The sequence below is a fragment of the Conger conger genome, chromosome 6, assembly GCF_963514075.1.
Source record: "Conger conger chromosome 6, fConCon1.1, whole genome shotgun sequence".
NCBI classification, from domain to species: Eukaryota; Metazoa; Chordata; class Actinopteri; order Anguilliformes; family Congridae; genus Conger; species Conger conger.
The window spans coordinates 51601234-51745412 of NC_083765.1; positions in this window are offsets into that span (position 1 = coordinate 51601234).

Sequence of the window (144179 nt, forward strand, 5' to 3'; positions counted from 1 at the left end):
TACCACACCAGATTAACTAAAGCGGGAGAAACAACATGCTATTTAGTTAGTTAACGTTAGGCAACATGGCTTGCCATACAACTTAACTCACCTTTTTTCCTTTCTAGTTCTCAGAACTTACAGTTCTGTGAGCAGTCCCCATACTCTGAGAACTAGGACAAATCATCACAGACTCTTCTTGATTGCCTTTGCAAGCCCTCAGAGTTATGGGCTTTGGTTGGAGCCTGCAAGATATGTTATGAACAGTATCAACTATTTTCTTTGGGTTTCTGCTAGCCTTAGTACAAGCTAGGTAGAGAGTCTCTGCAAACTTCTCGTAGTTTGCACATCCATCTGTGCTGTTTGAATCAGAGACGCTGCCTCTGTCTTGTAGCACATCAGAATATTGCAATGTTTATTTATTTTCATTGAATTCTGTGAGCTGCCTGGGCTGAATAGCTACACCAGATGGATGTAAACAGAGCTTATGCAGAAACTGGCTGTTGTCAATAACATTGTCATGGAAAGGTCAAAAGGTCAGGGTTCATGAAAACTACCCTGTAGTTTGTAGCGCAAATGGCCAATGCGGGGCTGTGTTAGGGGAACATTGTGAAATCAAAATTACAATCTTGCTATCTACATTTTAAAAAAAAAAGAAGCTTTTGTGGGGCGTTTGGGGCCCCTCATTTGAAGCTGTTGGACCTGCCATGGCTCTGCTGCTGCTTATGCCTCTGTGGCCATCCATCACACTCAAAGAGTGCCGGGGGGTGGGGGGGATGGGTGTGCAAACAGGGTTCATCGATTCTCACTTGGGGGGGGGGGGGGGGGGGGGGGGGCCCTTGCGGATGATGCGGGCGGAGGCTGCTACATAAACACAGATATAAATACAGGTTTTATTACATTCAGCCGGCTAACGCCCAGGGAAGAAGGCCGTTACCTGCCTGTGCAGCTGTTCCGTTTACCTGCTTTTCACACCTGTCTAAGCAGACAGACTCGGACAGCCGGTGAAAAAAAGAAAAAAAAAGTTTGTTTTTCTGGGCGCCGAAAGAAAAGTGCTGCCTGTATTTGCGTAAGCTGAGGGCCAATGGGAGCAGGCATCAGACAGCCAAGTCATTTTTGGGAAGTGGTCTGTCCGCTTGGTTGCCTCTTTAAGTGGCTTTTGGAACTCTGAAAAAGATTCTAAAGGTAATACAAAGGATTTTAAAATTATTATTCTAACAATTAAGAATTGTTATTCTTTTCAGTGGTTCTGTGATCACCCCTCAGTGTTAGGGGGGGATGGGGGGGCAGTAAAAATCAAAAGAGGCAGCAGAGCATGAGATTATAGATACAGGAAAGGAAGACTTGGCAGAAAGAAGGATGAAAGGAAGACAGATCATCAGAATAAAGGAAGGCGAGGGAAGTCTCTGTTTGTTCTGGATGTTATGTCTGTAGAGGAAACGAGAGAACAGCTGGTCCTACTCATACACACACACACACACATGTATGCAAACACACACTCGCCCAAGTGCACGCAAATGTAATCTCGCATACGAGCATCCATGACATCCAAGTCTCCGTCAAAATATGTCTTCGTAATAGAGTGACATCTCTTCGTTTCCTGTTTTTCCATACCCTTTCCTGATTATTCAGAGTGAAAGGGGAACGGGGAGAGGGGATGAACATCAGATTGATGTCCGGCCGCCGGACTTGGTTTGTGGTCTTTAATGACTTCCTCTGGGAGCCCCGGCCCTCCACACAAAGGTGCCCTGTATAAGGGTCTGCTCTCCATGTGTGTGTCTTTCAGTGGGCTTATCTCATCGCCCGCAGGCTAGCTAGCGTGTCTCATCCATTCAGCATGACATATCTCCAACATGTGAGTGTGTCTCATCCAATCAGCACGACATATCTCCAACATGTGAGCGCGTCTCATCCATTCAGCACGACATATCTCCAACATGTGAGTGTGTCTCATCCAATCAGCACGACATATCTCCAACATGTGAGCGCGTCTCATCCATTCAGCACAACATATCTCCAACATGTGAGCATCTCATCCAGTCAGCACAACATATCTCCAACATGTGAGCATCTCATCCAGTCAGCACAACATATCTCCAACATGTGAGCATCTCATCCAGTCAGCACAACATATCTCAGACATGTGAGCGTGTCTCATCCAATCAGCATGACATATCTCCAACATGTGAGCGTGTCTCATCCAGTCAGCACAACATATCTCAGACATGTGAGCGTGTCTCATCCAATCAGCATGACATATCTCCAACATGTGAGCGTGTCTCATCCAATCAGCACAACATATCTCCAACATGTGAGTGTGTCTCATCCAATCAGCACAACATATCTCCAACATGTGAGTGTGTCTCATCCAATCAGCACAACATATCTCCAACAGTGAGTGTGTCTCATCCAAGCAGCTCCACATATCTCCAACATGTGAGTGTCTCATCCAATCAGCTCTACATATCAACAACATGTGAGTGTGTCTCATCCAATCAGCTCCACAATGCTTCTGCAAATCAGCTCGTCACGCTGCCAAAAAGGCGAGAGTGCCAGTAAGCTGTCAACGTGTCTTTTCATCAGTATTCCAGTGTCACATTCTCTTCTCTAATTCTCCAGATCAGCAGACGCATTCTTCTGTCGTGAACACAAGCCTCCCTCATTATATATACTGGCCAGTGAGTTCCATAAGTCTTGGGACAAATACGTATTTTTTTGTTCGATTCCACCATTTTAGATTTGCTATCAAATGCAGGTCTTGATTCTTTTTATTGGCCAATAACAGACTCCAAAGACAAAAACCTAGACTCAAGACTAGATACTGAAAGCTCTCATATACCTGCTCTGAGGAAGTGATTGAACACAGCTGACTAATCGGAAACACCTGTGAAGCCATTTGTCCAAAGTATTATGGTGCCCTGAAATGGGGATTATGTAAAAGCTGCTGTAACACCAAAATGTTTAAAGATACTCTTTCAGAAAAGCTGAAAATCTGCACTTTAACCACGTCAATTCTTTCATTACAAATCTAAAATTGTGAAGAGCAAAATCAAAGAAAAAGTCCCAAGACTTAAATATATAGTGTATACTGTATGTACACATACACACACACACACACACACACACACACACACCTGCACTGTGCCCTCAATAACTATTAGTTATTGGCACCCTCCATTAATATGAATGAAACATCCTGGATAAAATTCTTTAGAATTTATCGAATGCTTACTGTGCTTAGCAATTTAATAATATTTTTGTGAGCAAATATTATCAAAATATTTTTAATTACAATAATTTTGGTCGTCGTTTATCTCTGATTGGGCCAGGGGATTGGATGGCCATTGCAAACGCTTGATTCTGTGGTCAATTAACCATGTTCTGTAGATTTGGAGGAATGCTTTGTTCATTGTCCCACTGGAAGAAGCAACCACAACCCGGAAACAGAAACCCACCATACTTCAGAGTGGGGATTATGTTCTTTTCTGCCAAACCCACCTCTGGTGTTTGAGGCTAGAAAGCCCGATTTTAGTCTCATTTGCCAGAGAGCCAAGGTCCAAAGAAAGTTCCAATGACATTTCAGCGATGACAGAGGCTTCCTTCTGGCGATCCCTCCAAAAAGACTTTTGGCGGGGGAAAATGGTGGATTGGGAGACTTTCTTCAATGGTGGCCCACACAGTAACCTATTTAATCACATGGCAGATACTTTTAGCCAAAGCAGTTTTATAAAACTTGGTGCTTTTTTGCCAAACCATCTGCTTCTTATGTGGGGTCAAGAGGCGGTTCTGCTCTGTTCTCAGGCCCATCAATTTGAAACTTTTGACTCGTAGAAAGTGATATCTTTTCATTCTGATTTGTTTCATTTCTATGAGAGTCGTCCATGGCGATGGATGACACGTTGGTTTTACATGTGCCTTACCTCATTTTCTGTACCCCAGTGAAACGGGAAACTATTGAATGCCATAATACCCTTTCCTCAGTTTCCTCAGTTCCTCAGTTGGAAGTTAAAAGTAGCATGTTAATGCAGATTTATTTATTTCCATTGCAGAAATTGTGCACAGATCTTAAAGGGAATAAAAAGACTGAATTTGATTGGCTGTGAATGACTCACAGGGGTCGGTGGTTCGATCCCCGGCGTAGCCACAATAAGATCCGCACAGCCATTGGGCCCTTGAGCAAGGCCCTCAACCCTGCATTGCTCCAGGGGAGGATTGTCTCCTGCTTAGTCTAAATCAACTGTAAGTCGCTTTGGTGCAAAACGTCAGCCAAATGACATGTAATTGAAAAGCTGCAGCACACCTGATAATATATTTGGCATAATCCAATTGGGCATAAGCCAATTTTCCCCTGTGCCATTGACTGTGCCCACCCAGTGCTCCTACGCACCTTACCATTGACTGCGCCCATTCACCCTGCCACATTGATTCTGGAAAACAGAGCCATAAGCTGTCTAAGTCTGCATTTCTGATTTTAGGATATTATAAACTGCTATACCTTTTTTTAATAGCCTAAGGTAGGCTAAATGGTGTACGCAGAAAGGATTTTATACATCTGTAACATAATCTTCTGAACAAGTGGCAGAGATACAGGACTGCATGAAATTGGCCTGGGCAGGGCAGATGTGGTTGCGTGATAAAAGAGAGCACAGCGACTTGAGTTTCTGACGTGTCCGCCCCTGCACTACGTTATCGGTGAAGGCAGACATTATTATCCACCGGATAAGTATTGCTTTGTCAAGGCAAACTGTTGCTTTGTAAGTGTGTTCAATTTACAATGCCATGCACTCAACCAGTAACGTGACACACAAGTATTAATGTGATGCAATCATACTGATAACCATTTGATAACAAAATGGCTGCCAATACTGGACTGTGGGTTGGATATGAGTATTATGGAATATAGACTGTTGCAAATATACAGTAATGTCACCCAGTGCAATGTAAAGGATTTACTGATTAAGCAGTTACTCTACTTGGGATGTGAACGCATCCTCACATGGGCATGCATGCTCTTAAATACATGTGTACGCATGCAGACTGTGCACACAGCTGTGCATTCTGCATGTGTGCACACCTCTGCAGTGTGCATTTGTAAATGCATGTTTGTGTATGTTTCTGTCTGTGCATCTGCATGCATGTAGTAGTAAATCGCTGTTGATGTGCTTTCTTGGTTTATTGACTTTTGTCCCCACTGCAACGCTGATGCCTTGCTGTAAGACCAGCTATACTGCTTGCCACCACAAGGGGGCAGGCCTTATGCACAGTTGGTTGATGGTCCTGCCGGCCTATAGGTTTATTTTCTTCTACATGACTGTAGATTACATAGCAATACTAATATGTGTTATTCAGTCCTTTTTGCCTCTGCTAGGGTTAAGGCTCAGCATGAATGTACAGAGCATCCAAAAAAAAATCACATGCACATGCTTTATTTTGGGAAAAGTTTAGACAGGCTGACACTACCAGACTTTTTCTGACATGCCGCAAAACAAGCCCGACATCCATTTTAAGCTATGTCTGGTGTGACCTTTGCAACTATTACAGCGTCCTCAAACCTCAATCCTCACTGACTTGAATTCCTGTTGTCCTGTTGAGTACTGCATCTGCTACCCTGTATTAAAATGAGCACTGCATTGAGACAACAGGACTTATGATTGTGCCAGCTACATTGTAGGGTGTATGGCTCTAGTGCTGCATTGTTTGTTGGTTACCTTGACGAGTGTTCTGGGTGTTATGGAAGTCTCATAACAATTTGTTGGAAGTGATGTTATGAAACCCCAGTCTGTTGTCTGACCTATTTCACCTGCAATGGGAAATCTTTGTTTATTTCTCAGTCACCAAAGCCATTAGTGTTTTCCTTTTGGCATTGTTGAAATTGAAACCTCTCGGTTGATTTACTTCGACTTTATTCCGATAATTTTCCCAGTCTCTGCTTTCTTCTTTTCTTCCTTTCTTCTTTGAAGTGCATACAATCATGTCGAGTATTATTCACACCTCAAATAATGATGACTAAAATACTGCCTGCATACTGCCTGAAATAAGCAGCACAGGTAATGATGAATTATATTGTTTTCACAAAAGAGAATGAGGCAAAAACAGTATGCTAATAATTGTTCAGAGAAAAGTTTCCCCGAAAAGATAACTTTGTGTACTACAGTGTTATATGAGATGAGTGATCATATTTGGGGGCCAATTTAAACCAAGAATTTTTGATCAGTTTCATGTCTGGAAACTGAGCTTGCCATTGTGAAACAGTCATTTTGTGGTCAGTCTACCATTGCTTGGTTGATTTTCAGATTTGCTTACAATCATTGTCTTCTGGAACATTTATTTTTCTGCCAAGATTTGGGGAGACCAAAATGTCCTTCTGGTGTTTGTTGGAGTTCATGACTTCATTGACCATAAAAAAATCCCCATGGACGAAAGGATGCAAAACAAGCCTATAATATCAAATACCAACAACCATTTTTCACCATGTGCATGACGTTATTTTCAGCTTAATCCTTCTTCCAATGGAAAACCTAGTCCTGGTATCCCTGGCCAAAACGCTCAATTTTGGTCTTTTCTGACCATAACCCCAGGTTCCAGTCAAAGTTCCAAAGCCGTTCTTCGATTGGAACCGGATGCTATGGTCAAATGAGACCAAAAATTGAGCTTCTTGGCCAGGAACACCAGTGTGATGGTTGACTGCCCACAAAATTACTGTTTTGCAATGGCCATCTCAGTCTCCAGACTTAAACCATTCAAAAATGTGCATTTCAAATTGAAGAGGGTAGCCCGCAATCACAGAATGAAGGATCTTGAGAGATTCTCTACAGGATGGTCAAAGATTTTCCCAACGTGATCACTAATCTCACAGAACGGTGTCCCAGTCCACTCAGTAGTGCTACTGAAGGGAGGGTGTACACGTTCTAAAAAAAGGAGGCAATAATTTTGCACCTATCTTTTTGGAAAATAAAATTAGTACTTTTTCCCAAGCAAAACATTTTCTATGAATCCTATATTCAGGACTACTGAGCTCAAGGTATAGGACAGTTACGGGTACAACACAACACTATTTTAGGTTTTTAGGTGGTAATAAAGTGGCCAAGAGGGATTAGAAGGAAAATAAATTTAAGAAGCTAGATGCAATGTTTACACTTAAAGTGATAAATGCTTGGAATAGCTGTAGTCAAGATCAGGATTGACTCAATGCATATTATCAAATGAGCCTCAAACCATCATGCAGCTGCCAGATGTAGTAGATACTTAAATAATTGTTTCTCCTGATTAATTTTCCTGTTGATGTCAATGGAAAAAAATATTCAGAAGAAACAATTGTAGTATCTTCTGCATATCCAACAGCAGCACAGTGGTTTGAGGCTCATTTGATACCTTGGACCCTTGATGACTTAAAACCATTTAGCCAACAAACATGTTCCGTACTGTATGAGCATAATGTACAGCTGAATCTAGTCCCACCCCCCAATTCTCATAGAGATCCATTGCAAAGAGTTTTAGTATCGCTTGTAGGACAACCTGACAATAAGATATCCAGACTCTGATGATGTTGATGGGACACAGACATAAGGAAGTCATACAAAGGATATGCAACCAAATACAAATTTGACATTGTTAATTTTCCTCAAACATTGAAATGGGGGACTACGTATAAAAAGTGCTGTAATTACTACATGGTGAAACCAAAATATAAAAAATACCCTTGAATGAAAGCTCTAAGTCTGTGCTTTGATCACTTATGAATTGTTTTATTGCAAACAGAGAAAATAAAATATGGAATCAGAAAAAGCTGAAAAAGACGAGGTGATGTTTGAACGGTAGTGTATGAAAGTCCAGGTGGGCTTTCGTCGTCATTGAATGTCCTTGTGTTCTCCTGTAATTACCTACCAATGTTTTTACACGCAGAGTACACTTGAAAGTGTTCGTGGAACACATTGTTTCTTTTCCCTTGCCATCTTGCTGAACTCTCCACCTTCTGCACAAAATATTTTGCCTCCGGAGATGGAGGCGACTGTCATACCATTTAATGGACCTGGACTGTAGCCATGCATAATTCACTCAATTCACTCAGAGCGTCCATGTGTGCGTCTCATCTCAGGCTGTTGTTTGAATGTATTGTTTGACTACCCGGCAAGCAAAAACAACCTTAAGATCAAATTTGAGAAATTACTGGTACAGTTTGACCAGGCGGAAAGACAGGAAAGACATCTGTATAGTCTCAAGAGAGGTAATGGTCCAGTGCCTATGGCCCCCTGCCCATATAAGCATTCACCCTACTGCTGTGTAGAGCTGGGACACTGCAAGGGTAGTGCAACTGAGTCAGTGAGAGAGGGGAGCCGAGTCTGTGCTGAGTCACTGAGAGAGACGAGCCGAGTCATTGCAGAGAGAGGAACTGAGTCAGTGCTGAGTCGGTGAGAGAGAGGAGATGAGTCAGTGCAGCGAGAGGAACTGAGTCAGTGCAGAGAGAGGAGCCGAGTCATTGCAGAGAGAGGAACTGAGTCAGTGCAGAGAGAGGAGCCGAGTCAGTGAGAGAGAGGAGATGAGTCAGTGCAGCGCGAGGAACTGAGTCAGTCCAGAGAGAGGAGCTGAGTCATTGCAGAGAGGAGCTGAGTCTGTGCAGCGAGAGGAACTGAGTCAATGAGAGAGAGGAACTGAGTCAGTGAGAGAGAGGAACTGAGTCAGTGAGAGAGAGGAGATGAGTCAGTCCAGAGAGAGGAGCGGAGTCAGTGCAGAGAGGAGCTGAGTCACTGAGAGAGGGGAGCTGAGTCTGTGCAGAGAGAGGAGATGAGTCAGTGCAGAGAGAGGTGCTGAGTCTGTGCAGTGTTGTACACCTCTGTGTGGTGGTGAGTGTATTTCTGCGGTGTGGCTTTGCAGGGCTATGCCCTGATGGAAGTGAGAGAAAATGTGCAGAGTATTTGAGTTCATTCCTGATTGACAGTTTCAAGACCAGGCCGGGCTGCCCCGCTCCTGCAGATCTGACCCCAATAACCACACCTCCTGGAGCCCTCTGACCCCACCCCCAGGAGCACATTAACCCCACCCACTTGAGCACCTTAACGCGACCCTTTTGGAGCACGTCAAGCTCATCACACATTAACTCTCACATAGTTGCAATAACCCCATCTCTTAACCCTGCCCACAGGAGCGCAGTAACCTCCTACAAAAGCAAGCAGGGCCATTTAGGAAGGACCTAAATGAACTGTGCTTTTACAGAGAGGTACTATAGATTTTGTGTTGTTTTTTTGGTTGCTGTATGCTGTACTGTCAATCTTTAAACTGCACAGGAAAATCTGTAAAAAAATATAAATAAAAACAAGTAATGGAAACAGCAAAAATTACCCACCTGTTCCCGAGAAATTACCTTGATATTTAGAAAAAACATGACTGCCATTGTAACAGAAGCAACTGGAGACATTTTGTTATGGATAAGTCAATTGATCCGGATACTGAGGTGGCCTGTAATGTTGTCAAATAGTTGACACCTGCAACTGATTTACTAGGTGAGGTGTTTTTATATGTTATGTGTGTATTTGTTCATTCTTCATTGTTGGCTTATTCATCTTCATTTTGCTTAATTATTTTATTTCACTGTGTAGACACTCCTACTGTAACTTGCCTTCAAGTTTTTTTTTGAAAGATATTATATAGAAATTCTATATAACCAGTGGTGTAAAATACAGGTATTAATACAGTCCTCTCCTGTATTTTCCAATCACCTGGATTTGCTAATTAGCACAATGGAAGTACAGTAGAACTAATTCGTTGTTAATTACCCCTGGGAGGTTTAATTTAAATTTAACCTTTAATTTTCCCAACCAACCAAATTTCTATACGATGTGACATTGGACAAAGTCAATTCACTTTCAAGCCTTTGGTGAGATTATTGAAGAGCCACAAGATAAACATTTGACTTACAGTGCTCTAGGAAGGCAACAAATAAACCACAGTTCAAGTACTTCTCTAAATACCACCCATGGCGCTCCAGAAAAAGTACAAACGTATCAGATTGGCCAGGCATGAGGCAAATAACCTGCCTGTCAATCAAAAAGTTCACACTGGAACTGGGATCTGTGTTTCATTATATTATAGAAACTTGAAATTTGGAGTGCATAACCTTATTGCAGCCGATATCGCATACCCCAAAGATCATGCTCCAGGTATTGATATGCATTCAATAACACCCTCTAGATTGGATATTAAGTTATCATATTATTTATAGAGGGCCTATGGTGGACTCATTTTTACTTGGCAATTTGCCATTTGGTACTTGTTCATTAGTTCTGTTCCTTTGGGCTGTCAGCCTGGACTGGACAGGGAGCAGCTGGTTGATCTCAGGATGCCCTGACTTTTGTCTCAGTTCTGCTCTGACCACTTTGCAGGCTGTGAAGTGCTGTCTTGGTTGCCAGTGGAAACTGTCACTTCCATAGATGGGACAAGCAAAGTGGGGGGTCTGTGCAGGCATGGCCACCTGCATCACTACCACACACACACTCACACACACACACACACACACACACACAACCCCACACACACACACACATAGTCACACACACACGCACACACTCACACACACTAACCCCCACACACACACAGTCACACACACACACTCACACACACACACACACACTCACACACACATACACTACCACACACACACACACACACACACACAGTCACACACACACACACATGCACATGTACTGTATAAGCACACACACACACACACACACATGCACACCCACTGTATAGTCACACACACAAACACACACATAAACACACATTCACACGTACTGTATTGGCCCACACACACACACACACACACACACACACACACACGCGGTCCTGCTGTTTACAGGGCGTGCTGTTTTCTCAGGCTGAGTGAATATCAGCAGAGGGACAGGGGCTGTCAGACCGCTCTGTGTGGTCGCAGGGCGCGTGGTGGCGGGCGTGTTTGTGTGAGTGCGTCGAGGGAAGGCGCCGATGACAGTGATGAATTCGGGCACGGAGTCAGCGGTGAGGCGCTTGGGTGTAAGATCGATTTCGAGTCAGTCACCGTACCTTCGGCTCTTCGGTTCCTCGCTGATGAAACCGACCCCTGACCGAACCTTGAAGTTTAATCAGTGAAAGGTGCATGAAGGATCATGACGTAGGCTGAGACACGTGTAAATGATACGTGACATTACGCTGCTCCCTGAGTAAATGCAGTAGGTAATGAAGACGGTGCAAGTATTCTGACAGACTGACACCAAACTTGTTTCTTCATAGGCGGGGAAATTGCTGTGAACACGCTCATCAACAAACTCATCATCATTCCTATCAAACTAGACAATGGAATGTATGCATGTAATATACACCCAGAGAGCGCTTTTAGGTATTTATCATGCTGCAGCCTTTCCACTTAGAGTTATGATGCGTTGTGTGTTCAGAGATGCTCTTCTGCATACCACTGTTATGTAATGTGTGGTTATTTGGGTTACTGTCACCTTCCTGTCAGCTTTGACCAGTCTGGCCTTTCTCCTCTGATGTCTCTCATTAACAAGGCATTTCTGTCTGCAGAACTGCTGGTCACTGGATTATTTTTGTCACTTTTTTCTCATGGTTAATGTGAACATTAACTGAAGCTCCTTACCTGTATCTACATGATTCTATGCATTGCACTGTTGCCACACAATTGGCTGATTAGATAATTGCATGAATAAGTAGGTGTAATAAAATTAAAATGTTCCTTGAAAAAGTGCTTGGTGAGTGTATATGAGCTTATACCAGTTGTTGTTCTAATTTCACAGTACGAGAATGATTAAAAGTGTTCATCACTGCACACTGCGGCATTTTGTGACTCAGAGTTAATTTGACATTGCATAAACATTCGTCATACTGTGCCCCATTGAGAGACTAGGCATATCACACTTTTCTAAGAGACTGAGCAAGGCATCAAGACACGTTGATAGACAGTGAGAAATGCCTGAGGGCCATTCTTTTTGACGAAACAAAGTACCTATGGTTACCTCTTTACACACGCAGTGCATTGTGGGGGATATTATAGCGACATCACATACTGTCCATGGTGCAGAACAGCATTAGCCCTTTGGTGTCCAGCCAGCCATCTGGTTTGAATAGCCGCCGTATTGCTGTATGTTTTCCTCTGTTGCCTAATATAATGCACAGAATAGGGGAACATTACAAGTAGTTACACTCACTGAAGGAATAACCACATCAAACTTCTGTGAAACAATTCCGGCACTTCCATTGGACCATTAAGAGCGGTTGTCTGGCAGTCAGAGGGTTGCCGGTACGATCCCCTGCCCTGGGTGTGTCAAAGTGTCCCTGGGCAAGACACCTAACCCTCAATTTCCCCCGGCCAGCTGGTTGGTGCCTTGCATGGCAGCCAGTCGCAGTTGCTGTGTGAGTGTATATGATTTGGTGAATGAATTGTAAAGCACTTTGGATAAAAGCGCAATATAAATTCAGACCATTTGCCATTTACTATGTGATAATGAGTGACTATATCTCACATAATTTCATTACAGCTTTTCTGATGGCAATATGCTAAAGAGGGCATTTCACCTGTTACCTGTCAGAGAAATCTATGGTTCACAACCCTCGTCTGTAATAGCACAGGTGATCGTGATGATGATGATGATGACGACAATGATTATGATGTTACAAGTACCGCCCAAGATATGTCATAAGTTCACTGCGTAGGAATATAATTCAAATCGGCTGTTGTTTGCCTACAGAGGTAACTGAAAACTGTTTGAATTGAGTTGCCTGTTGTAATGGTGATGTAATGAAGGAGTCTTTGAAGCCATTTGGCTCTGCCTGACTCGTGTCGTGTTGTCCAGGAGACGTGTTGTCTTTGCGGTGTTGTGGTGCTGGAGAACAGCCGTCTGTGGAAGGTTGCGTTGGGGGGGAAGTTGTGTTTGCGATGTGTCTGAGATAAATGGCCTTCGCCGGGCCCTTTTGGAAGACACATCCTGCTTCTCGCAGATGTGTCGGAGACATGCGGACGTGTCGGAGAAAGCTCGGAGTTATGTCGGAGACGCGCTGCTTGTGTACCCCGGAAAGTTCCAGATAAACAGCGCGCTGCGCCCTGCGGCAGATGGCCTCTGTTTGCTTTGCTTTCGAATCCTCCGCTCATTTTTCCCCTGCATGTCATTGCTCAGCCCAGCTGTAGAATGAGCTGGTCTAGCTGGGTATGAACTGGTCATAGAGCTGGTCTAGCTGGGTATGAACTAGTCAACCAGCATGTCCAAGCTGGTCAGAAAGCTGGTCTAGCTGGGTATAAGCTGGTCATAAACTGGTCTAGCTGGGTATGAACTGGTCAACCAGCATGGTCAAGCTGGTCATAAAGCTGATCTAGCTGGGTATGAGCTGGTCAACCAGCATGGACAAGCTGGTCATAAAGCTGATCTAGCTGGGTATGAGCTGGTCAACCAGCATGGACAAGCTGGTCATAAAGCTGGTCTAGCTGGGTATGAGCTGGTAGAGCTGGTAACTTCTCTGAGCCAGCTGTTTCAAAACATAGCTTGAGCTGGTCAAACCATGTCAAGCTGGGAGCTGGTCTGAACTGGTCAACCAGCTAAACCATGTAGAGTCGGGAGCTGGTCTGAACTGTTCAACCAGCTACCAGCTGTTTGAGCAGTTTTTTTAAATTACTATTATTAGTTTTACAACACAAGGTTGCCACAAAGCAGCATTACAAAGAACCCAAGCCTGAGACCTCCTCAGAGCAAGCTTAGGGTGACAGTGGAAAGGAAAAACTCCCTGACTAACAGGAAGAAACCTTGAGCAGAACCAAGCTCAGAGGCGGAGCCCATCTGCTTCTGGCCGGCACTGGGCAAACAGTGAGTTTAAGAGTAGTGTTATATGTAATATATAAATAAATTTAATTAAGTAAATAATTATACAAATAATAATTTGCAGATGACAAATATAGATTATTATCCAGGAAGGTCCATTCTTGGCACAAGGAGGGCAGAAGTAGCGGGTATCTAGGGTAGACCACAGCATCTGCAAAATTCACAATTCATAGCGCGAGCGATAGTTTGATTTATTTATGTACGCATGACACAATAACTCCTCCTAGGGTTTGTTTGGGTGAAGGGAAGAGGAGGGGAACTGAAGAGGTGTTCCTCTGGTCTCTCCCTCAGGGTCTGCAGCAAGTGTTCAGACATAAAGCACAGTACAGTCGCTGTGTCTATATAATTATGTCGTACAGATATAAATTGTACTGCTTTAACCCTGAACTTGTGTTATTACCAGATGATTAAAGCATTCGTCAGATTTTCTTATCCTCTGGGTGGAATTCCATCATCATCAATATGCGGTACCAAGAATAGTATTATTAAAAATTACAGTAAGATATTGTTATAATTATGAACGTCTTTGTTTGGTGCACAACCCTTTTTGCGTGTCGATAGACAGGAAGAGATGGCGAGAATATCACGCCCGTGAGATTTGTTGTTGACTTAAAAGGCTTTGAAGATTATGACAAAATAACATACATTTTCCCACAGATTTGCTAATGTTGTGTTTTTTAGCCCGATCTGGAGATGGAGGTGATTAGGTCCAGCAGGGAGGCTGTGTTTCTGAGAAACCAAGATGGTATCAGGCTTCTCGCCATAGGGCCACGTTTACCCGAAAACCCGAAATCACCCCGGGAAATGGATAAACCCGTGGGCATTCTGGGTCCCTCCGCTTGGCCCCTTCATCAGGGCCATCGTGAGGTGAATCGAGGTCTGCAGCCCATGAGACATCAAACCTAATTAATCCTGATGGGCTCATTAAGTCAGGGAGAGCCGGGATCAGTCACACTCATACTGTAGCATACTGTAGTGCAACTTCCTTCCTCTCTCTCTGTCTGTCTGTCACTTTTCTCCATCTCTTTCAATCCCCCGCTCTCTTTCGTTTCTCTCTCGTGCTTTTTCTGTACATGGGTGTTTTTGGCGTGTTTACGTCAGGCATAGACGCGTGCCAAGTCTCCCTTAAAACTCTAGAAGCTTCTGATTTCGATAGCGTGGAGTAGTTTGGTGTGAGACCAAGCAAGCTGATGGCTGTTACGATAAGGGGGTCTTGTATAGGCTGACCGAATTGGACCGGGCAGTGTTTATCACTGCTCAAAATTCCAAGTGGGTACCAGAAAAAAAAAAACTTCAAGTTCAAGTATGTTGTGAAGACCACCTATATTCACAAAGGCCTTGCTGCATTGAAATGTCTGCTAGCTCTTTTGTTTATACACGGTATGTTTTCAGTAGTTTGCCTTTCTCCTCGGATCCGAATCATCTTTGTAAATGACACCTTATACACTTGAAATAAAAAAAGGGTATTTTAATTCTCTGCATGGGATAATATTGAAATGAGAACATGGCCCAGGGCATGGTTGGAGAGAAAGAAAGCAAAAGTGAAATGCAGCTAACAAAGGCAGACTGCAGGCATCTGCTGCTGCTTTGACCCGAGAGGAATCAATCGCTGCGTTCAACGGCAAGTAAGGTGGTGACTGCTTGTCGTCATCCATCCGTGCAGTTGTTGAAACTTGTCGTCGCCCATTCCGGGAAGCCGTTGATTCGTTAAACTGTAACAAGCCTCAACAATTACGTGATAGGAGTCCGTTGTCTGTGGTTATTAAAGGCTAAACATTACATTTACATTACATTTTTGGAATTTGGCAGACACTTTTATCCAGAGCGACGTACAACAAAGTGCAAAGTGCATACCCATCACCAGGAACTTTGTGAAACCAAAAATATTGGCTTTATCCCAAAAACGTCAAGAAACGAACCCCGAGCCGATGTCTCTGCCTGGGCTCTGTGTTGCTAGTAGTGTAGGCTACATCTGTCTGCTTCGTACAAAGCTGTGATGTGATTGGACACGCTAGCAAAGGTCAGCTTCAAGCAAGGTCAAAGTTTAAACAATTTGAACCCTAATGGCACTCAACTTGGCTTTATTTTGAGCTTTGCACTACGCCAGGCTTAGCGTTGCTGCCAAGTCAGGCTTCAACGCTCCCTCCGTAGGAATTTAATGGCCTGACGCCATGCTGAGCGTTTTGATGCTGATCATGTGAAAGGTGCTTTGGGCTGATGAGAGTACACCACAGGGTATGTTACCTCCCTAGGAGACCCTGGCGCGTTTATAAGGCAACGATCAGGGCAAGACGGGGCACATTACTGCACTACCAACCGGTAAGCCCATAACCTTCATTTTAAGTTCTGTACACATTCAGTGACATCCTTTCCGTTACCTTACAAGCAGTACTATTCGCCACTTATGCACACATACTGCAGAACAGAACCCCCTGAAAGCCAGTACTAATACCACCACCATTAATTTAACACAAATGCAGATAATGAGGGTTTTCATAAATACTGCGGTGATTTCACTCGTATATTATCCTTTATTTTTTATTATTGCATGTTAGATTGTGAGTTTCCTGGTATTCAACAGCAATCTCCAGCCGCCTGAAGGGACATTAGTGACAGTAACGTATGGGTTCCATATGGGCTATAAATTTACTCACCTTTTGGGACCCCTGTTCTACGGTTTGAGTCAGTCTTCAGTACACAACTCAATGCATGTGAGGACACTTTGTACGATAGGTATGCAAAGTATTTGCCAAGCGTTTCATTTACTTTTTAGTATGTTTTGCCCTCGGTCACGAATCAACATCATTATGATTGACATGTCTTTTGTATTTTTAAGGCCGTCGTGTTGCAATATGCTGCAATATCCACTGTAAATTAAATTTCTGCCACCGGAGCTGCAGCTGAAGTGAAGAGCAGTTTTTAACTGGGTCTGAAGCCTGATGAACTGTGGCATGTTTTAACCTCCTGTGATGTGACTTTTAATCACATTAATACAGGGCGGGTGGAATTCATGAACGTACGCTCTTAGGATATTTGTTTATTTGTACGTGGTCTATGGAATGACCGAAGCTAAATTCCAGACATTTTTAGGGATTTTGAATTCCTGTCCAGACGGATATTTTCAGTCAGAAAATTGGGGAAAAGAGGACATCTGATCAGCCTAGTGTATCGTTCCTTGGCAAAGTTTTTTATTTTATTTTTATTTTTTTTGTTCAAAGTTTTTATTTGTATTTTAGAACAATGCAAACAAACCCCCCAATACACAATTGTCAAATCATGTTAACCCTTTCAGACCTAAATCATGTTCCCGGGATGGGAAATATACAACTATGCATTTTCCCCATCCCAAATGCATCCAGAAATAAGATTCAATCAAAAAAATTAAAAATTAATTATAATTTTTTTATACAGTCCAGTGAAATATACCTTCCCTCCCTCCTCTTCTTCTGCATTCCTGATATACAAACGCAGACTGAATGGTAAATGGTAAATGGCTGGAATTTATATTATATATAATATATATATTTATAACCAGCTCGTCAGGAGCATTTGGGGGTTAGGTGTCTTGCTCAGGGACACTTCGACACGCCCAGGGAGGGATTGAACCGGCAACCCTCCGACTGCTAGATGACTTCTCTTACCACCTGAGCCAATGTCGCTCCATAGACACACGTTTTCAGGCTGCACCTTCCCCTCTCCTCCCTACCTCCCTGTAATTCATAGGTAGGTATATATTGAATGCTCTTAAATAATAATTGTCTTAGTGTTCTAGTTGTGAAAACTGCGATTTTCAGTGCATTTGTTATTAATACAGTAACAATATAAAAATAAATACAATTTAAATAAGAGAGAATTTGATTGTTATAAAAGCATTGAAAAAACGCAGACATCTCTCCAACCTAAATAAGCAACCAAAAATGATGATTTGGAGTGATATGATAACAGTGGCAATTACCTGCATTAATTTGTGCATGATGTTCAAACTAGTCAAATATTGCACTCTTGAATCATATACGAGTGTACCTGTACATAGGTACCTGAGAAAGTACAGAGGTAGGTATCTATAGAGGTGTTCTACTGTGGAGTAGACCGCCTATTTAATGACCTATTGTGAGCTTCTCTTCCTGGTGACTTCTGTTTTCAGAGAATTTAACATACCCACATAAATATTTTCATGTTTTTATGAGCAATGTAATTTGCTTCAGGCCAGGAATATGTGGCTGAATAGTGTTGTGGTTCCCACAAAACTGTAATTTTTGTCTTAGTTCGGCATCTTCATCAACAGCTTCTCATATTCTCCTCTGTTGGCAATTTTGGCAAACTGGTTCGTGGATTAGCCAATTCTTTGGGGTAGCCCGGAGTAGACTACCTCATAATTCAGTGATTCAGGAAGTAATTTATTCATAATTGTGTTTTTAAAGCTCTTAATCGCAACAGCAGTCTCTCCATTGCACTTGATTTCAGACCTTTAAATAATGTCTAAACTTCACTCCCTGCTAATGAAGTGCTCTGGCTTTGCGTCAGTATAATATTTAGGTGCGTGGAATAAAATCAGTAACTGCACTTGGCATAAAAAAGGGGAAAACTTAGTGTCTACTGGTTGTAGGCGGTACGCTTCATTAATAACCTTCTGTTGCTGTGAAATGTCAAATCTTCTATAAACACTGTTTTTATCATTTATATATTTGAGTTAATTCAGAACAGAAGGCTTTTGGTTGGTGTCTTAGATATATAAATGGTTTCTGTTCATCCTCAGTTACCCGCACGGACTCGTGTTGAATATCACTGTGGTCTGTGCGATCAGTAGCATGGTGGGCTGTGTACAGAACGTGCAGTAACTGTCAAAGTCAATATTTTTTGTCGCTCTGAAAATGAGCCATGCATAAAATGAAAACGGCCCGCTGTTGCCGCAGATCAGCAAACCAGTGCTGATCTTGGCAGTCAGTTTATTGAAATGCGTTGAAGAAATGCCCTGCTCTGCTACAAAACTGATGAGAGGCATAGCTTTTCTTGACGGTTCTCAGGTATTGCTGTTATGCAATGTGTTGCAATGTGTCTGGTTGGACGTCTACTGCACAGAGGCTAGCACAAACTGTAAGCTGCGTTTACATGCGCTCAGTAATCAACCCAATGACCTGATTCAGCCAGACTTTATGGGCACGTATTACACTGAAATGGTAGCTACGGCCTGCCAATCAGGAATAAGGGGATTCTTGTCCACGTTTCTATCTTTGACAGCAAATTCTCAAGGGACCAGAAGACCTTACACAGTTCCTGGTTCCTGAGTTGGAACTGGATAAATTAAAAAAGAAAACTAAAACCTGGATCCCTCATAAAAGTAAAGTAAAAAGCCCCCCCCCAAATAAACTGCTCAAGCTAGGTTTTCAAACAACTGGTTGCTGGTTGACCAGTTCAGACCAGCTCCATACTCAACATGGTTTGACCAGCTCAAGCTGTTTTTGAAACAGACGGTAGCTGCTCAATTCAAGCTGGTCGTATTTGAATCTTGCGCCACAATTTTACATGAGTAATTCTGCTTTGTGAAATACCTCCCAGGCTTTATTCATTTGCAAACATTGAAATCCATGTTTGTCAGATTTTTATGAATATATTTTAATATGTTGTATTACCATTCATCATTCTCCTGTGTCCCCCATCCAGGAGGCCTCGAAGCACACCGTAAGCTTCCACAGGTAAGCCTAACCTCTCTTCAGTTAAGATACTCCACAGGTAAGCCTAACCTCTCTTCAGTTAAGATACTCCACAGGTAAGCCTAACCTCTCTTCAGTTAAGATACTCCACAGGTAAGCCTAACCTCTCTTTAGTTAAGATACTTTCACATACAGTTGAATCCAAAACAATTGCATATTTGACCCAGGTCTGACCTATAGGTGACAATTTCTCACCTGGAGAGACATTATAGCCTAAAGATGAGTCTAACTTATTTCCCAGATGAGAAATTCTATCAATTGTATAGCGCTTTTAACAAAGGGGCTTTGTCACAAAGCAGCTTTACAGAGAACTGGGCGCCAAGGGTATGCCTAGGGCTACAGTGGCAAGGAAAAGCTTGCTTCCCTGCCTAACAGAAAGAAACCTTCAGCAGAACCTGACTTAGAGGGGCAACCCATCTGCCGCTGGTTGCCGGTTTGTTGGCACTGGAAATTTTCACCTATAGGTCACAGAGAATGTGTACTTGTTTTGGATTCAAATACTTTTCTACGCTTTTCTGTGTGTGTCTGGTGTATTGAAACCTATTAAATGCTCTCAAAAAGTGCAAACCCCACCTTCTGGTCCTCTTGGTAGGCTCAGTTGCACCAGGCAGGATCAATCATGCACAGAAAGATTTCACTCCTTGTTTATAAGGCATTGAATGGGCTGGCCCTGCAGTATATTTCTGACCTGCTTGAGAGTTATGAGCTGACCAGGTCGTCTGGCACTGGTCTTCTAGAAATTTCTTGGGTAAAATCTAGATCTGGTGAAGCTGCTTCACTATAATGTGCTTGAACAGCCTTCTGGATTATTTAACCCTCCTACTATGTTTGGGGTCAGTTTGACCCCATTCAGTGTTTGACATCTCTAAAAACCTGCTAACCTTTTTTTTCATCTTGATACTGTATGTTTTTTTACATTTTCTATTTTGTAGTAAACATGCAATAAACATAATGCTATGTTTTCAGACGTCCTGTACCAACTTTGCATGTGTTTCTATGGGCTTAGTTTGACCCTCTGTAACTGTATAAAATGTCAGAAAATATACAACTATTTTTTATAAGATTTCTTTCTGGATGATTGGAGGCGCTTTCCCATACAGGTGCCGAACATTCACTTCCTGTACCTCAGGCTCTAAAATGAGTTGTTTCTCACAGATATTTATGAATCAAAGGCGAGTCATTTGGGAGACAATAAGAAGGCAACATTTTTCTTTTGCAATAATTTACTGTTTATTTAAACTGCTGGGGTCAATTTGACCCTGGACATAAAAGCGGTCATAAACTCTTAACATAATAGGAGGGTTGAGACAGGCTCCAACTCTTACTGTTTTTACGAGTAGGGTCAAAACATTCCTCTTTTCCATGGCCTTTGACTAGTGTGTTTTCTATGTCTATTTCCTGTTTTTGTTTTGCTCGCCACATTGCTTTTCCCCCCTCTTGATTTGATACATTTACATATACTATGAAATATGTAAATGTAGTTTTTGTAAAGCTTTTTTGTAAAGGATTTCCATATGTATGAAACGTGCTGTACAAATGAACTCAGTATTTTGCTTGCTGAGACAGTGTCACCCACACGTTGGTGAGCCTCAAGGCTTCGCCTAGCGAGACGGTGTCACCCGCAGTCTTCCTCCTGGTGAGAACCTGTGCTCTACAGGTACCCCCGAAACCCCCAGGTCCTGCAGCAGGTTCCTTCTCATTGTGCCAGAAGCCTGGCTGCTACGAGCCAGCTCTTGGAAGTTGTTGAAAACAAATCGGTTCCTGTGGTTTGGCGGATTGACAGTTAAAAAAAGAAGAAAAAAAGCGGACCTGCACTTTTTTTTTTTACCAGCTAGAACCGTTTCTCCAGGGCTTTCCTAGATTACTGCATAAATGGTGAATGAGCCTCCCTTCAGCATTCCGATGGCTTCTCATAGTAAAGTGAACACTATTTGCTTTAATATTGTATGTTTATCTTACCCCTGTATGCTCTAAAGTGTACGTCTAATGTGCTATTCATACTTCAGTGTGAATATTAACCCTCATATTATGTTAAGAGTTTATGACCGCTTTTATTAGTAAGTGAAAGATTGGCACCTGTATGGGAACGTGACACCAGAATCACCCACAAAGAAATCTGAGATAAAAAAGAAAAATGGTTGTATATTTTCGGACATTTTATACAGTTGCAGACGGTCAAAATAAGCCTGGTCGAGGCAAACGCCTGCAGTTGAGTTGAGTAGCGCTGCAGACACTTCAGGACGTGGAGTTGAGTAGCACGGCAGACACTGCAGGACGTGGAGTTGAGTAGCACTGCAGACACTGCAGGACGTGGAGTTGAGTAGCGCTGCAGACACTGCAGGACGTGGAGTTGAGTAGCGCTGCAGACACTGCAGGACGTGGAGTTGAGTAGCTCTGCAGACACTGCAGGACGTGGAGTTGAGTAGCGCTGCAGACACTGCAGGACGTGGAGTTGAGTAGCGCTGCAGACACTGCAGGACGTGGAGTTGAGTAGCACTGCAGACACTGCAGGACATGGAGTTGAGTAGCAAAAATAAATACCAAATATAAAAAGGCTTGGTGAGTGTGTATTGAAAATATTTTCACTGCAACATGTTGTCATCCAAGACTCTTGTATTATGTGAAAAGAAAAGTACTTTCTTTTTCTCAGGCGGTCGATGCTGGCACGCTGCCTTCATCACAGAGATGTTGACACGAACAAGTCTTTAGCCTCCTCTCAGCCAAAAAAGCGCAAAGCTTCCTTTCAAGAAAGCGTACTGTTTGGCTGGTCCAAGCCCCGCACCTTATTTTTCCTAATTGAATACCTGGAGCTGCCTCTGGTTGGGCGTGGGGATTCGGGCTGCTGTAGCTACAGCTGTGCGGTCCTGCCTGGGGCGTGGTCGTAGGGTACCAGCGTTGACATGGAAGGGGCCCCCCAGGAGCAAGCGGACCCCCCCCCCCCCGGTGAATAAATCGCAGCCTCTGCCAGCACTTCGGGAGACGAACGTGAGGGATCGGCGTCTCGCTGTCAGGAGTAAATTACCGCGTGGCTCAGTAGGCCGAGGCATCAAAGGCTGCCTTATCTACAGGCCCACATTCCTGCGGATGGGTTCCCCGGAGACTGGTGTCGGCCCGCCGCCCGGTTCCCCCCGCCTCCTTCCCCCCGGCCTTGCGCACGTCTGGAGGGCCCGCCCCGCCCGAGGCCGGGGCCTGATTTACGCGGCGGACGGGCCGATTTCGACAGGGGCGCTGGAAGCGCGCGGAGCAGAGCGTGCATTCCTGCGCTCCCGCAAGCCGCCACAGAACCGCCGTTCCCAAAATCAACACGGTCCCGTCCCGCGCTCCCGCTGCAAACGCTGCCCCAGAACCGCTTTTTCCGAAAAACAACACATCCCCGTCCGGGGCTCCCGCTGCAAATGCTGCCCCACAGCTTTTTTAAGTACTGCGCATACAGAAGAGATTAACTTTTTTGGAGTTTCGATACTTGGTTATTTGTAATGGAAAGTGGTGTGTTTTGTTTGTTTTTTTCAGAGAGGGAGACGGCAAGGCCGACTTCTGTATCCAATTTCGTGATGATTAAGTTTTGTTCGATTCAAAGAAATAAGCTGTTTATGGGTCAGAGGTTTTGTTTGGATATGGGAAATGGTAGCAGTGATACTGATTGTGCTAGAGTAGGCCTCAGTTGTTGGCTAATTCAGCCAAAGGTTATTTATTTGACTGCAGACACTCGGCGAGATCTGTGATTTCACTCCTTTTGGAAAGAATAGGCCTGGGCAGGAGGGCGCTATTCTAGAACCTTCTGACAGTTTTTCCCCCGTGAAGAAGTAGCGCGGCGGGGATTGCTTTCTCGATACCTCGTTCTACACTTACTCGACAGTCTCCGTCGGCGCATACCGCCGCGCTTCCATCTCCCAGACTTTTGCAGTTAGGCAAAACGTCTGTTCAAATACGAGCCGTATTTCATATTGGCACGCCGTCCCAAACCAGATGCAGGTTTCTACATTACGGAAGGAATTCGGAAACGCACGCTGGCAGTTTAAATTGGGAGTACATGAAAGGTGTGGGGGGAGTATTTAATTTAGCACAGTTATGGCTTGCGTTAGCGGCGTGTTATTTTCCTTATCGACGCCACGTGTGTCCCGTGGCGGGACTGTAAGGGGGTGAAGTTTAGCGACCAGGCGGTGACCTCTGACACGTCTGGGTTTTAGCGTTCGCGGCTCCCCTGGCACTTTGTCGCGAAAGCTCTCTCCCCTCGTATTTCTTCTTCCTGTTCCAGGGAGCCAGGGTGGCCTGGGACCAGGGGCTGGAAATCACCTTTAAATCAAATTTACTTTCATCAGGTTTTTATATCTTTGCTCACTTCCTGCTTCTGTGGAGTGAAACCCTGCCCCCCCAGGGCACAGGCGAATTACACCCTTCCCCCCCCCCCCACCCCCACCCCCCGGGCGAATGACACGCTGCCCCCTCGGGCGTGGCCTGGGCTGACCCCGCCCCTCCCTGTCGACGCCCCACATTCTCTGAACCCGCCCAAGCCAAACTCTCACAATGCAATCCTTAGCTCCCATACCTTTCATCTTCAACAATAGCTGACTTATCTCCTGGCCTGTCACTCATACACTTGCACTCTGTGTTGAGTGGGGGGGGGGGGGAGGGTTTGGGGGAGGGGGGGGGGGGATTTCTGGGAATTGAGTGTATGAAAGGAACACTGGGATAGCGTGGAAACAGGGAAGACTAAACGTACGTATCTAAACCACATGCAGGAATAATAAACGCCCAGTCGTCTGTGCAGACGTATTTGGGGAGGCCCCCCTGCTCTTAATGAGGTAAGGTGATGATGGGGGACCAGGGGCTACCCTCTCAATGGCTTTCTGTTCTGTGATGTCCCGTCTTTCATCTCCACCCCATCAACCCCCCAAAACAAAATCTTTCCCCACAAACCTCATGCTCTCATCGCATCCATTTGGACATAGCTGTGCCGGCAGGTTTGCCAATGGTATGGTAATGCTACACTATGCCAATCGCAGACAACCAAGGGTAATGTAAGCTAAAGTAAACTCACTTCACTATAAAATAAAACATTCAAAGACATTTGCTCTCAGATATGAGGCCAGATACACTCCTTTTCTTGCGCCTATACATACAATATGTATCGTTCATCCAAGTTCATGGCTGTGTTCTGGTCCAGCAAAATTGTTGGATTTCCATGTATAAACACATTAAACATATAAGCACTGTAATGCAATTTAATGCACGTGAGCTAGTTTTCTGTCTGACTGATCGGTATCATGCTAGATTTTATAATCTCTTTTTATAATCGTTTGCATTTCATTTCTTGCATCAATACATATGAAGGGACCAGGCCAATTGGTCAGAAGGTCTTATAGTGGAGTGGCAACATTGTAAGAAGTTTGGGTGATGACTCTTAAACGATGATTGGTAATGTAACCAATCATCCGGTGAGTTGGAGAATGAGATTTGCGCAGTCACACCTGCCGGTGCAGAGAGCACACGCACCTGCTTTACCAGCCCAGGTGTTTAAAAGTGTGTCCTCTCCGTAGAGTGGGGCTGAGACCAGGAGGACATACTGAGAGAGAACTGCTGCCTGTTAGTCAGAGCCGCAACGCAAAGCGAAATTAAACCGGCTGAAAAGCTGAGGCGCTATCACAAAGCGGGATTACCGACTTAGATGGATGACATTGGCATGAACCCAGACCTGCCATAATCCTGCATGAACCCAGACCTGCCATAATCCTCCCACCCAGTGGTGTCAAACAGTTGACTTCAAATTTCCTTATTTTTTATTATCAAATTTTATTTTGGGCAATTTCAAAACTAATTTTCCTTTGAACTTGTCTTTTTACAGGCTACAATGTCTTACATTACCTAAAAAATTACCCAAGCTTCCTGAAATGTCTGCTACTTTCAGCTTTAAGCTACACTCATCATCTGCTCTGGTCTTGTGGAAATGTGGAATATTCACTGGTGGCTCATGGACAGGAAATAAGTCCACTGTCCGCTTATCCTTCGGTACCTGGCTTGTTATGGTGGACGTGTGAACTGGTCAGAGGACGGGGAGAGAGGGGGAAAGAGTGATTGAGACAGAAAGCCAAAGCCAGAGAAAGAGGGAGGAGTTGTCGTGTGGGATTGGCACCACGGTATGTTGACAGTATGGCATTGGCAGAGTATCTTGGCACCGGCACCAGACGGAGGGAAAGTAATAGGAACAATAACAGTGAATTAATAAAAAAGGCCAAGTTAATCCACGTTCTGTCGCTCTGGCCCACACATACTGCTCTATTTGTTAGCTGTTATTTCAAAATATGCTTTGGAAACATAAGTTTATACTTGTCATACCAGGAAAGTGAATCTGGATTATGGAAAGAGGGAAGAATTTGACTTATGAACACTCTTTATTCAGCATTTGTTTGTAGGACAACCCCATAGTTTGTATTAACCCAAACATGAATATAAATTTAAAAATAAAACAATGCACTCTTAGTCAGTGAAATAAATTAAAAAATTAAAATAACAGATTCACCAAAAAAGAAAGTAAAGTAAGCAAAATAAATCTTTATAACGAAACAGAATGTGAGAGGTGGTCCTTTTTTGGTGAATCTTTAGATTACAGGTCTTCCTTCTTCAACATCACATTTTGCCTTGTTCTTTGGCCTCTTGTGTCTAAGCCAGGACTGGCCAACCCCGTTCCTGGAGATCTGCCATCCTGTAGGTTTTTACTCCAAACTGAGCAAAGCACACCTCATTCAACAGCTAACAAGCTGATAGAGCTGCTAATTAATAGAATCAGGTGTGCCAAATTAGGGTTGAAATAAAAAACCCAAGAAAAAGATGGTAGATCTCCAGGAACAGGGTTGGGCAGCCCTTGTAAACTAAACTGGAGCGAGAGAGGAGGGGCTCAGATGCTTTTCCTGCTGTAAAATCCAGCTATACCAGCTTGACCAGCTTGGAAATTGAGCTGGTCAAGCTGGTCATATGCTGGTCAAGCTGGGTATGAGCTGGTCAATCAGCATGGCCAACCTAGTCATGAAGCTAGTCTAGCTGAGTAGGAGCTGATCGACCAGCCAGTGCTGATTGCTTGTCTGAGCTGGTAGCTGGACCAGCTGTTTCAAGACATAACTTCAGCTGGTCAAACCATGTTGGGCTGGGAGCTGGTCTGAAGTGGGTCAACCACGTTAAACCATGTTGAGCTGGGAGCTGGTCTGAAGTGGGTCAACCAGTTAAACCACGTTGAGCTGGGAGCTGGTCTGAACTGGTCTGAACACCTACCAGCCGTTTCAAAACCTAGCTTGAGCTGTTTTTGTCTGTGGTTTCTGTCCGTTCGCTGGGCCTTTGCCCATGTGTTGGTTCTGTCCTGCCCGGCCTTCTTTGCAGCAGCTCATCCCAGGCCGCCCTGCATCAGGGACGGAGACAGTGCGGCCCTGTTCTGTCCCGGGGAGCTCAGCCTTCAAAAACCCCACAAATAACAAGACAAAGAGTCAGTTGTGTGTGTGCCACTGGGCTTCCCTCACTGTGCGCCAGTGTATCAGAGGGAGGGGAAATGTTGATAGGAGGCTTTCCAAGAAAAGCACGAGGGCAAGAGCTTGCTAAGACCTGTTGGCTTCAGCTGCGCTGCCCTTTCAGCAAACGTGTCACTTAAAGCTACAGATGATATAGAGATATACAGGTAATATAGAGAGAGAAAAAAACAGAGTTAATGAGTGAGGAGGTTCTGCTGCCCAAAATGGAGTCCTTCTGGAGAGAAACTCCTGTGTGGTTCTTCATGTGATGAGTCACCTGTCCTCTCTAGTCTTCACCTCTCTTTTCTGGCCCTATCTCCTCCTGAAGCATCCTGGCTAGTACACAGGAAAGAGGGACAGAAAGGGGGAGGCAGATGGAAAGAGAGAGGGAGTAGGCCAATTTGAAAAGGTTGAAAGATGTGAAAATGTAGTCTGTAGAGATAATAAACTTTTGATGATCTTTAAAGGCGGATCTGATTTGATTGGAAAATCTGGACAAAAGGGGATCTCTCTCTTTTGCACATGCAAGCACACACATACATACATCACAATTTTTACACACGTGCACACACACAAACACAACCACCCACGAGCACACGTGCACGCACGCACACACACGCACAGCAGAAGTGTTGAGAACCAGCGAGTCTGCAGCCAATGTCCTCTTCTCGAACATGCAATTTTTCAACTTTAATTTGATTTTTTTTTTTTTAAGTTTGGCTCTGCTGTCTGTTTTTAACAGCATAAGGTCATGACTTTACACATGCACTGGTAGGCTCGCGCGCACAGTGAATGCTGAGATTCAAAACATAATAAAATGGCTGCAGGCAAAATAAAAGAAACAAATACAAGCTCCCAACCTCCTGCCTTTTTCAGAATGCCAGAAAAATGTCTTGATTGGATCTGAAGCCATTTGTCATTCAGTAACATATTCCATGTGTATCTTCCAAGTGTGTGTGTGTGTGTGTGTGTATGTTTCTGGCAGAGAAGGCTTCCAAATAGTCAGTTTTTCGCTTGACTTCGTTCTCGCACCACCATTCTTCTTCATTTGAGGACCGTTGATCCTTGTATATTTGTATGCAATGATTGAAGGAGAGGGAGCGTCTCTATGAAGTTAAAAATGTATTCAGCTATAATGCAAATAGGCACACGGGCACACCTTTATAAACACAAACCTTAAAACAGCCAAGCGTGAAAACTAGTAGAGACAAGTAGCTGAAAGCAGGGAAAAGTTCAAATTAGCAGATACCACAGGCACTCCCCTTCCACAGGTAGGCTTTGAGCTGCTTCGAGGCATTTCACTGAATCCAATTTTCTCTCCATCAGTCACGGTTGCTGCCCAGTTATGTTGTCATGGCTGCTTCCTTGTTGTTTCATCACAGTTTCCCCCTCTCCGTTCCTGTCCTGACTTAATATATTTCAGGCTTCTCAGGACTCGTCCGTACTGGTCCCGAGGCTGATCTGGGATCAGTTAACGTAGTGCTGTCTGTTACCACTAATTCTTACTTGATCAGTTACACTGCAGATAACTCCCGGTGCAGGATGGCAGCGCTGACTACATTCGCTGCTACGTCTGCGTTTATGGCTTTTTAATGTTGCGAGAGTCAAGAGGATTCTCCAGAATCTCAATGTAATTGAAGTCACATGGAAAAACGGCATTTAATGGCCACTTGTTATTACTGTGTGAGTAGTAAGTGCAACTCATAAATTGTACAAGAACACAGAGACCAGGTGCTTTTCTGTTCCTTTACTCGTGTATTTATTTATCCGTTAATTAACTAGACATTTCTCAGACTTTGATTCATCTTCTCGTATACTTACTTTGTCACCCCTACGGTGTTTTTTCCCTGTGATTCCAAGTCCAAGGTAAGTCTCCTTTCAAGGTTCTAACTGACATTTTTGAGTTGTATATTATGTGTATAATATGAAGTTTTACACAAAATACTGTTTAATAGTATGACAAAAATGCAAAATTTAAAAGATTGTTTCTGCTTGGAGCCCATTCACTTTGGTATCTTTGAAGCCCAATATCTCAAAACCGCTCAGAACGCAGACAGAACCTTATAATCCTGAGGTCACGCTTTGCTGTTCCTTCTGTTTGTCACTCCCCGCCTTTAGACAACAGTGTGTTGATGGGTAATGGAGTTTTCAGGTGTTATGCCTTCAGGGTAGTCTCATGTGAGTCAGTCAGTCAGCGCATGCTGAGAAACACATGGGCCTGAGATGTGCCAGGTCCTCCACTCTGGCTCCCCCATCGTGAGTGAGGGAGGGGTAGACTCTGGATCAGTTACCGGTGGGGGGAATTGTGGGAAGTGTTGTTCTTGGAGAACGTTGGTCTTCATTCAGCCCCTGCACTCCAGAGCTCTGCTTAATCTCATTAGCTTCAGTGCCCAGATTTCACGCCACAGTGGCTCTTTAAGCAAAGGGCCACTGCAGATGAAAGCAAGGCATTCTGCTGCATTAATCTCCCTTCCCCTGGAAAAGAAAAAATTATGGATATACACACGCACTCACACGAACACACAAGGACACCCGCACATACACATACACATGCACAGACCCGCCATTTACATACTGTACACACATGCAAATATGCAGATACCATACCGACAGGTAGGCAGACAGACAGACGCAAATGCACACACACACACATACAGACTCAAATACAAAGGCGTCCACGCAAATGCACACACAGTGTCAACTAGAACCCAACTGTAGTTTGACAATAGCCATTTTGATAGGACGTTGAGTTGATCCATTGCTGAATCGAAACCAGGACCAATATCAATATGCGCATCCGTCAGGCTCTGTAGGCTTACAGCACAAACCTGTTCAGTCAACACCATGGCCTACCCTCTAGCCTGAGGTCACAACCCATGAACCCTTGCACACACCACCCACCCTCCACCCCCCATGGCCCTGCCAAATCCCAGCGGGACGCACACAGACTCTGCCTGACCGCGGGGTTGGACTCGCTCCAGCGCCTCGACACAGGCCACTGATATACTGTGTACACGAAAATATGAAAATAATGAGCGTGACGTGTAGCAGGAGCCAACAGCAATAAAACTCTCATCGCAGCTGGCCCGAGCAAGTCTGCCTGCTGCACTTTTCCGTGCTTCCCTTACGCTCTACCGCCGAATATTGGCTAATTATAGAAGTGTGCCTCATGGTCCCTGCCCCCTGTAATCAGGCATGTGCTCTATATGATGTGTACCTGCAGTGGTTTTGTGTTAATTACTTGTTGTTCGCACAACCGCCACCAGGGGGGATATGTGAGCGCACTAATCTTACAGGTTTAGACAGTAGAGGGGCAGCTGTGTCCTTTTTCATCATGAGAAGCTAGCATTATCATGAAAGAGCTGAAAAGTCTGTTTCAGGAAGTAAATTCAGCACCAATCACACTCCGACTGAAGAAATTAACTAAAGCAACTTGAAAGTATACGTTAGCTTGCTAGAGAAAGGGCTGGTGCCAGATTATACGTTAGCTTTTGAATGCTAATGAGAACAACGATGACCAGAATAAAGACACCGCAATATACACTCAGTGAGCACTTCGTTAGGTATTTATTAGACTTATATTTTAGACTTCTGCTGCTGTAGCCTATCCACTTAGAGTTAAGATGCGTTGTGTGTTCAGGCATGCTTTTCTGCATACCACTGTTGTAATGTGTAGTTATTTACGTTACTCTCACCTTCCTGTCAGCTTTGACCAGTCTAGCCCTTCTCCTCTGATATCTCTAAAGGCATTTCTGTCTGCAGAACTGCAGATTTTTTTTTTTTTTGCACCATTCTTTGCAAACTTTTGTGTGTGAAAATCCTAGAAGATAAGCAGTTTCTGAGATATTCAAACCACCCTGTGCCACCAACAATCATTCAATGGTCAAAGTCACTTTTACTGAAGCTCCTGACCCGTATCTATGAATATCTATGAATAAGTAGGTGTAATAAAGTAAACATGTTCCTAATAAAGTGCTCGGTGAGTGTATACAACCGTATTAAGTAAAAAACTAATTTATTACATGAGTGAGTAATAGCCATCAGCAATGCGTGTACCTGAAAATACAGCCAGATACAGATACTGTGTTGTTATTGTACGAGTTGCTAAAAACTTGGCCATAGCAATTTCATTTTTAAATTTACACAGATTTTATTAGGCTATAAAAATTTTATGAATTTTTCATGAACAAACAAATGTCCAAATGTCATTATTTATTTTAAATTATATTTTAAAATAATCTCCATAAATTTTTCCCAAAGGCCGTCAGATTTTTTGATCTGGAAGTCTAGAAAATGTTAATAAACCACAGATATTTCCAAGGGGATGACAACACAACTTCTGAGGCCTATTAGGTTGCATTTAACCAAAGTGACTGACAGTTAGGCTAAGCAAGGGCCAATCCCCCTGGAGCAATGTAGGGTTATGGGCCTTGGTCAATGGCCCAACAGATGCACTGATCTTATCGTGGCTACACTGGGGCTCGAACCACTAACCCTGCAGGTCCCAGTCGAGCACCATCGCCGCAAAGGCTGTACAATGTGCTAAGCTGTACTATGCTGACCTATTATGTGATATTATATTATGATTATGCTCAGGGTAGTACTGGACCCCAGTCCTCTTAGGAAACTCACCACACAGACCTGGGATGGCATTTGCATAGCAGGGATTGCCGTGCCAGAGGGTTGGTAGTATTCCTTAGTCGGAATCGCATTGGGCGGTTTGCAGGAACTTGATGTATTTGAACTCCTTGTCTCATTTGATCACTTCCCTTTGATTGACAGTTTATGTTCCTGCAGCAGATTTGCTCCTTGGCACGCTAGTGTGGCCACGGCGTTTGCCCAGCCTGCACAGGAGTGGAATCTCGTATTACAGCGGCGATGCCGCTTCGGAAGATCGCAAAATGAATGATAAATAGCTCTGAGCATGCCAACTCATATCGTAAAAAAGGTCTTGTTCCTTCCTCCGGTGCAATTGTAAAGTCTGCTTTTACAGACAAACCTTGGCCTTGCAGCAAGAGGTATTTCTATATTTTTGTTAAAGGATTCCCCCATATAGAGTATTCTGCATACATTCAGAATTGGTTTTGATGCTGTTTTCCGGCGTCATTTTAGAGCAGATGCATTACCTTTCGTGCCAGCTAGACTGAACCAGGTACAATCCCCTTTTCATGAAGACCTTGCTGACTGTCTAATGTGAATTGCTACTGTACCTGTGGCTGCATACACATACTTACACATACGCATACACAGGGCGGCCTGTAGTGTAGTGGTTAAGGTAAATGACTGGGACTGGGACCCGCAAGGTCAGTGGTTCTAATCCGGGTGTAGCCACAATAAGATCTGCACAGCCGTTGGGCCCTTGAGCAAGGCCCTTAACCCTGCATTACTCCAGGGGAAGATTGTCTCCTGCTTAGTCTATTCAACTGTACGTTGCTCTGGATAAGAGCGTCTGCCAAATGCCAATAATGTAATGTAATGTAATACTTTAGGCTAGGCTAGGCCAGGCTAGGCTGGGTAGCAGACCAGAATCAGCCCAGTGGCGAGGTATAAGAGTGCCTCACCAGGCTATCTGTTGGATATGGCGTAAAAGCATATCATACTGTGATGTGGTACGGTATCATCTGCTGTTCTATAACGTGCTATGGTGATATCACATGGTGTTCTGTAATGCGATATGATGTCACATGGTGTTCTGTGATGCGATATGATGTCACATGGTGTTCTGTGATGCGATATGATGTCACATGGTGTTCTGTGATGCTCTAAGATATCACATGGTGTTCTGTGATGCTCTATGATATCACATGGTGTTCTGTGATGCTCTATGATATCACATGGTGTTCTGTGATGCGATATGATGTCACATGGTGTTCTGTGATGCGATATGATATCACATGGTGTTCTGTGATGCTCTATGATATCACATGGTGTTCTGTAATGCGATATGATATCACATGGTGTTCTGTGATGCGATATGATGTCACATGGTGTTCTGTGATGCGATATGATGTCACATGGTGTTCTGTGATGCGATATGATGTCACATGGTGTTCTGTGATATCGTTTGATATGCAGTATTTCATGCGGTGCTTTGATACGACGCGTTGTGTTTTGATTTTGTATAAATGAATGTTAGGTGATGACAGTATGGCTCGGCATGAAAAGGAGTTATGAGAATGACATGGTGTGATGTGCTACGGTATGGTATACCTCGCTGAAGAACGGCGCGGCGTGTTTCCATAAATTAAAGTTGTAATCGTGACCCTTGAGATTGAAACTGAAACAGAGTCCACTCAGCCGCTGTCTTATTGATTGAGACTGAACTGTTACCCTTCCTCAGAACAGAAACCTTCCCCCACAATCCACTGAATACATATGGCCTTGAAGCTGTGGCCTACTGCAACACCTATCATAACATTGGCCTATTACACAGTATTCCCTCTCCGGGGTATGAAATGTATACAGTGAATATAGAATGTGTCATGAATGTGCCAATTAAAATAAAATTTTTAGCGTGGACTGAAGCATATTTTTGTGCAACAAATGAGGTCATTGGTCAACAAATGATGAGCCTCTGTAAGCCTGTAAGAAATGAACCAAACTCTTTTAATGAATGAAAAAATATCACGGTAGTCTGTAGCACCCACGGCATGGACCCTGTTAACAGTTAATTCTAGTTTCGTTTATTCTATGCCTACTACAGTATTTATTCGAAACTGTAATGAGGATATACAGTGTAGCGTATGGATGAAAGGAAAATAAATTGCCTAAACAGTTAGCAGTTCTGTTCTATGTCCAGGGTGGGAGCCCTCCAATAGGGTCATGGCAGGCAATGGGTCACTAAGCAACATGTGGAGGGGGTTTGGGGTATAAAAATGTCCAAGCTATGCTATTTCAATAAAATTAACAAGATTGACCATGTGCAATAAATGACACAATAACAAGGTGTGTTAAATCAGTTGGCAGAAATGTATTCCCCTCCCCCCCAACACACATGCATGCACACGCACATAAAAATAGCGGAACAAAAAAGTATGAGTTTATGATTTTCTATTGCATAATTCAAAACGGATCCAGACCAGGCTCCAACCGCACCGTCCCTATTTCCATCCGTAAACCCGACCACGCGTCTTGTGAATTTTTTCACATCTGCCAGCTGTGTTACTGGGGTTTTCTGAAGGTACTCCATACAGGGTTCTAATTACTATTGAAATTTAAAGGGTGGATATACACTTTATTAAGAACACCTGTACACCTACTTATTCATGTGATTATTTAATGAGCCAATTGTGTGGCAGCAGTGCAATGCATACAACCATGTAGATATGGGTCAGGAGCTTCAGTTAATGTTCACTTCAACCATCAGAATGTGGAAAAAATTTGATCTAAGTGAGTTTGATCTAAGTTTGACCGTGGAATGATTTTTGGTGCCAGATGGGCTGGTTTGAGTATTTCTGTAACTGCTGATCTCAGAGATTTTCACAGTCTCAAGAGTATACTCAGAGTGGTGAAATAAACAAAAAAACATCCAGTGAGCAGCAGTTAAAGGTGGTAAAGGCTCAGATAACCACTCTGTACAATTGTGGTGAGCAGAAAAGCATCTCAAAATTCAAAACAGATCGAACCCTGAGGTGGATGGGCTACAACAACGTGGAACCACGTTGGGTTCCACGTCTGTCGGCCAAGAACAGAAAGCTGAGGCAGCAGTGGGCACAGGCTCACCAAAACTGGACTGTTTAACACTGGAAGATAGCTTGGTCTGATGTATTTCTGCTGAGGCATACAGATGGTTGGGTCAGAACTTGACGTTAACGGCATGGACCAAACCTGCCTTGTGTCAACAGTCCAGGCTGGTGGCGATGGTGTAATGGTATGGGGAATGTCTTGGCATGCTTTGGGCCTGTTACTACCAATCAATTATCACTTGAATCGCATGAATATCCAGCTGACAAATCTGGATCTTTTGGCAAATAAGAATTGAGGCTGTTTTGAGAGCAAAGGGAGGCCCTACCCAGTATTAGTATTGTGTTCCTGATAAAGTGCTCAGTGATCAGTGAGTGTATATTCTGAAGACTACTCATTTCTGTTGATTGGCCACAGCTTTTAAAAATTACTTGGAAATAGAACAGTTATGTATTCAAATGTGGCATTTAAATAATTATTCACATTACTTAACATTACATGGCATTCGTAGTAACTGTGGAAGTAAAATGTTCTCTATTGTCAGAAAGCCTGTCCCACTTCAAACACACATGGCATTCATGACCCACCTTTTGAATGAGATTGCAGAAGTCCATTCACAACTGTTTTTATATGCTAAGGTTGGTAAAAATCATATAGTATGTATGTTAATTAGTAATTTTTACGAAATTAAACATCGGGGTTACATTGAGGATTTTAATGAGTATGGGGTCCTTCCAGGGCAGACTGACCTCACAGATGTGATAACAGGGGCTGTCCACTCTGTGAGATTTGTATCTGTGGACAAAGCACCAACAAGGATTCCTTAATTCTCACTGCCACCACTTTACTGCTGAGCATCTATGTAGATTCAGGTATTAGCCGAATAGTGTTGGGCGGTTGGTACCTTTGATAAAGACAAGCAAAAAAGGCAGTATAAAATAAGTAAACAGACAATGAGCAATATGTTATGCTGAAGATGTAGAAAAATATACGGTTTTAACTGTAATTTCTGACAAAAATTAGTTCTGTCATAAATACATTATTTTTAGGGCACTAAATATACGTTTACACAAAAATATCTGTTTAGAAGTATGAAATAAAATGGAAAAGGTTGTATCAGCTTGGGGTATCTTCTGAAGCCCAATATCTCAAAACCACTCAGCACGCAGATATAACCTTATAATTCCAAGGTCACAATATTTTCATTCTAAATAAAATAGCTTATTTTCGCTCGAGTTAATTTATTTCACGAAGAGATAGGGGTGAAAATGACTCACACCGCTGTGTTTATCTCGTCCGCGACTCAGATGGATTCTGTGTTGTTTTATGAGACTGGGGAACATATGTGGCGGGATCTTTGACCGTTCCTCCTCATTTCTCAGTTTATTTTAACTTATACTTGGGATCGCCGTTTTGCGGAAATCAATTTGCAGCCAAGTTTGAGCTTCCTGGCGGAGGATACCATGTTCTTCTCCAAAATGTCTTGGTCCTTGATGGAGTTCATGATTCCGTTGACCTAAACGTGAGACCCAGGACCCGTAGATAAAAAGCAACTATCCAACACCATATTTCACTATAGGTTAGTCCTTTGCATTCTTCTGTAAAAACATTGTAGGCGTGTGCAACCTAAATATACAAAATATACACTCACTGATCACTTTATTAGGTATTTATTAGACTTATTTTTCTACTGCTGTAGCCTATCCACTTAGAGTTATGATGCGTTGTGTGTTCGGAGATGCTCTTCTGCATACCACTGTTGTAATGTGTGGTTATTTGCGTTACTGTCACCTTCCTGTCAGCTTTGACCAGTCTGGCCATTCTTCTCTGATGTTTCTTATTATCAAGGTGTTTCTGCCTGCAGAACTGCTGCTCACTGGATTTTGTTTTAGTTTTTTGCACCATTCTTTGCAAACTCTAGAGACTAGTGTGCGTGAACATTTTTTCCCCATTCTGATGGTTGATGTGAACATTAACTGAAGCTCCTGACCCGTATCTACATGACTGTATGCATTACACTGCTGACACACAATTGGCTGATTAGATAATCGCATGAATAAGTAGGTGTAATAAAGTGAAAACGTTCCTAATAAAGTGCTTGGTGAGTGTAGCTCATTCTTATTGCTTCTTCAGTGTCCTCCCCGACGCCTCAGCGATGTGTGTTAGCGGGAGGGCGCCGTGTTCCCCGGGAACAGAAAATGGAAACTCTGCCGAGGCCTGCTGCTTCTGTGAATTTATCACCCAGGTGCCTCTCCTCCAGACGCATGGGACTGTTTAATCTGGCAGCCGGGGAAGAGGGGTGGAAACGGTAGTGATGCTGCGAGTTATCAAAAGGACACGCCATGCAAAGCAGGCCCGCTCCCACATCGGGCCCACATCTGACTCGCCGGGATGACGGCGTTATGTATTGTCGTTGCTCTGCCCTCTGGCTCCCTTTGCCGTGGCACCGCGCTCAAGACCATCTGGATCTGTCAGCCGTGGCAAATTCTGAGGCTTTAGAGGGCTTCACGTCGCTGCCACTGGGCCTGAAATCTCACAGCTGAGTTTGATGAGAGCACTTCGCTTTAAAAAAAAAAAAAAATTTTATGAGAGCACACGCTCCCTCTAACATGCTTTTCATACAGATTGTATGAGACTCTCCCCGGACTGCTTCACAGGCCCCGGACTGCTTCACAGGGCCCAGCCTGGAATAAGACAATGCGGAGCGCAGGGAAGTGCCTTCTGTTTAATGGACGCAGGCTGACGTTCAGACGTCAAAACAAGTCTTCTTCGAAGTTAAAAACTGACTCTTTTTTTTTTTTTAGTGGCCGTGTAGCGCGTTGTGCTCCTCGTTTACCCTCTGTCTCACTCCGTGAAGTCGCTCGGCCACATTCACGCACACGGGCCCTCTCTCACACACATGTTTTACCTCACACATACTCCGTCTTTACAGACACAACCCCCCCCCCTTACACATGCACCCCTCATGTACTGCACGCTTTCCCCTTGCACAGTGTCTCGTGCACTTATACACTAGATTTCCCTCTCACATGCTGTCCCCTGACATACGCACTCTCTCTGCCTCACACAGTACCAAAATAAAATATCATTGTACTTTCAAGACATATTTAAGAAATGTGTTCCTGAAAGAGCAAGTATGTGCCACCACTGTACTTCTTATCTCTTAAAGAAATGTGTTCCTGAAAGAGCAAGTATGTGCCACCACTGTACTTCTTATCTCTTAAAGTGCACACACGAGACATGCACGCACGCGCGCACAGAGCTGCACGCACACGCACGCATGCACAGCTGCACGCACACGCACACAGCGCATATTATACGTCTTCAAACGCATTCCCGTTCACAGCCTCTCAAACATACTCTCATACATTCCCTCTCTTTGAAATTCTTTTAAACGTGTTCCCTCAAGCATTCTCTTCTGCCATACACAGTCCACATGCGTGTACAGTATGCACTTGCACACACAAACATACACACACACACACACGGACGCACACACACGCCCATCATAGTCATCATGCCACCAGGGGGCACCAGCCCAGCCAGGGAAACGGGGTTGACTTGACCGCTCGCAGAAGCAGTCGTGCTGCGTTCTGAAATCTGAAAGACAGGATTCTTCCTGGAGATGCCTACCCAGTCCTCCGTGGTGGCTCAGACCATCACAGCTAAATACCCTCATTTTTCTCCTTCGTTGGTGATCTCTCCAGCCTCTCCGATTACCGCGGTCATATTTAAGGCATTTTCCCGATTTTTCCAAACGACATCATTATTTGATATTTTTTTCCAAAACGTCCATGGGCTTGGAACGATTGTTTGTTGAACTGAGCTCTGGCTGAAGTCTCGCGCCCGAACCTGGACGTCATCCTCACAGCTTCTCCCGGGTCCATGTGTTCCTGTCAGCGTCTGCAACGCTGTTCTGCTCCATGTTCCTGTCAGCAGAAACAAAATTTACTTTAAATGGTAAATGGTAAATGGTTGGCACTTATATAGTGCCTTTTTCCAAAGTGCTGTACAATTGATACTTCTCATTCACTCATTCACACACACACACACACACAGACCAACGGCGCTTGGCTGCCATGCAAGGCACCAACCGGCAACAACTTTACTAATAATATTGTGATTAGTGTTCATACCATCCTTGGCATTGGGGTGAAAACATTTAGGCTGTGAAGAGCAACGTGTTATAGCAATGAAATGGCCGATTGGCCCATTGTTTTGCCTGTTCTTTCATTACATCACATTACATTATTGGCATTTGGCAGACGCTCTTATCCAGAGCAACGTACAGTTGATTAGACTAAGCAGGAGACAATCTTCCCCTGGAGCAATGCAGGGTTAAGGGCCTTGCTCAAGGGCTCAACGGCTGTGCAGATCTTATTGGGATTAGAACCACCGACCTTGCATGTCCCAGTCATTTACCTTAACCACTATTCTAGCTGCCAACAGTGGTATGCTAGTTTGAATGTTGATTGTACTCTTCAAGGGTTCTGAATTTCTGTATGTTTACACTAGGACTCGGAACTGTACTGTCCTCTCAGGTCTACTTTTGCACTTGTTCTTGTGATTGATTTGCACTTTGTTGTACATCGCTCTGGATAAGAGCGTCTGCTAAATGCCACGTAATGTAATGTAATGTAACTACGCTACAGGCCACCTTTATTGGTTTGTTTGTATTTCAGCAATTTTGGCAGAATGCACAGATTAATGACGACCTCTAATTGTTTTTCTTTTATTATTATTCATTATTTGTCAGTTGCATCTGATTTAGAAAAATGTCAGTATACTGGCTGTGGAGGGCTTTTGCAATGGAATTAGCATAGCATTTTAGCATTGCTGTATCTGTCACTAATCATTATCCACGAGGGGCAATAGGGAGTATTTTTTTTGTGTGTGTGTGTATGCGTGCGTGTGTGTGTGTGCGTGCGTGCGTGCGTGCGCGTGCGTCAGTGTGTGTGAGTGTGTGTGTGCGTGCATGTGCGTGTGTGTGTGTGTGAGTGTGTGTGTGCGTGCATGTGCGTGTGTGTTCCTTTTAGCCCTCCTGCCGTTCTTTTAGGTGAGTGAAAATCATATAATCCGCCCCATAAGCAAGTCTGCTCTTAAACACAATAAACCACACCAATTCCCTCCTCGGTTCTTTGTCCGTGTCGGATGAACCGGACCTGGCACGGCAGCCAAGAAAGAAAGGGGTCCCAGCACAATATAAAACAGTCAAAATAAATTTTTGTCTGTCTGAAATAAGTTCCCCTCTTACCAAAACACAAAAAAAAAACAGAATTCTGGCAAAATGCTCCCATCCCCATCCCAAACCTCCATGACTCTTCTGGCCCAGAAGTATGGCGTTGGCCCGGGCTGGCCTGTGCGGGATGCGTTTTACACAGTGTGTTTCTGGCAGCGGTTATTCCGCGGGATGCGGCACTGAGTGATTTGCGCCGGCTCCCCTCGGTTGCCGGGCGTCCAGGAGCCATAGTGAGGCTCCTTGTGGCTCCTTGGTGACCAGAGTGTTCTCCCATGTCCTGTCCAACCGGGCCTGGAGGGGGGGGGGGGGGGGGGGGGGGGCTGGGGGCTGGGGGTGCGGAAAGCTGAAATAACACCATTTTCCTGGAAGATCTTGAGGTGCGCTCTGCCAGTGTTATCCCTGTGGTTGGGCTACACGGGACCGTGCTAGACTTTACTGCTACCTTTACCCCAGTGGTAAGGCTGTATAAGACAGTGCTAGGCCTGACTGCTAGCTTTACTCCAGTGGTAAGGCTGTATAAGACAGTGCTAGACTATACTGCTAGCTTTACTCCAGTGGTAAGGCTGTATAAGACAGTGCTAGGCCTGACTGCTAGCTTTACTCCAGTGGTAAGGCTGTATAAGACAGTGCTAGACTATACTGCTAGCTTTACTCCAGTGGTAAGGCTGTATAAGACAGTGCTAGACTTTACTGCTAGCTTTACTCCAGTGGTAAGGCTGTATAAGACAGTGCTAGACTTTACTGCTAGCTTTACCCCAGTGGTAAGGCTGTATAAGACAGTGCTAGGCCTGACTGCTAGCTTTACTCCAGTGGTAAGGCTGTATAAGACAGTGCTAGGCCTGACTGCTAGCTTTACCCCAGTGGTAAGGCTGTATAAGACAATACTAGACTTTACTGCTAGCTTTACTCTAGTGGTAAGGCTATATGAGACAGTGCTAGACTTTACTGCTAGCTTTACTCCAGTGGTAAGGCTATATGAGACAGTGCTAGACTTTACTGCTAGCTTTACTCCAGTGGTAAGGCTGTATAAGACAGTGTTAGACTTTACTGCAAGCTTTAGCCCAGTGGTAAGGCTGTACAAGACAGTGCTAGGCCTGACTGCTAGCTTTACCCCAGTGGTAAGGCTGTATAAGACAGTGCTAGACTATACTGCTAGCTTTACCCCAGTGGTAAGGCTGTATAAGACAGTGCTAGACTATACTGCTAGCTTTACCCCAGTGGTAAGGCTGTATAAGACAGTGATAGGCCTGACTGCTAGCTTTACTCCAGTGGTAAGGGTGTATAAGACAGTGCTAGACTTTACTGCAAGCTTTAGCCCAGTGGTAAGGGTGTATAAGACAGTGCTAGACTTTACTGCAAGCTTTACCCCAGTGGTAAGGCTGTATAAGACAGTGATAGGCCTGACTGCTAGCTTTACTCCAGTGGTAAGGGTGTATAAGACAGTGCTAGACTTTACTGCTAGCTTTAGCCCAGTGGTAAGGCTATATGAGACAGTGCTAGACTTTACTGCTAGCTTTACTCCAGTGGTAAGGCTGCATAAGACAGTGCTAGACTTTACTGCTAGCTTTCGCCCAGTGGTAAGGCTATATGAAACAGTGCTAGGCCTGGCTGCTAGCTTTACTCCAGTGGTAAGGCTACATGGGACAGAGCTAGGCCTGGCTGCTAGCTTTAGCCCAGTGGTAAGGCTACATGGGACAGAGCTAGGCCTGGCTATTTGCATTATGCCCCAGGGCTGCATGGCTCTCTGCTTTACCCCTGGGGTATGGGCCCCGTGGGTAAGGAGGCTCCGGTTACTCGCTTCTGTTTTTATTAATTTCAGCTCCTCAGGAGTCGACACGCGAGTCCTGACAACAAGACACTGCAGGCTGAAAAGTCTGCAGGTGATTCAACGTATAATTTTGGGGGGTGGGTGGGGAGGCGGGAGGGGAGAGAAATTAGCTGAAATTGTTCCACTAATCCTGCAGCCACTGGAAGACACTAACCTCCTCCCAACATGTGTTCGCTATTAATCCTCGCTGTAGAGAGAATTGTTCTTGCGGGTTTGGAAAATAGGAGCCTCTCAGCCCTCGTATTACTCAGACTGACCGTTCGCTGGGGCTGGAAGCTCCGCTGCTGTCCGTGCCAGCACGGCCGCGCTCTCCGCCGTCCTGCAGCACGCTGGGGAGAGTCTGGAGTGGCCGTCTGCCCTCGCCCTACATCAGGCTCCCTATCGTTCTCATTTGCAGTTTCAGAGATGTTAGAGCGCTTGTGAATGTGTGTGTGTGTGTATGTGTGTGTCTGAGATGTGGCGATGGAAGTGACTTGTGTGGGAGGTGAAGGCGTACACTATGTGTGTGGCAGGTAGTGTGTGTATGTGTGCGTGTGGGGTAGTGGTGTGTGTGTATGTGTGTATGTGTGTGTGTGTGGGCTAGTGGTGTGTGTGTGTGTGTGTGTGTGTGTGTGTGAGTGTGTGTATGTGTATGTGCTTGTGTGTGGGGTAGTGGTGTGTGTGTGTGTGTGTGTGGGGTAGTGGTGTGTGTGTGAGTGTGTGTGTGTGTATGTGTATGTGCTTGTGTGTGGGGTAGTGGTGTGTGTGTGTGTGTGTGTATGTGTATGTGCTTGTGTGTGGGGTAGTGGTGTGTGTGTGTGTGTGTGTGTGTGGGGTAGTGGTGTGTGTGTGTATGAGTGTGTGTGTGTGTGTGTGTGTGTGGGGTCGGATTGGGTGTGGGTGCTGGGGAATGGAAATGTGGTGCGGATTATGGCCATTCTCTGAACACCACAGAGGGAAGAAAGACAAAAGAAGGATCAGCTGACAAAACAGTTAACTGCACTGTTATGTGTGTGTGTGCTGTGTATGTGTGTGTGTGTGTGTGTGCTGTGTGTGTGTGTGTGCTGCGTGTATTTGTGTGTGCTGCATGTGTGTGTGTGCTGCGTATATGTGTGTGTGTGTGCTGCGTGTGTGTGCTGTGTGTATGTGTGCATGTGTGTGTGTGTGTGCTGCGTGTGTGTGTGTGCTGCGTGTATGTGCGTGTGTGCTGCGTGTGTGTGCATGCGTGGTGTGTGTGCGTGTGTGCTATGGGTATGTGTGTGTGTCCTGCGTGTGTGTGTGTGCGCTGCATGTATGTGTGTGTGTCCTGCGTGTGTGTGTGCGTGCGTGCTGTGTGTGTGCTGTGGGTATGTGTGTGTGTCCTGCGTGTGTTTGTGCGTGCGTGCTGTGTGTGTGTGCTGTGTGTGCGCTGCATGTATGTGTGTGGGTGTGTGTGTGTGTGTGTGTGATGGGGGCAATGAGTTTGGTTGAGTTCCGTAATTATGCTGGTTCACCCTCTGCTTTGGGCTGGGAGGCTGCTGTTTTAGACTCGTTTTTGCTTGGATTGGAGTTGCGTGTGCTGTGACACCAAATCCAGCCCCGTGCAGTTCCATGTCATAACATTCAAAAATCATAGCCAAGAAGGAAATTATATGTGCAGACCATGTCTTTGATCTATGTTCTAGTGGCATTAGGCGTTTGGATTCGGCGACTCTGCCTCCAGCCCCACCTGCGTAGGAAAATGATTCGCTGATGATTCAGTTTCACCGGGGATTACAATCAAATGAAAAGCTAGAGAACTTTGCAAGGATATGATGAGTTCATTTTTCAGCATTTTATCAGTGGTGACATTCTGGCAGTTGCTGGCGAAGTTGATTGGCTTCTGGTCATGTTCCACTGACTGAGTTGCAGATAAGGAGAACTAGATCATTTCTCGATAAGGTTTGATTCATTCATTCCTGGCCCGTTGCCGGCGGATGATTTCTGCAGGGTTAGCGGTTGTATTTTTTGTTTGTTTTAGTGATATTCAATAGACAAGAACTTTGGGAAGCTTGCCAGGTGACTAGTTTGCTCGATCTCGGGATTTTTGGTGAAAAGCGTATGAGCTCAAAATGGCCACTTCCCAGCACTGCTGCTCCATGTAAATTGTACTTGTCCTGGTTTGGCATCTGGACAGGTGCCAGTCCTGGTGCATTTGATCCCGCGTATGCGCGAGTATCATTTGTGCTGGTTCCTGCTCCAGGCTCTCCGTGGGGGAAATGTCTTGGGCGTAGATTTATTTTACGCTGTTGCTACTTTTTCCACTGGCTACTTTCCTGTCAGGGTGTCAAAACTTGTTTCGATGCAGCTGAGATATTCGGGGACTAATAACTCACACTTGGTAATGGATTAAAGGAAGAAGACATTGTGTTTCCAGTGCTGGTTAGTCTTTAAAACAAAGGAGCTGCACCTGGCCTCAACACTGTCCTGAGGCAAAGGTCAAGTCACAAATTTTTAATGTAGCTCCATAAATGTGACAGCGGAAAAAGGGAAAGTCAATGGCTGACTGATACAGAGCTTCTTGTTTGAACAGTATGCAGCCACAGACCAGGCCAAAAGACCCATGCAGTCTCATAACAGCCAAATAGCCTCTTAACAGCCCATAGCCTGGCTACGGTGCTTGACTGGGACCTGGAAGGATGGTGGTTCAAGCCCCAGTGCAGCCACAATAAAATCCGCTCAGCTGTTGGGCCCTAGAGCAGGGCCATTTGACCCACATTGCTCCAAGGGGGATAGGCCCCCGTTTAGTCTAATCAACTTAATGGCTTTGCATAAATCCACCAGCTAAATAACTGTAATGTAATGTCTGTAATGTCTTGTAATGCCTCAGACAGGCTGTCGAATAGAGCACGGCGAGTTGCCTGTACCCGTGTCATAACAGCCCGATAGCTCCTAAACTGGCCCATAGTCTCAGGACACAGTCTCATAACAGCCTGATAGCTCCTAAACTGGCCCATAGTCTCGGGACACAGTCTCACAACAGCCTGACAGCCTCTGAACTGGCCAATAGTCTCTGGACATAGACCATGCAACGATATGCATAGCGTTAGCACATGACTAACACAGAGCAAAGTTTGACTGAAGGCTGCGGGGTGCAGATTGTCAGGCAGCTGGCGGTCTTCTTCTATTGTGAGGTCTTTTGAGTTGCGAGGGTTGGGTCTTAGAGGACAAACAAGCCAGTGCTCCATGGTATGGTCTTCTTCTCCACAGCTGACAGTGTTGCGCAGTGTATAGCAGAACGGCTGAAAGCACACTAATCATTAGAGACTCTCCTGTCCGTTTCCAGGTGACGGTGTCAAAGGTCAGTGTCAGAGATCACCGGGCAGGATACGTCTCTTAATTCTTGTGACTCCAACAGTTTTACTTGTCATCGTCTAGGCCTGACTACCCAACTAACACAAAAACATTCTCACAGTATTGCTGCCCTGTAGTGGCAAGTAACATTGTGAAGATGTTTTGTGTGAGCTAGGTATTTGTGAAGAGTTCTTATGAAGGTTTATATCACATGGGATCATCACATTTGGCCATCAAATCTTTTATCCTGGGTAATTAACTGAACAATTAGTGCTACTCATTGGCCAGACTGTCTTCACACCTGACTCCCAGGTAAAGGGAGGGTGGAAAAGCAGCAGTTCCACTGCCCTCGTGGACCCCCTATTGATCCCTATTTTAAACTTTCAGATGTCCAAATATGACAGTATATGACTGCATTTCTGCAGTTTCATTCCACAATGGATGGCCACCTTGTGAGTAAAAACACACATAGCTTCCCATCATTATGTTAATAGTTGTGGAGCATTTTTAGCATTTTAGAGTTCTGCTTTATTTTCTATGCTTTTGGTGTACATCTGGCGCACAAAGAGTGGCCTAATGTGGAATATTTCTGGTCTGTGGGTGTTGTGATTCAGAATGCATCCTGCTTTTGCCCCTGTACAAATATCAGCTGTATGACAACATGCCTATTAGCTGGCTAACGTGTGCTAATGAAACACAGGCTACCACCAGATGTTCATAAGGACTCTAAAGCACTATTCTAAGGCACTCACATTTCTTGGCTTGCAACTAAATTTTTTGACGAACAGTTAAACACTTCCAAAATTCCTTTCTGACACTGTGGGTCTAACAACTCACGGAAAATGACAAAAATACATTTATAGGGGAAGAAGGAGGCTGTTGAATTATACTTGCACATCGCCCCACTTGTAGTGACTGAATTTACAGCAAAAACATGATAGCAGCTTTGTAATTTAACACCATTTTTATACTGTAACAATGTTTATCAAATGTGGCTATTTTTTAATATTATTGAGACAAAAGGTCTTCATTAAGACAAATCCGTCTGACGTGCATCAGCACGCACGCCCTTTTGCAACCCAACAAAAGTCCTGAGGGATTGTGGGAAATGTATGCTATAACCCAAAGTGAATGCACGTTCTATTGAAGCCTTCAGCCCCCTGAAGCAGAGCAGTCGCTCTGTGACCGGAGCGCTCCGTACGCCCGCACGGGGCTGAGAAGTATCTTATTGCCCGAAACCCAAATACACGGCGCTGCGCTCCAGCCCGCCACGCCGGCCAACTATAACAGCGGTGTTTGTTTGTTTATTTGTGCGGGGCGTCCTGTGTACCTGCCCGGGGTTTGCTCTGAGGCGCGTTGAGCGGGCAGGTCTCTTTGGCCGGCTCGCGCGTGTGGGGATGAAGGTGGGTTTTGTGTTCAGGGCCGAGTCAGATAATGATGCCACTGTCCCGCTCCTGCACGTAGCCCACAGCCGGGCTCGCGGATCGAGCGTGCGTTCCGGCGCGACCCCCCTCGGTACTGGGACCCCCCGGGGGGGGGGGGGCCTGCCAGCCGCATAGAGGAGTTCTGTGAGGGGTCGCAGCTGCTGACAGATTTGATGCCTCGCAGCGGTATCCACGGCGACACCGCCGTTTAACTCTCCACTGGGCTCTTTTTCATGCCAGGCGGATAAATATTAGCTTCAACGTCTCTGTCCCCGAATTACCATGCCGATTAGCGTGTTTGCTCCATCTCTGTCATTTCAAGGAATGTGAAATGATGTGGCCCAGAGAAGGGTCAGCTATATACCAACACTATACTTCTGTTGAGCGTCCATTCTCATGCATATATGCGCACATACGCACACACACACACACACACACACGAACACACACATGCACACTTAACACACACACACACACACACACACATAGACATGCACCCCTACCTGGTTCTGCACTTTAACATTGAGCCACTTCCTGGTTTCAGTCTGTTAAGCAGACTGTTATGACCTTGGCATGACCTTTGCCTCAGTCCCCTTGGATACGTGTGACAGAGAACAGGGCTGAGGCACGGTGCCCTCGGTACTCTTACCACACAGGGCTCCCATTACTCTTATCGCACTGCGGTCACATAAGTGCTACCACACGGCGTCCTCATTATTACTGTGTGTGTATGTGTGTGTGTGTGTGTGCCTATGTGTGTGTGTGTGTGTGTATGTGTGCGTGTGTGTGTGCGTATGTGTGCGTGTGTGTGTATGCGTGTGTGTGCGTATGTGTGTGTGCGTATGTGTGCGTATGTGTGCGTGTGTGTGTATGTGTGTGTGTGTGTGTGCGTATGTGTGCGTGTGTGTGTATGTGTGTGTGTGTGTGTGTGTGTGCGTGTGTGTAAGTGTGTGTGTGCATGCATGTGTGTGTGGGTGTGTGTGTGTATGTGTGTGTACGTGTGTGTGTGTGCATGCATGTGTGTGTGGGTGTGTGTGTATGCGTGTGTACGTGTGTGTATCAGAAGTGGGTGTGCGTGTGTGTGTGTATGTGTGCATGTGTGTGTGTGCTTGTGTGTGTTTGTGTGAGTGTGTGTGCGTGTGTGTGTGTATGTGTGTATGTGCATGCATGTGTGTGTGTGTATGTGTGTGTGCGTGTGTGTGTGCATGCATGTGTGTGTGTGTGTGGGTGTGTGTGTGTATGCGTGTGTGTGTGTGTATCAGAAGTGGGTGTGCGTGTGTGTGTGTATGTGTGCGTGTGTGTGTGTGCTTGTGTGTGTTTGTGTGTGTGAGTGTGTATACGTGTATGTGTATGTGTATGTGTGCGAGTGTGTGTGTGTATGTGTGGGTGTGTGTGTGTGTGTATGTGCCGGTGTGTGTGCGTGCGTGTATGTGTGTGCCTGTATGTGTGGGTGTGTGTGTGTGTATGTGTGTGCGTACGTGCATGTGTGTGAGTGTGTGTTTGTGCGTGTGTGTGTGGGTGTGTGTGTATCAGAACTGGGTGTGTGAGTGTGTTAGTGTGTGTGTGCCTGTGTGTGTGGATGTGTGTGCGCGCATGTGTGTGTGTATCAGAACTGGGTGTGTGTGTGTGTGTGAGTGTGTTAGTGTGTGTGTGTGTGTGTGCGTGTGTGTGTTTGTGTGTGTGTGTGTGTGTACCAACTGGGTGTGTGCGTGTGTGAGTGCGTTAGTGTGTGTGTGTGTGTGTGTGTGTGTCTGTGTATCAGAAGTGGCTGTGATAGGCCCTATGATTGTTGATGTGCTTACTTTGACTCTGGTTTCGCCTCAGTTTCGATGGGGAAATGAGTTTGTTTGGAGCAATTTGTTGTTAAGGGCTAGCACCGATGGCACTGTAATTATAGGACGATGATTATAGGATATTGTGTGACTGTTTATCTGTTTATGTCTTTAGAGCCTTTTACATGTGGAAATGGAACACGAGCAGCCCTGAAAAAAATATGCTCTAGCTTTAAATTTGCTTTTGACTTAAAAATGGAAAAAAGTTATAGAATCTGCTAAAGCTTGTTATTAAGGAGTGACATCAGTGTGGTAAATTTATGATAGCATGCTGTGGCTAAAAGCAGCGAGTTTTGCAGAAAAATCTCGGCATCTTGTTTCTTCTGGAGGTTAAAAAATAAAATAAAAATTAGCTGCATCCGTGTATGTGCATGCACATACTTAAATGCTTGTGAACTTCCATATGGTCAAGCTTGCAAACTTGCATGTGGTCAATCGTGTGTGTGTCTGTGTGAGCGTGGGTGTGTGTGTGTGTGTGTCCTTGTGAGCGTGCATCTCTGTGTGCGTGTCTGTGTGCATGCGTGTGTGTCTGTGTGAGTGTGTGTCTGTTTGTGCGTGCCTGTGTGCGTGTGAGTGTGTGTGTGTCTGTGTGTGCGTGCGTGCCTGCGTGCGTGTGAGTGTGTGTGTGTCTGTGTGTACGTGTGAGTGTGTGTGTCTGTGTGCGTGCCTGTGTGCTTGTGAGTGTGTGTGTGTCTGTGTGTGCGTGCCTGTGTGTGTGTCAGTGTGTGTGTGTCTGTGTGTGCGTGCCTGTGTGCATGTAAGTGTGTCTGTCTGTGTGTGTGTGCCTGTGTGCATGTGAGTGTGTGTGCGTGTTGCTCACTCAGTTTCAGAGTGCGCACTCATGTGGAAAGAGTGCCGTTAGTGGCAAGAGTTTACATCCTTCGAGGAGGGCATTTGATTGGTGGGCGGTGCAACCAACTGGACAGCCCCTTTGTCATGCACTAAGTGATGTCACTGCAGGAGTCTCAGAGGAGCAGTGGAGCTGTCGAACACGAGAGCGTTGATCTCTGAGGAGACTACGCTTTCTGCATTCCTCCCTGGTCTGCATAGGTAGTTCCACTGCCATTCCTGTTCCGTTTGCGGTAACGATTCAGTTGACAGAACATTCGGTTATAAAACTGAAATAAAACTCACAATTTTTAAATCGAGAACAGGCAGAGTGTATCTCGCTAGAATGTCAACCGTCTTTGGCAGCAGTCCGCAAAAGCACATAAAGGCTCAGTTTTGATTCTTCCAGACCACCAACAGCCTCGGTACTCTGCAGTGAATCACAGGACTATATTTCACTGTTTAAGACCAGGGGGTGCTTAGAGGGAGTAGAGAGTCACTTTCCCACATCAGCCAAAATTAATATAATTACAAGTAGTAAGTCTTACCGCTGCGAAGCAGACACGATTGAGGGATGGTTTGCCGGTTAATCCTTATGGGTCATCTTAACGACAGGCTGTTAACCATAATAACACTTAATGTAAACTCTTTTTTTTTTTTTTAAGTACATATTTAATCACCAGTTACACAAACTAAAGTAGGAACGTTTGGAAAATCGCCTGAAGATTGATGACGTGGTGTAATCTTTCGACTTCCTCTCATTACGCCAATGTTTTGTCCACCCCACAAATATTTCGGAGGGTAATAGACTAGCCCGTTTACCCTAATAATATCTTCTTTTTTTTTTGGAAATAGAAGATGGTCAACATCACTTCTGGGAAATGTGGCATTGGTTTTTTAATAAGTATGCTCTGCTGTCAAGGAGCAAGCTATGTGTGAATGTTTTTAATATTATTACTATTATTACTGTTATTTAGATGTCATAACCCCAGAATAATGACTCTATAATATCTTTATCAGAAATAGGAATTAATACTATTTCAGGTGACAGGATCACATGAAAATAGATTTTTGTTAGCAATGTATGCAAAAAGGTTACATTAAAAACATTTTAATAAGATAATCAAATAAAACTATGCTGAAGGACATTTTACCTTTATTTGCGACAGGACTCACTGGGATACGGAAGGTTGGTGGTTCGAATCCTGGTGTAGCCACAATAAGATCCACACAGCTTTTGGGCCCTTGAGCAAGGCCCTTAACCCCACGTTGCTTCAGGGGGGATTGTCCCCTGTTTAGTCTAATCAACTGTAAGTCCCTTTGGATGAAAGCATCAGGTAAATATCAAATTGTTACATTTCTTAAATTATTATTACCTGGTATTTGCATACCTACCATTCAGAAATGAGAATCTGCGATACAGCTTCTCCCCTAGAGCCAGAAGCCTGTTGGGATCTTATTTTTCTCTCTCTTCATACCAGTCTGAGCAGGACTATTTCCAAAGTTATTTCAGCAACTGTATCACTGATTATTTCAACATGAAACACCTCTTCATTCTTCACTGCCGTGCTCTATGCTGCCAAGACTACTATCGGCAGTTAGATAACTTAAAATATTTAAAAGGTCAATCGTTTTCACAAGTGTGCTGAGTATTTCAACACGACCAACCTTTGTGGAATAATGTTTATTTAAATTTCTTCCATGGTGGATATTTCTTGTGCTTTTCTATGGTATCTTTCACATCGTTGTCACGTGTCATCAGAATATTTCCAGGCCTGGTTTAATATGAGGTGAGGTTGCAGTCAGTTCCATTTAAATGAAGGCAGAAAGGAATTGACATCAACTGAACTGAAACCATTCATTCATCATTAAAAAATTTAAATCAATAACTGAATTTCACACACGCCCACACACACACATGCACGTGCACGCTCATGCCCACACACACACACATACATACACGCACACGCACACACGCTCATGCACACACACACACACACACACACACACACACACACACACACATGCACACACACACGCGCACAGACACACGCTCCTGCACATGTACAAAGACACACACACATGCACACACACACGTACACACACAAACACACATGCATACACACACACACACAGGTCCACCATTGGACCCTGGTCTATTGGAGGAATCTCTGCAGGTCTCTGCAGTTCTGCAGCAGTCAGGAATGGAGATTTCCACTGGGATCTGGGGAGTGTGGGATTGAGATGGCAGGAGGTCAGCTATACATTCACTTACAAGCTTTAATTATATGCTTATGAGATTATACGTTAGCTTCCTGACAGCATTCATTATGATTCGACATTTGCTACTCTGCAAGCCAGCCACTTCCAGAGAAGAACACATTATGTGTGAGATCCCTCACCACATCTGGTCTGGTTTTCCACACATATGCTGGCTTCAAGCTTTCACTTTTTGCCGGCGATAACGTCGCCTCCATTCAAAGTGCTCTTCGTCACATTTAATGCTTTCATTTGTCTTTGTGTATACACCAGTTTAATGACCGACAAACAGACTGCATTTTCAAACTGTATTAGTTGATGACAACATCATTGCCTTTCATAGGACTTATTCAGTCCATTTTCTGTTTAAGCTCTAAATGACAACAACATATCCATTCTGGATTAAGATAAACAACATGGTCAAAAACTCGAAATTTATTTATTTATTTTATTTTTTTAAATAAACAGTTTTAAATTACGGTAAGGTACTGTAGAGTTGGCAGAATACTGGTGTTACTCCCATAATGCATTGCATTCACTGTTTTGTTTATTGAATTTGTTAATTTTGCTGTTAATTATTGTTGTTTCATAGCAATGTGTATGTTGTAGTTGTAAAATAAATCCCCTCTCTAATGACATTGTTTGTGTACTGTTTTAAGTTGGTCATGTAGTTTTATGTTCCCATATAGGGCTTTCCCACATTGTTTTGCTATCAATTCAATCCGGTCTGATCTTGCTGTTACAAATAAAAGCCAGTCACGTTGAAATACACAGGAAATTCTGTGTTACCACACAGCTTGCTACAGTGCGATCTCATCAGGGGAGGCGCGGTAGGGTAGGCTGGCCGTCTGTGTGAGTCATGGAGACGCTTTCCTGGGGACATGGGAGGCTGTGGCCTCCTTTCCTCCGCGCCTCCTTGTGAGGAGCAACCCTGCAGCCCCGGGGTCGAGGGGCCAGACGCGGTTGGGTCCTGGAAGATCCCCAACATGAGTTTCCCAGGCCCCCCCCCCCCCCCCCCCCCCCCAAGAACAGCCGGGGCATAACAGGACACAGTGACAATGCGGCCCATTCAGGAGGACCTTCAGTGGGTGAGAGCCCCCAGGTTAATTTAACATGTCTGGAATATTTAGAAGATGGAACATAAAACTAATGCGGTGCCATATCGCACATGTCTCAGAGGAAGCTCTCATATTTATCTTTCCACAAGGCCCAGTGCTGAACCAACAGTATGGGATTTATATAATGGGGCTGCATGCATGGCTGAAGCGCTGATATACGGCTCACCTGAGGGAGCTCTGACCCAAGGAGATCTTTATCTCGCATTCTTCTCCAACACAAACGCCATAATGCCGTTTGGCTTCATTTGGCAGGCTATCAGAACCGTGATTGCTCACCGTGGCTGATGAGTGAGTTTTGAAGAGGAATTAGCAAAAATATCCTTTCATTTAATCACAAGTAATCATTTAATGTATGATTAGAGGTGGACTCCTGCAAGGCCTCGATCGTGGGGGCCAAAGCCACGTGCTTGACATTTCTCTGGCCTCACCTTGCCGAAAAATACCTCCGCTACCTGCTCCACTGGAATGCAGATACACTGTATCTCGTTCCAGATCAGATGTTTAACACACTGTGTCTTTCAGCGTGTCCAGTATAGACTTGCATATTCGCTGTTGCGAAACTATTTATATACAAAAATATTTGTCTATTTTGAATAAACCAATATGTACTTTGCTGTTTTCATTATTTCTTTCCCTTTCCCTGTCCCACTATATTTTTAGCTCCCTCTCTTTCTCTTGCCAGACCTGTCTTGTATCACTCTCGTGTTGTTACAAGAGCCCTTGGTGGCTGGTTTTCAGCTGAAGCTAAGCCAGTTACCCTAGCTGAGGTTTCGGTGCTCAATTTCACAGCAAACACTGTCACCCTGAGGGCTTATTTTCCCAGTTGAAAATTATTTTTTCCAATAAAGTAGCATCTAAAATACCTTTGTTAGAATTTCGAAGAGTGAATTACCCCCCCCCCCCCCCTCATGCTATATCCAATTTTCCAATTCATCTTTATTTTTTATGATTCTCATGGGAAACACCTAGCAAGGTACCACAGGCAGGCAAAGGTTGAAGGATTGGGACCCATACTGAAGGATTGATATCTGTGAATGACTGCGCACAGCTTCAAGAAGTCCAGACCTTCTAGCATTGTGGAACAGCCTTCCTTATCTGATTGCCTAATCCTCTTTAGCTTAGCCTTTGTTTCTGCACAGGGCAATATGGCAGGTCTTGTTGTTCAGTGCACCAGTATAGTCTCTTCAAATGAATGCCTTGCTGTAAAATCCAGCGATGCCAGCTTGACCAGCTTGGCAATTGGGCTGCTGAAGCTGGTCATGAACTGGTCTAACTGGGTATGAGCTGGTCAACCAGCATGTCCAAGCTGGTCATAAGCTGGTCTAGCTGGGTATGAGCTGGTCAACCAGCATGACCAAGCTGGTCATAAAGCTGGTCTAGCTGGGTATGGGCTGATTAACAGCTAATGCTGGTAGCCTGGCTTAGCTGTTAGCTGGTCAACGAGCTGCCAGCTGTTTCAAAGCATATCTTGAGCTGGTCAAACCATTTCAAGCTGGGAGCTGGCCTGAACTGGTCAACCAGCAGCGAGCTACAGCTCGAGCGGTGTGTTTCCGCAGGGTTTCCACAGGCAGGCAGCCTCATTGTTGCGTTTCGGCTTTTCGGCGGATCGCTTGATGTTGTTTGTTTTTGTTAATGGAGGAAATGCAGCCCGCCTGACAGAAGTGCCGTACGGATGAGCTCCGCGTTGCGATTTGGCGAATGCTGTGTTTCCCGGTGGTAACCTAAACATTTGTCAACGTTGCAGTTCCTGATCGTAACAGAAACACTGGCAAATGTTTATTTGCTGTGGCTGAAGCATTAGATCAACACTGTGATGTGAGGATAGCAAGCTGCCAGGGCTCTGTCCCAGATCTTGTGTGTCTGATTGAGGGTTCAGATTTAATGCTTGTGCATGGAAGATTAGGGTGAAGAAGTCAATGGAAAACTGAAAACTGACTGTTAAACATAAAGGGTGAAATTATCAGTCTGTTTCAAATCATTTTTGGCATTTAGAGAAACCTGCCCCCTTTATTGATTGATGAGTGTTTTGGTTGTGAGAACACTTTGTGCTATTGAGCTGGTCTTACTCTATGTTTGCATCTGCCAAACCACCCATTTACTGTCACCAAAAGATAATTATAAAGATAAAATAGTGCTGGTGAGGTTCTGTTTGAGTGAGAGAGTGAGCAGTTCTGTTTGAGTGAGAGGGTGAGGAGTTCTGTTTGAGTGAGAGAGCGAGGAGTTCTGTTTGCGTTAGAGGGTGATGAGTTCTGTTTGAGTGAGCAAGCCTTTTTCCCCCAGTTCTGTTCAATTTGCACAGTACTGGCAGCGGGCAGATTGAACACTCTCAAGCAAATCTGGGATTGGCAGGTTGCTGTTGCTGATCTGGGGCCAGCCGTAGAAGGCAGTTCAGCAACAGGCTCGAGTTAATAGCAACAAATGCTATTAAGTGGCCAAGCACAAACAGGTGGTTACTATAAGCAGACAGGCAGCTCAGCGTGAATAATGTGAGGGGTTTATAGGGCTTCATCTCCTCAGTGCTCTCTGTGCCTAAAGCCAGGATGGGTTGCAGACACTAAGCCCGCTGCCAAGCTCTGAATAGTTGGGTCATCCTTTGCCAATAACCACACAGCGTCTCAGCAAACTATAAAGACTATTCTCGCACAGCCAAATCACTCTCACTGTCTCTTCCATCAGAACCCTCCAGAATCCTCCTTCTTCTCCTCCACTTCAACGGGAACGAATCGCGCTCATTAAATCACAGGGCCCCCAAGATGGAGGTGAACTCGCTCGCTGCCAAAAACAAGGTCCCGGACTCGTCATGGCGGAGCTGACTAAGCATATATGAGTGATTTTTTAAAAGCCTGCTGGAAAAGGAGGCTGTCTGTGGGAAACTGATGTTCTGCAGAGCTTGTAACGCTGACCCACGGATATGGGAGATGGCGAGGGAGACACATCTGTGCCCACGATTGTGATATTCTTAACATCCTAAACTGTCATTACGAGGGTGGCGAGCTCGCTAGCTCTTCCCTTTTTATCCGAAGTCTAGCCACTATCTTGTCAGTGTTGACTGACAGTGATTGTTGCTTAGTTACATGTTGGAGTCACTACGCACACACACACACATGCATGCGCGCATGTAGTCATGGATGCACATTCATACACACACACACACACACACACACACACATTCATACAATTAAACTGAGTTCAAAATGTAATCCTGAATTGGAATTCATACAATTAAAAAAATCTGATCATAACTTTGCAAAATACAGTACACTCTTCCACGGTGACGAGCCAAACACTGAACCTAAGCAGTAAAATGTATTGTAAAATGAAACGGGACACTGAAGCCTACAGTATAGATCATAAAATGAACATTGCACTAGTCTGTCTCCCTGCGTCTGTGCCCTGGGAGGGTGAGAGCATCTCTTTTGCAGAGGATCTCGTGGACCCGTTCAGGGTAATCTGCACCTTCAGGGACTCCAGGAACACGCTCCGTGAGAACGGCGCGCTCATTCATTCTGCACACCTGCTCAACGTGCAGAAACAGCGGCCTGGAGCTGCCAACATCACTCCACATTAACAAGTGACTTTGTCAGCCACTCCCCGTTCGCCTGAATGTGTCTCGCGCTTCCCTCGGGGTCTGTACAGTAGCTCTGCTTCGGAAAGACGCAGCTCTTTCTTTATTGGATGTGGAATTTAGGCAGGTCTGCTAAAATGACAAAAAGCGTCTGCTAAATGACAAAAATGTAAACGTCAAAAAATTATGAAGTTCAGCACAGCTGTTGGGCCCTGGAGCAAGGTCCTTAACCCTGCATTGCACCAGTCTAATCAACTGTCGCTTTGGACAAAAGTGTCAACTGAATAACAAATTATTTTTCATTATTACAGGGTGATATGACTGAACAATTGGAAGAGTAGGTTGGTAGGACTGAGATCAGTCAGGTTAAAGGGGGAGGGGGTTAGGACTGGTAGGCCAGAGAATCAGCATCCTGTAATTGTAACAGCCTGCTTAGTTGATGTGGAAAGAAAACATGTTCATTCAGATGTCTGAGGCCACTCCATGCTTTTCACATTTTAGTGAAAAGACAGTTAACAGACAATGAAGGGAAACACATACAGTCCAGGCCTGGTCTGTTCCATTTATTTTATCTGTGAAGCCTTAGCAGAACATTTATTTAACTTTAACAAAATTTGAAACTGCGCCAGAATATATCTTGGACAGCCTGACAGTAGTCCAGCATTGAGGAGGCAAAAGCATTAATAACTTTTGCTGCAGCTTTGCGATGTGGAAACAACATATTTAAAAGCCCAATGTCTCTGAGATGGAGGAAATTATCGCTGACGTACTTTTATACATACATGGTGCTCAAGGGAGAGCTCTGGGTCAGTTTTTCAGGTTTCTAATCTGGGGTAACAGAGTGCATAAATATTTAGCAAAAAAGTCTGTGACATTATCACAGAGCTGTCAAGGTCCAAGAAGTATAATCTCTGTTTTGTCAGAGTTTAATTTTAAAAGTTTGCCATTATCCAGATTTGCAAATTCCAAAGGCATGAAACACTGTATTATAGTTTATATAGTTTATATAACACAAAATGAATCAAATAATCAAGAATGGGCACCTTTTCAAGATACAGAATATGTTCAGAAAGTATGTAGTTAATATTATTGTAAATAATTGATTGTGTAATATAATGCAAATTATAACATAATTGGAATTTCTTTCATGAAACAAAGTTTCACATAATTCAGATGAATCTTTGCTATAAGGCAATGTGATTTACTGTATGAGGAATTACAGGTCAGTGATGTCAAAAACTACAGCAAGATCAAGAAGCCTCAACAGGTAAATATGCCTTTGATCAGAGGAGAAAAGTATATCATTAAGGACTTCAGTGAGAATGTTTGTGCTGTGTCGGCATGCTTAGAAAAGATTTTGTTATGTTATTTCAGCAAAAGTAGTTTTGTTGGCTTTAGGAAATTCTCAGATGATAGCTTGAAAACTCTGCTGTAACTTTAAAGATATTTGAATCTAAGATTGTATTTTGTAAAGCAGAGGCTTTATGAGGCCTAGTCTGAAGAATCCAGGCACACGTTGAAAGAGAATCACAGACGACACTCAAGATGGGTTCAACAGGAAGAAACTCTTTAAGAGCTCGGTTGAACAGGATCCAGTGTGCATTTAGAGGATTTAGATGCTATTATGTGTGAGTGTTGTCAGCTCAGCCTGGTTGATATTTAAGAGAATGATTCTGCGCGTCTTGGCCTAGGCATTTTTGTTGTTGTCACATTTTCCATTATAGCTGGCTGATTGCTAACTGGATTTATATTGTCTCAATTCCTCAGAGGTCACAAAATCATGACCCGGTGGAGGAATGTGTATATTCAGTAGTTGAATATTCCGAAGTATATTCACTAAGGCTTTGGTCAGGACAACTCTTGAAAAGTCTATGGCTTGTATTCAATCAGTGGTTTACCTAAACTTTACACTTTTTCATCACCAACTGAGTTTGGTGAGTTAGTGTTAGTGTCATTGCTGAATACACAAAACTGAGTTTGTTTTTAGTCAATGTTAAGGACATTGAATCCCAGCTTAAGTTTGTCTTTAAAAACTGAGTACAACCACAAAGTTGGTTGACCTGGCTATTAAAAGAGATGTTTTTATGTTCTTTTACAAGGCTGTCCAAAAAAACTGAAGATTAGTGGCTCTCTGTCTGGTTCCAAGACATCGGCATGCCTGTTTCAGTTTGTGTGTGCTCATTATGCTAAAGAGCATGCTATTTTTGGTTCAATTTCAAATTCAAGAGGTGCTACAGCATTGAGTTTTTTCCTTCTTCTCCTTGAGGATAACATTCTTAAATCTGAAAATCTCCCAGAGAGTAATGTTCTGCTAAGATTCTTGCATCTGGTTCTTCCTTGCAAGTCAAAGAGGGTTCTTAGGAAGTGTGATGCAGTTGTGGAGTTTGAACATGTACAGTACAGGGGCAAGCCTGGTGTGGTCGGATAACGGAAGATCAAGAGTGATGAGAGAGGGCTGGATTATAAGTGTGGGCGGAAATATTTTGAATTTCTAGGCCTTGCGAAATAACAAGGTAAGGGCTGTGACTATGGATGTGCGTGGCCCTCTGGTAAATATCAGAAAAAGCTTACGAAGTAGGGAGTGGAAAGTCTTCGTATGTACGTAGGTCAGTTCCTATATCAACATGAATATTGGAAGTCCCCAACCCAGGCTTCATCTAAGTGAAGTGTGAGACGGGATATATTGTTTAAATTCCAGTAAGCATGGGGCTCAAAGGCCTATATAAATATTTACAAATGTAAACGGAGCCAAATTCAAAATTTCCAGTTCAGAAGATGAAGAGTCACTGTAAGGGTTTTCATCAATGTGCATGTTCCTCCTCAGATTTGTGGGAAGTCCACGACCACAACAAGAAGCTTTTTTTCTTTCAATTGCTATCGTCTCCAATTTTACTGCCTTCACAGCTGCTCCACCCACACCCGAGCAGGGAGCTCTGCAGAGGAAGTTTACAGAGGAGGTTTTTCTCCAAAGAAATCCTCTGACTGTTTTCCCTACTACGAACCCAGCAGTGCGCCTCAGAAACCTTGCACTACTTGCTGGTGGGTTTGGTGGGTTGCTAGGGGGCCCTGATGGTGGTCGAACAATGGGCAGCCTATGACCACTCTACCCCAGCAGAACAAGGCCTGTTGCCTCCCGCGATGGTGGACTCGGTCAGAGTAGGTCAAGGGCACGTTTCTGAGTTAGGCTACGGCCCTCTATGGTGCAGTACCCAGACCGTGCTGGCGGTGAGTGCTTTAAGCAACTGAGCCACTCAAGCCTTCTGAATAGGAAGCTGAAGCTAGGTTTTGAAGCAGCCACCAGCTCGACACGGTTTAGCTGGTTGACCAGTTCAGACCAGCTCCCAGCTTAACATGGTTTGACCAGCTCAAGCTATGTTTTGAAACCAACCAGCTACCAGTTCGGACAAGCTACCAGCACTAACAGATTGACCAGTTCATAATCAGCTACACCAGCTTTATGACCAGCTTGGCCATGCTGATTGACCAGCTCCTGCCCAACTAGACCAGCTCATGACCAGCTTGACCAGATTTCAAGCTTTTTGAAATAAAGAGAACCACCTCCTGTGTTGCTTCTTCTAATGACACATTAAGCTCTGGCTGAAGTAATTTTTCTGTGTGCATATAGCAAACTCTCCGTTTCGGCACGTTAATCCTGACCCTTGCCGAGAAGTATTACTCACAGAAAAAATAATAATGATCAAGGCCTCGGCTTCAAATCTCTTTTGGCTTCCAGTTCCTCAGGTTTCAGTAATTCCTTCTTTTTGCTTTTTTTAGTTGTGGGAGGCTCAGTAGGGTTTCTGACAAAAGTGACTTTAAAAGAGAGAATTGAGAGGATTTCCAAGGAGTTTTTTACCCAGTGGAAGTAGTCCAGTGAGGTCCTGCTGTTCCCACGTCCTCACTGTCTCAACGCAGTACGCTCACTGTTGTTATTGTGAACTTTCGCCCCTGCTCTCCCCCTGAGAGGTGGGAGAAATCCACTCAGGTCACAGCGTGTCTGCAAGGGAGTGCCGTCTGAAAATTAGGACTTTTATTTCTCACCAGTGATTAAAAGTCAGGAGATACATGCCACTGTGTTGCACTGTACTGCATAGCTCTCAGTGCTTCAGTGAGTGTGTGTTTATGCATGTGTGTCAGTGTGTGTTGGCATCTGCAAAAGAGACTATGGTTAAATAATCCTCCTTCCCACTCTCCATCCATCCATCTCTTTTTCCTCATCCTTAACCCTTTCCACTTTGCCCCCCTAGAGGGCAATTTCCACTAATTTTGTACTAGTCCTATAAAACGAGTTTTCCCACAACTGCACCCAGATGTCCTCAAGTGTCCCCAAATCTATCCAAATACAAAACATCTGCATATATGTTTGTCCAGACACATGACTGATCAGAAAAGCTTATTTTTCTATTAAAACAGGGTTTGATACAAAATGTGAAGGAAATTAACATTCACATGTGTTTTATTCATAAACATCAGAGTATGTTTTTATAAAGCATGCCCAAACTGTCCAAAAATCTCTCCAAAAAGGATTACTCACCCTAATCAACCTGCATCACATTTAAAATGGAACTTCATTTCAAAATTAGGTTAAACAGAGCCCTGTTACCTCATTAGCCAGTACAATTACAGGTTTATCTATAGCAAGACCAAATCCTGTAATTACGCACGTCTGTATTTTCATTCTGCTGTGTTCTATAGTTTTCTCAAAAATAATTGAACAGATTATGAAATAAAGTTAGTCATAAAAAAGCAAAAAGCTTCACAACCGGGTGGGATATTTGGTTCCATAAATATGTCTGTATTGAATAATTTAGAACAACAGAAACATATATATTTCTACCAAACTGGAAATATGTTGCTTGGATGTGCATTAAAAGTGAGACAAGGGAAAAAAAAAAGTTTATTGATGCAACCTCTGAATTGTATATTTTAGTTCTCATATTGGAACATGATTTTTTCAAGTAGAGAAATGGTATCAAGGATTTTGAGAATATGCCTTTTATTGTCTGAGTCTGTGGTGAGATGAGGGTTGTAAACCGTGAGCGTGACCTAGGTTTTATTGCCCTGCTTTGCAAATAAGGGGCTGATAAGCATTCTTGCTAGCAGAGAGTCTTTTTAACAATCTGGAATCGCTCGTTTTGCAGTTTTATAAACATCACAGTTTTTGTATTTTATAAATACTAACACAACAATAATTTCAGACGCTGACGACTCAACCACAAGGGGGCCAATTTGATAGGGTAAATATCCCTTCTTCCGCTTATCTGTTATTGTTGCACAGAGAGTGAGTGGACAAAAGTGGGCCACATGACGAATTTGGGTGTGTCTCGTCGACGACACACCCTGTACGTGTTCAGAGACGGCAGCGTGCGGTCAGAAAGGATGGAAGTGAGCTGCTGACTGCTGGCTGTAGAGAGGAATGAGGAAGGGAGCAGGACACAGTGACCTGCTTTGTTTTTAACAGGAAGTTCCAGGAATGAAAAACTCTGTAGAAAGTCAGGAAACTTCTTCTTCTGTTTCTTTTCTCTCTTGTTCTCTCTCTTTCTGACTCACTCACTCACTCTCTCTCTCTCTCTCTCTCTCTCTCTCTCTCTCTCACACACACACACACACGCATACACAACAGGTCATTCACACAGTATTACTGACCTATGGAAGAGCAAATGTTACACATGGAGTTCACACTCAGAAAAAACACACACTAACACAGAAGATGTATTATAACTCTGCACTCTGACCCAGGAGCCACTGTTCGACACACTCCAGGAACAGGGTCATAGCCAGCCAGAAATGTAGGCAAGGTCCATGCCCTAAACCTTTGGCAGGGGGTCTGAGCGTCCACCCTGAAAACCTTTGCCTATTAAAAACCAATTTCCTGCGTTTTCTCCTTATACGGTACAGTCCGTAAATGTTTTGACAGTGGTACAATTTTTGTCTCTGTACTCTGTAATACGTGGTTAAAGTGTAGACTGTCTCCTTTAATTTGAGGGTATTCACATCCATATATGGGGCGATCCATGTAGGAATTACATACCTTTTTATACATACTCCCTCCATTTTAGGGGACCAAAAGTAATCGGACAGCTGGCTTCTCAGCTGTTTCTGATTAGTCAGGTGTATTCAATCGCTTCCTTTGTAAAGGTATCAGGAAGATTTCAGTATCTAGTCTTGATTGCCTTTTGAGGCTTTTATGAGTGAACATGAACATGCGCGCTAGAGTTGTGCCAGTGAAAGTCACAAAAAGCCATTACGAGGCTGAGAACGTCATTATGAAGAAAGGGAGCACTGGTGTATTGTTTTGGGGTCATTGCGGGGGTGCCACCACCTTCTAACTGTAGTATGGCAAAATGGACCCCCCCCCCCCCAATTATATTAGTATTTCCCAAGACAACACATCTGTGCTGAGGAACCAGTCACATAAGAAGGGCCAGATATTGTAGTTTATTTGCAAGTGTTCCAAAATTGCAGGGCATTGCATAATTGTTGGCTACTCATTTTGTGGCTCTAAATCCTTTACAATAACCAGCGGTATGCAAACTCACTGCTTTTCAGTGGACCCCCAACATGCACAAGTTAAGTCAATGAAAATAAAAAAGTTTCATATTTCAGCTACAGTGCAGTCTAAGAATTTGGGCAGTGGTACAATTTATATTATTTTGGCTCCATACTCCAGCACGTTGAAATGAAACAATGAATGAGGTAAAAGTGCAGACATTCACTTTTATTTTCAGGATATTATCCTCCATTTTAGGGACCAATTGTAATTGGACAGTTGGTTTCTGGGCTGTTTGGATTAGTCAGGTGGATTCAATCGCTTCCTTGTGCAGGCATATGAAAGCTTTCAGTATCCAGTCTAAGCTTTTGATTGCCTTTGGAGTCTGTTATTGGCATTTGTTGACTGCCAATGACAGTCAAGGAAGCGATTATGAGGCTGAGAAATAATAAAAAAACAGCCAAAGGCTGTCTGCACTAACGTCATATTCATTGTTACATTTGCTTAATCAAGTGCTTAATTACTGAGCCGAAAGAACAGCAATTGTACCACTGTCCAAATACTTACGGACTGCACTGTAGATGGTCAACATTTTTATCTGTGATTATAAAAATAAGTTTTATTCTTATTTCTGGTTCATTATTAGAACTTGGTAGGTGAAAACACTATGCTTGAAATTCCCAACACACTCCAGAAGGCATCTGGTAACGCAAGCAACGACTAACACTGACGCACACAGATTATGCCTGCTGTCTTTGAGGAGCAGAAATGATTCTGTGTGGCACGATATTTTCAAACCAAAACAGACATGGAACCTATACAGCTTGCGACAACTGGGCTTTGTGCTGTAATTTGCATTATTGCACTCCAGGAAATGCGTTAATTCAGCTTAGCCATCGCAAACATTCGCTCTTGTGTTTACTTCCAAACCCCACCCCTCTTCTTCTGTCGAAAATGTACCAATTTCATTGTCTACTGGAAATTACCCTTGTGATTTGAATCTTTGAGGAGCGTAGACCACAGGAGTATAACCACTGATGACGCCGTTAAATTTAAAGTGCACCTTTAAAGATGTTTGTTACTGGCCCAAGGTACTTAAATTCCTTCCCTCAATGACAACTGTAAGGTAGGCTGGCTGTTAGAACTAATAAACCAATAGCAATAGATGGGCAAACTAGCTTATCTTAATAACATAGATACAGGTAGATTTGGTGAAAATAGATACAATAAAAATTACCTGCAAAGACGTAATATAGACTCAGCATGTTCAGAACACCAAGTTAGCTCACCATGTTAAGAACAGCGCAACCTTCATCTACTCCTTAAATTCCATGCAATTATTATCTTAAACTTGCAAGTGGGGAGTAATTTTTACACAGATGGTTTCTTTTTTAGAATAATATATGAATATTTTTCATGCGCCAATTATTTTGCTTCACCGAACGAATAGAACAAGGGCACGTACATACAGCTATGAGCAGTCCACGTGAAACAGCCAGGAGGCTATGTGAACTGAGCGCACAATGGCACTGTGTTAATGTGATTATGGCTATGGACCTTTTTCATTTCACAGAGAAAACTTAGCAAAGTAGGAACCTCAGTGACCTCATACGTATGTGGCTATACCCTCAGAGATAAAGGTGCAAAAACTGCCTAGAAAAGATACAGATGCTTGTTGCTGGGGCAGTACCCTATCGGTGCATACAATTGTAAAATTGTGTTTTTCTTGGAAAACATACTCATTTGTATCGAAAGAGAACATTACTGTGCTTTTAGGGTACATTTGGGAAAATGTATCCTTGAAGAACAAAAATGTACCTCCACTGTTTATTTCTGAGAGTGTATGACACTGTCCAAGAACCATTATTCTACCTGCATTCCACTCCAGGAACCACTGCTCTGCACATGGTCCTGCACATTGAGAATTAGACATGAAATTGACCACCCCTAGAGTTTAAGTTGCCTTGTCTTCAGTCCTTTGAAATGGTGAGAGTGTACCTACCCATCACATTTGCAGCATGTTTCCGGGGTTTTTTGAAGTGCAGGACAGTATGAAGCGTGAAGCATGGCTGACCGCCGGCAGCTGTGGACGGCTTTGAGCCGCAGAGCTACAGCTCAGCGTTACTTACACTCAAAGTGGGAGCTACAGCTCAGCGTTACTTACACTCAAAGTGGGAGCTACACCTCAGCGTTACTTACACTCAAAGTGGGAGTTACAGCTAAGCGTTACTTACACTCAAAGTGGGAGCTACACCTCAGCGTTACTTACACTCAAAGTGGGAGCTACAGCTCAGCGTTACTTCCACTCAAAGTGGGAGTTACAGCTCAGCGTTACTTACACTCAAAGTGGGAGCTACAGCTCAGCGTTACTTACACTCAAAGTGGGAGCTAGAGCTCAGCGTTACTTACACTCAAAGTGGGAGTTACAGCTCAGCGTTACTTACACTCAAAGTGGGAGTTACAGCTCAGCGTTACTTACACTCAAAGTGGGAGTTACAGCTCAGCGTTACTTACACTCAAAGTGGGAGTTACAGCACAGCGTTACTTACACTAAAAGTGGGAGTTACAGCACAGCGTTACTTACACTCAAAGTGGGAGTTACAGCACAGCGTTACTTACACTCAAAGTGGGAGCTACAGCACAGCATTACTTACACTCAAAGTGGGAGTTACAGCACAGCGTTACTTACACTCGAAGTGGGAGTTACAGCTCAGCGTTACTTACACTCAAAGTGGGAGCTACAGCTCAGCGTTACTTACACTCAAAGTGGGAGTTACAGCTGAGCGTTACTTCCACTCAAAGTGGGAGTTACAGCACAGCGTTACTTACACTCAAAGTGGGAGTTACAGCACAGCGTTACTTACACTCAAAGTGGGAGTTACAGCACAGCGTTACTTACACTCAAAGTGGGAGTTACAGCACAGCGTTACTTACACTCAAAGTGGGAGTTACAGCACAGCGTTACTTACACTCAAAGTGGGAGTTACAGCACAGCGTTACTTACACTCAAAGTGGGAGCTACAGCTCAGCGTTACTTACACTCAAAGTGGGAGTTACAGCACAACGTTACTTACACTCAAAGTGGGAGTTACAGCACAACGTTACTTACACTCAAAGTGGGAGCTACAGCTCAGCGTTACTTACACTCAAAGTGGGAGTTACAGCACAGCGTTACGTACACTCAAAGTGGGAGCTACAGCTCAGCGTTACTTACACTCAAAGTGGAAGTTACAGCTCAGCGTTACTTAGACTCAAAGTGGGAGCTACAGCTCAGCTTTACTTACACTCAAAGTGGGAGTTACAGCTGAGCGTTACTTCCACTCAAAGTGGGAGTTACAGCACAGCGTTACTTACACTCAAAGTGGGAGTTACAGCACAGCGTTACTTACACTCAAAGTGGGAGTTACAGCACAACGTTACTTACACTCAAAGTGGGAGCTACAGCTCAGCGTTACTTACACTCAAAGTGGGAGTTACAGCACAGCGTTACTTACACTCAAAGTGGGAGCTACAGCTCAGCGTTACTTACACTCAAAGAGGGAGCTACAGCTCAGCGTTACTTACACTCAAAGTGGGAGCTACAGCTCAGCGTTACTTACACTCAAAGTGGGAGCTACAGCTCAGCGTTACTTACACTCAAAGTGGGAGTTACAGCACAGCGTTACTTACACTCGAAGTGGGAGTTACAGCTCAGCGTTTCTTACACTCAAAGTGGGAGCTACAGCTCAGCGTTACTTACACTCAAAGTGGGAGTTACAGCACAGCGTTACTTACACTCAAAGTGGGAGTTACAACTGAGCGTTACTTCCACTCAAAGTGGGAGTTACAGCACAGCGTTACTTACACTCAAAGTGGGAGTTACAGCTGAGCGTTACTTACACTCAAAGTGGGAGTTACAGCACAGCGTTGCTTACACACAAAGTGGGAGCTACAGCTCAGCGTTACTTACACTCAAAGTGGGAGTTACGGCACAGCGTTACTTCCACTCAAAGTGGGAGCTACAGCTCAGCGTTGCTTACACTCAAAGTGGGAGTTACAGCTCAGCGTTGCTTACACTCAAAGTGGGAGTTACAGCTCAGCGTTACTTACACTCAAAGTGGGAGCTACAGCTCAGCGTTACTTACACTCAAAGTGGGAGTTACAGCACAGCGTTACTTACACTCGAAGTGGGAGTTACAGCTCAGCGTTACTTACACTCAAAGTGGGAGCTACAGCTCAGCGTTACTTACACTCAAAGTGGGAGTTAGAGCACAGCGTTACTTACACTCAAAGTGGGAGCTACAGCTCAGAGTTACTTACACTCAAAGTGGGAGTTACAGCACAGCGTTACTTACACTCAAAGTGGGAGCTACAGCTCAGCGTTGCTTACACTCAAACTGGGAGTTACAGCTCAGCGTTGCTTACACTCAAAGTGGGAGTTACAGCTCAGCGTTGCTTACACTCAAAGTGGGAGTTACAGCTCAGCGTTACTGACACTCAAAGTGGGAGCTACAGCTCAGCGTTACTTACACTCAAAGTGGGAGCTACAGCTCAGCGTTACTTACACTCAAAGTGGGAGCTACAGCTCAGCGTTACTTACACTCAAAGTGGGAGCTACAGCTCAGCGTTACTTCCACTCAAAGTGGGAGTTACAGCACAGCGTTACTTATACTCAAAGTGGGAGTTACAGCACAGCGTTACTTACACTCAAAGTGGGAGTTACAGCACAACGTTACTTACACTCAAAGTGGGAGGTACAGCTCAGCGTTACTTACACTCAAAGTGGGAGTGACAGCACAGCGTTGCTTACACACAAAGTGGGAGCTACAGCTCAGCGTTACTTACATTCAAAGTGGGAGTTACAGCACAGCGTTAGTTACACTCAAAGTGGGAGTTACAGCTCAGCGTTACTTACACTCAAAGTGGGAGTTACAGCACAGCGTTACTTACACTCAAAGTGGGAGCTACAGCTCAGCGTTACTCACACTCAAAGTGGGAGTTACAGCTCAGCGTTACTTAGACTCAAAGTGAGAGCTACAGCTCAGCTTTACTTACACTCAAAGTGGGAGTTACAGCTGAGCGTTACTTCCACTCAAAGTGGGAGTTACAGCACAGCGTTACTTACACTCAAAGTGGGAGTTACAGCTCAGCGTTACTTAGACTCAAAGTGGGAGTTACAGCTCAGCGTTACTTACACTCAAAGTGGGAGTTACAGCACAGCGTTACTTCCACTCAAAGTGGGAGCTACAGCTCAGCGTTGCTTACACTCAAACTGGGAGTTACAGCTCAGCGTTGCTTACACTCAAAGTGGGAGTTACAGCTCAGCGTTACTTACACTCAAAGTAGGAGTTACAGCACAGCGTTACTTACACTCAAAGTGGGAGTTACAGCACAGCGTTACTTACACTCGAAGTGGGAGCTACAGCTCAGCGTTACTTACACTCAAAGTGGGAGTTACAGCACAACGTTACTTACACTCAAAGTGGGAGCTACAGCTCAGCGTTACTTACACTCAAAGTGGGAGTTACAGCACAGCGTTACGTACACTCAAAGTGGGAGCTACAGCTCAGCGTTACTTACACTCAAAGTGGAAGTTACAGCTCAGCGTTACTTAGACTCAAAGTGGGAGCTACAGCTCAGCTTTACTTACACTCAAAGTGGGAGTTACAGCTGAGCGTTACTTCCACTCAAAGTGGGAGTTACAGCACAGCGTTACTTACACTCAAAGTGGGAGTTACAGCACAGCGTTACTTACACTCAAAGTGGGAGTTACAGCACAACGTTACTTACACTCAAAGTGGGAGCTACAGCTCAGCGTTACTTACACTCAAAGTGGGAGTTACAGCACAGCGTTACTTACACTCAAAGTGGGAGCTACAGCTCAGCGTTACTTACTCTCAAAGAGGGAGCTACAGCTCAGCGTTACTTACACTCAAAGTGGGAGCTACAGCTCAGCGTTACTTACACTCAAAGTGGGAGTTACAGCACAGCGTTACTTACACTCAAAGTGGGAGCTACAGCTCAGCGTTGCTTACACTCAAAGTGGGAGTTACAGCTCAGCGTTGCTTACACTCAAAGTGGGAGTTACAGCTCAGCGTTACTTACACTCAAAGTGGGAGCTACAGCTCAGCGTTACTTACACTCAAAGTGGGAGTTACAGCACAGCGTTACTTACACTCGAAGTGGGAGTTACAGCTCAGCGTTTCTTACACTCAAAGTGGGAGCTACAGCTCAGCGTTACTTACACTCAAAGTGGGAGTTACAGCACAGCGTTACTTACACTCAAAGTGGGAGTTACAACTGAGCGTTACTTCCACTCAAAGTGGGAGTTACAGCACAGCGTTACTTACACTCAAAGTGGGAGTTACAGCTGAGCGTTACTTACACTCAAAGTGGGAGTTACAGCACAGCGTTGCTTACACACAAAGTGGGAGCTACAGCTCAGCGTTACTTACACTCAAAGTGGGAGTTACGGCACAGCGTTACTTCCACTCAAAGTGGGAGCTACAGCTCAGCGTTGCTTACACTCAAAGTGGGAGTTACAGCTCAGCGTTGCTTACACTCAAAGTGGGAGTTACAGCTCAGCGTTACTTACACTCAAAGTGGGAGCTACAGCTCAGCGTTACTTACACTCAAAGTGGGAGTTACAGCACAGCGTTACTTACACTCGAAGTGGGAGTTACAGCTCAGCGTTACTTACACTCAAAGTGGGAGCTACAGCTTAGCGTTACTTACACTCAAAGTGGGAGTTAGAGCACAGCGTTACTTACACTCAAAGTGGGAGCTACAGCTCAGAGTTACTTACACTCAAAGTGGGAGTTACAGCACAGCGTTACTTACACTCAAAGTGGGAGCTACAGCTCAGCGTTGCTTACACTCAAACTGGGAGTTACAGCTCAGCGTTGCTTACACTCAAAGTGGGAGTTACAGCTCAGCGTTGCTTACACTCAAAGTGGGAGTTACAGCTCAGCGTTACTGACACTCAAAGTGGGAGCTACAGCTCAGCGTTACTTACACTCAAAGTGGGAGCTACAGCTCAGCGTTACTTACACTCAAAGTGGGAGCTACAGCTCAGCGTTACTTACACTCAAAGTGGGAGCTACAGCTCAGCGTTACTTCCACTCAAAGTGGGAGTTACAGCACAGCGTTACTTATACTCAAAGTGGGAGTTACAGCACAGCGTTACTTACACTCAAAGTGGGAGTTACAGCACAACGTTACTTACACTCAAAGTGGGAGGTACAGCTCAGCGTTACTTACACTCAAAGTGGGAGTGACAGCACAGCGTTGCTTACACACAAAGTGGGAGCTACAGCTCAGCGTTACTTACATTCAAAGTGGGAGTTACAGCACAGCGTTAGTTACACTCAAAGTGGGAGTTACAGCTCAGCGTTACTTACACTCAAAGTGGGAGTTACAGCACAGCGTTACTTACACTCAAAGTGGGAGCTACAGCTCAGCGTTACTCACACTCAAAGTGGGAGTTACAGCTCAGCGTTACTTAGACTCAAAGTGAGAGCTACAGCTCAGCTTTACTTACACTCAAAGTGGGAGTTACAGCTGAGCGTTACTTCCACTCAAAGTGGGAAAGTGGGAGTTACAGCACAGCGTTACTTACACTCAAAGTGGGAGTTACAGCTCAGCGTTACTTAGACTCAAAGTGGGAGTTACAGCTCAGCGTTACTTACACTCAAAGTGGGAGTTACAGCACAGCGTTACTTCCACTCAAAGTGGGAGCTACAGCTCAGCGTTGCTTACACTCAAACTGGGAGTTACAGCTCAGCGTTGCTTACACTCAAAGTGGGAGTTACAGCTCAGCGTTACTTACACTCAAAGTGGGAGCTACAGCTCAGCGTTACTTACACTCAAAGTGGGAGTTACAGCACAGCGTTACTTACACTCGAAGTGGGAGTTACAGCTCAGCGTTTCTTACACTCAAAGTGGGAGCTACAGCTCAGCGTTACTTACACTCAAAGTGGGAGTTACAGCACAGCGTTACTTACACTCAAAGTGGGAGTTACAACTGAGCGTTACTTCCACTCAAAGTGGGAGTTACAGCACAGCGTTACTTACACTCAAAGTGGGAGTTACAGCTGAGCGTTACTTACACTCAAAGTGGGAGTTACAGCACAGCGTTGCTTACACACAAAGTGGGAGCTACAGCTCAGCGTTACTTACACTCAAAGTGGGAGTTACGGCACAGCGTTACTTCCACTCAAAGTGGGAGCTACAGCTCAGCGTTGCTTACACTCAAAGTGGGAGTTACAGCTCAGCGTTGCTTACACTCAAAGTGGGAGTTACAGCTCAGCGTTACTTACACTCAAAGTGGGAGCTACAGCTCAGCGTTACTTACACTCAAAGTGGGAGTTACAGCACAGCGTTACTTACACTCGAAGTGGGAGTTACAGCTCAGCGTTACTTACACTCAAAGTGGGAGCTACAGCTTAGCGTTACTTACACTCAAAGTGGGAGTTAGAGCACAGCGTTACTTACACTCAAAGTGGGAGCTACAGCTCAGAGTTACTTACACTCAAAGTGGGAGTTACAGCACAGCGTTACTTACACTCAAAGTGGGAGCTACAGCTCAGCGTTGCTTACACTCAAACTGGGAGTTACAGCTCAGCGTTGCTTACACTCAAAGTGGGAGTTACAGCTCAGCGTTGCTTACACTCAAAGTGGGAGTTACAGCTCAGCGTTACTGACACTCAAAGTGGGAGCTACAGCTCAGCGTTACTTACACTCAAAGTGGGAGCTACAGCTCAGCGTTACTTACACTCAAAGTGGGAGCTACAGCTCAGCGTTACTTACACTCAAAGTGGGAGCTACAGCTCAGCGTTACTTCCACTCAAAGTGGGAGTTACAGCACAGCGTTACTTATACTCAAAGTGGGAGTTACAGCACAGCGTTACTTACACTCAAAGTGGGAGTTACAGCACAACGTTACTTACACTCAAAGTGGGAGGTACAGCTCAGCGTTACTTACACTCAAAGTGGGAGTGACAGCACAGCGTTGCTTACACACAAAGTGGGAGCTACAGCTCAGCGTTACTTACATTCAAAGTGGGAGTTACAGCACAGCGTTAGTTACACTCAAAGTGGGAGTTACAGCTCAGCGTTACTTACACTCAAAGTGGGAGTTACAGCACAGCGTTACTTACACTCAAAGTGGGAGCTACAGCTCAGCGTTACTCACACTCAAAGTGGGAGTTACAGCTCAGCGTTACTTAGACTCAAAGTGAGAGCTACAGCTCAGCTTTACTTACACTCAAAGTGGGAGTTACAGCTGAGCGTTACTTCCACTCAAAGTGGGAGTTACAGCACAGCGTTACTTACACTCAAAGTGGGAGTTACAGCTCAGCGTTACTTAGACTCAAAGTGGGAGTTACAGCTCAGCGTTACTTACACTCAAAGTGGGAGTTACAGCACAGCGTTACTTCCACTCAAAGTGGGAGCTACAGCTCAGCGTTGCTTACACTCAAACTGGGAGTTACAGCTCAGCGTTGCTTACACTCAAAGTGGGAGTTACAGCTCAGCGTTACTTACACTCAAAGTAGGAGTTACAGCACAGCGTTACTTACACTCAAAGTGGGAGTTACAGCACAGCGTTACTTACACTCGAAGTGGGAGCTACAGCTCAGCGTTACTTACACTCAAAGTGGGAGTTACAGCTCAGCGTTACTTACACTCAAAGTAGGAGTTACAGCACAGCGTTACTTACACTCAAAGTGGGAGTTTCAGCACAGCGTTACTTACACTCAAAGTGGGAGCGACAGCTCAGCGTTACTTACACTCAAAGTGGGAGTTAAATCTCAGCGTTACTTACACTCAAAGTGGGAGTTACTGCACAGCGTTACTTACAATCAAAGTGGGAGCTACAGCTCAGCGTTGCTTACACTCAAAGTGGGAGTTACAGCACAACGTTACTTACACACAAAGTGGGAGCTACAGCTCAGCGTTACTTACACTCAAAGTGGGAGCTACAGCTCAGCGTTACTTACACTCAAAGTGGGAGTTACAGCTCAGCGTTACTTAGACTCAAAGTGGTAGCTACAGCTCAGCTTTACTTACACTCAAAGTGGGAGTTACTGCACAGCGTTACTTACAATCAAAGTGGGAGTTACAGCTGAGCGTTACTTCCACTCAAAGTGGGAGTTACAGCACAGCGTTACTTACACTCAAAGTGGGAGTTACAGCTGAGCGTTACTTCCACTCAAAGTGGGAGCTACAGCTCAGCGTTACTTACACTCAAAGTGGGAGTTACAGCTCAGCATTACTTACACTCAAAGTGGGAGTTACAGCACAGCGTTACTTACAATCAAAGTGGGAGCTACAGCTCAGCGTTGCTTACACTCAAAGTGGGAGTTACAGCACAACGTTACTTACACACAAAGTGGGAGCTACAGCTCAGCGTTACTTACACTCAAAGTGGGAGCTACAGCTCAGCGTTACTTACACTCAAAGTGGGAGTTACAGCTCAGCGTTACTTAGACTCAAAGTGGGAGCTACAGCTCAGCTTTACTTACACTCAAAGTGGGAGTTACAGCTCAGCGTTACTTACACTCAAAGTGGGAGTTACAGCTCAGCGTTACTTACACTCAAAGTGGGACCTACAGCTCAGCGTTACTTACACTCGAAGTGGGAGTTACACCTCAGCGTTACTTACACTCAAAGTAGGAGTTACAGCACAGCGTTACTTACACTCGAAGTGGGAGTTACAGCTCAGCGTTACTTTCAGTCAAAGTAGGAGTTACAGCACAGCGTTACTTACACTCAAAGTGGGAGTTACAGCACAGCGTTACTTCCACTCAAAGTGGGAGCTACAGCTCAGCGTTGCTTACACTCAAACTGGGAGTTACAGCTCCGCGTTGCTTACACTCAAAGTGGGAGTTACAGCTCAGCGTTCCTTACACTCAAAGTGGGAGTTACAGCTCAGCGTTACTTACACTCAAAGTGGGAGTTACAGCTCAGCGTTACTTACACTCAAAGTAGGAGTTACAGCACAGCGTTACTTACACACGAAGTGGGAGTTACAGCACAGCATTACTTACACTCAAAGTGGGAGCTACAGCTCAGCGTTACTTACACTCAAAGTGGGAGTTACAGCTCAGCGTTACTTACACTCAAAGTGGGAGTTACAGCACAGTGTTACTTACACTCAAAGTGGGAGTTACAGCACAGCGTTACTTACACTCAAAGTGGGAGTTACAGCTCAGCGTTACTTACACTCAAAGTGGGAGTTACAGCACAGCGTTACTTACACTCAAAGTGGGAGTTACAGCACAGCGTTACTTACAAAGTGGGAGCTACAGCTCAGCGTTACTTACAAAGTGGGAGCTACAGCTCAGCGTTACTTACACTCAAAGTGGGAGTTACAGCACAGCATTACTTACACTCAAAGTGGGAGTTCCAGTTCAGCGTTACTTACACTCAAAGTGGGAGTTACAGCACAGCGTTACTTACACTCAAAGTGGGAGCTACAGCCCACCGTTACTTACACTCAAAGAGGGAGTTACAGCACAGCGTTACTTACACTCAAAGTGGGAGCTACAGCTCAGCGTTACTTACACTCAAAGTGGGAGTTACAGCTCAGCGTTACTTAGACTCAAAGTGGGAGCTACAGCTCAGCTTTACTTACACTCAAAGTGGGAGTTACAGCTGAGCGTTACTTCCACTCAAAGTGGGAGTTACAGCACAGCGTTACTTACACTCAAAGTGGGAGTTACAGCACAGCGTTACTTACACTCAAAGTGGGAGCTACAGCTCAGCGTTACTTACACTCAAAGTGGGAGTTACAGCACAGCGTTACTTCCACTCAAAGTGGGAGCTACAGCTCAGCGTTGCTTACACTCAAACTGGGTGTTACAGCTCAGCGTTGCTTACACTCAAAGTGGGAGTTACAGCTCAGCGTTACTTACACTCAAAGTGGGAGTTACAGCTCCGCGTTACTTACACTCAAAGTGGGAGTTACAGCTCAGCGTTACTTACACTCAAAGTGGGAGTGACAGCTCAGCGTTACTTACACTCAAAGTGGTAGCTACAGCTCAGCGTTACTTACACTCGAAGTGGGAGTTACAGCTCAGCGTTTCTTACACTCAAAGTAGGAGTTACAGCACAGCGTTACTTACACTCAAAGTGGGAGTTACAGCACAGCGTTACTTACACTCAAAGTGGGAGCTACAGCTCAGCGTTACTTACACTAAAAGTGGGAGTTACAGCTCAGCGTTACTTACACTCAAAGTGGGAGTTACAGCACAGCGTTACTTACACTCAAAGTGGGAGTTACAGCACAGCGTTACTTACACTCAAAGTGGGAGCTACAGCTCAGCGTTACTTACACTCAAAGTGGGAGTTACAGCTCAGCGTTACTTACACTCAAAGTGGGAGTTACAGCTCAGCTTTACTTACACTCAAAGTGGGAGTTACAGCACAGCGTTACTTACAATCAAAGTGGGAGCTACAGCTCAGCGTTGCTTACACTCAAAGTGGGAGTTACAGCACAACGTTACTTACACACAAAGTGGGAGCTACAGCTCAGCGCTACTTACACTCAAAGTGGGAGTTACAGCACAGCGTTTTTTACACTCAAAGTGGGAGCTACAGCTCAGCGTTACTTACACTCAAAGTGGGAGTTACAGCTCAGCGTGACTTAGACTCAAAGTGGGAGCTACAGCTCAGCTTTACTTACACTGAAAGTGGGAGTTACAGCTGAGCGTTACTTCCACTCAAAGTGGGAGTTACAGCACAGCGTTACTTACACTCAAAGTGGGAGTTACAGCACAGCGTTACTTACACTCAAAGTGGGAGCTACAGCTAAGCGTTACTTACACTCAAAGTGCGAGTTACAGCTCAGCGTTACTTAGACTCAAAGTGGGAGCTACAGCTCAGCTTTACTTACACTCAAAGTGGGAGTTACAGCTGAGCGTTACTTCCACTCAAAGTGGGAGTGACAGCACAGCGTTACTTACACTCAAAGTGGGAGTTACAGCACAGCGTTACTTACACTCAAAGTGGGAGCTACAGCTCAGCGTTACTTACACTCAAAGTGAGAGTTACAGCTCAGCGTTACTTAGACTCAAAGTGGGAGCTACAGCTCAGCTTTACTTACACTCAAAGTGGGAGTTACAGCTGAGCGTTACTTCCACTCAAAGTGGGAGTTACAGCACAGCGTTACTTACACTCAAAGTGGGAGTTACAGCACAGCGTTACTTACACTCAAAGTGGGAGCTACAGCTCAGCGTTACTTACACTCAAAGTGGGAGTTACAGGTCAGCGTTACTTAGACTCAAAGTGGGAGCTACAGCTCAGCTTTACTTAGACTCAAAGTGGGAGCTACAGCTCAGCGTTGCTTACACTCAAACTGGGAGTTACAGCTGAGCGTTACTTCCACTCAAAGTGGGAGTTACAGCTCAGCGTTACTTACACTCAAAGTAGGAGCTACAGCACAGCGTTACTTACACTCAAAGTGGTAGCTACAGCTCAGCGTTACTTACACTCGAAGTGGGAGTTACAGCTCAGCGTTTCTTACACTCAAAGTAGGAGTTACAGCACAGCGTTACTTACACTCAAAGTGGGAGTTACAGCACAGCGTTACTTACACTCAAAGTGGGAGATACAGCTCAGCGTTACTTACACTCAAAGTGGGAGTTACAGCTCAGCGTTACTTACACTCAAAGTGGGAGTTACAGCTCAGCGTTACTTACACTCAAAGTGGGAGTTACAGCACAACGTTACTTACAATCAAAGTGGGAGCTAAAGCTCAGCGTTGCTTACACTCAAAGTGGGAGTTACAGCACAACGTTACTTACACACAAAGTGGGAGCTACAGCTCAGCGTTACTTACACTCAAAGTGGGAGTTACAGCACAGCGTTATTTACACTCAAAGTGGGAGCTACAGCTCAGCGTTACTTACACTCAAAGTGGGAGTTACAGCTCAGCGTTACTTAGACTCAAAGTGGGAGCTACAGCTCAGCTTTACTAACACTCAAAGTGGGAGTTACAGCTGAGCGTTACTTCCACTCAAAGTGGGAGTTACAGCGCAGCGTTACTTACACTCAAAGTGGGAGTTACAGCACAGCGTTACTTACACTCAAAGTGGGAGCTACAGCTCAGCGTTACTTACACTCAAAGTGCGAGTTACAGCTCAGCGTTACTTAGACTCAAAGTGGGAGCTACAGCTCAGCTTTACTTACACTAAAGTGGGAGTTACAGCTGAGCGTTACTTCCACTCAAAGTGGGAGTTACAGCACAGCGTTACTTACACTCAAAGTGGGAGTTACAGCACAGCGTTACTTACACTCAAAGTAGGAGCTACAGCTCAGCGTTACTTACACTCAAAGTGAGAGTTACAGCTCAGCGTTACTTAGACTCAAAGTGGGAGCTACAGCTCAGCTTTACTTACACTCAAAGTGGGAGTTACTGCTGAGCGTTACTTCCACTCAAAGTGGGAGTTACAGCACAGCGTTACTTACACTCAAAGTGGGAGTTACAGCACAGCGTTACTTACACTCAAAGTGGGAGCTACAGCTCAGCGTCACTTACACTCAAAGTGGGAGTTACAGCTCAGCGTTACTTACACTCAAAGTGGGAGTTACAGCTCAGCGTTGCTTACACTCAAAGTGGGAGTTACAGCTCAGCGTTACTTACACTCAAAGTGGGAGTTACAGCACAGCGTTACTTACACTCAAAGTGGGAGTTACAGCTCAGCGTTACTTACACTCAAAGTAGGAGTTACAGCACAGCGTTACTTACACTGAAAGTGGGAGTTACAGCTCAGCGTTACTTACACTCAAAGTGGGAGTTACAGCTCAGCGTTACTTAGACTCAAAGTGGGAGCTACAGCTCAGCTTTACTTACACTGAAAGTGGGAGTTACAGCTGAGCGTTACTTCCACTCAAAGTGGGAGTTACAGCACAGCGTTACTTCCACTCAAAGTGGGAGCTACAGCTCAGCGTTGCTTACACTCAAACTGGGTGTTACAGCTCAGCGTTGCTTACACTCAAAGTGGGAGTTACAGCTCAGCGTTACTTACACTCAAAGTGGGAGTTACAGCTCAGCGTTACTTACACTCAAAGTGGGAGTTACAGCTCAGCGTTACTTACACTCAAAGTGGGAGTTACAGCTCAGCGTTACTTACACTCAAAGTGGTAGTTACAGCTCAGCGTTACTTACACTCAAAGTGGGAGTTACAGCTCAGCTTTACTTACACTCAAAGTGGGAGTTACAGCACAGCGTTACTTACAATCAAAGTGGGAGCTACAGCTCAGCGTTGCTTACACTCAAAGTGGGAGTTACAGCACAACGTTACTTACACACAAAGTGGGAGCTACAGCTCAGCGTTACTTACACTCAAAGTGGGAGTTACAGCACAGCGTTTTTTACACTCAAAGTGGGAGCTACAGCTCAGCGTTACTTACACTCAAAGTGGGAGTTACAGCTCAGCGTTACTTAGACTCAAAGTGGGAGCTACAGCTCAGCTTTACTTACACTGAAAGTGGGAGTTACAGCTGAGCGTTACTTCCACTCAAAGTGGGAGTGACAGCACAGCGTTACTTACACTCAAAGTGGGAGTTACAGCACAGCGTTACTTACACTCAAAGTGGGAGCTACAGCTCAGCGTTACTTACACTCAAAGTGAGAGTTACAGCTCAGCGTTACTTATACTCAAAGTGGGAGCTACAGCTCAGCTTTACTTACACTCAAAGTGGGAGTTACAGCTGAGTGTTACTTCCACTCAAAGTGGGAGTTACAGCACAGCGTTACTTACACTCAAAGTGGGAGTTACAGCACAGCGTTACTTACACTCAAAGTGGGAGCTACAGCTCAGCGTTACTTACACTCAAAGTGGGAGTTACAGGTCAGCGTTACTTAGACTCAAAGTGGGAGCTACAGCTCAGCTTTACTTAGACTCAAAGTGGGAGCTACAGCTCAGCGTTGCTTACACTCAAATTGGGAGTTACAGCTGAGCGTTACTTCCACTCAAAGTGGGAGTTACAGCTCAGCGTTACTTACACTCAAAGTAGGAGCTACAGCACAGCGTTACTTACACTCAAAGTGGTAGCTACAGCTCAGCGTTACTTACACTCGAAGTGGGAGTTACAGCTCAGCGTTTCTTACACTCAAAGTAGGAGTTACAGCACAGCGTTACTTACACTCAAAGTGGGAGTTACAGCACAGCGTTACTTACACTCAAAGTGGGAGATACAGCTCAGCGTTACTTACACTCAAAGTGGGAGTTACAGCTCAGCGTTACTTACACTCAAAGTGGGAGTTACAGCTCAGCGTTACTTACACTCAAAGTGGGAGTTACAGCACAACGTTACTTACAATCAAAGTGGGAGCTAAAGCTCAGCGTTGCTTACACTCAAAGTGGGAGTTACAGCACAACGTTACTTACACACAAAGTGGGAGCTACAGCTCAGCGTTACTTACACTCAAAGTGGGAGTTACAGCACAGCGTTATTTACACTCAAAGTGGGAGCTACAGCTCAGCGTTACTTACACTCAAAGTGGGAGTTACAGCTCAGCGTTACTTAGACTCAAAGTGGGAGCTACAGCTCAGCTTTACTAACACTCAAAGTGGGAGTTACAGCTGAGCGTTACTTCCACTCAAAGTGGGAGTTACAGCGCAGCGTTACTTACACTCAAAGTGGGAGTTACAGCACAGCGTTACTTACACTCAAAGTGGGAGCTACAGCTCAGCGTTACTTACACTCAAAGTGCGAGTTACAGCTCAGCGTTACTTAGACTCAAAGTGGGAGCTACAGCTCAGCTTTACTTACACTAAAGTGGGAGTTACAGCTGAGCGTTACTTCCACTCAAAGTGGGAGTTACAGCACAGCGTTACTTACACTCAAAGTGGGAGTTACAGCACAGCGTTACTTACACTCAAAGTGGGAGCTACAGCTCAGCGTTACTTACACTCAAAGTGAGAGTTACAGCTCAGTGTTACTTTGACTCAAAGTGGGAGCTACAGCTCAGCTTTACTTACACTCAAAGTGGGAGTTACTGCTGAGCGTTACTTCCACTCAAAGTGGGAGTTACAGCACAGCGTTACTTACACTCAAAGTGGGAGTTACAGCACAGCGTTACTTACACTCAAAGTGGGAGCTACAGCTCAGCGTCACTTACACTCAAAGTGGGAGTTACAGCTCAGCGTTACTTACACTCAAAGTGGGAGTTACAGCTCAGCGTTGCTTACACTCAAAGTGGGAGTTACAGCTCAGCGTTACTTACACTCAAAGTGGGAGTTACAGCACAGCGTTACTTACACTCAAAGTGGGAGTTACAGCTCAGCGTTACTTACACTCAAAGTAGGAGTTACAGCACAGCGTTACTTACACTGAAAGTGGGAGTTACAGCTCAGCGTTACTTACACTCAAAGTGGGAGTTACAGCTCAGCGTTACTTAGACTCAAAGTGGGAGCTACAGCTCAGCTTTACTTACACTGAAAGTGGGAGTTACAGCTGAGCGTTACTTCCACTCAAAGTGGGAGTTACAGCACAGCGTTACTTCCACTCAAAGTGGGAGCTACAGCTCAGCGTTGCTTACACTCAAACTGGGTGTTACAGCTCAGCGTTGCTTACACTCAAAGTGGGAGTTACAGCTCAGCGTTACTTACACTCAAAGTGGGAGTTACAGCTCAGCGTTACTTACACTCAAAGTGGGAGTTACAGCTCAGCGTTACTTACACTCAAAGTGGGAGTTACAGCTCAGCGTTACTTACACTCAAAGTGGTAGTTACAGCTCAGCGTTACTTACACTCAAAGTGGGAGTTACAGCTCAGCTTTACTTACACTCAAAGTTGGAGTTACAGCACAGCGTTACTTACAATCAAAGTGGGAGCTACAGCTCAGCGTTGCTTACACTCAAAGTGGGAGTTACAGCACAACGTTACTTACACACAAAGTGGGAGCTACAGCTCAGCGTTACTTACACTCAAAGTGGGAGTTACAGCACAGCGTTTTTTACACTCAAAGTGGGAGCTACAGCTCAGCGTTACTTACACTCAAAGTGGGAGTTACAGCTCAGCGTTACTTAGACTCAAAGTGGGAGCTACAGCTCAGCTTTACTTACACTGAAAGTGGGAGTTACAGCTGAGCGTTACTTCCACTCAAAGTGGGAGTTACAGCACAGCGTTACTTACACTCAAAGTGGGAGTTACAGCACAGCGTTACTTACACTCAAAGTGGGAGCTACAGCTAAGCGTTACTTACACTCAAAGTGCGAGTTACAGCTCAGCGTTACTTAGACTCAAAGTGGGAGCTACAGCTCAGCTTTACTTACACTCAAAGTGGGAGTTACAGCTGAGCATTACTTCCACTCAAAGTGGGAGTGACAGCACAGCGTTACTTACACTCAAAGTGGGAGTTACAGCACAGCGTTACTTACACTCAAAGTGGGAGCTACAGCTCAGCGTTACTTACACTCAAAGTGAGAGTTACAGCTCAGCGTTACTTAGACTCAAAGTGGGAGCTACAGCTCAGCGTTGCTTACACTCAAACTGGGAGTTACAGCTGAGCGTTACTTCCACTCAAAGTGGGAGTTACAGCTCATAGTTACTTACACTCAAAGTAGGAGCTACAGCACAGCGTTACTTACACTCAAAGTGGTAGCTACAGCTCAGCGTTACTTACACTCGAAGTGGGAGTTACAGCTCAGCGTTTCTTACACTCAAAGTAGGAGTTACAGCACAGCGTTACTTACACTCAAAGTGGGAGTTACAGCACAGCGTTACTTACACTCAAAGTGGGAGATACAGCTCAGCGTTACTTACACTCAAAGTGGGAGTTACAGCTCAGCGTTACTTACACTCAAAGTGGGAGTTACAGCTCAGCGTTACTTACACTCAAAGTGGGAGTTACAGCACAACGTTACTTACAATCAAAGTGGGAGCTAAAGCTCAGCGTTGCTTACACTCAAAGTGGGAGTTACAGCACAACGTTACTTACACACAAAGTGGGAGCTACAGCTCAGCGTTACTTACACTCAAAGTGGGAGTTACAGCACAGCGTTATTTACACTCAAAGTGGGAGCTACAGCTCAGCGTTACTTACACTCAAAGTGGGAGTTACAGCTCAGCGTTACTTAGACTCAAAGTGGGAGCTACAGCTCAGCTTTACTAACACTCAAAGTGGGAGTTACAGCTGAGCGTTACTTCCACTCAAAGTGGGAGTTACAGCGCAGCGTTACTTACACTCAAAGTGGGAGTTACAGCACAGCGTTACTTACACTCAAAGTGGGAGCTACAGCTCAGCGTTACTTACACTCAAAGTGCGAGTTACAGCTCAGCGTTACTTAGACTCAAAGTGGGAGCTACAGCTCAGCTTTACTTACACTAAAGTGGGAGTTACAGCTGAGCGTTACTTCCACTCAAAGTGGGAGTTACAGCACAGCGTTACTTACACTCAAAGTGGGAGTTACAGCACAGCGTTACTTACACTCAAAGTGGGAGCTACAGCTCAGCGTTACTTACACTCAAAGTGAGAGTTACAGCTCAGCGTTACTTAGACTCAAAGTGGGAGCTACAGCTCAGCTTTACTTACACTCAAAGTGGGAGTTACTGCTGAGCGTTACTTCCACTCAAAGTGGGAGTTACAGCACAGCGTTACTTACACTCAAAGTGGGAGTTACAGCACAGCGTTACTTACACTCAAAGTGGGAGCTACAGCTCAGCGTCACTTACACTCAAAGTGGGAGTTACAGCTCAGCGTTACTTACACTCAAAGTGGGAGTTACAGCTGAGCGTTGCTTACACTCAAAGTGGGAGTTACAGCTCAGCGTTACTTACACTCAAAGTGGGAGTTACAGCACAGCGTTACTTACACTCAAAGTGGGAGTTACAGCTCAGCGTTACTTACACTCAAAGTAGGAGTTACAGCACAGCGTTACTTACACTGAAAGTGGGAGTTACAGCTCAGCGTTACTTACACTCAAAGTGGGAGTTACAGCTCAGCGTTACTTAGACTCAAAGTGGGAGCTACAGCTCAGCTTTACTTACACTGAAAGTGGGAGTTACAGCTGAGCGTTACTTCCACTCAAAGTGGGAGTTACAGCACAGCGTTACTTACACTCAAAGTGGGAGTTACAGCACAGCGTTACTTACACTCAAAGTGGGAGCTACAGCTCAGCGTTACTTACACTCAAAGTGCGAGTTACAGCTCAGCGTTACTTAGACTCAAAGTGGGAGCTACAGCTCAGCTTTACTTACACTCAAAGTGGGAGTTACAGCTGAGCGTTACTTCCACTCAAAGTGGGAGTTACAGCACAGCGTTACTTACACTCAAAGTGGGAGTTACAGCACAGCGTTACTTACACTCAAAGTGGGAGCTACAGCTCAGCGTTACTTACACTCAAAGTGAGAGTTACAGCACAGCATTACTTACACTCAAAGTGGGAGCTACAGCTCAGCGTTACTTACACTCAAAGTGGGAGTTACAGCTCAGCGTTACTTTCACTCAAAGTGGGAGTTACAGCACAGCGTTACTTACAATCAAAGTGGGAGTTACAGCACAGCGTTACTTACACTCAAAGTGGGAGTTACAGCTCAGCGTTACTTACACTCAAAGTGGGAGTTACAGCACAGCGTTACTTACACTCAAAGTGGGAGTTACAGCACAGCATTACTTACACTCAAAGTGGGAGTTACAGTTTAGCGTTACTTACACTCAAAGTGGGAGTTACAGCACAGCGTTACTTACACTCAAAGTGGGAGGTACAGCTCAGCGTTACTTACACTCAAAGTGGGAGTTACAGCACAGCGATACTTACACTCAAAGTGGGAGCTACAGCTCAGCGTTACTTACACTCAAAGTGGGAGTTACAGCTCAGCGTTACTTAGACTCAAAGTGGGAGTTACAGCACAGCGTTACTTACACTCAAAGTGGGAGCTACAGCTCAGCGTTACTTACACTCAAAGTGAGAGTTACAGCTCAGCGTTACTTAGACTCAAAGTGGGAGCTACAGCTCAGCTTTACTCATACTCAAAGTGGGAGTTACAGCTGAGCGTTACTTCCACTCAAAGTGGGAGTTACAGCACAGCGTTACTTACACTCAAAGTGGGAGTTACAGCACAGCGTTACTTACACTCAAAGTGGGAGCTACAGCTCAGCGTTACTTACACTCAAAGTGGGAGTTACAGGTCAGCGTTACTTAGACTCAAAGTGGGAGCTACAGCTCAGCTTTACTTAGACTCAAAGTGGGAGCTACAGCTCAGCGTTGCTTACACTCAAACTGGGAGTTACAGCTGAGCGTTACTTCCACTCAAAGTGGGAGTTACAGCTCAGCGTTACTTAGACTCAAAGTGGGAGCTACAGCTCAGCTTTACTTACACTCAAAGTGGGAGTTACAGCTGAGCGTTACTTCCACTCAAAGTGGGAGTTACAGCACAGCGTTACTTACACTCAAAGTGGGAGTTTCAGCTCAGCGTTACTTACACTCAAAGTGGGAGTTACAGGTCAGCTTTACTTACACTCAAAGTGGGAGTTACAGCTGAGCGTTACTTCCACTCAAAGTGGGAGTTACAGCACAGCGTTACTTACACTCAAAGTGGGAGTTACAGCACAGCGTTACTTACACTCAAAGTGGGAGTTACAGCACAGCGTTACTTACACTCAAAGTGGGAGCTACAGCTCAGCGTTACTTACACTCAAAGTGAGAGTTACAGCTCAGCGTTACTTAGACTCAAAGTGGGAGCTACAGCTCAGCTTTACTTACACTCAAAGTGGGAGCTACAGCTCAGCGTTGCTTACACTCAAACTGGGTGTTACAGCTCAGCGTTGCTTACACTCAAAGTGGGAGTTACAGCTCAGCGTTACTTACACTCAAAGTGGGAGTTACAGCTCAGCGTTACTTACACTCAAAGTGGGAGTTACAGCTCAGCGTTACTTAGACTCAAAGTGGGAGCTACAGCTCAGCGTTACTTACACTCAAAGTGGGAGTTACAGCTGAGCGTTACTTCCACTCAAAGTGGGAGTTACAGCACAGCGTTACTTACACTCAAAGTGGGAGTTACAGCTCAGCGTTACTTACACTCAAAGTGGGAGTTACAGCTCAGCGTTACTTACACTCAAAGTGGGAGTTACAGCACAGCGTTACTTCCACTCAAAGTGGGAGCTACAGCTCAGCGTTGCTTACACTCAAACTGGGTGTTACAGCTCAGCGTTGCTTACACTCAAAGTGGGAGTTACAGCTCAGCGTTACTTACACTCAAAGTGGGAGTTACAGCTCAGCGTTACTTACACTCAAAGTGGGAGTTACAGCTCAGCGTTACTTACACTCAAAGTGGGAGTTACAGCTCAGCGTTACTTACACTCAAAGTGGTAGCTACAGCTCAGCGTTACTTACACTCGAAGTGGGAGTTACAGCTCAGCTTTACTTACACTCAAAGTGGGAGTTACAGCTGAGCGTTACTTCCACTCAAAGTGCGAGTTACAGCTCAGCGTTACTTAGACTCAAAGTGGGAGCTACAGCTCAGCTTTACTTACACTCAAAGTGGGAGTTACAGCTGAGCGTTACTTCCACTCAAAGTGGGAGTTACAGCACAGCGTTACTTACACTCAAAGTGGGAGTTACAGCACAGCGTTACTTACACTCAAAGTGGGAGCTACAGCTCAGCGTTACTTACACTCAAAGTGGGAGCTACAGCTCAGCTTTACTTACACTCAAAGTGGGAGTTACAGCTGAGCGTTACTTCCACTCAAAGTGGGAGTTACAGCACAGCGTTACTTACACTCAAAGTGGGAGTTACAGCACAGCGTTACTTACACTCAAAGTGGGAGCTACAGCTCAGCGTTACTTACACTCAAAGTGAGAGTTACAGCTCAGCGTTACTTAGACTCAAAGTGGGAGCTACAGCTCAGCTTTACTCATACTCAAAGTGGGAGTTACAGCTGAGCGTTACTTCCACTCAAAGTGGGAGTTACAGCACAGCGTTACTTACACTCAAAGTGGGAGTTACAGCACAGCGTTACTTACACTCAAAGTGGGAGCTACAGCTCAGCGTTACTTACACTCAAAGTGGGAGTTACAGGTCAGCGTTACTTAGACTCAAAGTGGGAGCTACAGCTCAGCTTTACTTAGACTCAAAGTGGGAGCTACAGCTCAGCGTTGCTTACACTCAAACTGGGAGTTACAGCTGAGCGTTACTTCCACTCAAAGTGGGAGTTACAGCTCAGCGTTACTTAGACTCAAAGTGGGAGCTACAGCTCAGCTTTACTTACACTCAAAGTGGGAGTTACAGGTCAGCTTTACTTACACTCAAAGTGGGAGTTACAGCTGAGCGTTACTTCCACTCAAAGTGGGAGTTACAGCACAGCGTTACTTACACTCAAAGTGGGAGTTACAGCACAGCGTTACTTACACTCAAAGTGGGAGTTACAGCACAGCGTTACTTACACTCAAAGTGGGAGCTACAGCTCAGCGTTACTTACACTCAAAGTGAGAGTTACAGCTCAGCGTTACTTAGACTCAAAGTGGGAGCTACAGCTCAGCTTTACTTACACTCAAAGTGGGAGCTACAGCTCAGCGTTGCTTACACTCAAACTGGGTGTTACAGCTCAGCGTTGCTTACACTCAAAGTGGGAGTTACAGCTCAGCGTTACTTACACTCAAAGTGGGAGTTACAGCTCAGCGTTACTTACACTCAAAGTGGGAGTTACAGCTCAGCGTTACTTAAACTCAAAGTGGGAGTTACAGCTCAGCGTTACTTACACTCAAAGTGGTAGCTACAGCTCAGCGTTACTTACACTCGAAGTGGGAGTTACAGTTCAGCGTTTCTTACACTCAAAGTAGGAGTTACAGCACAGCGTTACTTACACTCAAAGTGGGAGTTACAGCACAGCGTTACTTACACTCAAAGTGCGAGTTACAGCCCAGCGTTACTTAGACTCAAAGTGGGAGTTACAGCTCAGCGTTACTTACACTCAAAGTGGGAGTTACAGCTCAGCGTTACTTACACTCAAAGTGGGAGTTACAGCACAGCGTTATTTACACTCAAAGTGGGAGTTACAGCACAGCGTTACTTACACTCAAAGTGGGAGCTACAGCTCAGCGTTACTTACACTCAAAGTGGGAGTTACAGCTCAGCGTTACTTACACTCAAAGTGGGAGTTACAGCTCAGCTTTACTTACACTCAAAGTGGGAGTTACAGCTGAGCGTTACTTCCACTCAAAGTGCGAGTTACAGCTCAGCGTTACTTAGACTCAAAGTGGGAGCTACAGCTCAGCTTTACTTACACTCAAAGTGGGAGTTACAGCTGAGCGTTACTTCCACTCAAAGTGGGAGTTACAGCACAGCGTTACTTACACTCAGTGGGAGTTACAGCACAGCGTTACTTACACTCAAAGTGGGAGCTACAGCTCAGCGTTACTTACACTCAAAGTGGGAGCTACAGCTCAGCTTTACTTACACTCAAAGTGGGAGTTACAGCTGAGCGTTACTTCCACTCAAAGTGGGAGTTACAGCACAGCGTTACTTACACTCAAAGTGGGAGTTACAGCACAGCGTTACTTACACTCAAAGTGGGAGCTACAGCTCAGCGTTACTTACACTCAAAGTGAGAGTTACAGCTCAGCGTTACTTAGACTCAAAGTGGGAGCTACAGCTCAGCTTTACTCATACTCAAAGTGGGAGTTACAGCTGAGCGTTACTTCCACTCAAAGTGGGAGTTACAGCACAGCGTTACTTACACTCAAAGTGGGAGTTACAGCACAGCGTTACTTACACTCAAAGTGGGAGCTACAGCTCAGCGTTACTTACACTCAAAGTGGGAGTTACAGGTCAGCGTTACTTAGACTCAAAGTGGGAGCTACAGCTCAGCTTTACTTAGACTCAAAGTGGGAGCTACAGCTCAGCGTTGCTTACACTCAAACTGGGAGTTACAGCTGAGCGTTACTTCCACTCAAAGTGGGAGTTACAGCTCAGCGTTACTTAGACTCAAAGTGGGAGCTACAGCTCAGCTTTACTTACACTCAAAGTGGGAGTTACAGCTGAGCGTTACTTCCACTCAAAGTGGGAGTTACAGCACAGGGTTACTTACACTCAAAGTGGGAGTTTCAGCTCAGCGTTACTTACACTCAAAGTGGGAGTTACAGGTCAGCTTTACTTACACTCAAAGTGGGAGTTACAGCTGAGCGTTACTTCCACTCAAAGTGGGAGTTACAGCACAGCGTTACTTACACTCAAAGTGGGAGTTACAGCACAGCGTTACTTACACTCAAAGTGGGAGTTACAGCACAGCGTTACTTACACTCAAAGTGGGAGCTACAGCTCAGCGTTACTTACACTCAAAGTGAGAGTTACAGCTCAGCGTTACTTAGACTCAAAGTGGGAGCTACAGCTCAGCTTTACTTACACTCAAAGTGGGAGTTACAGCTGAGCGTTACTTCCACTCAAAGTGGGAGTTACAGCACAGCGTTACTTACACTCAAAGTGGGAGTTACAGCACAGCGTTACTTACACTCAAAGTGGGAGCTACAGCTCAGCGTTACTTACACTCAAAGTGGGAGTTACAGGTCAGCGTTACTTAGACTCAAAGTGGGAGCTACAGCTCAGCTTTACTTAGACTCAAAGTGGGAGCTACAGCTCAGCGTTGCTTACACTCAAACTGGGAGTTACAGCTGAGCGTTACTTCCACTCAAAGTGGGAGTTACAGCTCAGCGTTACTTAGACTCAAAGTGGGAGCTACAGCTCAGCTTTACTTACACTCAAAGTGGGAGTTACAGCTGAGCGTTACTTACACTCAAAGTGGGAGTTTCAGCTCAGCGTTACTTACACTCAAAGTGGGAGTTACAGGTCAGCTTTACTTACACTCAAAGTGGGAGTTACAGCTGAGCGTTACTTCCACTCAAAGTGGGAGTTACAGCACAGCGTTACTTACACTCAAAGTGGGAGTTACAGCACAGCGTTACTTACACTCAAAGTGGGAGTTACAGCACAGCGTTACTTACACTCAAAGTGGGAGCTACAGCTCAGCGTTACTTACACTCAAAGTGAGAGTTACAGCTCAGCGTTACTTAGACTCAAAGTGGGAGCTACAGCTCAGCTTTACTTACACTCAAAGTGGGAGTTACAGCTGAGCGTTACTTCCACTCAAAGTGGGAGTTACAGCACAGCGTTACTTACACTCAAAGTGGGAGTTACAGCACAGCGTTACTTACACTCAAAGTGGGAGCTACAGCTCAGCGTTACTTACACTCAAAGTGGGAGTTACAGGTCAGCGTTACTTAGACTCAAAGTGGGAGCTACAGCTCAGCTTTACTTAGACTCAAAGTGGGAGCTACAGCTCAGCGTTGCTTACACTCAAACTGGGAGTTACAGCTGAGCGTTACTTCCACTCAAAGTGGGAGTTACAGCTCAGCGTTACTTAGACTCAAAGTGGGAGCTACAGCTCAGCTTTACTTACACTCAAAGTGGGAGTTACAGCTGAGCGTTACTTCCACTCAAAGTGGGAGTTACAGCACAGCGTTACTTACACTCAAAGTGGGAGTTTCAGCTCAGCGTTACTTACACTCAAAGTGGGAGTTACAGGTCAGCTTTACTTACACTCAAAGTGGGAGTTACAGCTGAGCGTTACTTCCACTCAAAGTGGGAGTTACAGCACAGCGTTACTTACACTCAAAGTGGGAGTTACAGCACAGCGTTACTTACACTCAAAGTGGGAGTTACAGCACAGCGTTACTTACACTCAAAGTGGGAGCTACAGCTCAGCGTTACTTACACTCAAAGTGAGAGTTACAGCTCAGCGTTACTTAGACTCAAAGTGGGAGCTACAGCTCAGCTTTACTTACACTCAAAGTGGGAGTTACAGCTGAGCGTTACTTCCACTCAAAGTGGGAGTTACAGCACAGCGTTACTTACACTCAAAGTGGGAGTTACAGCACAGCGTTACTTACACTCAAAGTGGGAGCTACAGCTCAGCGTTACTTACACTCAAAGTGGGAGTTACAGGTCAGCGTTACTTAGACTCAAAGTGGGAGCTACAGCTCAGCTTTACTTAGACTCAAAGTGGGAGCTACAGCTCAGCGTTGCTTACACTCAAACTGGGAGTTACAGCTGAGCGTTACTTCCACTCAAAGTCGGAGTTACAGCTCAGCGTTACTTACACTCAAAGTAGGAGCTACAGCACAGCGTTACTTACACTCAAAGTGGGAGTTACAGCACAGCGTTACTTACACTCAAAGTGGGAGCTACAGCTCAGCGTTACTTACACTCAAAGTGGGAGTTACAGCTCAGCGTTACTTACACTCAAAGTGGTAGCTACAGCTCAGCGCTACTTACACTCAAAGTGGAAGTTACAGCACAGCGTTACTTATACTCAAAGTGGGAGTTACAGCACAGCGTTACTTACACTCAAAGTGGGAGTTAAAGCACAACGTTACTTACACTCAAAGTGGGAGGTACAGCTCAGCGTTACTTACACTCAAAGTGGGAGTGACAGCACAGCGTTGCTTACACACAAAGTGGGAGCTACAGCTCAGCGTTACTTACATTCAAAGTGGGAGTTACAGCACAGCGTTACTTACACTCAAAGTGGGAGTTACAGCTCAGCGTTACTTACACTCAAAGTGGGAGTTACAGCACAGCGTTACTTACACTCAAAGTGGGAGCTACAGCTCAGCGTTACTTACACTCGAAGTGGGAGTTACAGCTCAGCGTTACTTACACTCAAAGTGGGAGCTACAGCTCAGCGTTACTTACACTCAAAGTGGGAGTTACAGCACAGCGTTACTTACACTCAAAGTGGGAGTTGCAGCTGAGCGTTACTTCCACTCAAAGAGGGAGTTACAGCACAGCGTTACTTACACACAAAGTGGGAGCTACAGCTCAGCGTTACTTACACTCAAAGTGGGAGCTACAGCTCAACGTTACTTACACTCAAAGTGGGAGCTACAGCTCAGCGTTACTTCCACTCAAAGTGGGAGTTACAGCACAGCGTTACTTATACTCAAAGTGGGAGTTACAGCACAGCGTTACTTACACTCAAAGTGGGAGTTACAGCATAACGTTACTTACACTCAAAGTGGGAGGTACAGCTCAGCGTTACTTACACTCAAAGTGGGAGTGACAGCACAGCGTTGCTTACACACAAAGTGGGAGCTACAGCTCAGCGTTACTTACATTCAAAGTGGGAGTTACAGCACAGCGTTACTTACACTCAAAGTGGGAGTTACAGCTCAGCGTTACTTACACTCAAAGTGGGAGCTACAGCTCAGCTTTACTTACACTCAAAGTGGGAGTTACAGCTGAGCGTTACTTCCACTCAAAGTGGGAGTTACAGCACAGCGTTACTTACACTCAAAGTGGGAGTTACAGCTCAGCGTTACTTACACTCAAAGTGGGAGTTACAGCTCAGCGTTACTTACACTCAAAGTGGGAGTTACAGCACAGCGTTACTTCCACTCAAAGTGGGAGCTACAGCTCAGCGTTGCTTACACTCAAAGTGGGAGTTACAGCTCAGCGTTGCTTACACTCAAAGTGGGAGTTACAGCTCAGCGTTACTTACACTCAAAGTGGGAGCTACAGCTCAGCGTTACTTACACTCAAAGTGGGAGTTACAGCACAGCGTTACTTACACTCGAAGTGGGAGTTACAGCTCAGCGTTACTTACACTCAAAGTGGGAGCTACAGCTCAGCGTTACTTACACTCAAAGTGGGAGTTACAACACAGCGTTACTTACACTCAAAGTGGGAGTTACAGCTGAGCGTTACTTACACTCAAAGTGGGAGTTACAGCACAGCGTTGCTTACACACAAAGTGGGAGCTACAGCTCAGCGTTACTTACACTCAAAGTGGGAGTTACAGCACAGCGTTACTTACACTCAAAGTGGGAGCTACAGCTCAGCGTTACTTACACTCAAAGTGGGAGCTACAGCTCAGCGTTACTTACACTCAAAGTGGGAGCTACAGCTCAGCGTTACTTACACTCAAAGTGGGAGCAACAGCTTAGCGTTACTTACACTCAAAGTGGGAGCTACAGCTCAGCGTTACTTCCAATCAAAGTGGGAGTTACAGCACAGCGTTACTTATACTCAAAGTGGGAGTTACAGCACAGCGTTACTTACACTCAAAGTGGGAGTTACAGCACAACGTTACTTACACTCAAAGTGGGAGGTACAGCTCAGCGTTACTTACACTCAAAGTGGGAGTGACAGCACCGCGTTGGTTACACACAAAGTGGGAGCTACAGCTCAGCGTTACTTACATTCAAAGTGGGAGTTACAGCACAGCGTTACTTACACTCAAAGTGGGAGTTACAGCTCAGCGTTACTTACACTCAAAGTGGGAGTTACAGCACAGCGTTACTTACACTCAAAGTGGGAGCTACAGCTCAGCGTTACTTACACTCAAAGTGGGAGTTACAGCTCAGCGTTACTTAGACTCAAAGTGGAAGTTACAGCACAGCGTTACTTATACTCAAAGTGGGAGTTACAGCACAGCGTTACTTACACTCAAAGTGGGAGTTAAAGCACAACGTTACTTACACTCAAAGTGGGAGGTACAGCTCAGCGTTACTTACACTCAAAGTGGGAGTGACAGCACAGCGTTGCTTACACACAAAGTGGGAGCTACAGCTCAGCGTTACTTACATTCAAAGTGGGAGTTACAGCACAGCGTTACTTACACTCAAAGTGGGAGTTACAGCTCAGCGTTACTTACACTCAAAGTGGGAGTTACAGCACAGCGTTACTTACACTCAAAGTGGGAGCTACAGCTCAGCGTTACTTACACTCGAAGTGGGAGTTACAGCTCAGCGTTACTTACACTCAAAGTGGGAGCTACAGCTCAGCGTTACTTACACTCAAAGTGGGAGTTACAGCACAGCGTTACTTACACTCAAAGTGGGAGTTACAGCTGAGCGTTACTTCCACTCAAAGAGGGAGTTACAGCACAGCGTTACTTACACACAAAGTGGGAGCTACAGCTCAGCGTTACTTACACTCAAAGTGGGAGCTACAGCTCAACGTTACTTACACTCAAAGTGGGAGCTACAGCTCAGCGTTACTTCCACTCAAAGTGGGAGTTACAGCACAGCGTTACTTATACTCAAAGTGGGAGTTACAGCACAGCGTTACTTACACTCAAAGTGGGAGTTACAGCATAACGTTACTTACACTCAAAGTGGGAGGTACAGCTCAGCGTTACTTACACTCAAAGTGGGAGTGACAGCACAGCGTTGCTTACACACAAAGTGGGAGCTACAGCTCAGCGTTACTTACATTCAAAGTGGGAGTTACAGCACAGCGTTACTTACACTCAAAGTGGGAGTTACAGCTCAGCGTTACTTACACTCAAAGTGGGAGCTACAGCTCAGCTTTACTTACACTCAAAGTGGGAGTTACAGCTGAGCGTTACTTCCACTCAAAGTGGGAGTTACAGCACAGCGTTACTTACACTCAAAGTGGGAGTTACAGCTCAGCGTTACTTACACTCAAAGTGGGAGTTACAGCTCAGCGTTACTTACACTCAAAGTGGGAGTTACAGCACAGCGTTACTTCCACTCAAAGTGGGAGCTACAGCTCAGCGTTGCTTACACTCAAAGTGGGAGTTACAGCTCAGCGTTGCTTACACTCAAAGTGGGAGTTACAGCTCAGCGTTACTTACACTCAAAGTGGGAGCTACAGCTCAGCGTTACTTACACTCAAAGTGGGAGTTACAGCACAGCGTTACTTACACTCGAAGTGGGAGTTACAGCTCAGCGTTACTTACACTCAAAGTGGGAGCTACAGCTCAGCGTTACTTACACTCAAAGTGGGAGTTACAACACAGCGTTACTTACACTCAAAGTGGGAGTTACAGCTGAGCGTTACTTACACTCAAAGTGGGAGTTACAGCACAGCGTTGCTTACACACAAAGTGGGAGCTACAGCTCAGCGTTACTTACACTCAAAGTGGGAGTTACAGCACAGCGTTACTTACACTCAAAGTGGGAGCTACAGCTCAGCGTTACTTACACTCAAAGTGGGAGCTACAGCTCAGCGTTACTTACACTCAAAGTGGGAGCTACAGCTCAGCGTTACTTACACTCAAAGTGGGAGCAACAGCTTAGCGTTACTTACACTCAAAGTGGGAGCTACAGCTCAGCGTTACTTCCAATCAAAGTGGGAGTTACAGCACAGCGTTACTTATACTCAAAGTGGGAGTTACAGCACAGCGTTACTTACACTCAAAGTGGGAGTTACAGCACAACGTTACTTACACTCAAAGTGGGAGGTACAGCTCAGCGTTACTTACACTCAAAGTGGGAGTGACAGCACCGCGTTGGTTACACACAAAGTGGGAGCTACAGCTCAGCGTTACTTACATTCAAAGTGGGAGTTACAGCACAGCGTTACTTACACTCAAAGTGGGAGTTACAGCTCAGCGTTACTTACACTCAAAGTGGGAGTTACAGCACAGCGTTACTTACACTCAAAGTGGGAGCTACAGCTCAGCGTTACTTACACTCAAAGTGGGAGTTACAGCTCAGCGTTACTTAGACTCAAAGTGGGAGCTACAGCTCAGCTTTACTTACACTCAAAGTGGGAGTTACAGCTGAGCGTTACTTCCACTCAAAGTGGGAGTTACAGCACAGCGTTACTTACACTCAAAGTGGGAGTTACAGCTCAGCGTTACTTACACTCAAAGTAGGAGTTACAGCACAGCGTTACTTACACTCAAAGTGGGAGCTACAGCTCAGCGTTACTTACACTCAAAGTGGGAGTTACAGCTCAGCGTTACTTAGACTCAAAGTGGGAGCTACAGCTCAGCTTTACTTACACTGAAAGTGGGAGTTACATCTGAGCGTTACTTCCACTCAAAGTGGGAGTTCCAGCACAGCGTTACTTACACTCAAAGTGGGAGTGACAGCACAGCGTTGCTTACACACAAAGTGGGAGCTACAGCTCAGCGTTACTTACATTCAAAGTGGGAGTTACAGCACAGCGTTACTTACACTCAAAGTGGGAGTTACAGCTCAGCGTTACTTACACTCAAAGTGGGAGTTACAGCACAGCGTTACTTACACTCAAAGTGGGAGCTACAGCTCAGCGTTACTTACACTCAAAGTGGGAGTTACAGCTCAGCGTTACTTAGACTCAAAGTGGGAGCTACAGCTCAGCTTTACTTACACTCAAAGTGGGAGTTACAGCTGAGCGTTACTTCCACTCAAAGTGGGAGTTACAGCTCAGCGTTACTTACACTCAAAGTGGGAGTTACAGCACAGCGTTACTTACACTCAAAGTGGGAGCTACAGCTCAGCGTTACTTACACTCAAAGTGGGAGTTACAGCTCAGCGTTACTTAGACTCAAAGTGGGAGCTACAGCTCAGCTTCACTTACACTCAAAGTGGGAGTTACAGCTCAGCGTTACTTAGACTCAAAGTGGGAGCTACAGCTCAGCGTTACTTACACTCAAAGTGGGAGTTACAGCTGAGCGTTACTTCCACTCAAAGTGGGAGTTACAGCACAGCGTTACTTACACTCAAAGTGGGAGTTACAGCTCAGCGTTGCTTACACTCAAAGTGGAAGTTACAGCTCAGCGTTACTTACACTCAAAGTGGGAGCTACAGCTCAGCGTTACTTACACTCAAAGTGGGAGTTACAGCACAGCGTTACTTACACTCGAAGTGGGAGTTACAGCTCAGCGTTACTTACACTCAAAGTGGGAGCTACAGCTCAGCGTTACTTACACTCAAAGTGGGAGTTACAACACAGCGTTACTTACACTCAAAGTGGGAGTTACAGCTGAGCGTTACTTACACTCAAAGTGGGAGTTACAGCACAGCGTTGCTTACACACAAAGTGGGAGCTACAGCTCAGCGTTACTTACACTCAAAGTGGGAGTTACAGCACAGCGTTACTTACACTCAAAGTGGGAGCTACAGCTCAGTGTTACTTACACTCAAAGTGGGAGCTACAGCTCAGCGTTACTTACACTCAAAGTGGGAGCTACAGCTCAGCGTTACTTACACTCAAAGTGGGAGCTACAGCTTAGCGTTACTTACACTCAAAGTGGGAGCTACAGCTCAGCGTTACTTCCAATCAAAGTGGGAGTTACAGCACAGCGTTACTTATACTCAAAGTGGGAGTTACAGCACAGCGTTACTTACACTCAAAGTGGGAGTTACAGCACAACGTTACTTACACTCAAAGTGGGAGGTACAGCTCAGCGTTACTTACACTCAAAGTGGGAGTGACAGCACCGCGTTTGTTACACACAAAGTGGGAGCTACAGCTCAGCGTTACTTACATTCAAAGTGGGAGTTACAGCACAGCGTTACTTACACTCAAAGTGGGAGTTACAGCTCAGCGTTACTTACACTCAAAGTGGGAGTTACAGCACAGCGTTACTTACACTCAAAGTGGGAGCTACAGCTCAGCGTTACTTACACTCAAAGTGGGAGTTACAGCTCAGCGTTACTTAGACTCAAAGTGGGAGCTACAGCTCAGCTTTACTTACACTCAAAGTGGGAGTTACAGCTGAGCGTTACTTCCACTCAAAGTGGGAGTTACAGCACAGCGTTACTTACACTCAAAGTGGGAGTTACAGCTCAGCGTTACTTACACTCAAAGTAGGAGTTACAGCACAGCGTTACTTACACTCAAAGTGGGAGCTACAGCTCAGCGTTACTTACACTCAATGTGGGAGTTACAGCTCAGCGTTACTTAGACTCAAAGTGGGAGCTACAGCTCAGCTTTACTTACACTGAAAGTGGGAGTTACAGCTGAGCGTGACTTCCACTCAAAGTGGGAGTTACAGCACAGCGTTACTTACACTCAAAGTGGGAGTTACAGCTTAGCGTTACTTACACTCAAAGTGGGAGCTACAGCTCAGCGTTACTTACACTCGAAGTGGGAGTTCCAGCTCAGCGTTACTTACACTCAAAGTGGTAGTTACAGCACAGCGTTACTTACACTCAAAGTGGGAGTTACAGCACAACGTTACTTACACTCAAAGTGGGAGCTACAGCTCAGCGTTACTTACACTCAAAGTGGGAGCTACAGCTCAGCCTTTCTTACACTCAAAGTGGGAGTTACAGCACAGCGTTATTTACACTCAAAGTGGGAGTTACAGCACAGCGTTACTTACACTCAAAGTGGGAGTTACAGCACAGCGTTACTTACACTCAAAGTGGGAGTTACAGCTCAGCGTTACTTACACTCAAAGTGGGAGTTACAGCTGAGCGTTACTTCCACTCAAAGTGGGAGTTACAGCTGAGCGTTACTTCCACTCAAAGTGGGAGTTACAGCACAGCGTTACTTACACTCAAAGTGGGAGTTACAGCTCAGCGTTACTTACACTCAAAGTGGGAGTTACAGCTGAGCGTTACTTCCACTCAAAGTGGGAGTTACAGCACCGCGTTACTTACACTCAAAGTGGTAGCTACAGCTCAGCGTTACTTACACTCGAAGTGGGAGTTACAGCTCAGCGTTACTTACACTCAAAGTAGGAGTTACAGCTCAGCGTTACTTACACTCAAAGTGGGAGTAACAGCACAGCTTTACTTACACTCGGGATTGGGAGTTACAGCTCAGCGTTACTTACACTCAAAGTAGGAGTTACAGCTCAGTGTTACTTACACTCAAAGTGGGAGTTACAGCACAGCATTACTTACACTCGAAGTGGGAGTTACAGCTCAGCGTTACTTACACTCAAAGTGGGAGTTACAGCTCAGCGTTACTTACACTCAAAGAGGGAGTTACAGCACAGCATTACTTACACTCGAAGTGGGAGTTACAGCTCAGCGTTACTTACACTCAAAGTGGGAGCTACAGCTCAGCGTTACTTACACTCAAAGTGGGAGTTACAGCTGAGCGTTACTTACACTCAAAGTGGGAGTTACAGCTGAGCGTTACTTCCACTCAAAGTGGGAGTTACAGCACAGCGTTACTTACACTCAAAGTGGTAGCTACAGCTCAGCGTTACTTACACTCGAAGTGGGAGTTACAGCTCAGCGTTACTTACACTCAAAGTGGGAGCTACAGCTCAGTGTTACTTACACTCGAAGTGGGAGTTACAGCTCAGCGTTACTTACACTCAAAGTGGGAGTTACAGCACAGCGTTACTTACACTCGGGATTGGGAGTTATAGCTCAGCGTTACTTACACTCAAAGTAGGAGTTACAGCTCAGCGTTACTTACACTCAAAGTGGGAGTTACAGCACAGCGTTACTTACACTCGAAGTGGGAGTTACAGCACAGCGTTACTTACAATCAAAGTGGGAGTTACAGCACAGCGTTTCTTACACTCAAAGTGGGAGTTACAGCACAGCGTTACTTACACTCAAAGTGGGAGTTACAGCACAGCGTTACTTACACTCAAAGTGGGAGTGACAGCACAGCGTTGCTTACACACAAAGTGGGAGCTACAGCTCAGCGTTACATACACTCAAAGTGGGAGTTACAGCACAGCGTTACTTACACTCAAAGTGGGAGCTACAGCTCAGCGTTACTTACACTCAAAGTGGGAGTTACAGCTGAGCGTTTCTTACACTCAAAGTGGGAGTTACAGCTCAGCGTTACTTACACTCAAAGTGGGAGTTACAGCACAGCGTTACTTACACTCAAAGTGGGAGTTACAGCACAGCGTTACTTACACTCAAAGTGGGATTTACAGCTCAGCGCTACTTACACTCAAAGTGGGAGTTACAGCTGAGCGTTACTTCAACTCAAAGTGGGAGTTACAGCACAGCGTTACTTACACTCAAAGTGGTAGCGACAGCTCAGCGTTAGTTACACTCGAAGTGGGAGTTACAGCTCAGCGTTACTTACACTCAAAGTAGGAGTTACAGCTCAGCGTTACTTACACTCGAAGTGGGAGTTACAGCACAGCGTTACTTACAATCAAAGTGGGAGTTACAGCACAGCTTTACTTACACTCAAAGTGGGAGTTACAGCACAGCGTTACTTACACTCGAAGTGGGAGTTACAGCACAGCGTTACTTACACTCAAAGTGGGAGTGACAGCACAGCGTTGCTTACACACAAAGTGGGAGCTACAGCTCAGCGTTACTTACACTCAAAGTGGGAGTTACAGCACAGCGTTACTTACACTCAAAGTGGGAGCTACAGCTCAGCGTTACTTACACTCAAAGTGGGAGTTACAGCTGAGCGTTACGTACACTCAAAGTGGGAGTTACAGCTCAGCGTTACTTACACTCAAAGTGGGAGTTACAGCACAGCGTTACTTACACTCAAAGTGGGAGTTACAGCACAGCGTTACTTACACTCAAAGTGGGATTTACAGCTCAGCGTTACTTACACTCAAAGTGGGAGTTACAGCTGAGCGTTACTTCAACTCAAAGTGGGAGTTACAGCACAGCGTTACTTACACTCAAAGTGGTAGCTACAGCTCAGCGTTAGTTACACTCGAAGTGGGAGTTACAGCTCAGCGTTACTTACACTCAAAGTAGGAGTTACAGCTCAGCGTTACTTACACTCGAAGTGGGAGTTACAGCTTAGCGTTACTTACACTCAAAGTGGGAGTTACAGCTCAGCGTTACTTACACTCAAAGTGGGAGTTACAGCACAGCGTTACTTACACTCAAAGTGGGAGTTACAGCACAACGTTACTTACACTCAAAGTGGGAGCTACAGCTCAGCGTTGCTTACACACAAAGTGGGAGCTACAGCTCAGCGTTACTTACACTCAAAGTGGTAGCTACAGCTCAGCGTTACTTACACTCGAAGTGGGAGTTACAGCTCAGCGTTACTTACACTCAAAGTGGGAGTTACAGCACAGCGTTACTTACACTCGAAGTGGGAGTTACAGCTCAGCGTTACTTACACTCAAAGTGGGAGCTACAGCTCAGCGTTACTTACACTCAAAGTGGTAGCTACAGCTCAGCGTTACTTACACTCAAAGTGGGAGCTACAGCTCAGCGTTACTTACACTCAAAGTGGGAGTTACAGCTCAGCGTTACTTACACTCAAAGTGGGAGCTACAGCTCAGCGTCACTTACATTCAAAGTGGGAGCTACAGCTCAGCGTTACTTACACTCAAAGTGGGAGTTACAGCACAGCGTTTCTTACAATCAAAGTGGGAGTTACAGCACAGCGTTACTTACACTCAAAGTGGGAGTTACAGCACAGCGTTACTTACACTCAAAGTGGGAGTTACAGCACAGCGTTACTTACACTCAAAGTGGAAGTGACAGCACAGCGTTGCTTACACACAAAGTGGGAGCTACAGCTCAGCGTTACTTACACTCAAAGTGGGATTTACAGCACAGCGTTACTTACACTCAAAGTGGGAGCTACAGCTCAGCGTTACTTACACTCAAAGTGGGAGTTACAGGTCAGCGTTACTTACACTCAAAGTGGGAGTTATAGCTCAGCGTTACTTACACTCAAAGTGGGAGCTACAGCTCAGCGTTACTTACACTCAAAGTGGGAGCTACAGCTCAGCGTTACTTACACTCAAAGTGGGACTTACAGGTCAGCGTTACTTACACTCAAAGTGGGAGTTATAGCTCAGCGTTACTTACACTCAAAGTGGGAGCTACAGCTCAGCGTTACTTACACTCAAAGTGGGAGTTACAGCACAGCGTTACTTCCACTCAAAGTGGGAGCTACAGCTCAGCGTTACTTCCACTCAAAGTGGGAGTTCCAGCACAGCGTTACTTACACTCAAAGTGGGAGCTACAGCTCAGCGTTACTTACACTCAAAGTGGGAGTTACAGCACAGCGTTACTTACACTCAAAGTGGGAGTTACAGCACAGCGTTACTTACACTCAAAGTGGGAGCTACAGCTCAGCGTTACTTACACTCAAAGTGGGAGTTACAGCACAACGTTACTTACACTCAAAGTGGGGCTACAGCTCAGCGTTACTTACACTCAAAGTGGGAGCTACAGCTCAGCGTTACTTCCACTCAAAGTGGGAGTTACAGCACAGCGTTACTTACACTCAAAGTGGGAGTTACAGCTCAGCGTTACTCACACTCAAAGTGGGAGTTACAGCACAGCCAGCACAGCGTTACTTACACTCAAAGTGGTAGCTACAGCTGAGCGTTACTTCCACTCAAAGTGGGAGTTACAGCACAGCGTTACTTACACTCAAAGTGGTAGCTACAGCTCAGCGTTACTTACACTTAAAGTGGGAGTTACTGCACAGCGTTACTTACACTCAAAGTGGGAGTTACAGCTCAGCGTTACTTACACTCAAAGTGGGAGTTACAGCTCACCGTTAATTACACTCAAAGTGGGAGTTACAGCACAGCGTTACTTACACTCAAAGTGGGAGTTACAGCACAGCGTTACTTACACTCAAAGTGGGAGCTACAGCTCAGCGTTACTTACACTCAAAGTGGGAGTTACAGCTCAGCGTTACTTACACTCAAAGTGGGAGTTACAGCTCAGCGTTACTTACACTCAAAGTGGGAGCTACAGCTCAGCGTTACTTACAATCAAAGTGCGAGTTACAGCTCAGCGTTACTTACACTCAAAGTGGGAGCTACAGCTCAGCTTTACTTACACTCAAAGTGGGAGTTACAGCTGAGCGTTACTTCCACTCAAAGTGGGAGTTACAGCACAGCGTTACTTACACTCAAAGTGGGAGTTACAGCACAGCGTTACTTACACTCAAAGTGGGAGCTACAGCTCAGCGTTACTTACACTCAAAGTGGGAGCTACAGCTCAGCTTTACTTACACTCAAAGTGGGAGTTACAGCTGAGCGTTACTTCCACTCAAAGTGGGAGTTACAGCACAGCGTTACTTACACTCAAAGTGGGAGTTACAGCACAGCGTTACTTACACTCAAAGTGGGAGCTACAGCTCAGCGTTACTTACACTCAAAGTGAGAGTTACAGCTCAGCGTTACTTAGACTCAAAGTGGGAGTTACAGCTCAGCGATACTTACACTCAAAGTGGGAGTTACAGCTCACCGTTAATTACACTCAAAGTGGGAGTTACAGCACAGCGTTACTTACACTCAAAGTGGGAGTTACAGCACAGCGTTACTTACACTCAAAGTGGGAGCTACAGCTCAGCGTTACTTACACTCAAAGTGGGAGCTACAGCTCAGCGTTACTTACAATCAAAGTGCGAGTTACAGCTCAGCGTTACTTACACTCAAAGTGGGAGCTACAGCTCAGCTTTACTTACACTCAAAGTGGGAGTTACAGCTGAGCGTTACTTCCACTCAAAGTGGGAGTTACAGCACAGCGTTACTTACACTCAAAGTGGGAGTTACAGCACAGCGTTACTTACACTCAAAGTGGGAGCTACAGCTCAGCGTTACTTACACTCAAAGTGGGAGCTACAGCTCAGCTTTACTTACACTCAAAGTGGGAGTTACAGCTGAGCGTTACTTCCACTCAAAGTGGGAGTTACAGCACAGCGTTACTTACACTCAAAGTGGGAGTTACAGCACAGCGTTACTTACACTCAAAGTGGGAGCTACAGCTCAGCGTTACTTACACTCAAAGTGAGAGTTACAGCTCAGCGTTACTTAGACTCAAAGTGGGAGCTACAGCTCAGCTTTACTTACACTCAAAGTGGGAGTTACAGCTGAGCGTTACTTCCACTCAAAGTGGGAGTTACAGCACAGCGTTACTTACACTCAAAGTGGGAGTTACAGCACAGCGTTACTTACACTCAAAGTGGGAGCTACAGCTCAGCGTTACTTACACTCAAGGTGGGAGTTACAGGTCAGCGTTACTTAGACTCAAAGTGGGAGCTACAGCTCAGCTTTACTTAGACTCAAAGTGGGAGCTACAGCTCAGCGTTGCTTACACTCAAACTGGGAGTTACAGCTGAGCGTTACTTCCACTCAAAGTGGGAGTTACAGCTCAGCGTTACTTACACTCAAAGTAGGAGCTACAGCACAGCGTTACTTACACTCAAAGTGGGAGTTACAGCACACCGTTACTTACACTCAAAGTGGGAGCTACAGCTCAGCGTTACTTACACTCAAAGTGGGAGTTACAGCTCAGCGTTACTTACACACAAAGTGGGAGCTACAGCTCAGCGTTACTTTCACTCAAAGTGGGAGTTACAGCACACCGTGACTTACACTCAAAGTGGGAGCTACAGCTCAGCGTTGCTTACACTCAAACTGGGAGTTACAGCTCAGCGTTGCTTACACTCAAAGTGGGAGTTACAGCTCAGCGTTACTTACACTCAAAGTAGGAGCTACAGCACAGCGTTACTTACACTCAAAGTGGGAGTTACAGCACAGCGTTACTTACACTCAAAGTGGGAGCTACAGCTCAGCGTTACTTACACTCAAAGTGGGAGTTACAGCTCAGCGTTACTTCCACTCAAAGTGGGAGTTACAGCTCAGCATTACTTACACTCAAAGTGGGAGTTACAGCACAGCGTTACTTACACTCAAAGTGGGAGTTACAGCACAGCGTTACTTACAATCAAATTGGCAGCTTCAGCTCAGCGTTGCTTACACTCAAAGTGGGAGTTACAGCACAACGTTACTTACACAGAAAGTGGGAGCTACAGCTCAGCGTTACTTACACTCAAAGTGGGAGTTACAGCACACCGTGACTTACACACAAAGTGGGACTTACAGCTCAGCGTTACTTACACACAAAGTGGGACTTACAGCTCAGCGTTACTTACACTCAAAGTGGGAGCTACAGCTCAGCTTTACTTACACTCAAAGTGGGAGTTACAGCTGAGCGTTACTTCCACTCAAAGTGGGAGTTACAGCACAGCGTTACTTACACTCAAAGTGGGAGTTACAGCTCAGCGTTACTTACACTCAAAGTGGGAGTTACAGCTAAGCGTTACTTACACTCAAAGTGGGAGTTACAGCACAGCGTTACACTCAAAGTGGGAGTTACAGCACAGCGTTACTTACACTCGAAGTGGGAGTTACAGCTCAGCGTTACTTACACTCAAAGTGGGAGTTACAGCTCAGCGTTACTTACACTCAAAGTGGGAGTTACAGCACAGCGTTACACTCAAAGTGGGAGTTACAGCACAGCGTTACTTACACTCGAAGTGGGAGTTACAGCTCAGCGTTACTTACACTCAAAGTGGGAGTTACAGCTCAGCGTTTCTTACACTCAAAGTAGGAGTTACAGCACAGCGTTACTTACACTCGAAGTGGGCGTTACAGCTCAGCGTTACTTACACTCAAAGTGGGAGCTACAGCTCAGCGTTACTTACACTCAAAGTGGGAGTTACAGCTGAGCGTTACTTACACTCAAAGTGGGAGTTACAGCTGAGTGTTACTTCCACTCAAAGTGGGAGTTACAGCACAGCGTTACTTAGACTCAAAGTGGTAGCTACACCTCAGCGTTACTTACACTCGAAGTGGGAGTTACAGCTCAGCGTTACTTACACTCAAAGTGGGAGTTACAGCTCAGCGTTACTTACACTCAAAGTAGGAGTTACACCACAGCATTACTTACACTCGAAGTTGGAGTTACAGCTCAGCGTTACTTACACTCAAAGTGGGAGCTACAGCTCACCGTTTCTTACACTCAAAGTGGGAGTTACAGCTCAGCGTTACTTACACTCAAAGTGGGAGCTACAGCTCAGCGTTTCTTACACTCAAAGTGGGAGTTACAGCTGAGCGTTACTTCCACTCAAAGTGGGAGTTACAGCACAGCGTTACTTACACTCAAAGTGGGAGTTACAGCACAGCGTTACTTACACTCAAAGTGGGAGCTACAGCTCAGCGTTACTTACACTCAAAGTGGGAGTTACAGCTGAGCGTTACTTACACTCAAAGTGGGAGTTACAGCTGAGCGTTACTTCCACTCAAAGTGGGAGTTACAGCACAGCGTTACTTACACTCAAAGTGGTAGCTACAGCTCAGCGTTACTTACACTCGAAGTGGGAGTTACAGCTTAGCGTTACTTACACTCAAAGTGGGAGCTACAGCTCAGCGTTACTTACACTCGAAGTAGGAGTTACAGCTCAGCGTTACTTCCACTCAAAGTGGGAGTTACAGCACAGCGTTACTTACACTCAAAGTGGGAGCTACAGCTCAGCGTTACTTACACTCAAAGTGGGAGTTACAGCACAGCGTTACTTACACTCAAAGTGTGAGTTACAGCACAGCGTTACTTACACTCAAAGTGGGAGTTACAGCACAGCGTTACTTACACTCAAAGTGGGAGTGACAGCACAGCGTTGCTTACACACAAAGTGCGAGCTACAGCTCAGCGTTACTTACACTCAAAGTGGGAGTTACAGCACAGCGTTACTTACACTCAAAGTAGGAGCTACAGCTCAGCGTTACTTACACTCAAAGTGGGAGTTACCGATCAGCGTTACTTACACTCAAAGTGGGAGCTACAGCTCAGCGTCACTTACACTCAAAGTGGGAGCTACAGCTCAGCGTTGCTTACACTCAAAGTGGGAGTTACAGTACAGCGTTACTTACACTCAAAGTGGGAGTGACAGCACAGCGTTGCTTACACACAAAGTGCGAGCTACAGCTCAGCGTTGCTTACACTCTAAGTGGGAGTTACAGCACAGCGTTACTTACACTCAAAGTGGGAGCTACAGCTCAGCGTTACTAACACTCAAAGTGGGAGTTACCGATCAGCGTTACTTACACTCAAAGTGGGAGCTACAGCTCAGCGTTAATTACACTCAAAGTGGGAGCTACAGCTCAGCGTTACTTACACTCAAAGTGGGAGTTACAGCACAGCGTTACTTCCACTCAAAGTGGGAGCTACAGCTCAGCGTTACTTACACTCAAAGTGGGAGTTACTGCTCAGCGTTACTTACACTCAAAGTGGGAGCTACAGCTCAGCGTTACTTCCACTCAAAGTGGGAGTTACAGCACAGCGTTACTTACACTCAAAGTGGGAGCTACAGCTCAGCGTTACTTACACTCAAAGTGGGAGTTACAGCTGAGCGTTACTTACACTCAAAGTGGGAGTTACAGCTGAGCGTTACTTCCACTCAAAGTGGGAGTTACAGCACAGCGTTACTTACACTCAAAGTGGTAGCTACAGCTCAGCGTTACTTACACTCGAAGTGGGAGTTACAGCTTAGCGTTACTTACACTCAAAGTGGGAGCTACAGCTCAGCGTTACTTACACTCGAAGTAGGAGTTACAGCTCAGCGTTACTTCCACTCAAAGTGGGAGTTACAGCACAGCGTTACTTACACTCAAAGTGGGAGCTACAGCTCAGCGTTACTTACACTCAAAGTGGGAGTTACAGCACAGCGTTACTTACACTCAAAGTGTGAGTTACAGCACAGCGTTACTTACACTCAAAGTGGGAGTTACAGCACAGCGTTACTTACACTCAAAGTGGGAGTGACAGCACAGCGTTGCTTACACACAAAGTGCGAGCTACAGCTCAGCGTTACTTACACTCAAAGTGGGAGTTACAGCACAGCGTTACTTACACTCAAAGTAGGAGCTACAGCTCAGCGTTACTTACACTCAAAGTGGGAGTTACCGATCAGCGTTACTTACACTCAAAGTGGGAGCTACAGCTCAGCGTCACTTACACTCAAAGTGGGAGCTACAGCTCAGCGTTACATACACTCAAAGTGGGAGTTACAGCACAGCGTTACTTCCACTCAAAGTGGGAGCTACAGCTCAGCGTTACTTACACTCAAAGTGGGAGTTACAGCTCAGCATTACTTACACTCAAAGTGGGAGCTACAGCTCAGCGTTACTTCCACTCAAAGTGGGAGTTACTGCACAGCGTTACTTACACTCAAAGTGGGAGCTACAGCTCAGCGTTACTTACACTCAAAGTGGGAGTTACAGCTTAGCGTTACTTACACTCAAAGTGGGAGTTACAGCTCAGCGTTACTTCCACTCAAAGTGGGAGTTACAGCACAGCGTTACTTACACTCAAAGTGGTAGCTACAGCTCAGCGTTACTTACACTCGAAGTGGGAGTTACAGCTTAGCGTTACTTACACTCAAAGTGGGAGCTACAGCTCAGCGTTACTTACACTCGAAGTGGGAGTTCCAGCTCAGCGTTACTTACACTCAAAGTGGTAGTTACAGCACAGCGTTACTTACACTCAAAGTGGGAGTTACAGCACAACGTTACTTACACTCAAAGTGGGAGCTACAGCTCAGCGTTACTTACACTCAAAGTGGGAGCTACAGCTCAGCCTTTCTTACACTCAAAGTGGGAGTTACAGCACAGCGTTATTTACACTCAAAGTGGGAGTTACAGCACAGCGTTACTTACACTCAAAGTGGGAGTTACAGCACAGCGTTACTTACACTCAAAGTGGGAGTTACAGCTCAGCGTTACTTACACTCAAAGTGGGAGTTACAGCTGAGCGTTACTTCCACTCAAAGTGGAAGTTACAGCTGAGCGTTACTTCCACTCAAAGTGGGAGTTACAGCACAGCGTTACTTACACTCAAAGTGGGAGTTACAGCTCAGCGTTACTTACACTCAAAGTGGGAGTTACAGCTGAGCGTTACTTCCACTCAAAGTGGGAGTTACAGCACCGCGTTACTTACACTCAAAGTGGTAGCTACAGCTCAGCGTTACTTACACTCGAAGTGGGAGTTACAGCTCAGCGTTACTTACACTCAAAGTAGGAGTTACAGCTCAGCGTTACTTACACTCAAAGTGGGAGTAACAGCACAGCTTTACTTACACTCGGGATTGGGAGTTACAGCTCAGCGTTACTTACACTCAAAGTAGGAGTTACAGCTCAGTGTTACTTACACTCAAAGTGGGAGTTACAGCACAGCATTACTTACACTCGAAGTGGGAGTTACAGCTCAGCGTTACTTACACTCAAAGTGGGAGTTACAGCTCAGCGTTACTTACACTCAAAGAGGGAGTTACAGCACAGCATTACTTACACTCGAAGTGGGAGTTACAGCTCAGCGTTACTTACACTCAAAGTGGGAGCTACAGCTCAGCGTTACTTACACTCAAAGTGGGAGTTACAGCTGAGCGTTACTTACACTCAAAGTGGGAGTTACAGCTGAGCGTTACTTCCACTCAAAGTGGGAGTTACAGCACAGCGTTACTTACACTCAAAGTGGTAGCTACAGCTCAGCGTTACTTACACTCGAAGTGGGAGTTACAGCTCAGCGTTACTTACACTCAAAGTGGGAGCTACAGCTCAGTGTTACTTACACTCGAAGTGGGAGTTACAGCTCAGCGTTACTTACACTCGAAGTGGGAGTTACAGCTCAGCGTTACTTACACTCAAAGTGGGAGTGACAGCACAGCGTTGCTTACACACAAAGTGCGAGCTACAGCTCAGCGTTGCTTACACTCTAAGTGGGAGTTACAGCACAGCGTTACTTACACTCAAAGTGGGAGCTACAGCTCAGCGTTACTAACACTCAAAGTGGGAGTTACCGATCAGCGTTACTTACACTCAAAGTGGGAGCTACAGCTCAGCGTTACTTACACTCAAAGTGGGAGCTACAGCTCAGCGTTACTTACACTCAAAGTGGGAGTTACAGCACAGCGTTACTTCCACTCAAAGTGGGAGCTACAGCTCAGCGTTACTTACACTCAAAGTGGGAGTTACTGCTCAGCGTTACTTACACTCAAAGTGGGAGCTACAGCTCAGCGTTACTTCCACTCAAAGTGGGAGTTACAGCACAGCGTTACTTACACTCAAAGTGGGAGCTACAGCTCAGCGTTACTTACACTCAAAGTGGGAGTTACAGCTGAGCGTTACTTACACTCAAAGTGGGAGTTACAGCTGAGCGTTACTTCCACTCAAAGTGGGAGTTACAGCACAGCGTTACTTACACTCAAAGTGGTAGCTACAGCTCAGCGTTACTTACACTCGAAGTGGGAGTTACAGCTTAGCGTTACTTACACTCAAAGTGGGAGCTACAGCTCAGCGTTACTTACACTCGAAGTAGGAGTTACAGCTCAGCGTTACTTCCACTCAAAGTGGGAGTTACAGCACAGCGTTACTTACACTCAAAGTGGGAGCTACAGCTCAGCGTTACTTACACTCAAAGTGGGAGTTACAGCACAGCGTTACTTACACTCAAAGTGTGAGTTACAGCACAGCGTTACTTACACTCAAAGTGGGAGTTACAGCACAGCGTTACTTACACTCAAAGTGGGAGTGACAGCACAGCGTTGCTTACACACAAAGTGCGAGCTACAGCTCAGCGTTACTTACACTCAAAGTGGGAGTTACAGCACAGCGTTACTTACACTCAAAGTAGGAGCTACAGCTCAGCGTTACTTACACTCAAAGTGGGAGTTACCGATCAGCGTTACTTACACTCAAAGTGGGAGCTACAGCTCAGCGTCACTTACACTCAAAGTGGGAGCTACAGCTCAGCGTTACATACACTCAAAGTGGGAGTTACAGCACAGCGTTACTTCCACTCAAAGTGGGAGCTACAGCTCAGCGTTACTTACACTCAAAGTGGGAGTTACAGCTCAGCATTACTTACACTCAAAGTGGGAGCTACAGCTCAGCGTTACTTCCACTCAAAGTGGGAGTTACTGCACAGCGTTACTTACACTCAAAGTGGGAGCTACAGCTCAGCGTTACTTACACTCAAAGTGGGAGTTACAGCTTAGCGTTACTTACACTCAAAGTGGGAGTTACAGCTCAGCGTTACTTCCACTCAAAGTGGGAGTTACAGCACAGCGTTACTTACACTCAAAGTGGTAGCTACAGCTCAGCGTTACTTACACTCGAAGTGGGAGTTACAGCTTAGCGTTACTTACACTCAAAGTGGGAGCTACAGCTCAGCGTTACTTACACTCGAAGTGGGAGTTCCAGCTCAGCGTTACTTACACTCAAAGTGGTAGTTACAGCACAGCGTTACTTACACTCAAAGTGGGAGTTACAGCACAACGTTACTTACACTCAAAGTGGGAGCTACAGCTCAGCGTTACTTACACTCAAAGTGGGAGCTACAGCTCAGCCTTTCTTACACTCAAAGTGGGAGTTACAGCACAGCGTTATTTACACTCAAAGTGGGAGTTACAGCACAGCGTTACTTACACTCAAAGTGGGAGTTACAGCACAGCGTTACTTACACTCAAAGTGGGAGTTACAGCTCAGCGTTACTTACACTCAAAGTGGGAGTTACAGCTGAGCGTTACTTCCACTCAAAGTGGGAGTTACAGCTGAGCGTTACTTCCACTCAAAGTGGGAGTTACAGCACAGCGTTACTTACACTCAAAGTGGGAGTTACAGCTCAGCGTTACTTACACTCAAAGTGGGAGTTACAGCTGAGCGTTACTTCCACTCAAAGTGGGAGTTACAGCACCGCGTTACTTACACTCAAAGTGGTAGCTACAGCTCAGCGTTACTTACACTCGAAGTGGGAGTTACAGCTCAGCGTTACTTACACTCAAAGTAGGAGTTACAGCTCAGCGTTACTTACACTCAAAGTGGGAGTAACAGCACAGCTTTACTTACACTCGGGATTGGGAGTTACAGCTCAGCGTTACTTACACTCAAAGTAGGAGTTACAGCTCAGTGTTACTTACACTCAAAGTGGGAGTTACAGCACAGCATTACTTACACTCGAAGTGGGAGTTACAGCTCAGCGTTACTTACACTCAAAGTGGGAGTTACAGCTCAGCGTTACTTACACTCAAAGAGGGAGTTACAGCACAGCATTACTTACACTCGAAGTGGGAGTTACAGCTCAGCGTTACTTACACTCAAAGTGGGAGCTACAGCTCAGCGTTACTTACACTCAAAGTGGGAGTTACAGCTGAGCGTTACTTACACTCAAAGTGGGAGTTACAGCTGAGCGTTACTTCCACTCAAAGTGGGAGTTACAGCACAGCGTTACTTACACTCAAAGTGGTAGCTACAGCTCAGCGTTACTTACACTCGAAGTGGGAGTTACAGCTCAGCGTTACTTACACTCAAAGTGGGAGCTACAGCTCAGTGTTACTTACACTCGAAGTGGGAGTTACAGCTCAGCGTTACTTACACTCAAAGTGGGAGTTACAGCACAGCGTTACTTACACTCGGGATTGGGAGTTATAGCTCAGCGTTACTTACACTCAAAGTAGGAGTTACAGCTCAGCGTTACTTACACTCAAAGTGGGAGTTACAGCACAGCGTTACTTACACTCGAAGTGGGAGTTACAGCACAGCGTTACTTACAATCAAAGTGGGAGTTACAGCACAGCGTTACTTACACTCAAAGTGGGAGTTACAGCACAGCGTTACTTACACTCAAAGTGGGAGTTACAGCACAGCGTTACTTACACTCAAAGTGGGAGTGACAGCACAGCGTTGCTTACACACAAAGTGGGAGCTACAGCTCAGCGTTACATACACTCAAAGTGGGAGTTACAGCACAGCGTTACTTACACTCAAAGTGGGAGCTACAGCTCAGCGTTACTTACACTCAAAGTGGGAGTTACAGCTGAGCGTTTCTTACACTCAAAGTGGGAGTTACAGCTCAGCGTTACTTACACTCAAAGTGGGAGTTACAGCACAGCGTTACTTACACTCAAAGTGGGAGTTACAGCACAGCGTTACTTACACTCAAAGTGGGATTTACAGCTCAGCGCTACTTACACTCAAAGTGGGAGTTACAGCTGAGCGTTACTTCAACTCAAAGTGGGAGTTACAGCACAGCGTTACTTACACTCAAAGTGGTAGCGACAGCTCAGCGTTAGTTACACTCGAAGTGGGAGTTACAGCTCAGCGTTACTTACACTCAAAGTAGGAGTTACAGCTCAGCGTTACTTACACTCGAAGTGGGAGTTACAGCACAGCGTTACTTACACTCAAAGTGGGAGTTACAGCACAGCGTTACTTACACTCAAAGTGGGAGTGACAGCACAGCGTTGCTTACACACAAAGTGGGAGCTACAGCTCAGCGTTACTTACACTCAAAGTGGGAGTTACAGCACAGCGTTACTTACACTCAAAGTGGGAGCTACAGCTCAGCGTTACTTACACTCAAAGTGGGAGTTACAGCTGAGCGTTACGTACACTCAAAGTGGGAGTTACAGCTCAGCGTTACTTACACTCAAAGTGGGAGTTACAGCACAGCGTTACTTACACTCAAAGTGGGAGTTACAGCACAGCGTTACTTACACTCAAAGTGGGATTTACAGCTCAGCGTTACTTACACTCAAAGTGGGAGTTACAGCTGAGCGTTACTTCAACTCAAAGTGGGAGTTACAGCACAGCGTTACTTACACTCAAAGTGGTAGCTACAGCTCAGCGTTAGTTACACTCGAAGTGGGAGTTACAGCTCAGCGTTACTTACACTCAAAGTAGGAGTTACAGCTCAGCGTTACTTACACTCGAAGTGGGAGTTACAGCTTAGCGTTACTTACACTCAAAGTGGGAGTTACAGCTCAGCGTTACTTACACTCAAAGTGGGAGTTACAGCACAGCGTTACTTACACTCAAAGTGGGAGTTACAGCACAACGTTACTTACACTCAAAGTGGGAGCTACAGCTCAGCGTTGCTTACACACAAAGTGGGAGCTACAGCTCAGCGTTACTTACACTCAAAGTGGTAGCTACAGCTCAGCGTTACTTACACTCGAAGTGGGAGTTACAGCTCAGCGTTACTTACACTCAAAGTGGGAGTTACAGCACAGCGTTACTTACACTCGAAGTGGGAGTTACAGCTCAGCGTTACTTACACTCAAAGTGGGAGCTACAGCTCAGCGTTACTTACACTCAAAGTGGTAGCTACAGCTCAGCGTTACTTACACTCAAAGTGGGAGCTACAGCTCAGCGTTACTTACACTCAAAGTGGGAGTTACAGCTCAGCGTTACTTACACTCAAAGTGGGAGCTACAGCTCAGCGTCACTTACATTCAAAGTGGGAGCTACAGCTCAGCGTTACTTACACTCAAAGTGGGAGTTACAGCACAGCGTTTCTTACAATCAAAGTGGGAGTTACAGCACAGCGTTACTTACACTCAAAGTGGGAGTTACAGCACAGTGTTACTTACACTCAAAGTGGGAGTTACAGCACAGCGTTACTTACACTCAAAGTGGAAGTGACAGCACAGCGTTGCTTACACACAAAGTGGGAGCTACAGCTCAGCGTTACTTACACTCAAAGTGGGATTTACAGCACAGCGTTACTTACACTCAAAGTGGGAGCTACAGCTCAGCGTTACTTACACTCAAAGTGGGAGTTACAGGTCAGCGTTACTTACACTCAAAGTGGGAGTTATAGCTCAGCGTTACTTACACTCAAAGTGGGAGCTACAGCTCAGCGTTACTTACACTCAAAGTGGGAGCTACAGCTCAGCGTTACTTACACTCAAAGTGGGAGTTACAGCACAGTGTTACTTACACTCAAAGTGGGAGTTACAGCACAGCGTTACTTACACTCAAAGTGGGATTTACAGCACAGCGTTACTTACACTCAAAGTGGGAGCTACAGCTCAGCGTTACTTACACTCAAAGTGGGAGTTACAGGTCAGCGTTACTTACACTCAAAGTGGGAGTTATAGCTCAGCGTTACTTACACTCAAAGTGGGAGCTACAGCTCAGCGTTACTTACACTCAAAGTGGGAGCTACAGCTCAGCGTTACTTACACTCAAAGTGGGACTTACAGGTCAGCGTTACTTACACTCAAAGTGGGAGTTATAGCTCAGCGTTACTTACACTCAAAGTGGGAGTTACAGCACAGCGTTACTTCCACTCAAAGTGGGAGCTACAGCTCAGCGTTACTTCCACTCAAAGTGGGAGTTCCAGCACAGCGTTACTTACACTCAAAGTGGGAGCTACAGCTCAGCGTTACTTACACTCAAAGTGGGAGTTACAGCACAGCGTTACTTACACTCAAAGTGGGAGTTACAGCACAGCGTTACTTACACTCAAAGTGGGAGCTACAGCTCAGCGTTACTTACACTCAAAGTGGGAGTTACAGCACAACGTTACTTACACTCAAAGTGGGGCTACAGCTCAGCGTTACTTACACTCAAAGTGGGAGCTACAGCTCAGCGTTACTTCCACTCAAAGTGGGAGTTACAGCACAGCGTTACTTACACTCAAAGTGGGAGTTACAGCACAGCGTTACTGACACTCAAAGTGGGAGTTACAGCTCAGCGTTACTCACACTCAAAGTGGGAGTTACAGCACAGCCAGCACAGCGTTACTTACACTCAAAGTGGTAGCTACAGCTGAGCGTTACTTCCACTCAAAGTGGGAGTTACAGCACAGCGTTACTTACACTCAAAGTGGTAGCTACAGCTCAGCGTTACTTACACTTAAAGTGGGAGTTACAGCACAGCGTTACTTACACTCGAAGTGGGAGTTACAGCTCAGCGTTACTTACACTCAAAGTGGGAGTTACAGCACAGCGTTACTTACACTCGAAGTGGGAGTTACAGCTCAGCGTTACTTACACTCAAAGTGGGAGCTACAGCTCAGCGTTACTTACACTCAAAGTGGGAGTTACAGCTGAGCGTTACTTACACTCAAAGTGGGAGTTACAGCTGAGCGTTACTTCCACTCAAAGTGGGAGTTACAGCACAGCGTTACTTACACTCCAAGTCGTAGATACAGCTCAGCGTTACTTACACTCGAAGTGGGAGTTACAGCTCAGCGTTACTTACACTCAAAGTGGAAGCTACAGCTCAGCGTTACTTACACTCAAAGTGGGAGCTACAGCTCAGCGTTACTTCCACTCAAAGTGGGAGTTACAGCACAGCGTTACTTACACTCAAAGTGGGAGTTACAGCACAGCGTTACTGACACTCAAAGTGGGAGTTACAGCTCAGCGTTACTCACACTCAAAGTGGGAGTTACAGCACAGCCAGCACAGCGTTACTTACACTCAAAGTGGTAGCTACAGCTGAGCGTTACTTCCACTCAAAGTGGGAGTTACAGCACAGCGTTACTTACACTCAAAGTGGTAGCTACAGCTCAGCGTTACTTACACTTAAAGTGGGAGTTACAGCACAGCGTTACTTACACTCGAAGTGGGAGTTACAGCTCAGCGTTACTTACACTCAAAGTGGGAGTTACAGCACAGCGTTACTTACACTCGAAGTGGGAGTTACAGCTCAGCGTTACTTACACTCAAAGTGGGAGCTACAGCTCAGCGTTACTTACACTCAAAGTGGGAGTTACAGCTGAGCGTTACTTACACTCAAAGTGGGAGTTACAGCTGAGCGTTACTTCCACTCAAAGTGGGAGTTACAGCACAGCGTTACTTACACTCCAAGTCGTAGATACAGCTCAGCGTTACTTACACTCGAAGTGGGAGTTACAGCTCAGCGTTACTTACACTCAAAGTGGAAGCTACAGCTCAGCGTTACTTACACTCGAAGTGGGAGTTACAGCTCAGCGTTACTTACACTCAAAGTGGGAGTTACAGCACAGCGTTACTTACACTCAAAGTGGGAGTTACAGCCCAGCGTTACTTACACTCAAAGTGGGAGCTACAGCTCAGCGTTACTTACACTCAAAGTGGGAGTTACAGCACAGCGTTACTTACACTCAAAGTGGGAGCTACAGCTCAGCGTTACTTACACTCAAAGTGGGAGTTTCAGCTGAGCGTTACTTACACTCAAAGTGGGAGTTACAGCTCTACGTTACTTACACTCAAAGTGGGAGTTACAGCACAGCGTTACTTACACTCAAAGTGGGAGCTACAGCTCAGCGTTACTTACAATCAAAGTGGGAGTTACAGCACAGCGTTATTTACACTCAAAGTGGGAGTTACAGCACAGCGTTACTTACACTCAAAGTGGGAGTTACAGCCCAGCGTTACTTACACTCAAAGTGGGAGCTACAGCTCAGCGTTACTTACACTCAAAGTGGGAGTTACAGCACAGCGTTACTTACACTCAAAGTGGGAGCTACAGCTCAGCGTTACTTACACTCAAAGTGGGAGTTTCAGCTGAGCGTTACTTACACTCAAAGTGGGAGTTACAGCTCTACGTTACTTACACTCAAAGTGGGAGCTACAGCTCAGCGTTACTTACACTCAAAGTGGGAGCTACAGCTCAGCGTTACTTACAATCAAAGTGGGAGTTACAGCACAGCGTTATTTACACTCAAAGTGGGAGTTACAGCACAGCGTTACTTACACTCAAAGTGGGAGCTACAGCTCAGCGTTACTTACAATCAAAGTGGGAGTTTCAGCTGAGCGTTACTTACACTCAAAGTGGGAGTTACAGCTCTACGTTACTTACACTCAAAGTGGGAGTTACAGCACAGCGTTACTTACACTCAAAGTGGGAGCTACAGCTCAGCGTTACTTACAATCAAAGTGGGAGTTACAGCACAGCGTTATTTACACTCAAAGTGGGAGTTACAGCACAGCGTTACTTACACTCAAAGTGGGAGTTACAGCCCAGCGTTACTTACACTCAAAGTGGGAGCTACAGCTCAGCGTTACTTACACTCAAAGTGGGAGTTACAGCACAGCGTTACTTACACTCAAAGTGGGAGCTACAGCTCAGCGTTACTTACACTCAAAGTGGGAGTTTCAGCTGAGCGTTACTTACACTCAAAGTGGGAGTTACAGCTCTACGTTACTTACACTCAAAGTGGGAGCTACAGCTCAGCGTTACTTACACTCAAAGTGGGAGCTACAGCTCAGCGTTACTTACAATCAAAGTGGGAGTTACAGCACAGCGTTATTTACACTCAAAGTGGGAGTTACAGCACAGCGTTACTTACACTCAAAGTGGGAGTTACAGCACAGCGTTACTTACACTCAAAGTGGGAGCTACAGCTCAGCGTTACTTACACTCAAAGTGGGAGCTACAGCTCAGCGTTACTTACAATCAAAGTGGGAGTTACAGCACAGCGTTATTTACACTCAAAGTGGGAGTTACAGCACAGCGTTACTTACACTCAAAGTGGGAGTTACAGCACAGCGTTACTTACACTCAAAGTGGGAGCTACAGCTCAGCGTTACTTACACTCAAAGTGGGAGCTACAGCTCAGCGTTGCTTACACACAAAGTGCGAGCTACAGCTCAGCGTTACTTACACTCAATGTGGGAGTTACAGCACAGCGTTACTTACACTCAAAGTGGGAGCTACAGCTCAGCGTTACTTACACTCAAAGTGGGAGTTACAGCACAGCGTTACTTACACTCAAAGTGGGAGCTACAGCTCAGCGTTACTTACACTCAAAGTGGGAGTTACAGCTCAGCGTTACTTACACTCAAAGTGGGAGTTACAGCTCAGCGTTACTTACACTCAAAGTGGGAGCTACAGCTCAGCGTTACTTACACTCAAAGTGGTAGCTACAGCTCAGCGTTACTTACACTCGAAGTGGGAGTTACAGCTCAGCGTTACTTACACTCAAAGTAGGAGTTACAGCTCAGCGTTACTTACACTCAAAGTGGGAGTAACAGCACAGCTTTACTTACACTCGGGATTGGGAGTTACAGCTCAGCGTTACTTACACTCAAAGTAGGAGTTACAGCTCAGCGTTACTTACACTCAAAGTGGGAGTTACAGCACAGCATTACTTACACTCGAAGTGGGAGTTACAGCTCAGCGTTACTTACACTCAAAGTGGGAGCTACAGCTCAGCGTTACTTACACTCAAAGTGGGAGTTACAGCTGAGCGTTACTTACACTCAAAGTGGGAGTTACAGCTGAGCGTTACTTCCACTCAAAGTGGGTGTTACAGCACAGCGTTACTTACACTCAAAGTGGTAGCTACAGCTCAGCGTTACTTACACTCGAAGTGGGAGTTACAGCTCAGCGTTACTTACACTCAAAGTGGGAGCTACAGCTCAGTGTTACTTCCACTCAAAGTGGGTGTTACAGCACAGCGTTACTTACACTCAAAGTGGTAGCTACAGCTCAGCGTTACTTACACTCGAAGTGGGAGTTACAGCTCAGCGTTACTTACACTCAAAGTGGGAGCTACAGCTCAGTGTTACTTACACTCGAAGTGGGAGTTACAGCTCAGCGTTACTTACACTCAAAGTGGGAGTTACAGCACAGCGTTACTTACACTCGGGATTGGGAGTTATAGCTCAGCGTTACTTACACTCAAAGTGGGAGTTACAGCTGAGCGTTACTTACACTCAAAGTGGGAGTTACAGCGGAGCGTTACTTCCACTCAAAGTGGGTGTTACAGCACAGCGTTACTTACACTCAAAGTGGTAGCTACAGCTCAGCGTTACTTACACTCGAAGTGGGAGTTACAGCTCAGCGTTACTTACACTCAAAGTGGGAGTTACAGCACAGCGTTACTTACACTCGGGATTGGGAGTTATAGCTCAGCGTTACTTACACTCAAAGTAGGAGTTACAGCTCAGCGTTACTTACACTCAAAGTGGGAGTTACAGCACAGCGTTACTTACACTCGAAGTGGGAGTTACAGCACAGCGTTACTTACAATCAAAGTGGGAGTTACAGCACAGCGTTACTTACACTCAAAGTGGGAGTTACAGCACAGCGTTACTTACACTCAAAGTGGGAGCTACAGCTCAGCGTTACTTACACTCAAAGTGGGAGTTACAGCTGAGAGTTTCTTACACTCAAAGTGGGAGTTACAGCTCAGCGTTACTTACACTCAAAGTGGGAGTTACAGCACAGCGTTACTTACACTCAAAGTGGGAGTTACAGCACAGCGTTACTTACACTCAAAGTGGGATTTACAGCTCAGCGCTACTTACACTCAAAGTGGGAGTTACAGCTGAGCGTTACTTCAACTCAAAGTGGGAGTTACAGCACAGCGTTACTTACACTCAAAGTGGTAGCGACAGCTCAGCGTTAGTTACACTCGAAGTGGGAGTTACAGCTCAGCGTTTCTTACACTCAAAGTAGGAGTTACAGCTCAGCGTTACTTACACTCGAAGTGGGAGTTACAGCACAGCGTTACTTACAATCAAAGTGGGAGTTACAGCACAGCGTTACTTACACTCAAAGTGGGAGTTACAGCACAGCGTTACTTACACTCAAAGTGGGAGTTACAGCACAGCGTTACTTACACTCAAAGTGGGAGTGACAGCACAGCGTTGCTTACACACAAAGTGGGAGCTACAGCTCAGCGTTACTTACACTCAAAGTGGGAGTTACAGCACAGCGTTACTTACACTCAAAGTGGGAGCTACAGCTCAGCGTTACTTACACTCAAAGTGGGAGTTACAGCTGAGCGTTACGTACACTCAAAGTGGGAGTTACAGCTCAGCGTTACTTACACTCAAAGTGGGAGTTACAGCACAGCGTTACTTACACTCAAAGTGGGAGTTACAGCACAGCGTTACTTACACTCAAAGTGGGATTTACAGCTCAGCGTTACTTACACTCAAAGTGGGAGTTACAGCTGAGCGTTACTTCAACTCAAAGTGGGAGTTACAGCACAGCGTTACTTACACTCAAAGTGGTAGCTACAGCTCAGCGTTAGTTACACTCGAAGTGGGAGTTACAGCTCAGCGTTACTTACACTCAAAGTAGGAGTTACAGCTCAGCGTTACTTACACTCGAAGTGGGAGTTACAGCTTAGCGTTACTTACACTCAAAGTGGGAGTTACAGCTCAGCGTTACTTACACTCAAAGTGGGAGTTACAGCACAGCGTTACTTACACTCAAAGTGGGAGTTACAGCACAACGTTACTTACACTCAAAGTGGGAGCTACAGCTCAGCGTTGCTTACACACAAAGTGGGAGCTACAGCTCAGCGTTACTTACACTCAAAGTGGGAGTTACAGCACAGCGTTACTTACACTCAAAGTGGGATTTACAGCTCAGCGTTACTTACACTCAAAGTGGGAGTTACAGCTCAGCGTTACTTACACTCAAAGTGGGAGTTACAGCACAGCGTTACTTACACTCAAAGTGGGAGTTACAGCACAACGTTACTTACACTCAAAGTGGGAGCTACAGCTCAGCGTTGCTTACACACAAAGTGGGAGCTACAGCTCAGCGTTACTTACACTCAAAGTGGGAGTTACAGCACAGCGTTACTTACACTCAAAGTGGGATTTACAGCTCAGCGTTACTTACACTCAAAGTGGGAGTTACAGCTGAGCGTTACTTCAACTCAAAGTGGGAGTTACAGCTCAGCGTTACTTACACTCAAAGTGGGAGTTACAGCACAGCGTTACTTACACTCAAAGTGGGAGTTACAGCACAGCGTTACTTACACTCAAAGTGGGATTTACAGCTCAGCGCTACTTACACTCAAAGTGGGAGTTACAGCTGAGCGTTACTTCAACTCAAAGTGGGAGTTACAGCACAGCGTTACTTACACTCAAAGTGGTAGCGACAGCTCAGCGTTAGTTACACTCGAAGTGGGAGTTACAGCCCAGCGTTTCTTACACTCAAAGTAGGAGTTACAGCTCAGCGTTACTTACACTCGAAGTGGGAGTTACAGCACAGCGTTACTTACAATAAAAGTGGGAGTTACAGCACAGCGTTACTTACACTCAAAGTGGGAGTTACAGCACAGCGTTACTTACACTCAAGATGGGAGTTACAGCACAGCGTTACTTACACTCAAAGTGGGAGTGACAGCACAGCGTTGCTTTCACACAAAGTGGGAGCTACAGCTCAGCGTTACTTACACTCAAAGTGGGAGTTACAGCACAGCGTTACTTACACTCAAAGTGGGAGCTACAGCTCAGCGTTACTTACACTCAAAGTGGGAGTTACAGCTGAGCGTTACGTACACTCAAAGTGGGAGTTACAGCTCAGCGTTACTTACACTCAAAGTGGGAGTTACAGCACAGCGTTACTTACACTCAAAGTGGGAGTTACAGCACAGCGTTACTTACACTCAAAGTGGGATTTACAGCTCAGCGTTACTTACACTCAAAGTGGGAGTTACAGCTGAGCGTTACTTCAACTCAAAGTGGGAGTTACAGCACAGCGTTACTTACACTCAAAGTGGTAGCTACAGCTCAGCGTTAGTTACACTCGAAGTGGGAGTTACAGCTCAGCGTTACTTACACTCAAAGTAGGAGTTACAGCTCAGCGTTACTTACACTCGAAGTGGGAGTTACAGCTTAGCGTTACTTACACTCAAAGTGGGAGTTACAGCTCAGCGTTACTTACACTCAAAGTGGGAGTTACAGCACAGCGTTACTTACACTCAAAGTGGGAGTTACAGCACAACGTTACTTACACTCAAAGTGGGAGCTACAGCTCAGCGTTGCTTACACACAAAGTGGGAGCTACAGCTCAGCGTTACTTACACTCAAAGTGGGAGTTACAGCACAGCGTTACTTACACTCAAAGTGGGATTTACAGCTCAGCGTTACTTACACTCAAAGTGGGAGTTACAGCTGAGCGTTACTTCAACTCAAAGTGGGAGTTACAGCACAGCGTTACTTACACTCAAAGTGGTAGCTACAGCTCAGCGTTAGTTACACTCGAAGTGGGAGTTACAGCTCAGCGTTACTTACACTCAAAGTAGGAGTTACAGCTCAGCGTTACTTACACTCGAAGTGGGAGTTACAGCTTAGCGTTACTTACACTCAAAGTGGGAGTTACAGCTCAGCGTTACTTACACTCAAAGTGGGAGTTACAGCACAGCGTTACTTACACTCAAAGTGGGAGTTACAGCACAACGTTACTTACACTCAAAGTGGGAGCTACAGCTCAGCGTTGCTTACACACAAAGTGGGAGCTACAGCTCAGCGTTACTTACACTCAAAGTGGTAGCTACAGCTCAGCGTTACTTACACTCGAAGTGGGAGTTACAGCTCAGCGTTACTTACACTCAAAGTGGGAGTTACAGCACAGCGTTACTTACACTCGAAGTGGGAGCTACAGCTCAGCGTTACTTACACTCAAAGTGGTAGCTACAGCTCAGCGTTACTTACACTCAAAGTGGGAGCTACAGCTCAGCGTTACTTACACTCAAAGTGGGAGTTACAGCTCAGCGTTACTTACACTCAAAGTGGGAGCTACAGCTCAGCGTTACTTACATTCAAAGTGGGAGCTACAGCTCAGCGTTACTTACACTCAAAGTGGGAGTTACAGCACAGCGTTATTTACAATCAAAGTGGGAGTTACAGCACAGCGTTACTTACACTCAAAGTGGGAGTTACAGCACAGCGTTACTTACACTCAAAGTGGGAGTTACAGCACAGCGTTACTTACACTCAAAGTGGAAGTGACAGCACAGCGTTGCTTACACACAAAGTGGGAGCTACAGCTCAGCGTTACTTACACTCAAAGTGGGATTTACAGCACAGCGTTACTTACACTCAAAGTGGGAGCTACAGGTCAGCGTTACTTACACTCAAAGTGGGAGTTACAGGTCAGCGTTACTTACACTCAAAGTGGGAGTTATAGCTCAGCGTTACTTACACTCAAAGTGGGAGCTACAGCTCAGCGTTACTTACACTCAAAGTGGGAGTTACAGCACAGCGTTACTTCCACTCAAAGTGGGAGTTACAGCTCAGCGTTACTTCCACTCAAAGTGGGAGTTCCAGCACAGCGTTACTTACACTCAAAGTGGGAGCTACAGCTCAGCGTTACTTACACTCAAAGTGGGAGTTACAGCACAGCGTTACTTACACTCAAAGTGGGAGTTACAGCACAGCGTTACTTACACTCCAAGTCGTAGATACAGCTCAGCGTTACTTACACTCGAAGTGGGAGTTACAGCTCAGCGTTACTTACACTCAAAGTGGAAGCTACAGCTCAGCGTTACTTACACTCGAAGTGGGAGTTACAGCTCAGCGTTACTTACACTCAAAGTGGGAGTTACAGCACAGCGTTACTTACACTCAAAGTGGGAGTTACAGCCCAGCGTTACTTACACTCAAAGTGGGAGCTACAGCTCAGCGTTACTTACACTCAAAGTGGGAGTTACAGCACAGCGTTACTTACACTCAAAGTGGGAGTTACAGCACAGCGTTACTTACAATCAAAGTGGGAGTTACAGCACAGCGTTACTTACACTCAAAGTGGGAGTTACAGCACAGCGTTACTTACACTCAAAGTGGGAGTTACAGCACAGCGTTGCTTACACACAAAGTGGGAGCTACAGCTCAGCGTTACTTACACTCAAAGTGGGAGCTACAGCTCAGCGTTACTTACACTCAAAGTGGGAGTTACAGCACAGCGTTACTTACACTCAAAGTGGGAGCTACAGCTCAGCGTTACTTACACTCAAAGTGGGAGTTACAGCTCAGCGTTACTTACACTCAAAGTGGGAGTTACAGCTCAGCGTTACTTACACTCAAAGTGGGAGCCACAGCTCAGCGTTACTTACACTCAAAGTGGGAGTTACAGCTCAGCGTTACTTACACTCAAAGTGGGAGCTACAGCTCAGCGTTACTTATACTCAAAGTGGGAGTTACAGCACAATGTTACTTACACTCAAAGTGGGAGCTACAGCTCAGCGTTACTTACACTCAAAGTGGGAGTTTCAGCTGAGCGTTACTTACACTCAAAGTGGGAGTTACAGCTCTACGTTACTTACACTCAAAGTGGGAGTTACAGCACAGCGTTACTTACACTCAAAGTGGGAGCTACAGCTCAGCGTTACTTACACTCAAAGTGGGAGCTACAGCTCAGCGTTACTTACACTCAAAGTGGGAGCTATAGCTCAGCGTTACTTACAATCAAAGTGGGAGTTACAGCTCAGCGTTACTTACACTCAAAGTGGGAGCTACAGCTCAGCGTTACTTACACTCAAAGTGGGAGTTACAGCACAGCGTTACTTACACTCAAAGTGGGAGTTACAGCACAGCGTTACTTACAATCAAAGTGGGAGTTACAGCACAGCGTTACTTACACTCAAAGTGGGAGTTACAGCACAGCGTTACTTACACTCAAAGTGGGAGTTACAGCACAGCGTTACTTACACTCAAAGTGGGAGTTACAGCACAACGTTACTTACACTCAAAGTGGGAGCTACAGCTCAGCGTTGCTTACACACAAAGTGGGAGCTACAGCTCAGCGTTACTTACACTCAAAGTGGGAGTTACAGCACAGCGTTACTTACACTCAAAGTGGGATTTACAGCTCAGCGTTACTTACACTCAAAGTGGGAGTTACAGCTGAGCGTTACTTCAACTCAAAGTGGGAGTTACAGCTCAGCGTTACTTACACTCAAAGTGGGAGTTACAGCACAGCGTTACTTACACTCAAAGTGGGAGTTACAGCACAGCGTTACTTACACTCAAAGTGGGATTTACAGCTCAGCGCTACTTACACTCAAAGTGGGAGTTACAGCTGAGCGTTACTTCAACTCAAAGTGGGAGTTACAGCACAGCGTTACTTACACTCAAAGTGGTAGCGACAGCTCAGCGTTAGTTACACTCGAAGTGGGAGTTACAGCCCAGCGTTTCTTACACTCAAAGTAGGAGTTACAGCTCAGCGTTACTTACACTCGAAGTGGGAGTTACAGCACAGCGTTACTTACAATCAAAGTGGGAGTTACAGCACAGCGTTACTTACACTCAAAGTGGGAGTTACAGCACAGCGTTACTTACACTCAAAGTGGGAGTTACAGCACAGCGTTACTTACACTCAAAGTGGGAGTGACAGCACAGCGTTGCTTACACACAAAGTGGGAGCTACAGCTCAGCGTTACTTACACTCAAAGTGGGAGTTACAGCACAGCGTTACTTACACTCAAAGTGGGAGCTACAGCTCAGCGTTACTTACACTCAAAGTGGGAGTTACAGCTGAGCGTTACGTACACTCAAAGTGGGAGTTACAGGTCAGCGTTACTTACACTCAAAGTGGGAGTTACAGCACAGCGTTACTTACACTCAAAGTGGGAGTTACAGCACAGCGTTACTTACACTCAAAGTGGGATTTACAGCTCAGCGTTACTTACACTCAAAGTGGGAGTTACAGCTGAGCGTTACTTCAACTCAAAGTGGGAGTTACAGCACAGCGTTACTTACACTCAAAGTGGTAGCTACAGCTCAGCGTTAGTTACACTCGAAGTGGGAGTTACAGCTCAGCGTTACTTACACTCAAAGTAGGAGTTACAGCTCAGCGTTACTTACACTCGAAGTGGGAGTTACAGCTTAGCGTTACTTACACTCAAAGTGGGAGTTACAGCTCAGCGTTACTTACACTCAAAGTGGGAGTTACAGCACAGCGTTACTTACACTCAAAGTGGGAGTTACAGCACAACGTTACTTACACTCAAAGTGGGAGCTACAGCTCAGCGTTGCTTACACACAAAGTGGGAGCTACAGCTCAGCGTTACTTACACTCAAAGTGGGAGTTACAGCACAGCGTTACTTACACTCAAAGTGGGATTTACAGCTCAGCGTTACTTACACTCAAAGTGGGAGTTACAGCTGAGCGTTACTTCAACTCAAAGTGGGAGTTACAGCACAGCGTTACTTACACTCAAAGTGGTAGCTACAGCTCAGCGTTAGTTACACTCGAAGTGGGAGTTACAGCTCAGCGTTACTTACACTCAAAGTAGGAGTTACAGCTCAGCGTTTCTTACACTCGAAGTGGGAGTTACAGCTTAGCGTTACTTACACTCAAAGTGGGAGTTACAGCTCAGCGTTACTTACACTCAAAGTGGGAGTTACAGCACAGCGTTACTTACACTCAAAGTGGGAGTTACAGCACAACGTTACTTACACTCAAAGTGGGAGCTACAGCTCAGCGTTGCTTACACACAAAGTGGGAGCTACAGCTCAGCGTTACTTACACTCAAAGTGGTAGCTACAGCTCAGCGTTACTTACACTCGAAGTGGGAGTTACAGCTCAGCGTTACTTACACTCAAAGTGGGAGTTACAGCACAGCGTTACTTACACTCGAAGTGGGAGTTACAGCTCAGCGTTACTTACACTCAAAGTGGGAGCTACAGCTCAGCGTTACTTACACTCAAAGTGGTAGCTACAGCTCAGCGTTACTTACACTCAAAGTGGGAGCTACAGCTCAGCGTTACTTACACTCAAAGTGGGAGTTACAGCTCAGCGTTACTTACACTCAAAGTGGGAGCTACAGCTCAGCGTTACTTACATTCAAAGTGGGAGCTACAGCTCAGCGTTACTTACACTCAAAGTGGGAGTTACAGCACAGCGTTATTTACAATAAAAGTGGGAGTTACAGCACAGCGTTACTTACACTCAAAGTGGGAGTTACAGCACAGCGTTACTTACACTCAAAGTGGGAGTTACAGCACAGCGTTACTTACACTCAAAGTGGAAGTGACAGCACAGCGTTGCTTACACACAAAGTGGGAGCTACAGCTCAGCGTTACTTACACTCAAAGTGGGATTTACAGCACAGCGTTACTTACACTCAAAGTGGGAGCTACAGGTCAGCGTTACTTACACTCAAAGTGGGAGTTACAGGTCAGCGTTACTTACACTCAAAGTGGGAGTTATAGCTCAGCGTTACTTACACTCAAAGTGGGAGCTACAGCTCAGCGTTACTTACACTCAAAGTGGGAGTTACAGCACAGCGTTACTTCCACTCAAAGTGGGAGCTACAGCTCAGCGTTACTTCCACTCAAAGTGGGAGTTCCAGCACAGCGTTACTTACACTCAAAGTGGGAGCTACAGCTCAGCGTTACTTACACTCAAAGTGGGAGTTACAGCACAGCGTTACTTACACTCAAAGTGGGAGTTACAGCACAGCGTTACTTACACTCCAAGTCGTAGATACAGCTCAGCGTTACTTACACTCGAAGTGGGAGTTACAGCTCAGCGTTACTTACACTCAAAGTGGAAGCTACAGCTCAGCGTTACTTACACTCGAAGTGGGAGTTACAGCTCAGCGTTACTTACACTCAAAGTGGGAGTTACAGCACAGCGTTACTTACACTCAAAGTGGGAGTTACAGCCCAGCGTTACTTACACTCAAAGTGGGAGCTACAGCTCAGCGTTACTTACACTCAAAGTGGGAGTTACAGCACAGCGTTACTTACACTCAAAGTGGGAGTTACAGCACAGCGTTACTTACAATCAAAGTGGGAGTTACAGCACAGCGTTACTTACACTCAAAGTGGGAGTTACAGCACAGCGTTACTTACACTCAAAGTGGGAGTTACAGCACAGCGTTGCTTACACACAAAGTGGGAGCTACAGCTCAGCGTTACTTACACTCAAAGTGGGAGCTACAGCTCAGCGTTACTTACACTCAAAGTGGGAGTTACAGCACAGCGTTACTTACACTCAAAGTGGGAGCTACAGCTCAGCGTTACTTACACTCAAAGTGGGAGCCACAGCTAAGCGTTACTTACACTCAAAGTGGGAGTTACAGCTCAGCGTTACTTACACTCAAAGTGGGAGCTACAGCTCAGCGTTACTTACACTCAAAGTGGGAGTTACAGCACAATGTTACTTACACTCAAAGTGGGAGCTACAGCTCAGCGTTACTTACACTCAAAGTGGGAGTTTCAGCTGAGCGTTACTTACACTCAAAGTGGGAGTTACAGCTCTACGTTACTTACACTCAAAGTGGGAGTTACAGCACAGCGTTACTTACACTCAAAGTGGGAGCTACAGCTCAGCGTTACTTACACTCAAAGTGGGAGCTACAGCTCAGCGTTACTTACACTCAAAGTGGGAGCTATAGCTCAGCGTTACTTACAATCAAAGTGGGAGTTACAGCTCAGCGTTACTTACACTCAAAGTGGGAGCTACAGCTCAGCGTTACTTACACTCAAAGTGGGAGTTACAGCACAGCGTTACTTACACTCAAAGTGGGAGTTACAGCACAGCGTTACTTACACTCAAAGTGGGAGTTACAGCACAGCGTTACTTACACTCAAAGTGGGAGTTACAGCACAGCGTTACTTACACTCAAAGTGGGAGTTACAGCACAGCGTTACTTACACTCAAAGTGGATGTGACAGCACAGCGTTGCTTACACACAAAGTGGGAGCTACAGCTCAGCGTTACTTACACTCAAAGTGGGAGCTACAGCTCAGCGTTACTTACACTCAAAGTGGGAGTTACAGCACAGCGTTACTTACACTCAAAGTGGGAGCTACAGCTCAGCGTTACTTACACTCAAAGTGGGAGTTACAGCTCAGCGTTACTTACACTCAAAGTGGGAGTTACAGCTCAGCGTTACTTACACTCAAAGTGGGAGCCACAGCTCAGCGTTACTTACCCTCAAAGTGGGAGTTACAGCTCAGCGTTACTTACACTCAAAGTGGGAGCTACAGCTCAGCGTTACTTACACTCAAAGTGGGAGTTTCAGCTGAGCGTTACTTACACTCAAAGTGGGAGTTACAGCTCTACGTTACTTACACTCAAAGTGGGAGTTACAGCACAGCGTTACTTACACTCAAAGTGGGAGCTACAGCTCAGCGTTACTTACACTCAAAGTGGGAGCTACAGCTCAGCGTTACTTACACTCAAAGTGGGAGCTACAGCTCAGCGTTACTTACAATCAAAGTGGGAGTTACAGCACAGCGTTATTTACACTGAAAGTGGGAGTTACAGCACAGCGTTACTTACACTGAAAGTGGGAGTTACAGCACAGCGTTACTTACACTCAAAGTGGGAGCTACAGCTCAGCGTTACTTACACTCAAAGTGGGAGCTACAGCTCAGCGTTGCTTACACACAAAGTGGGAGATACAGCACAGCGTTACTTCCACTCAAAGTGGGAGCTACAGCTCAGCGTTACTTCCACTGAAAGTGGGAGTTCCAGCACACCGTTACTTACACTCAAAGTGGGAGCTACAGCTCAGCGTTACTTACACTCAAAGTGGGAGTTACAGCACAGCGTTACTTACACTCAAAGTGGGAGTTACAGCTGAGCGTTACTTACACTCAAAGTGGGATTTACAGCTCAGCGCTACTTACACTCAAAGTGGGAGTTACAGCTCAGCGTTACTTACACTCAAAGTGGGAGTTACAGCACAGCGTTACTTACACTCAAAGTGGGAGCTACAGCTCAGCGTTACTTACACTCAAAGTGGGAGTTACAGCACAGCGTTACTTACACTCAAAGTGGGAGTTACAGCACAGCGTTACTTACAATCAAAGTGGGAGTTACAGCACAGCGTTACTTACACTCAAAGTGGGAGTTACAGCACAGCGTTACTTACACTCAAAGTGGGAGTTACAGCACAGCGTTACTTACACTCAAAGTGGATGTGACAGCACAGCGTTGCTTACACACAAAGTGGGAGCTACAGCTCAGCGTTACTTACACTCAAAGTGGGAGCTACAGCTCAGCGTTACTTACACTCAAAGTGGGAGTTACAGCACAGCGTTACTTACACTCAAAGTGGGAGCTACAGCTCAGCGTTACTTACACTCAAAGTGGGAGTTACAGCTCAGCGTTACTTACACTCAAAGTGGGAGTTACAGCTCAGCGTTACTTACACTCAAAGTGGGAGCCACAGCTCAGCGTTACTTACACTCAAAGTGGGATTTACAGCACAGCGTTACTTACACTCAAAGTGGGAGCTACAGCTCAGCGTTACTTACACTCAAAGTGGGAGTTTCAGCTGAGCGTTACTTACACTCAAAGTGGGAGTTACAGCTCTACGTTACTTACACTCAAAGTGGGAGTTACAGCACAGCGTTACTTACACTCAAAGTGGGAGCTACAGCTCAGCGTTACTTACACTCAAAGTGGGAGCTACAGCTCAGCGTTACTTACACTCAAAGTGGGAGCTACAGCTCAGCGTTACTTACAATCAAAGTGGGAGTTACAGCACAGCGTTATTTACACTGAAAGTGGGAGTTACAGCACAGCGTTACTTACACTGAAAGTGGGAGTTACAGCACAGCGTTACTTACACTCAAAGTGGGAGCTACAGCTCAGCGTTACTTACACTCAAAGTGGGAGCTACAGCTCAGCGTTGCTTACACACAAAGTGGGAGATACAGCACAGCGTTACTTCCACTCAAAGTGGGAGCTACAGCTCAGCGTTACTTCCACTGAAAGTGGGAGTTCCAGCACAGCGTTACTTACACTCAAAGTGGGAGCTACAGCTCAGCGTTACTTACACTCAAAGTGGGAGTTACAGCACAGCGTTACTTACACTCAAAGTGGGAATTACAGCACAGCGTTACTTACACTCAAAGTGGATGTGACAGCACAGCGTTGCTTACACACAAAGTGGGAGCTATAGCTCAGCGTTACTTACACTCAAAGTGGGATTTACAGCACAGCGTTACTTACACTCAAAGTGGGAGCTACAGCTCAGCGTTTCTTACACTCAAAGTGGGAGTTACAGCACAACGTTACTTACACTCAAAGTGGGGCTACAGCTCAGCGTTACTTACACTCAAAGTGGGAGCTACAGCTCAGCGTTACTTCCACTCAAAGTGGGAGTTACAGCACAGCGTTACTTACACTCAAAGCGGGAGTTACAGCACAGCGTTACTTACACTCAAAGTGGGAGTTACAGCTCAGCGTTACTCACACTCAAAGTGGGAGTTACAGCACAGCCAGCACAGCGTTACTTACACTCAAAGTGGTAGCTACAGCTGAGCGTTACTTCCACTCAAAGTGGGAGTTACAGCACAGCGTTACTTACACTCAAAATGGTAGCTACAGCTCAGCGTTACTTACACTTAAAGTGGGAGTTACAGCACAGCGTTACTTACACTCGAAGTGGGAGTTACAGCTCAGCGTTACTTATACTCAAAGTGGGAGTTACAGCTCAGCGTTACTTACACTCAAAGTGGGAGTTACAGCACAGCGTTACTTACACTCGAAGTGGGAGTTACAGCTCAGCGTTACTTACACTCAAAGTGGGAGCTACAGCTCAGCGTTACTTACACTCAAAGTGGGAGTTACAGCTGAGCGTTACTTCCACTCAAAGTGGGAGTTACAGCACAGCGTTACTTACACTCCAAGTCGTAGCTACAGCTCAGCGTTACTTACACTCGAAGTGGGAGTTACAGCACAGCGTTACTTACACTCAAAGTGGAAGCTACAGCTCAGCGTTACTTACACTCGAAGTGGGAGTTACAGCTCAGCGTTACTTACACTCAAAGTGGGAGTTACAGCACAGCGTTACTTACACTCAAAGTGGGAGTTACAGCCCAGCGTTACTTACACTCAAAGTGGGAGCTACAGCTCAGCGTTACTTACACTCAAAGTGGGAGTTACAGCACAGCGTTACTTACACTCAAAGTGGGAGTTACAGCACAGCGTTACTTACAATCAAAGTGGGAGTTACAGCACAGCGTTACTTACACTCAAAGTGGGAGTTACAGCACAGCGTTACTTACACTCAAAGTGGGAGTTACAGCACAGCGTTACTTACACTCAAAGTGGATGTGACAGCACAGCGTTGCTTACACACAAAGTGGGAGCTACAGCTCAGCGTTACTTACACTGAAAGTGGGAGTTACAGCTCAGCGTTACTTACACTCAAAGTGGGAGTTACAGCTCAGCGTTACTTACACTCAAAGTGGGAGCCACAGCTCAGCGTTACTTACGCTCGAAGTGGGAGTTACAGCTCAGCGTTACTTACACTCAAAGTGGGAGCTACAGCTCAGCGTTATTTACACTCAAAGTGGGAGTTTCAGCTGAGCGTTACTTACACTCAAAGTGGGAGTTACAGCTCTACGTTACTTACGCTCAAAGTGGGAGTTACAGCACAGCGTTACTTACACTCAAAGTGGGAGCTACAGCTCAGCGTTACTTACACTCAAAGTGGGAGCTACAGCTCAGCGTTACTTACACTCAAAGTGGGAGCTACAGCTCAGCGTTACTTACAATCAAAGTGGGAGTTACAGCACAGCGTTATTTACACTCAAAGTGGGAGTTACAGCACAGCGTTACTTACACTCAAAGTGGGAGTTACAGCACAGCGTTACTTACACTCAAAGTGGGAGCTACAGCTCAGCGTTACTTACACTCAAAGTGGGAGCTACAGCTCAGCGTTGCTTACACACAAAGTGCGAGCTACAGCTCAGCGTTACTTACACTCAATGTGGGAGTTACAGCACAGCGTTACTTACACTCAAAGTGGGAGCTACAGCTCAGCGTTACTTACACTCAAAGTGGGAGTTACAGCACAGCGTTACTTACACTAAAAGGGGAGCTACAGCTCAGCGTTACTTACACTCAAAGTGGGAGTTACAGCTCAGCGTTACTTACACTCAAAGTGGGAGTTACAGCTCAGCGTTACTTACACTCAAAGTGGGAGCTACAGCTCAGCGTTACTTACACTCAAAGTGGGAGTTACAGCACAGCGTTACTTACAATCAAAGTGGGAGTTACAGCACAGCGTTACTTACACTCAAAGTGGGAGCTACAGCTCAGCGTTACTTACACTCAAAGTGGGAGCTACAGCTCAGCGTTGCTTACACACAAAGTGCGAGCTACAGCTCAGCGTTACTTACACTCAATGTGGGAGTTACAGCACAGCGTTACTTACACTCAAAGTGGGAGCTACAGCTCAGCGTTACTTACACTCAAAGTGGGAGTTACAGCACAGCGTTACTTACACTAAAAGGGGAGCTACAGCTCAGCGTTACTTACACTCAAAGTGGGAGTTACAGCTCAGCGTTACTTACACTCAAAGTGGGAGTTACAGCTCAGCGTTACTTACACTCAAAGTGGGAGTTACAGCACAGCATTACTTACACTCGAAGTGGGAGTTACAGCTCAGCGTTACTTACACACAAAGTGGGAGCTACAGCTCAGCGTTACTTACACTCAAAGTGGGAGTTACAGCTCAGCGTTACTTACAATCAAAGTGGGAGTTACAGCACAGCGTTACTTACACTCAAAGTGGGAGTTACAGCACAGCGTTACTTACACTCAAAGTGGGAGTTACAGCACAGCGTTACTTACACTCAAAGTGGGAGTTACAGCACAACGTTACTTACACTCAAAGTGGGAGCTACAGCTCAGCGTTGCTTACACACAAAGTGGGAGCTACAGCTCAGCGTTACTTACACTCAAAGTGGGAGTTACAGCACAGCGTTACTTACACACAAAGTGGGATTTACAGCTCAGCGTTACTTACACTCAAAGTGGGAGTTACAGCTGAGCGTTACTTCAACTCAAAGTGGGAGTTACAGCTCAGCGTTACTTACACTCAAAGTGGGAGTTACAGCACAGCGTTACTTACACTCAAAGTGGGAGTTACAGCACAGCGTTACTTACACTCAAAGTGGGATTTACAGCTCAGCGCTACTTACACTCAAAGTGGGAGTTACAGCTGAGCGTTACTTCAACTCAAAGTGGGAGTTACAGCACAGCGTTACTTACACTCAAAGTGGTAGCGACAGCTCAGCGTTAGTTACACTCGAAGTGGGAGTTACAGCCCAGCGTTTCTTACACTCAAAGTAGGAGTTACAGCTCAGCGTTACTTACACTCGAAGTGGGAGTTACAGCACAGCGTTACTTACAATCAAAGTGGGAGTTACAGCACAGCGTTACTTACACTCAAAGTGGGAGTTACAGCACAGCGTTACTTACACTCAAAGTGGGAGTTACAGCACAGCGTTACTTACACTCAAAGTGGGAGTGACAGCACAGCGTTGCTTACACACAAAGTGGGAGCTACAGCTCAGCGTTACTTACACTCAAAGTGGGAGTTACAGCACAGCGTTACTTACACTCAAAGTGGGAGCTACAGCTCAGCGTTACTTACACTCAAAGTGGGAGTTACAGCTGAGCGTTACGTACACTCAAAGTGGGAGTTACAGCTCAGCGTTACTTACACTCAAAGTGGGAGTTACAGCACAGCGTTACTTACACTCAAAGTGGGAGTTACAGCACAGCGTTACTTACACTCAAAGTGGGATTTACAGCTCAGCGTTACTTACACTCAAAGTGGGAGTTACAGCTGAGCGTTACTTCAACTCAAAGTGGGAGTTACAGCACAGCGTTACTTACACTCAAAGTGGTAGCTACAGCTCAGCGTTAGTTACACTCGAAGTGGGAGTTACAGCTCAGCGTTACTTACACTCAAAGTAGGAGTTACAGCTCAGCGTTACTTACACTCGAAGTGGGAGTTACAGCTTAGCGTTACTTACACTCAAAGTGGGAGTTACAGCTCAGCGTTACTTACACTCAAAGTGGGAGTTACAGCACAGCGTTACTTACACTCAAAGTGGGAGTTACAGCACAACGTTACTTACACTCAAAGTGGGAGCTACAGCTCAGCGTTGCTTACACACAAAGTGGGAGCTACAGCTCAGCGTTACTTACACTCAAAGTGGGAGTTACAGCACAGCGTTACTTACACTCAAAGTGGGATTTACAGCTCAGCGTTACTTACACTCAAAGTGGGAGTTACAGCTGAGCGTTACTTCAACTCAAAGTGGGAGTTACAGCACAGCGTTACTTACACTCAAAGTGGTAGCTACAGCTCAGCGTTAGTTACACTCGAAGTGGGAGTTACAGCTCAGCGTTACTTACACTCAAAGTAGGAGTTACAGCTCAGCGTTTCTTACACTCGAAGTGGGAGTTACAGCTTAGCGTTACTTACACTCAAAGTGGGAGTTACAGCTCAGCGTTACTTACACTCAAAGTGGGAGTTACAGCACAGCGTTACTTACACTCAAAGTGGGAGTTACAGCACAACGTTACTTACACTCAAAGTGGGAGCTACAGCTCAGCGTTGCTTACACACAAAGTGGGAGCTACAGCCCCTGCGTTACTTACACTCAAAGTGGTAGCTACAGCTCAGCGTTACTTACACTCGAAGTGGGAGTTACAGCTCAGCGTTACTTACACTCAAAGTGGGAGTTACAGCACAGCGTTACTTACACTCGAAGTGGGAGTTACAGCTCAGCGTTACTTACACTCAAAGTGGGAGCTACAGCTCAGCGTTACTTACACTCAAAGTGGTAGCTACAGCTCAGCGTTACTTACACTCAAAGTGGGAGCTACAGCTCAGCGTTACTTACACTCAAAGTGGGAGTTACAGCTCAGCGTTACTTACACTCAAAGTGGGAGCTACAGCTCAGCGTTACTTACATTCAAAGTGGGAGCTACAGCTCAGCGTTACTTACACTCAAAGTGGGAGTTACAGCACAGCGTTATTTACAATCAAAGTGGGAGTTACAGCACAGCGTTACTTACACTCAAAGTGGGAGTTACAGCACAGCGTTACTTACACTCAAAGTGGGAGTTACAGCACAGCGTTACTTACACTCAAAGTGGAAGTGACAGCACAGCGTTGCTTACACACAAAGTGGGAGCTACAGCTCAGCGTTACTTACACTCAAAGTGGGATTTACAGCACAGCGTTACTTACACTCAAAGTGGGAGCTACAGGTCAGCGTTACTTACACTCAAAGTGGGAGTTACAGGTCAGCGTTACTTACACTCAAAGTGGGAGTTATAGCTCAGCGTTACTTACACTCAAAGTGGGAGCTACAGCTCAGCGTTACTTACACTCAAAGTGGGAGTTACAGCACAGCGTTACTTCCACTCAAAGTGGGAGCTACAGCTCAGCGTTACTTCCACTCAAAGTGGGAGTTCCAGCACAGCGTTACTTACACTCAAAGTGGGAGCTACAGCTCAGCGTTACTTACACTCAAAGTGGGAGTTACAGCACAGCGTTACTTACACTCAAAGTGGGAGTTACAGCACAGCGTTACTTACACTCCAAGTCGTAGATACAGCTCAGCGTTACTTACACTCGAAGTGGGAGTTACAGCTCAGCGTTACTTACACTCAAAGTGGAAGCTACAGCTCAGCGTTACTTACACTCGAAGTGGGAGTTACAGCTCAGCGTTACTTACACTCAAAGTGGGAGTTACAGCACAGCGTTACTTACACTCAAAGTGGGAGTTACAGCCCAGCGTTACTTACACTCAAAGTGGGAGCTACAGCTCAGCGTTACTTACACTCAAAGTGGGAGTTACAGCACAGCGTTACTTACACTCAAAGTGGGAGTTACAGCACTGCGTTACTTACAATCAAAGTGGGAGTTACAGCACAGCGTTACTTACACTCAAAGTGGGAGTTACAGCACAGCGTTACTTACACTCAAAGTGGGAGTTACAGCACAGCGTTGCTTACACACAAAGTGGGAGCTACAGCTCAGCGTTACTTACACTCAAAGTGGGAGCTACAGCTCAGCGTTACTTACACTCAAAGTGGGAGTTACAGCACAGCGTTACTTACACTCAAAGTGGGAGCTACAGCTCAGCGTTACTTACACTCAAAGTGGGAGTTACAGCTCAGCGTTACTTACACTCAAAGTGGGAGTTACAGCTCAGCGTTACTTACACTCAAAGTGGGAGCCACAGCTAAGCGTTACTTACACTCAAAGTGGGAGTTACAGCTCAGCGTTACTTACACTCAAAGTGGGAGCTACAGCTCAGCGTTACTTACACTCAAAGTGGGAGTTACAGCACAATGTTACTTACACTCAAAGTGGGAGCTACAGCTCAGCGTTACTTACACTCAAAGTGGGAGTTTCAGCTGAGCGTTACTTACACTCAAAGTGGGAGTTACAGCTCTACGTTACTTACACTCAAAGTGGGAGTTACAGCACAGCGTTACTTACACTCAAAGTGGGAGCTACAGCTCAGCGTTACTTACACTCAAAGTGGGAGCTACAGCTCAGCGTTACTTACACTCAAAGTGGGAGCTATAGCTCAGCGTTACTTACAATCAAAGTGGGAGTTACAGCTCAGCGTTACTTACACTCAAAGTGGGAGCTACAGCTCAGCGTTACTTACACTCAAAGTGGGAGTTACAGCACAGCGTTACTTACACTCAAAGTGGGAGTTACAGCACAGCGTTACTTACAATCAAAGTGGGAGTTACAGCACAGCGTTACTTACACTCAAAGTGGGAGTTACAGCACAGCGTTACTTACACTCAAAGTGGGAGTTACAGCACAGCGTTACTTACACTCAAAGTGGATGTGACAGCACAGCGTTGCTTACACACAAAGTGGGAGCTACAGCTCAGCGTTACTTACACTCAAAGTGGGAGCTACAGCTCAGCGTTACTTACACTCAAAGTGGGAGTTACAGCACAGCGTTACTTACACTCAAAGTGGGAGCTACAGCTCAGCGTTACTTACACTCAAAGTGGGAGTTACAGCTCAGCGTTACTTACACTCAAAGTGGGAGTTACAGCTCAGCGTTACTTACACTCAAAGTGGGAGCCACAGCTCAGCGTTACTTACCCTCAAAGTGGGAGTTACAGCTCAGCGTTACTTACACTCAAAGTGGGAGCTACAGCTCAGCGTTACTTACACTCAAAGTGGGAGTTTCAGCTGAGCGTTACTTACACTCAAAGTGGGAGTTACAGCTCTACGTTACTTACACTCAAAGTGGGAGTTACAGCACAGCGTTACTTACACTCAAAGTGGGAGCTACAGCTCAGCGTTACTTACACTCAAAGTGGGAGCTACAGCTCAGCGTTACTTACACTCAAAGTGGGAGCTACAGCTCAGCGTTACTTACAATCAAAGTGGGAGTTACAGCACAGCGTTATTTACACTGAAAGTGGGAGTTACAGCACAGCGTTACTTACACTGAAAGTGGGAGTTACAGCACAGCGTTACTTACACTCAAAGTGGGAGCTACAGCTCAGCGTTACTTACACTCAAAGTGGGAGCTACAGCTCAGCGTTGCTTACACACAAAGTGGGAGATACAGCACAGCGTTACTTCCACTCAAAGTGGGAGCTACAGCTCAGCGTTACCTCCACTGAAAGTGGGAGTTCCAGCACAGCGTTACTTACACTCAAAGTGGGAGCTACAGCTCAGCGTTACTTACACTCAAAGTGGGAGTTACAGCACAGCGTTACTTACACTCAAAGTGGGAGTTACAGCTGAGCGTTACTTACACTCAAAGTGGGATTTACAGCTCAGCGCTACTTACACTCAAAGTGGGAGTTACAGCTGAGCGTTACTTCAACTCAAAGTGGGAGTTACAGCACAGCGTTACTTACACTCAAAGTGGGAGCTACAGCTCAGCGTTACTTACACTCAAAGTGGGAGTTACAGCACAGCGTTACTTACACTCAAAGTGGGAGTTACAGCACAGCGTTACTTACAATCAAAGTGGGAGTTACAGCACAGCGTTACTTACACTCAAAGTGGGAGTTACAGCACAGCGTTACTTACACTCAAAGTGGGAGTTACAGCACAGCGTTACTTACACTCAAAGTGGATGTGACAGCACAGCGTTGCTTACACACAAAGTGGGAGCTACAGCTCAGCGTTACTTACACTCAAAGTGGGAGCTACAGCTCAGCGTTACTTACACTCAAAGTGGGAGTTACAGCACAGCGTTACTTACACTCAAAGTGGGAGCTACAGCTCAGCGTTACTTACACTCAAAGTGGGAGTTACAGCTCAGCGTTACTTACACTCAAAGTGGGAGTTACAGCTCAGCGTTACTTACACTCAAAGTGGGAGCCACAGCTCAGCGTTACTTACACTCAAAGTGGGATTTACAGCACAGCGTTACTTACACTCAAAGTGGGAGCTACAGCTCAGCGTTACTTACACTCAAAGTGGGAGTTTCAGCTGAGCGTTACTTACACTCAAAGTGGGAGTTACAGCTCTACGTTACTTACACTCAAAGTGGGAGTTACAGCACAGCGTTACTTACACTCAAAGTGGGAGCTACAGCTCAGCGTTACTTACACTCAAAGTGGGAGCTACAGCTCAGCGTTACTTACACTCAAAGTGGGAGCTACAGCTCAGCGTTACTTACAATCAAAGTGGGAGTTACAGCACAGCGTTATTTACACTGAAAGTGGGAGTTACAGCACAGCGTTACTTACACTGAAAGTGGGAGTTACAGCACAGCGTTACTTACACTCAAAGTGGGAGCTACAGCTCAGCGTTACTTACACTCAAAGTGGGAGCTACAGCTCAGCGTTGCTTACACACAAAGTGGGAGATACAGCACAGCGTTACTTCCACTCAAAGTGGGAGCTACAGCTCAGCGTTACTTCCACTGAAAGTGGGAGTTCCAGCACAGCGTTACTTACACTCAAAGTGGGAGCTACAGCTCAGCGTTACTTACACTCAAAGTGGGAGTTACAGCACAGCGTTACTTACACTCAAAGTGGGAATTACAGCACAGCGTTACTTACACTCAAAGTGGATGTGACAGCACAGCGTTGCTTACACACAAAGTGGGAGCTATAGCTCAGCGTTACTTACACTCAAAGTGGGATTTACAGCACAGCGTTACTTACACTCAAAGTGGGAGCTACAGCTCAGCGTTTCTTACACTCAAAGTGGGAGTTACAGCACAACGTTACTTACACTCAAAGTGGGGCTACAGCTCAGCGTTACTTACACTCAAAGTGGGAGCTACAGCTCAGCGTTACTTCCACTCAAAGTGGGAGTTACAGCACAGCGTTACTTACACTCAAAGCGGGAGTTACAGCACAGCGTTACTTACACTCAAAGTGGGAGTTACAGCTCAGCGTTACTCACACTCAAAGTGGGAGTTACAGCACAGCCAGCACAGCGTTACTTACACTCAAAGTGGTAGCTACAGCTGAGCGTTACTTCCACTCAAAGTGGGAGTTACAGCACAGCGTTACTTACACTCAAAATGGTAGCTACAGCTCAGCGTTACTTACACTTAAAGTGGGAGTTACAGCACAGCGTTACTTACACTCGAAGTGGGAGTTACAGCTCAGCGTTACTTATACTCAAAGTGGGAGTTACAGCTCAGCGTTACTTACACTCAAAGTGGGAGTTACAGCACAGCGTTACTTACACTCGAAGTGGGAGTTACAGCTCAGCGTTACTTACACTCAAAGTGGGAGCTACAGCTCAGCGTTACTTACACTCAAAGTGGGAGTTACAGCTGAGCGTTACTTCCACTCAAAGTGGGAGTTACAGCACAGCGTTACTTACACTCCAAGTCGTAGCTACAGCTCAGCGTTACTTACACTCGAAGTGGGAGTTACAGCACAGCGTTACTTACACTCAAAGTGGAAGCTACAGCTCAGCGTTACTTACACTCAAAGTGGGAGCTACAGCTCAGCGTTACTTACACTCAAAGTGGGAGCTACAGCTCAGCGTTACTTACAATCAAAGTGGGAGTTACAGCACAGCGTTATTTACACTGAAAGTGGGAGTTACAGCACAGCGTTACTTACACTGAAAGTGGGAGTTACAGCACAGCGTTACTTACACTCAAAGTGGGAGCTACAGCTCAGCGTTACTTACACTCAAAGTGGGAGCTACAGCTCAGCGTTGCTTACACACAAAGTGGGAGATACAGCACAGCGTTACTTCCACTCAAAGTGGGAGCTACAGCTCAGCGTTACTTCCACTGAAAGTGGGAGTTCCAGCACAGCGTTACTTACACTCAAAGTGGGAGCTACAGCTCAGCGTTACTTACACTCAAAGTGGGAGTTACAGCACAGCGTTACTTACACTCAAAGTGGGAATTACAGCACAGCGTTACTTACACTCAAAGTGGATGTGACAGCACAGCGTTGCTTACACACAAAGTGGGAGCTATAGCTCAGCGTTACTTACACTCAAAGTGGGATTTACAGCACAGCGTTACTTACACTCAAAGTGGGAGCTACAGCTCAGCGTTTCTTACACTCAAAGTGGGAGTTACAGCACAACGTTACTTACACTCAAAGTGGGGCTACAGCTCAGCGTTACTTACACTCAAAGTGGGAGCTACAGCTCAGCGTTACTTCCACTCAAAGTGGGAGTTACAGCACAGCGTTACTTACACTCAAAGCGGGAGTTACAGCACAGCGTTACTTACACTCAAAGTGGGAGTTACAGCTCAGCGTTACTCACACTCAAAGTGGGAGTTACAGCACAGCCAGCACAGCGTTACTTACACTCAAAGTGGTAGCTACAGCTGAGCGTTACTTCCACTCAAAGTGGGAGTTACAGCACAGCGTTACTTACACTCAAAATGGTAGCTACAGCTCAGCGTTACTTACACTTAAAGTGGGAGTTACAGCACAGCGTTACTTACACTCGAAGTGGGAGTTACAGCTCAGCGTTACTTATACTCAAAGTGGGAGTTACAGCTCAGCGTTACTTACACTCAAAGTGGGAGTTACAGCACAGCGTTACTTACACTCGAAGTGGGAGTTACAGCTCAGCGTTACTTACACTCAAAGTGGGAGCTACAGCTCAGCGTTACTTACACTCAAAGTGGGAGTTACAGCTGAGCGTTACTTCCACTCAAAGTGGGAGTTACAGCACAGCGTTACTTACACTCCAAGTCGTAGCTACAGCTCAGCGTTACTTACACTCGAAGTGGGAGTTACAGCACAGCGTTACTTACACTCAAAGTGGAAGCTACAGCTCAGCGTTACTTACACTCGAAGTGGGAGTTACAGCTCAGCGTTACTTACACTCAAAGTGGGAGTTACAGCACAGCGTTACTTACACTCAAAGTGGGAGTTACAGCCCAGCGTTACTTACACTCAAAGTGGGAGCTACAGCTCAGCGTTACTTACACTCAAAGTGGGAGTTACAGCACAGCGTTACTTACACTCAAAGTGGGAATTACAGCACAGCGTTACTTACACTCAAAGTGGATGTGACAGCACAGCGTTGCTTACACACAAAGTGGGAGCTATAGCTCAGCGTTACTTACACTCAAAGTGGGATTTACAGCACAGCGTTACTTACACTCAAAGTGGGAGCTACAGCTCAGCGTTTCTTACACTCAAAGTGGGAGTTACAGCACAACGTTACTTACACTCAAAGTGGGGCTACAGCTCAGCGTTACTTACACTCAAAGTGGGAGCTACAGCTCAGCGTTACTTCCACTCAAAGTGGGAGTTACAGCACAGCGTTACTTACACTCAAAGCGGGAGTTACAGCACAGCGTTACTTACACTCAAAGTGGGAGTTACAGCTCAGCGTTACTCACACTCAAAGTGGGAGTTACAGCACAGCCAGCACAGCGTTACTTACACTCAAAGTGGTAGCTACAGCTGAGCGTTACTTCCACTCAAAGTGGGAGTTACAGCACAGCGTTACTTACACTCAAAATGGTAGCTACAGCTCAGCGTTACTTACACTTAAAGTGGGAGTTACAGCACAGCGTTACTTACACTCGAAGTGGGAGTTACAGCTCAGCGTTACTTATACTCAAAGTGGGAGTTACAGCTCAGCGTTACTTACACTCAAAGTGGGAGTTACAGCACAGCGTTACTTACACTCGAAGTGGGAGTTACAGCTCAGCGTTACTTACACTCAAAGTGGGAGCTACAGCTCAGCGTTACTTACACTCAAAGTGGGAGTTACAGCTGAGCGTTACTTCCACTCAAAGTGGGAGTTACAGCACAGCGTTACTTACACTCCAAGTCGTAGCTACAGCTCAGCGTTACTTACACTCGAAGTGGGAGTTACAGCACAGCGTTACTTACACTCAAAGTGGAAGCTACAGCTCAGCGTTACTTACACTCAAAGTGGGAGCTACAGCTCAGCGTTACTTACACTCAAAGTGGGAGCTACAGCTCAGCGTTACTTACAATCAAAGTGGGAGTTACAGCACAGCGTTATTTACACTGAAAGTGGGAGTTACAGCACAGCGTTACTTACACTGAAAGTGGGAGTTACAGCACAGCGTTACTTACACTCAAAGTGGGAGCTACAGCTCAGCGTTACTTACACTCAAAGTGGGAGCTATAGCTCAGCGTTGCTTACACACAAAGTGGGAGATACAGCACAGCGTTACTTCCACTCAAAGTGGGAGCTACAGCTCAGCGTTACTTCCACTGAAAGTGGGAGTTCCAGCACAGCGTTACTTACACTCAAAGTGGGAGCTACAGCTCAGCGTTACTTACACTCAAAGTGGGAGTTACAGCACAGCGTTACTTACACTCAAAGTGGGAATTACAGCACAGCGTTACTTACACTCAAAGTGGATGTGACAGCACAGCGTTGCTTACACACAAAGTGGGAGCTATAGCTCAGCGTTACTTACACTCAAAGTGGGATTTACAGCACAGCGTTACTTACACTCAAAGTGGGAGCTACAGCTCAGCGTTTCTTACACTCAAAGTGGGAGTTACAGCACAACGTTACTTACACTCAAAGTGGGGCTACAGCTCAGCGTTACTTACACTCAAAGTGGGAGCTACAGCTCAGCGTTACTTCCACTCAAAGTGGGAGTTACAGCACAGCGTTACTTACACTCAAAGCGGGAGTTACAGCACAGCGTTACTTACACTCAAAGTGGGAGTTACAGCTCAGCGTTACTCACACTCAAAGTGGGAGTTACAGCACAGCCAGCACAGCGTTACTTACACTCAAAGTGGTAGCTACAGCTGAGCGTTACTTCCACTCAAAGTGGGAGTTACAGCACAGCGTTACTTACACTCAAAATGGTAGCTACAGCTCAGCGTTACTTACACTTAAAGTGGGAGTTACAGCACAGCGTTACTTACACTCGAAGTGGGAGTTACAGCTCAGCGTTGCTTACACACAAAGTGGGAGATACAGCACAGCGTTACTTCCACTCAAAGTGGGAGCTACAGCTCAGCGTTACTTCCACTGAAAGTGGGAGTTCCAGCACAGCGTTACTTACACTCAAAGTGGGAGCTACAGCTCAGCGTTACTTACACTCAAAGTGGGAGTTACAGCACAGCGTTACTTACACTCAAAGTGGGAATTACAGCACAGCGTTACTTACACTCAAAGTGGATGTGACAGCACAGCGTTGCTTACACACAAAGTGGGAGCTATAGCTCAGCGTTACTTACACTCAAAGTGGGATTTACAGCACAGCGTTACTTACACTCAAAGTGGGAGCTACAGCTCAGCGTTTCTTACACTCAAAGTGGGAGTTACAGCACAACGTTACTTACACTCAAAGTGGGGCTACAGCTCAGCGTTACTTACACTCAAAGTGGGAGCTACAGCTCAGCGTTACTTCCACTCAAAGTGGGAGTTACAGCACAGCGTTACTTACACTCAAAGCGGGAGTTACAGCACAGCGTTACTTACACTCAAAGTGGGAGTTACAGCTCAGCGTTACTCACACTCAAAGTGGGAGTTACAGCACAGCCAGCACAGCGTTACTTACACTCAAAGTGGTAGCTACAGCTGAGCGTTACTTCCACTCAAAGTGGGAGTTACAGCACAGCGTTACTTACACTCAAAATGGTAGCTACAGCTCAGCGTTACTTACACTTAAAGTGGGAGTTACAGCACAGCGTTACTTACACTCGAAGTGGGAGTTACAGCTCAGCGTTACTTATACTCAAAGTGGGAGTTACAGCTCAGCGTTACTTACACTCAAAGTGGGAGTTACAGCACAGCGTTACTTACACTCGAAGTGGGAGTTACAGCTCAGCGTTACTTACACTCAAAGTGGGAGCTACAGCTCAGCGTTACTTACACTCAAAGTGGGAGTTACAGCTGAGCGTTACTTCCACTCAAAGTGGGAGTTACAGCACAGCGTTACTTACACTCCAAGTCGTAGCTACAGCTCAGCGTTACTTACACTCGAAGTGGGAGTTACAGCACAGCGTTACTTACACTCAAAGTGGAAGCTACAGCTCAGCGTTACTTACACTCGAAGTGGGAGTTACAGCTCAGCGTTACTTACACTCAAAGTGGGAGTTACAGCACAGCGTTACTTACACTCAAAGTGGGAGTTACAGCCCAGCGTTACTTACACTCAAAGTGGGAGCTACAGCTCAGCGTTACTTACACTCAAAGTGGGAGTTACAGCACAGCGTTACTTACACTCAAAGTGGGAGTTACAGCACAGCGTTACTTACAATCAAAGTGGGAGTTACAGCACAGCGTTACTTACACTCAAAGTGGGAGTTACAGCACAGCGTTACTTACACTCAAAGTGGGAGTTACAGCACAGCGTTACTTACACTCAAAGTGGATGTGACAGCACAGCGTTGCTTACACACAAAGTGGGAGCTACAGCTCAGCGTTACTTACACTGAAAGTGGGAGTTACAGCTCAGCGTTACTTACACTCAAAGTG